Raw genomic sequence first — 132,586 nt, 5'->3', positions numbered from 1 at the left:
AGTTAATTAGTTTACACTGCATATAGAGCTACCAGTCAGCTCATTAATTGTAAAGTGAAAGGTTTAAACCTGCCTTTAGCACTGTGTTCACACTCTGAAGAGCTTAGTAAACACTCGGCCTGGACGGCTTCCAGGTCTGAGGTTGTGTAACTGTATAACAAAGCATTGATGAAAAAGAACAAGCATACTCAGCCAACCTGCCCCAGGGTTAATAACAGTAAAAAAAAAATTAAGAAATTGATAACGTTTATTATCAAAAGTGTCGCAAACAGACTATGCCTCAGACGAGTCGGACAATAAGCTCATGTTGTCTAGCAGGGGGGGGGGGGGGGGGGCATTGACACTGATTGAATCTGGTGCAAGGGTCAAGTGACTGTTCCCAACAGTCCAAGCATTAACCTTTAAACCGCCGCTGAAGGGATATTTCCCCCGCGGTAAGCTGCTACCAATTACGCCTAAACCACATGTGTCGTTACTGTAAACGACCCTTATGGAGCAACGGGATTAAGTGCCGTGTGTCGGCCGCCTGAAATATGTTTCCTCGGAAGCTAAAAACCCGTTACATTTGTGAGATGGAATGTATCAAGGACCCCCCCCCCCCCAAATGCCACATGGCAATTAACCCACAGAGAGTCAAGTGATTGACAGCTCACAAGAGTAAACCCAAAATAAATCCATAGCTCACAGCACTGTTGTAGTCGAGTCACTAAATCTCGAGTCTGAGTCGAGTCCAGAGTCCCCAGTGTTCCGAGTCCAAGTCAGAGTAGAGTCAGAGGCGGGTCCCCATTACCCTAGTCCGAGTCCACTCCACTCTGGCAGTCAAAGAGCTGACATACAAATAGGTCTACATTAAACATAAATGACACAGTGGTCACCATTTCAAAGTGAGTTTATTTACTTGTGACACAATAGCCAAACAAATGCATGAGCCATCAATATCTTATGCCAAATGATTAGGGCCTATTAGATTCTTTTTTTTAAATTAAAATGTATTTATCAATTAACAAGTCTGAGTCCTCGTCTGCACCTTCCGAGTCCGAAAGTAGTCAATGCTCGAGTCCAAGTCCAAGTCTGAGTCATCAGTGCTTAAGTCCAAGTCGAGTCACGAGTGCTGAAAATCAGTCCAGGACTCGGACTCGAGTCAGAGTCCTCGAGTACTAAAACACTGGATCACAGGTATAAACTAAAAACAAACCCACATAGACAGCAGTCCATCACAACACATTATTGGCTTCACCAATAGGGGAAGGTTAAAGGAAAACTCCAACATTTTGGGAAATTAGCTTATTTGGCATCTACCCTGGAGTTAGACAAGAAGATACATACCCTTTTTCTTCTCCGTGCATGCAGTAGGAGTAGGAAGACGCGCACCATTAGCCTAGCTTAGCGTCAGTCACTGGAAGTAGGTTCCTCCATTAACCTAGTTCCAAACGTCTTCCTACTCCTACTGCATGCACAGAGAAGAAAAAGGTATGTATCTTCTTGTCTAACTCCAGGGTGGCATAAGCTAATTTCCCAAAATGTTGGAGTTTTCCTTTAAGTCCTCCAAAGACTGACCGTACACCTACATCTGTGATCACAAGTCAGGGATGTACGTATGTTTTCCTGAAGCTGTGTAAGGGGGAATGAGATTGTAAAATAGCCTTATTTTGTGTGTTTGTGGCTTCCAAAACCCTGCTTTGTAGTTCATGGACGTGGACGTTGTAGGTATGACAACGTCCAGCGTTGCCGGTTGGCTAAAAGACGCCTTCAAGAGCAGTGCCCCCACTCTGGAAGACCTCCTGTATTGTCCCAGTGTCCGAGAAGGGACGCCTAAGCTACAGGCCAGTCACTCTGATGTCACATGTGTGTGGGGGCGACAGTGGCTCGGGAGGTAGAGCAGTCGTCTGGTCAATCCGGAGGTTCCCGGTTCGATTCCCGCTCCTCCCAGGCAGCGTGTCGAAGTGTCCTTGAGCAAGACACTTAACCCTAATTGCTCCTGATGAGCAGGTTGGCCCCTTGCATGGTTGCCTCGCTCATCGGGAGCAATTAGGGGTTAAGTGTCTTGCTCAGGGACACATCGACACGCCGCCCGGGAGGAGCGGGAATCGAACCGGGAACCCCCGGATTGCCAGACGACCGCTCTACCTCCCGAGCCACATGCCTCACCTGTTCGGCTGACCAGACCGATTCTTTTTTGTATTCATGTTTTATCTTTATATTTTATCTTATCTTTTAGTCTTATATTTCTAGTCTCATATGTATATTGTCATTTGTGTTACTCTGCCTGTGCCTCCCCTCCCCTGTGCTGCTATGACTCCTGCATTTCTCCAAGGGGATTAATAAAAGGAACATCTGAAGGAATAGTGACAGACAATACAGACAGATGTACATAGCTTAGCCTAATGTTTGGAACCCAGATAGGAAACTTTGTCCTGACAAGTTGGGATGATTCACCAGTGCATACAGCGCAATGCGGGGCAATATACAAGTGTATCCCACATTCATCATCCTCATTACCATAGAAACATCTAAAATGGTTGGGTCAGAGGATGTTGGGCCTGTAAAGTTTTGAATGGTTTAGCAAAGGTTATGTTATCATCAATACTCTGTATATCTAATGAACTGTTGGCTTTGTGCGTCTGCTAACCGTATGTGTCAGACAGCCCCCCTGGCTACAGATGTGTATTGATAACCACTAATCTCTCTTCTGTTAAGACTTTGACAGGTCAAGGGGGGTTATTCAAGGTCAGACCTGACCCCCCCTCCCTTCTTTAGACCTTATTGTTCCCAAGGGGAAATTCCTTCTCACCGCACTGTACTCATCAGACAATACATACAATACAACAGTACATACAACATCGTATGAAAACAGTACAGCACCAGCACACAGCAACGACATACAATAACAGACGGCTGCACACACTCAGTCCTGTTCAGCGAGGCCTTATGTTCAAGGCGGCTATGCCTGCGGGGATCATGATTTTACCAAAGCGGGCCCTTCTGTACCCCAGTGTTCTGTACCCCAGTGTTCTGTACCTCAGTGTTCTGTACCCCAGTGTTCTGTACCCCAGTGTTCTGTACCTCAGTGTTCTGTACCCCAGTGTTCTGTACCCCAGTGTTCTGTACCCCAGTGTTCTGTACCTCAGTGTTCTGTACCCCAGTGTTCTGTACCTCAGTGTTCTGTACCCCAGTGTTCTGTACCCCAGTGTTCTGTACCTCAGTGTTCTGTACCCCAGTGTTCTGTACCCCAGTGTTCTGTACCCCAGTGTTCTGTACCTCAGTGTTCTGTACCCCAGTGTTCTGTACCCCAGTGTTCTGTACCTCAGTGTTCTGTACCCCAGTGTTCTGTACCTCAGTGTTCTGTACCCCAGTGTTCTGTACCCCAGTGTTCTGTACCTCAGTGTTCTGTACCCCAGTGTTCTGTACCCCAGTGTTCTGTACCTCAGTGTTCTGTACCCCAGTGTTCTGTACCCCAGTGTTCTGTACCTCAGTGTTCTGTACCCCAGTGTTCTGTACCCCAGTGTTCTGTACCTCAGTGTTCTGTACCCCAGTGTTCTGTACCCCAGTGTTCTGTACCTCAGTGTTCTGTACCCCAGTGTTCTGTACCTGCGCCCAGAGGGCAGCAGGGTAAGGTAGTGAGTGGGTGTGTGATGTCCTGTTCTATTGATGTCACAATGTGTGCAATGACCACATTGTTTAGGTCTGTGAGGTTAGGTGTGGAGGTTGGTGGGAGGTTGGTGATGGTTTAGGGTGGGAGGTTGGGGATGGTTTAGGGTGGGAGGTTGGGGATGGTTTAGGGTGGTAGGTTGGGGATGGTTTAGGGTGGTAGGTTGGGGATGGTTTAGGGTGGTAGGTTGGGGATGGTTTAGGGTGGTAGGTTGGGGATGGTTTAGGGTGGTAGGTTGGGGATGGTTTAGGGTGGTAGGTTGGGGATGGTTTAGGATGGGAGGTTGGGGATGGTTTAGGGTGGTAGGTTGGGGATGGTTTAGGGTGGTAGGTTGGGGATGGTTTAGGGTGGTAGGTTGGGGATGGTTTAGGGTGGGAGGTTGGGGATGGTTTAGGGTGGGAGGTTGGGGATGGTTTAGGGTGGTAGTTTGGGGATGGTTTAGGGTGGGAGGTTGGGGATGGTTTAGGATGGTAGCTTGGGGATGGTTTAGGGTGGTAGAGGGTGGTAGGTTGGGGATGGTAGTTTGGGGATGGTTTAGGGTGGTAGTTTGGGGATGTTAGATCGATTATCCTGGCGGCAGTGTTGGATATGCATGTAAGTATGGCCCTGTTTGTAACTGTTCCTGTGAATCTTCAGGTTTACATGTGCAAAATGACCTTACTTATTTGCATTTTCATTGGAAAATTCTTGTTACTTTGCATAGCCCTATAAATGTGTTAGAGCATTCTGTCATGTTGTCACCTCACCTGCTCCTTGTAACTTGGCTGGAAAAATTCTGCATTCGATTATAACTCAAAGGTTGGAAATTCCGACTTCCTACTAGGAAAATGACGCATCATCTCAAGAGTTCCTAGTCGTAGTCGGGTATGATTTCTCAACCCCCACTCGGCATCATTTGATGTCATTTCAACATGGCCACCCACATTGTATAAACGTTAATGTTGTTATGAGCTGTTTTAACAGTACATTTGTAAATATATTAGCTATATGTTGTTGTGAGTTGTAGTTCATGCGAGACAAACTATACAATAAAAATTGCAAAGGTTTAGCGTTTTTCGCACTTAGATTGGAGATGATGAAATTAATTCAAAATGGGGGACCCTGATGTAAACACGAAAGTCTTTATCTGGTCTGCATCCCCTTAACAATTGTGTGTATTGAGACGTACTGTATTGTACCCATTCTGCAATCTGTTAATACAGTTTTCAATCAATCAATCAATCAATCAATCAATGCATTTCCCGCTTCCAATCTACCACCTCCGACGATAAACGAATGCAGCATAAACCTCACCCACTTATTCTCTCAAAACTCAGGGTTGTCTCTTTGTGTCGTCTTTGCCAGAGAGAAATGCTTTGTCACAACCTTTACACCTTCCATAAGTGTAACTGTAAGTACAGCTCTAGGAAGGGTATTATGAAGAGTAGGAAGGGTACTATAAAGAGTACATCCATAGGAAGGTTTCTATTTAGGGATGTCCGATATTATCGGCCGATATTGACATTAAATGTAATATCGGAAATGATCGGTATCGGTTTAATATTTTTTTTTTTTTTTTACATTTATTTAACCTTTATTTACCCAGGCAAGCAAGTAAGAACAAATTCTTATTTTATTTATTGTGAAAAGTATGCATAATGTTGTGTTTTGGGGGGGGGGGAAACCCCGCATATATCGGTCGATATCGGTATCGGAAATTAAGAGTTGGACAATATCGGTATATCGGATATTGGTAAAAAAGCCAATATCGAACATCCCTAGTTCTATTGTGTCTATTGGTCGTCTCTTTGCCAGAGATAAACGCTTTGTCACAACCTTTACACCTTCCAGACATGTAACTGTAATAATGGGCTAACACAATTAAAGGAACACACCAACATCTTGGGAAAGAAGATACCAGTTTCCTCTCTGTGTGTTCAGTAGAAAGCTATCTGGCTGCATGTTAGCCTAGCTTAGCACAATGAATGGAAGCGGACATGTACGGGTAGCCTTCAGGAGAGGTGTTAGTTGGACAATGCGTACGCTACCCGTACATGTCCGCTTCCATTCATTGTGCTAAGCTAGGCTAACGACGCTAACGTGCAGCCAGATAGCTTTCTACTGAACGCACAGAGAGGAAACTAGTGGTGCGCCCATGTAACGCGATGCGGCCGACCCGGGTTCGATTCCCAGACCCAGCGTCCTTTGCCGAATGTCTTCACCCCGCTCTGTCTCCCGTTCTTCTTCTCTCTCTCTCTCTCTCGACCAGACTGCCCGGTAGTAAAAACAATAAAAATCGACCAAAAACATAAAAAAAAAAAAAGAGAGGAAACTAGTATCTATCTTCTTGTCTCTCTCTGGAGAAGACGGTAAGCTAATTTCCCAAAATGTTGGCGTGTTCCTTTAAACTTGAACTGGACTACTACTTCACCTGTGATGCAGTCAAATGAAATGCACAGTGAGGCAGGTTGGCGCACAGATTGTGTTAAACTCGTTTCTGTGGTCCTTTGTGAGGCGGGTTTAAGCTGTGAGAGTAACTTGTTGTTTTCACTTATGTGACAGTTACCTTGTGAGACTTTGTCAAGTCAACTGTAGCCGATTGGACTCAAAACAATAGAGGCTTTGTCAGTCACTTGGCAATCCTCTGTAAACAGGTCTCCATGATGGCCCCAAATAGGCCCCAATAAGCCAAAGCTTTAATGGTCGTTATTTCCAACCAAAAACTAAATCTGATTCTTCACAAGAATTTTCAGCTCTGCTTATTTAAAATAAACTAATTGTGGTGTGATATAAATACTTTGAGCTTTTGTTTTTTTTGCTCAGTCATATTGATTATGATGTGTTTTCCTTTCTTCAATTTTCAAGTACAGTATTGCTACACCTTGGCTTCGATCCTTCAGAATATTTTTTACTCATAGAACCAAAGATGGAGGACGTACCAACAACCCCCCGAGAATGTGAGTTTCTATCGTGAGCTAGTATCATGTATTGCATCCTCCCTCTCTCCAGTGTGTGTGTGTGTTTGTGTCTGTCTCAGAACAGGAGATGTACTCAGCCGTTTTTCAGTCTAGTATTAGTATTGGTGTTGCAGCACGCTGCCACTCAACTTATGCACTCTATACGATGCCATTGTTGTTGTGATGTTGCTGAGTTTGCACATGCGGGGTAAGGCCAAGGGAGAGGTGGGCTATCGCGTCATCGGTTCAGGAAAAGACTTGTATCGCTTGTAAAGACGGTGACGCAAGGGGGGCGTTTTCAGAATTGTGCAGTTTCAGTTTTCAGTTCTGTGTGGATGAAAGGTGCATACGATCAAGTACGTTGCCTGATACGACCGAAATCGGTTTCGTCTGGACATGGCCTAAAGGTGTAGATGCTATCATGTGACACCTGGGCTGCTTGACTGCATCCCAACGTACACGACATCAGGGATTAACCTTCACTTTTGTACAATGCTTTGATATCCTGGCTACATTTCTGGTGCAGTATCAAACATCTGCATTGTGAATGTGTGGTAAAGACGGTAAACTGGTTGTGATACACATTCACTTGCCTCCTGCAAAGTTGTATTCTCTAAGCAATAAAATAGAGACAAAAAAAATAAAACATACTTTGAGCTGGCCTCATAGCTAATATCCCCTCTCGGTACTATAACAAAACAAAAAGTGTCTAATCGTCCTTGAACATTATCTTTACTTACAGTCCGAAATCAATTCAAGAACTGCAGGTCAGACCGATCAATTTTCAATCTCTGCTGTTGTTGATGCCCTTTTTTTGTTTACAAAGAATGGTAAACGGAATGGTGACGGTAAACAGCCAATGACAGGCTTGGACGCGGTCCTGCGCGGAGTGTGAGCGTGTGTGCGGTGGATCAAAACGTTCAGCTCAGCTAAATGGAGCTCTCGTGACTGCAGTGGACTTTAGAATGTTTTGACAGTTGGACTTTGGGACGCTGGGTTGGTCACTTGAATTGGATAAATAAGTGTGTGTGTGTGTGTGCATCAGGAACAATGTGTACTCATTCATTATATATATTTTTTTCAATGGACATCTCCACTGAACATTTTAAAGGGGAACTATTTTACTATTTCTTTCACTATTTGGGCACTTTTACACAATTCCTGTGAGTCTATGGAACACCTCTGTAATTTTTTTTTTCTTTTTTTTTTTTCATTGTTTTGTATTTCTAATCAAGTACTCAAAAACAGCATTTTTCTACCTCAAGATCTTAAGCCGTTTTGAGGCTGGGCTCCAGCCACTGTGTGCAGCTCATCATGTACCTGATGCCACACAGCCACATTATCATGCAGCGGTGTCTCTCTGACATCACAAATCAGCACATTTTCAGATGACTCAGTTCAGTGAGGGTGAATATTGTGAGAGGAGAATTGGAAGAATGCACCAATATGAGAATTAGAGACATAGATCATATTAATATAAGTTCACATAGCTAGGAAACAATGCTAAACACTGAAAAAGGCCATTTATAAGATAGTTACCCTTTAATATAGTTCATGGGACCAGGCTTAACTCTCAATGTGACTGTACACATGCATAGACAGGCAAGAGGGCTGATCTGAGAACAGGTTGAATCTAAAGTCATGGCAAAATTCATGTTTATGTGGCCTGATGAGTGATCCTAGATCACAACAGCTAACTTTGTTTCTACTCGCAAAACCAAATTCAATGGAGTTGTACTGAAGGGTATTATAAAGAGGCAATTCAGCCCTGGGAAGGGTACTATAAAGAGTACAGTCCTAAGAAGGGTACTATAAAGAGCCAATACAGCTCTAGGAAGGGTATTATAAAGAGTAGGAAGGGTTATATAAAGAGCCAATACAGCTCTAGGAAGGGTATTATAAAGAGTAGGAAGGGTATTATAAAGAGTAGGAATGGTTCTATAAAGAGCCAATACAGCTCTAGGAAGGGTATTATAAAGAGTAGGAAGGGTTCTACAAAGAATACAGCCATAGGAAGGGTTCTATAAAGAGTAGACATAGGAAGGGTTAAATAAAGTGCCAATACAGCTCTATGAAGGATATTATAACAAGTATAAAGAGTAACCATATCAAGGGTTATATAAAGAGTACATCCATACGAAGGGTTCTATAAAGGGTAAATACCTAGGAAGGGTACTATAAAAAGTAGGAATGGTTATATAAAGAGCCAATACAGCTCTAGGAAGCATATTATAAAGAGTAGGCAGGGTTCTATAGAGTACAGCCCTAGGAAGGGTACTATAAAGAATACAGACTAGGAAGGGTACTATAAAGAATACAGACTAGGAAGGGTACTATAAAGAATACAGACTAGGAAGGGTACTATAAAGAATACAGCCCCAGGTAGGGTACTATAAAGTGTTCTATAAAGAGCCAGTACAGCTCTTGGAAATATATTATAAAGAGTAGGAAGGGTTCTATAAAGAGTACAGCCCTAGGAAGGGTACTATAAAGAGTAGAACTAGGAAGGGTTCTATAAAGAGCCAGTACAGCCCTAGGAAGGGTATTATAAAGAGTAAGTTCAAGTTTAGTTTAGTTGTCATACAGAAGTACAGAATACTTTTATATAAAATGCTTCTTTCTGTTTTGCTCCAGAGATTGTGCTAGATAAAAATAGATAAGTATAAAAAGTATAGTAAGTAATGTATACAAGGAAGGGTTCTATAAAGAGTACAGCCATAGGTATGGTTATATAAAAACTAGGAAGGGTGCTATAAAGAGTACAGCCCTATGAAGGGTACTATAAAGAGTAGCAAGGGTTCTATAAAGGGTACAACCCTAGGACGGTTACTATAAAGAGTAGTAGTAGGAAGGGTTCTATAAGGAGCCAGTACAGCTCTAGGAAGGGAATTACAAAGAGTAGGAAGGGTTATATAAAGAGTACAGCCCTAGGAAGGGTAGTATATAGAGTAGACATAGGAAGGGTTCTATAAAGAGCCAATACAGCTCTAGGAAGGGTATTATAAAGAGTTGTCAATGGAAGGGTAACGGTTATATAAAAACTAAGAAGGATGCTATAGAGTACAGTCCTAGGAAGGAAGGGTACTACATTTACATTTGGTCATTTAGCTGATGCTTTTATCCAAAGCGAATTACAAGTTCTGTACGACAAGTCAGCAGGAAGGGTACAACTCTTTCAGCTGAGTAACAATGATCAAAGAGTGCTGAAACTTATTGGGTGCATAGACATAAGATATAAGACACATTAGTATAGTAGGAGGAGTGCATGGTAGTATAGGACAGTAAGAAGGTTAGTGTTTTTTGTTTTTCATTTCAGATATTGATTGAAGAAGTGTGTTTTTAGTCGACAGCAAAATATTGGTCGGATTTCGGCTGTCCTAACTGTGGTGGGAAGTTCATTCCACCATTGTGGAGCGAGGACCGAGAATAGGCGGCTTATCTTTGATGACCCTTCGGAGCTCGGATAGGTGTGTGTCTGAGGCGGCCAGAGGATGTAGAGCGGAGGGGTCTTGAGGGTGTGTAGTTAGAGACCCTTGACCCTCTTGAGGTAGGCAGGAGCCGTTCCCTTCACCGCGCGATATGCCAGGTCGAGGACCTTGAAGCGGATTCGTGCGGCGATGGGGAGCCAGTGCAGATCCCTACTATAAAGAGTAGGAAGGGGTGGGGCAGCTAGGTGGTGTAGTGGGCAAGGCGCTCGCCACCAATGCAGGAGATGCTGGGTTCGAGCCCAGCTCTCCGCATTGGTATCAGCTTGGCTGGTCGTTCATACTAATACAATTGGCAGTATTAGGGGGTGGGAAGCTGATGGGTGGGGATCGGATGTTGTGGACAGCGACTCCTACAGGTCGGTTGGTGCGCCTGCGCAGCAGAATCAGGAAGCGACGGGGGCGGCGTGTCCCTCCCACGCAGACCCCCGACGCTGAGAGATCGCGCTGTGCAGGTGAAAAGATGCGACGGCTGCTTCCTCGAGTACCGGAGGGGACACGTGATGTAAGTAGGGATGTCCGATATTATCGGCCTACCGATATCGGCATAAAAATGTGATATCGGAAAATATCGGTATCGGTTTTCAATTTTTACATTTATTTAACCTTTATTTACCCAGGCAAGCAAGTAAGAACAAATTATTATTTTATTTATTGTCAAAGTATGCATAATATTGTGTTAATTACACGACAAGAGATATGTAATGTTAATTACCTGAAATTATTCAGTTTTTTGGGGGGGGAAACCCTGCATATATCGGTATCGGTTGATATCGGTATCGGAAATTAAGAGTTGGACAATATCGGTATATCGGTATCGGTAAAAAAGCCAATATCGAGCATCCTGTAAGGCTTTGTCCACATTGCAGGCGGCTTGTGGGAGGCATGGCCTAACAGCATTCGAGACAGGGGAGGGTAGAATTGGACGATACGAAATTGGGATGGGAGACAAAAAAATTATAGAAAATGGGAGAAAAAAGTAGTAGGAAGGGGTGTTATAAAGAGCCATTACAGACCATGGAATAAAAGTTAATGTTCAAATGCAAAAATCATGTTGGATAACTCAACTGTTTGTCTCAGGTCTTGCTTTGGCAAAAGAAAACACTGTTATTTCTTGGTCAAAGGCAACTAGATGTATCTGCAGCCAAACCTGACATTAAGACTTAACCATTAACCTTAATTAAAAAAAGAAATAAGTTAATCTCCATGACATTTCCAAAACCTTTTAGACAAGCCTGGCAAACACCATTTTTAAACTCCACAAATGTCCCAGGATTGTGATGACCGTAGGAACAATGAATTATATAAAAAACTGTTCCCAGTGGCAAGTACTGGTTTGCCGGGTAACATTTCCACATGAAATACCCCCATATGGGGGGCAATAGCTCAGTGGGTCGAGTAAGGCAATTCCCACTGGAGTTGCTCCTACTAAGTATGCACTCCCGGTAGTAAACGTTACTTTGAATAAAAACGTTGAGGCCATAAATGCTGAGTCGTGTGTGTCATAACAAGAAAAGCGTATGTGTTACAGCAGGGATGCCCAACCGTTTTTGAACCAAGATCTACTTTTTAATTTACCACCTAGCCGAGAGCTACCAGCCAAAATTGTATATTGTAAGCAGTCATTTGAGGCTTTATAAAAGCAGCATAATGAACACAAATCTGTCAGTGCCGAGTCCGACCTCATCTTAAATAACAAACAGCATTGCTTGTTGTAGTTAACAAGGAGAGGGAGAGTTGATTTTGCAAATTATAATTTTCTTTTTTATAATCTAATTTTATCAGCCCGCGATCTACCTGTCGATCGCGATCGACTGGTTGGGCACCACTGTGTTACAGTTTACGGGCTCTTCTTGGTATGGGGGACAGTTTGTTGACTTTCTGAGAACAGGAATTTCAAAGAGTCAGTATGTCAAAGTACAACGGCCGGAGAGTCAGTCACGGCAGTATAGTGTGTAAACACACACACAAATAAAGGACAGCTGAGGCCATGGCATTACATGAACACATTTTTATTGCAATAGCTCTATCGAAAGCAAAAAAGTCTTGATAAATATAAACACTATGCCGATGCTCGAAACACCTCTTTGAGAACCCCTCCCATCCCCCTTTCCCTCCACGAGAAAAAAAGAAAAAGGAAAAAAAGATTAAAAGAAGAAAAAAAGAGGCATCCGCGGAGGTGCCGGCCAGAACATGAAAAAAGCGACAACTGTATTTCTTATTTACATTATAGGAGGATTCCATTTCCACAGTACCTTTTTTTGTTCGTTTTTCAATCATCTTTTTTTTAACTCTTTGTTTTTTCTTTTTTTCCGTATATTAGGACGTACGTTGCGGAAAATAATGCACATACGAAGGATACACACCTCCAATAATTTTTTCCAGTCCCCCCCCCGCCCCCTTCTCTTTCTGGTAAAGCTAATAGACAACAGCATTCAAATTCTGGAAAAATAAGAACACAGGTAGCAGGGCAGAGGGGACTCGATATTAAAACTACTCTGGAATCCTTTCCCGTACTCTTCCCCCTCTCGGTGGCACAATCGCGACAGACCTAAAAGAACGTCCAGAGAAAATAGGTGAAGAACTCGTTTTTAATCCCTACCTCCCAAAAATCAGGGACATTCCAGGACGGGGGCTCAAGCAAAAACAAATTTAAAATCGCTTGAGAGTATTTTAAAGGATTTCGGAATAGACATTTGTGACTCGAGTCCGATATAGCAGGGCAATGAACGTCATCTTCATCATTATCATCGTCGTCATCATTATGGTTGCCATTGACAGCATTCCAAATGTTAATTGTACTACACAGCAGCAAATAAAATTTATTATAGTTACAATAAAAATAAAATAAAAACATTCGGCAGAGGTTGTCCTTTTTCTTTATACAAAACTGCAAAATGTCTACGTACTGTGAAAAAACAAAATAACTCTCCCCTCCCCCTTGTGTATCACTGTTTTCCTCTGCGGAAATATCACCCCCATCCTTCACAAGGTCAACTCAATTCAACCCCCCTCCCCTTCCCAAAAAATAAACACGATGATGATTCCCTCTGTAAACTAGATAGAAAAAATAAATCAAAGATCCAAAAAAAAAAAAAAAAATAATAACTAAAAGAAAACGAAAAGTTTGCATAATGATGCAGTACCGTTAAGTCCTCTCTGTGAACATAATATATTAAACGTCGTTATAGTTTTTTTTTTATCGGTTTTCTAGTTTTTTCCATCCCACATTAATACAAAATAAATCCATTCGGAAACAACGATAATTCAACATCAGGATTCAGAGCACTGGGACTTATATCGAGGTTGAAATAACCAATGAAATCAACTAATAGTACAGAGACTTTTTTTTTTATTACAGCTAAATAGAGGATTATGAACCTTTTTGATTTCAACGATTATGGGGTAGCCTTTTCAGCCGATGTAATGAAACCTTGATTCGGTTTTTTTCACGGTCTTCCAACTCCAAGCAACGAGCCGCAGAGGCAGGACTATATTAAATACATCACTTTTCCAAAAATAGAAAACAAAAGCCCCCCCCCCCCCAATCCAACAAGCCACACAACCATAATATTCTTCTATTTCAATTCTTTGTTCATCGGGTAGGGCCAAATAAAATATAAAATATTCAACTTGTTCATCATGTACATATAAAAGACATCACAGGCGTAATATTCTTATTTTTTTTATATTCCTCCTTTAAAATGTAACTCGTATTAGACTCTACAACCCCTCGACTGCACCATTTAAAACATGGATCATATCAAATGGGGGGAGGGGGGGGGGACTGGTTGTATGCAACCCTTTTCTCAAGGGCAGAAGTAGTGTGTGTGTGTGTGTGGGGGGGTAAAATAGTGGCAATCTCTTTTTTCCATATGGACAAAACAGTATCATATGATTTGAATCATCTTCATCCATTGCATACACAGAGCTACACCTACGAGACGTACCGAGAAAAATACCTTTTCTTGTTTGTTTTTTATTCCTCATTCAACAGGGCGTCAAGTTTCATTTTTTTTTTGGTTCAGTCATTGTTCAGAGATCGAGGAGGCGGGAGAGGAGGAAGAGGAGAACAACCAAAGTACCACAGATGCTAATTCTCTACCTCCTTCTCTTTCCTCCACCATCATCTCTTTCTCCATCCCTCTAACCATCTCTCTCTCCATCACAGTTCACTATCCCTCCGGTAAGGGGGGGGGGCGTTCTACAAGGCCGATGGGGACCATTGCAAACAGCGAGATAGACGACCACTGGAAGAATCACTGGCCTCCTTTTAGTCTAGAAAAGAATGAAGAAATAAATAAAGAGGGCATTGAATGGAAGATACAACCGGACAACGTAAGACGGCGCCTTGAGATCCTCGAGTTTGAACAAAAGCAACGATTCCAAGGGCTGTATATTCATATATAGTATCACATTAAGTCATCGCCGCTGACATCTCGGTAGGCAAACGACGGGTGATTGTAACCAAATAACAGGCGACTTGTCATCAAATGACAGACAAACCGTGGGCCAGTGAGCGATGTTTGTGGCACTACCGGTGCTAAACTGGGTGCCATACTGGTGGCAGGAAGTGCATGACGTCGTCATGACAACACTGTGGATCCGATGCCAAAACTGCTGTAAACGCTGTTGTGAAGCTGAAATGTTAAATATGGGAATACTGCAAGTCGCTTTGGATAAAAGCATCAGCTAAATTACTAATGTACTGGTCAGTGTGTGTGCGTGTGTGTGTGAGAGAGAAGAGAGACGGGGGAGAGAGAGAGAGGAGAGAGATGGGGGATATAGAGAGATGGGGAGAGGGAGAGAGGGAGAGAGAGAGAAAGAGAGAGAGAGAGAGAGAGAGAGAGAGAGAGAGAGAGAGAGAGAGAGAGAGAGAGAGAGAGAGAGAGAGAGAGAGAGACAGACAGACAGACAGAGAGGGGGAAAAAAAATAGTACTGGCTGTGGCTGATGTGAGTTGTCACTGTGTATGTGTGTGTGTGTGTGTATGTGTGCATGTACATGCGTGGTTGTCAAGCCAATGGAAACAGGGGGCACAGGAGAGTTAGCCCAGGCAGGACTGCATGCCTATGTTGTGTGTGTGACCAGACACACAAGCCACATGCGAGATGTTTTTCAGTGACGTGTGTGTGTGTGTGTGTGTCTGTGTGTAAGTGCGTGCTAGGGTTAAATACCAGGAAGCGTGGGTTCCAGGGAACTCTCAACCGAAACTATTTCCCGTTTTCCCAAGAAATATAATTATGGAGAAACAGGAATGTATTTACATTTTGGGGGGAAATATTTAGAACATATTTGTATATATTTAGAAAATACTGTTGTGTGCAGGTTTACTTTCGTTGGAAAGTATGAGACACTAGCCGTGTGTCTGTGTATCCGCTGAACAGGACACACTGAAACTGTAAACGTTTAGAACGTGCTTTCTCGTGTTGATTAATAACGTGAATTTAATTCTTTAACCTTATTAAAAGGGGCAACTATACAACATGTTTCAGCCACTAGATGTGACGCTTCCTCACAGCCCACCCCTCCCTGGGTTCCTCACACCTCAAATATGAATTAAGATACAGCGATTGGGTATCATATTTCTCAGAAACATATTTTAAATGGACCGAATAGTTGTAAAAATGTGTGAGCCACCATGTTGTGTTCGCAGTCCGGAAGCGGCAGCGTGCATGCCCCACCAGATCAAACTGCCAAACTATAGATAAGATACAGCGATTGCATATACTATTTCTCGTCTAAACTGTAGTCGAAAACGTATTTTAGTGAACTGAAGGCTTCGAACTGCACTCTGCCGTCTGGCTTGTACAGTGCATTGTGGGAAGTCTCTCTCCATCTATAAACGCGGGGAGGGGCACCAGTTACAGAGGCGTGGCTTAAGACTTTTAACAGTTGTTTGGTGCTATATATTAATGTTAAACATCTCAAATAGTGCCCCTTTAATGATTATTAATAGAACACAAAATAAAGCAGTCAGATTGGGAACCTATAGCTTTATGCCTATTTTTTCCTCGTTTCATTTAGTGCTGCTTACTGAAATATGACCAACGGATTTTGGTAGCAAAAATAAAAAGTACCTTTTCCCCGGGATAGTGTGCTTCTATTCCCGGGATGGAAAAATATTAATCCCTAGTGCGTGCGTACCGTTCTCTCTCACTGTACCGGAACTGTGTTTATGGACCATATGAGGTTAAAACTGAAGAAAATAAATAAATATAAATACCTGTTTCGTTACTAAAAATAGTTCTTTCATCAGGTAAACTGGACAACATGAACCAAATGTCACCTCAGTCAATATATAATACTATATAGAATACTAGGAAATGTACCAGGGTGCTGTACCAATGTGAGCCAGAAGGTGAGGCATGTTTTAAACTGCAGAGTGAAATGGATCCAGCCATGAGTTTGTACAATTAAAGGGGCACTTCACTCAAAAAAGTATAATATTTTCTACCACATTTTTACCCACAAAATTAGAATTATAAAAAGGTACCATATTGTAGGATGGACAAAGAAGGGGTTGAAAAAAATTAATGAAAAAAAATAAAGGGAAAATAAAAGATTTTGACTTATATGCATTTTTAAGTTATTTTCCATTTTTGTACCGTAATGCCGTTATGCTCAAAGTTCCAACCTCCCTTTTGTTTATATACCACGAGGAGAAGAAAAAAAAGACAATAGCAAGGCTTCATTACAGAAATAAAACCCCTAAGTGGTTGTCCTCTCCTAACCTAGAGAATAGGATCATTTATTTGCCATTACGAGAAGCCGATTCCTAAGTCCTCCTCAGGTTTTCCCATCACACTATGCTACAGTATCTGACAAATTAGGAACAGTTTTTTGGCAACGGCAAAAATATATTCCTAAACGGCTCCTCAGGTGTGCATTAGAATAGGATTTTACACTTAGGGATGTTTCCTGCAAAGCCTGCCCTGATCCAAGAAATAAATTAAAAGGGGAGGAGTCTATTGGCGGCTCTGGCAACGAGCGCTCACTCACGTCCAACGCTGACCGTCTTTTTGAGTCTATTGAATAGGAATTGGCCTATCTCAAATCCTGCCCCTCTTGTCTTGATCCTCCTATCACAACTGTGGCTAAAGAGGGCAGGGTTTGGTTGGGCCATTGAGGGGGATTAAGCAGCAGCACACACCAGCAGCTTTGAGTGCGAGAGGGAGAGGGGGGCGGGATATAATCAAAAAGACAAAAAGAAAAATAAGAAAAACGAAAACATGAAATAAACAAAAAAACAAACAACTGCAAGCGTCATCGTCTGTCATGTTGTTGTTGTTGTTGTTGTTGTTGTTGTTGTTGTTGTTTTCTTCACTCAGAGGGTGAGCGGCGGCTTCTCCGGTTTGAAAGTGAAGGTCAAAGTTAATTTGCGGCGAGGGCAAAGGTTGCAGGCAGAGTCAAGTGCCCCCGAGCAAGAGACAAGGAGGAGGAGGCGGGGGGAGGGAGAGACCTCTGTCGTTCATCATCAGTCTGAGAGGAGAGCGGGAGAGAAAGAGAGAGATCATTAGTGTGCAATCCATCTTAAAACAGTCTTCTCTACATACATGTACAAGTACAAACACACACACACACTGGGTTTATTGCTTTATTTTGGACTGAGCATATTTGTTTGGGGCTTTTGGCAGCACCAACGAATTTCGAACGGAGGCATCTCTTGTTGGGGGCTGCTAGGAAGTGGTGGTTTTAGATGATGGTGCAAAAATCGGTTGTATTGGGGCCTAGCTGTTGGATGATCTTTTTTGTATGAAGGTGATAGGGCATCAGGGCAGGGCCTAGCTGTTTACGAAGAAGCTAGGATATATTTTGGGGCATCAGGGCAGGGCCTCGCTTTCTGATCAGCTATGTTGTATAAAGGTGCTAGGATTCGGGCAGGGCCTAGCTGTTGTGTTAGCCGTTTTGAACGAAGAAGCTAAGATCCATTTTGGGGCATTGGGGCAGGGCTTAGCTGTTAATGAAGAACATTGGGCCTCATTCATGAAGCGATATAAGAACAGATTTCCTTCTTAACTAGCATTTCCTCTTAATTTGTTCTTACCTGGGATTCAGCAATGTTTTCTTATTGTTGCTTTTCTCTCAGGCAAGACCAAATTCTAAGGCCCCGTTTAGACGGAAACGCTAGCAGGTGAATCCGCAAAAATATTTTTTCGGATGTGCCTTTCGTTTATACGGAAACGGCGTTTTTACGGGGTGAAACCGCAAAAAAGTGAGACTACCTTCCAGGGTGGAATTCCTAGAAACGCAAAAGCTTTGCGCTCTCGTCTAAACTGTGAAACCGTATAAATCTGTTAAAACGATGACGAAAGGGTTGTCACGGCTCTGGTCGCGCGTACTGCTTACGTCACAGGTAGCAGGTATGCGCCAGTAGCCGAGACGTAAACAAAGCAAGTATGTCTGACTATCAACGGAGATCACCTGAAGGCTACATTGGCAGTACTTTTAACCCTTTCACTGCCACACGACAGAAGGTTAACCCTTTACTATCACACAACCGGCTGTCGTGTGGCAGTGAAAGGGTTAAATACACACGAATCTGTCCCGCGGCGTGAGTGGACCCACTGTCTGTGAGTGACTCTGCTTTGGTACAATCACATTCCCCATCCACAGTCTGCGAATCAGAGGCAGAGTAGGGCGGGTCTTCACAGCACGTCATGTGACATATGCGCCAATCGTGTGACAGCGGGGCTCCGTCATTACAGCGTCGTCTGCATGGAGAATTCCACCCCAAAACGTAAAATTAAAAGTGAAACCGCAAGACTACTTTTGCGGTTTCTGTTCACAAAACGCTCGTCTAAACGTAGCCTAGAGTGGTCGAGAGCACTCTTACCCAGATGAGAAACATTTAAAAAAGCCTACCATTCATAATAATAATAATACATACGATTTATATAGCGCTTTTCCTAATTCTCAAAGACACGTTACAAAACAAACAATATAATACAAGACAGTTTTAGTAGATAAAATAAAAAAAATATATATAAAATGGTGAGAGAGGAAGGAGTTCATGGGTTGAAAGCAAACCATTGGTCAATTGCCCCCAAATACGACTTTATAAACCCAGAACTTTTCAATAGTTATTATTATTATTATTATTATTATTATTATTATTATTATTATTATTATTATTATTATTATTGCGTGCGTTCTGCTTGTTTTTTTTTAACAAATGTTTTTTATTTTCCCTTTTTAACATAAAACTAGACAAACAATACAGTAACAGTAAAAATCAATGATAAATCACAGGACAATGACAATAATAATAATAACAATAATGACAGTCCAGTAATTAAATCAAAATAAATGTATATTAAAAGACATACAAATAATAAATACAATACAATACATGTGCTCTTGCTCGCTCTACCTCGCTCTTTCCTTCCCATTCCCTCCCCCTCCACCCCCCCCCCCCCCCCTCAGGACCCCCACTTGGACTATACATCCACTATTCCATTTAACATCAGCTAAATGACTAAATGTAAACATCAGAAATTACAAGTTCATATGCTTCCCTTTATCTTCTCCACCACAGCTAACCAGATTGCTATGCTGGCTTCATTAACACCTAAAATTCGTGCAGTAGATATCTCTAGATAAATCACATCGAGATAGGTAAGAACCCATACCTTCCGGCACATTTTATCCGGTTGAATCCAGCATGACGCTATCAACTTTTTGGCAGCCGTAAGACCGGACAAAATTAGTCTCTTTACATGTACAGAGGTTGATAACTGAGAAACATCATTCAACAACAATACAGACGGCAGTGTAGGTATGGTCAGAGATACAAATTCTGATAATTGAGTGGTTACTTTTCCCCAGAATATCTTAACAGGAGGGCATTCCCAATACATATGCATAAATGTACCAAGAGCACCGTTTAAACACAAGGAGCATCGAGGGTCTTGTCTGAGCCCCATTAGGTGCAAACGTCTAGGAGTCCTATGAACAAAATTAAGATTAATCTGTTGGTGATCAGAGACGAAGCCTCTCGATGTCTCCTTTTCATAAAATAATTTGTGAAATCCGTGTTGCTCAAGTGGAATATTTAATGGGACTCCGTGAGCCTTCAAAGCTGCTCTTAATTGTAGATAGAAAAAATAAGTGGAGGCTTCCGTAGGGAGAGGCACACGAGATGGCTGCTTGAAGTTGTAGGATTGAGATAACCTCTCCAAATTCAAAAGAAAAGCTCAAACAATAATGAAATACTCGGAAATAAGTGAGAGGACATAAACTATGAGTCGAAGGAATTGTAAAAAACAGGAGAAAGCCGACGAAAACGGCGAGATGGACAAAGTAAGATCAACTAACATGGGTGAAGATGGCGGCGGTGAAAACACGACTGAAACAATTCAAGAGGGACTTGCCAACATTAGCAGAGAGATACGCGACCTTAAGACAGACCTGAAGAACGACTTGAAAACGACACAAGAAGAATTAAAGACAGAACTGATGACAGAACTCAAAGATTTTAAAAAGGAAATTAATCAAGAACTGAGAGCTAACGCACTACAGGCCAAAGCACAAAGCACCAGAATACACGAGGCAGAGGCGCGCATCGGAGAAACAGAAACATGGAATATGACAGTCAAGGAAACACTCCTCATGTCTTTGGAACAGCAGAGAGCCATGCAAGAAGCGCTAACGGACATGGAAGGGAGGTCCAGAAGAACAAATATGCGCATCTATAACGTACCGGAGGGAACGGAGAAAGACTGCCCTCTCCCGGAGTTTATTGATAAGCTGCTAAGAGCTGAGCTCTCACTACCGACAGATACCGACCTGCAGATCCAGTGGGCCCACAGAGCATTGGCTCAAAAGCCAGGACCCGATGCACCACCTAGGTCGATTATAATAAACTTCCTCCAATTCACTACCAAAGAGATGGTCATCAGTAAAGCCTGGCAGAAGAAGATCGAGATCGAGGGCAAACGCTTGTCGTTTGACGATGACTACGCGACGGCGGTGATGCAGAGGAGAAGAGAATATGGTGGCATCAAAAGGGCACTGAAAATAAACGGGATTCGGTTCCAGACACCCCTCGCTAAGATCCGAATCCACTGGGACTCCGGCACACGTACATATGACAGCGCCGAGGAAGCCGCACAGGATCGGAAGAAGAGAGGAGTCGCTGTGGAGGAACCAGCCCCCCGCGCTGCTAGAACAGACCAGGACGAGCGACTACAGCGAGGACAACCGTGGCAGCGCGCTGGAAGGAAGGAGAGACACCCGGGAGACGCGAGCAAGAGGGAGAGAGGAATAGCCCAACGAGCAAAGAACAGACTGCAGGACTTTCAATGTACCACCAGCAAATAAATCTCAGGGTGAGAAATACATAGCATAATAAGACTGGTGAGTTAAGTCAACGTGACGTGAGTGAACTGCCCGAATATGTCGCGGACTATGGGCTGTATTGTGTTGTTTTGACTCGCTTAACGCTAGACGTTCCGAGTTTTTGTTGGATCTAATGTGGACTAGCTGTAAGCTATTCACGTGAACGCTGAATAGCCCCTTGACCCAAATGACTGGATGACTATTAGTCTCCCTTTTTTATAGTTTAACAGACTCCACTTGATTATTGAAAGACCGACGAGAGTCACTCAGGCACGCTGTAGGTAGACTAGACACTTTCTCTTTTTTTATAGCTCCTTTTTTTCCCGCGGGGGCCTGCACTTGAGTGGAGTCTATCCCCCCACCCCCAACGGGACCTAAGCCATGGGATGGCTAGCGAACGTCTGTTTTTGGAAGCCAAGTATTGTTTTTGTTAATGTTACACCTGTTCTCTATGTGTATATGTCTAACTGTTCATGTTTAGTAATGTGTGAATTCCGGGTTGACAGTGTCAGGTTTAAGTTGTTAAAGCACAGATGAGTAGAAACTTTAAGGTGGTATCTATAAATGTAAATGGTCTGGTTAACCCAGTTAAACGGAGCAAAGTCATAACCAAATTGAAACGTGAAAAAGCTCAAATTATCTTTTTGCAAGAAACTCATCTCTCTCAGATGGAGCACGAGAAACTCAAGAAATATGGATATAGGAATACGTTCTATAGCTCGTTTAGATCGGGTCATAAACGAGGTGTTTCTATACTAATTCCTAACTCATTAAATTTTGAACTTATGACAGAAACTAATGATAAGGAAGGACGCTATGTCATGATAAAATGCAAATTAGAGGGCAACTTGGTTACGCTGCTGAATGTATATGCCCCACCGGGGAGCAACAAAGGTTTCTATAAATTCATATTTGGTCTGATAGCAGCGGAGTCTGAGGGGATACTAATCTGTGGGGGAGATTTTAATACTATTCTTAGTCGTGAGCTGGACACTACAAGCCATAGGGTGAACAGGACTCCACAGACAAAAATAATGAATGCTTCACTCACAGACTTAGGAATGTTTGATGTATGGCGAGATCTCCACCCATCTGAGAGAGACTACACCCACTATTCTGTTCCTCACTCTGTTTATTCAAGAATTGACTATTTTTTTTATGTTTAGAGGTGATAGACATAGGATAATGGATTGTACTTTGGGAACTACTGACATATCAGACCACTCTGCAGTCTATATGACTTTACACTTGGATAGTAGGCCAAGGAACACACTATGGAGGCTTAACACAGGAATATTGAACAACAAAACAATTGTTGAAAGTATTAGGACCGAATTAAAAACATATATAGAGATTAATGACAATGGTGAGGTTAATCCAGTGATTGTTTGGGATGCCGCAAAAGCTGTGCTAAGGGGGAAAATGATTGCCATCACAGCAACACTGAAGAAGACGAAAGAACGCAAATATCAGGATCTAACCCAAAAATTTACATCTATAGAGCAACAGCATAAAAATACTCCAACTAGTCAGCTGCTACAGCAAATTAGGGAAACAAGAAAATTGATTGACGAAGTCTATAAAGATGACAGAGAAAAAATCTAGATTTTTACGTCAAACATATTATGAATCAGGCCCAAAGGCTACTAGATTATTGGCCAGAAGGTTGCGAAAGCAACAGACACAAAATACAATTAATAAGATTAAAGATCCCTTAACTGGAGTAGTGTCCAGTAATTTGGGAGATATAGAGAAGGCCTTTGAATCATACTACAAAAACCTATATACACAACCAGCACAAATAGATAGTGAAGCCACTATTGCATTCCTGAGATCTCTTGACCTGCCCTCAATTGGCAAAATGCAGAACAAAATTATGACTGCAGAAATCACTATAGAGGAGTTAGACAGGACAATATCTAATCTTAAAACTAACAAATCGCCAGGTAGTGACAGCCTTCCAGCAGAATGGTACAAAGCTTTTCGCCAGGAGATCATGCCATTGCTGGTGGCCTCATTTAACTACACTCTTAGAGAGGGCATCCCCCCTCCCTCCTGGAGGGAGGCGACTATAACAGTACTTCCCAAGGAGGGTAAAGATAAGGAATTATGTAGTTCGTTTAGACCAATATCGATCCTTAATTTGGATTATAAGCTGTACGCCTCCATTATCACAAAAAGATTAGAACAGTTTTTGCCAGACCTAATAAGCACGGACCAAACTGGATTTATATCTGGTCGCCAAACCCAGGATAACTTAAGACGAACACTACATATTATGAATCAGATTAAACAAACCAACGTTTATTCGGCCTTATTAAGTCTGGACGCGGAAAAAGCGTTTGATTGTGTGAGCTGGGACTATTTATTCTTGGTACTAGAAAGGTTAGGATTCAAGGAAGATGCAATTAGGTGTTTTAAAACACTATATACAAGACCCACAGCGAGAATAAAAGTAAACGGTCGGTTAACAAATCCGATCGCCCTAGAACGCGGTACACGCCAAGGTTGTCCATGTAGCCCCGCCCTGTTCGCGATTTTCATTGAACCGCTAGCCCAAGCAATTAGGGAAGACCCCAATATAACAGGTATTAATATAAAAGAAACGGAGCATAAGATAGCATTATACGCGGATGATGTCTTAATTTACTTAAAAAAACCCAGTCTGAGCCTCCCTAGACTAATGGACCTTATTGAAACCTATGGTCAACATTCGGGATACAAACTAAATATAGGAAAAACACAGATACTTACATATAACTATACCCCCCCAAGAGAAATAAAAGAAAACTACAATTTAAATTGGAACATGAAGTCCATAAAATATCTGGGAGTAAGGCTGACTAAGGACTTAACAAAATTGTATGAAGCAAATTACCAGCCCCTAAACACACAAATTAAAAAAGATATAGAAAGATGGTCATTAGCCCCCCTGGATTTCACCTCCAGAATAGACTCAGTAAAAATGAACGTAGTCCCTAGACTACTATATCTTTTCCAGTCCTTGCCAGTGGAAATCCCTGCTAAACAGTTTAACGAGTGGGACAGGATGATTTCTAGATTCATATGGAGCGGGAAAAAACCGAGAATTAGGTTCCGGACACTCCAACTCCCTAAAGAGAAGGGAGGCATGTCCCTCCCAAATCTGAAGGAGTATTACTATGCAGCGCAAATAAGACCTTTGGTCTGTTGGTGTGAAAGAGACTACGAAGCGAAGTGGAAGGACATTGAAGTGAAATCACTTGATATACCACTCCAGACAGTAATTGGTGATAGACAGCAGGCCAAGACCCTATATAGAAACTTAAACCCATTTATTGTACACACCCTACAGACATGGTTCAAAATTGTGAAACAATTCAAGTTAGAAAAAAGGATTAAGATCTTGAGGTGGTTTGCCTTCGATTTAGGATTTAAACCAAGAATGTATGATCAAACATTTAAGGAATGGGCTCTCCGAGGTATTACCTCATTCAGCACAATGGTAGAGAATGGAGAACTTGTGAGCTTTCAAACCTTGAAAGATACATACGGTTTGGATAAACACGACTTCTTCAGATACCTACAACTACGCCAGTACTTTCTAAAAGAGGTAAAGGTGTCTGAGCCCAATGCCCCAATAGACAGTGTTATTCAGATATTCATTCAGGCATACAGGGTAAGGATGGGTACCGAATTCGGTACTTTTGAGGTACCGAACCGAAACACGTCGGTACTACCGAGTATCGAATCAAGTGAGAAACCGGAGAGAAAAAAAAAAAAAAAAAAAAAAAAAAAAGTATTAATTTTTTTTTTTACTTTTTTTACTTTTTTCTCTTCATGTCAACGTTCACACGCACAATATATGCTTACCTAGGATTTGACTTGATTCAACAACAAAGCAGTCGGAGCAATGGGCCAAATGAATTTATATGCCGCGAAGTGTAATTTTTGGGGGGGGGGGGGGGGGGTAACGGCAACAGCGTTCTGCTTCTGAAATGGATTATATATTGCTGTTAGAACAGTTAGATGCTGGCTGCCCATATATATAGGTTCGGAAATACCGGATCTGTCACCTGTCATCTCTCTCTGAAAGGAGAGAGCATAGGATCAGCGGCATATATATATATATATCAGTATACTGCACGATTGGTTCTTGACAAGCGCGCAGCCAGTCGTTCAGTATTGACAAAGCTTACTTTGCTGGAACGATTTATTTCGCACTATACAGTACGTATACGTATAAGTACAAGTATAAGTCTTTATTTGTCATCAGATTAACACACACACACATGCGATGAGCGACCCACAGGAACACACACACACATGCACTGAGTCGCAAGTCGTGAGACGTGTGTGTGTGTGTCATTTTAAGATCAGTCGCAAATCGCTTCCTGTTGAATATATCAGACAGGGATCAGATGCCGAACCACGGCTGTTTTACACACGCCTCATTCGCCTTATAAGGAGATGGTGGGCGTGTCTGTATGCAAATTGATTTAGCACAAACGCGCTTTTGAGTTTAAGAATGGGTGGGATTCATCATGCAAATCTCCTGGGTAAGCACAGATTTCGACGTTAAGACCGGCTTGATGAATGTGGCGGTGGCTTTTCTTATTGTTCTCTTAACAGACCGGTAAGCAAGAATATAAGAAAAATAATGAGAGTATTGTTGAATGAGGCCCATTGGATCCAATTTGGGGCTATTAGGACAGGGACTAGCGGTTGTATTAGCCGTTTTGGATGAATATGCTAGGATCCATTTTGGGGCAGGGCCTAGCCGTCTGATAGGCTGTTTTGGATGAAGGTGCTAGGATCCATTTTGGGGCAGGGCCTAGCCGTCTGATAAGCTGTTTTGGATGAAGGTGCTAGGATCCATTTTGGGGATATCAAGGGCAGGGCCAAGCAGTTAGGTTAGCTGTTTTGGTGTGAGTCTATGGCCCTGGCTGACCCTAGCTGTGGCCGTCAGCCAGCCAGGCAGCCCCATTGAGTAGAGGGCTTTGTCTGACAAAACAATGAACAGCATGCCACAATACAGATGCTTTGAGAGAGGGCACCGGTGGAATGCTGCTCCGCTGTTTGTTAGCTAGGGGGACGGAGGGATGGAGGCAGAGAGGGAGGTAAATAGAGGGGATAAAGAAGGGGGCAGAGAGAGAGAGAGAGAGAGAGAGAGAGAGAGAGAGAGAGAGAGAGAGAGAGAGAGAGAGACTGCAAAAAAAAGAGACAGAGGTCTTTGGGTTCTTTTACAGGCCATGCATCGACTCTGATCAAAACAACTTCCTTGGGACACAAGCTAGGGATGGGTAATACAAACCAAATAATAATTTGTGAGGATCGAAGTCGACTTTTGTAATGTGGTAAGGTTATTGCTTCCAATAAAAAGGTACCAAATGGTGTTGACTGAAAAACAATGTTCAATTCCAGCCACTAGGGACTCGAGTGTTGTGTCAAAGAACACCTCCACTTTAGCTTGGGAGCGTGGTTCCCGCCTGACCTCTGGCCTGCATGCGCTGTCGTTATAATTATCCTTCCTTGGCTCAGTAGCTGGCTGCGACGTAGCGTTAGCCCCGTGGTAAACCTTCAAGAAAATGTAATGACTAGTGTCGTCTAGCGTGGAATATGTGGACCTGAGTTGTTCTACCGTGGGCACCGTGTCCACAAGGCTGACTCGTCAAAAAAAAACTGTTTATTCAACAAGTGAGGATGACAGACCTAGCTAGTCAAGTTAGCCTAGCGCAATGAGCGTAGGTTCCATGGAAGAGAATTATTTTCTTTTTTGCCCGTCATCTGTTCTAGCATTTGTGAATGTGGTCGGCGTGCACAGACTATTCGTTCAGACCACCCACCGACTAATCCGCAGTGAAAAAGTTAAGCTGTGCACAAGAGCGACCTCAACCGGACTAACTGGCACACCGGTTTGGTATGTTCACCACCAAGCACTTGCATCAGCTACGCTAACGGCTCGTTTGGATCAAACCAACAGGAAGGTGTTTCAGAACTCACTCTGGTCACTGAGGCTACGTTTAGACGGAGAGAGTCTGAACAGAAACCGCAAAAGTCGTCTTACGGTCTCACTTTTAATTTTGCGTTTAGACTATCGTTTTGGGATGGAATTCTGCATGCAGACGAGGCTGTAACGACTCCAGACGACTGAGCCCCGCTGTCACACGATTGGCACATATGTCACATGACGTGCTGTGAAGACCCGCCCTACTCTGCCTCTGATTCGCAGACTGTGGGTGGGGAATGTGATTGGACCAAAGCAGTCACTCACAGACAGTGTGTCCAGTCACGCCGCGGGACAGATTCTTGTGTATTTAAAAGTACTGCCAATGTAGCCTTCAGGTGATCGCCATGGATAGAATCAGACATGCTTTGTTTACGCTTCTAGGCTACTGACGCATGCCTGTGATGTAAGCAGTACACGCGACGAGAGCCTTGACAACCCTTTCGTCATCGTTTTATGCGGTTTGACAGTTTAGATGAGAGCGCAAAGGTTTATCGTTTCTAGGAATTCCACCCTGGAAGGTAGTCTCACTTTTTTGCGGTTTCACCCCGTAAAAACGCCGTTTTCGTATAAACGAAAGGCACATCCGAAAAAATATTTTTGCGGATTCACCTGCTAGCGTTTCCGTCTAAACGGGGCCTGAACCTCAGTCCAGGGTTCCCACACATTGCTAAATGAAATTCAAGGACTTTTCCAAGCACTATTTTCCATTTTAAAAGGGCATTTAAAATGATACAATTGACTTTTAAATGCAGTTTTCTTATATATATATATATAAAAAAACGAATCCAATATGTATGGCTTAAAACCAATTTCCGACAATTGGTTACACTTTAAATAAAAATTCTGAACATTTTTATCATGGATGAACAAAACTTTCAATGCGAATGGTTGATTTGCATTTCAAGGACTTTTTAAGCACATTGTTAAAAAATTGGCTGTTTTCAAGGAATTCCAGGCCTCGACTTTATTTATTAATTTTTTAGCACTTTAAGCACTTCAAGGACCTTGTGCGAACCCTGTCAGTCACACAGCTGAAACAACAAATGGAATCATGAGAGTGTAACAAGCATAATGTGTCCCACTACACAAGCATGCATGATGATCAGGACTGTGTATTGACGGGCGGGTATCGTTTGATTTTTGTCTTTCTTTTGATCCCCGATGCCAAAAAATAAAAAGCGATTCCGGTTCCTAAACGGTTCCAAAATCTATACTTTCTCTCTCTCACTCTCTCTCTCTGGTCGCTGACCCCCTAAGTCACACAGCTGAAACAACAAATAGAAACACGGGAGAGAACCAGCGTAAATGTGTCCCACTGCACCGGTCTGCGTGACGATCAGGGCTGCGTATTGACTGAATCTGTCCATGTGATAAAAAGATTAGATTCTAATTCATTGTCATCGTACAGCACAAGTACAGTATAATGAAAGTAAGTTGACATCTAATACATTGACATCTATATTCTTACTGTATATATACATATCCACATCCGTCTGTACATACCTGCACATAATCCTTTTACATGTCCGATACTATCTAATCTATACATATCCCTTACCTACTCTTAGTAGTTACACTGCTGGCCAGTATGACGTACTACCATAGTGTCTTTATACCTGTATCACTGTACATATTCATATTACAAATCTGTATGTATACATCTGATTACCACTACACCCAGTAGTACTAATTAGTAGGGATGCACCGATATGAAAATTTGCCACCGATACCGATTGTTCAACTAACACAATCGGCCGATACCGATATTTGTGGCAAAATATTTTTTTTAAATATTTTTTAAATATTAATATTATTTGTAATATTTTTTTTTTTGTATTTTTTTTTATGAAACTACTGTATATTTGTCTTACAAATTGTGCTCACCGATATGAACATAGGCCTCTTTACTTGCTTAAAAAAGGAAACATCAAGAAATAGCACTATCTCTCTCCCAGTATGTACTGCAGGGCTGCAGCTAGATACTAGTTCTCCCAGCATGGTCTACCCTGCTGGGCTGCAGCGAGATACTATTGTCTCAACCAATGACATTTTGATTGACAGTCGATTCTGCCAATTACGTCACACACCGCTTGCACCCGCCTCTGCTGTTACCACCAATCGGCAAGCGTGTTGCATTTTTTACCTCTGCTTTTGTCCGCCATTGATTTTGACGACAGAGGTTTTCTAGAACAACAACACGGCACGGCGCGCGGCCGACGTTTAGCTTTTAGCTCCGCAGGATGACTTAAATGAGGCATAATGATTTTACTGCAACTAATGTTATAATAAAACAAAGCCTTTCTATACATGTGTCTGATTGAAAACGTTATTAACAGATTGCAGAATGGGTAAAACTCAGGGCTCTGTGAGCAACGGAAAGAACTGAGCTAGTATGAACGCTTGCTACGTTCGGGTAAATAATATGCTGATGTTATGAACGTGTAACACTAACTATATAATGTTAATGCCACAAAACGAATGCCTTGTTAATCATAAGTAGTAACTTTGATGCAGTAGCTTGTGTGTGGGGGGGACTGCCCGGACTGGGGACGGCGTTGTGGAGGTCGCGAGTGAACTTTTTTTTGTCTTTTGACGCTACACAAATTGATGGATATTTATCGGCTACTGCCATCGGCACATTCGAGCTTATCGGCCGATAGGCCGATTGCAGTCAACAAGGCACTTATCGGCCGATACCGATACATCGGTGCACCCCTACTAATTAGTGATGCACAATATATCGGCCGCCGATATAATATCGGCCGATATGGCATTTTTTTTTCTTTTTAACATGTTTTGGCCTTAAATAGTTTCAAAATATCAGTCATTTCTGAAAATAAGTTACAACATTTAAAAAATAAAAAAGCGTTTTGGAAAATAGCTCTTTATTTGATTATCATAAAAAAGTGTTTTCTATACAGAGATATCGACATCGGTAAATATCGGTATCGGCCAGAACAGCAATATTGTTATCGGAATCTGCCACAATTTTCACATCGGTGCATCACTAGTACTAATCTATATATTTTATACCCAGTTTAAATCACCTGTACATTGTACATTACTATTGTACTTTGTAGGGCTGACCTTCGAATTTTTTTTGGCAATCGAAGCTTCGGGGCCGAGCTTCGATTTTAATTCGAAGCTTCGAATTAAAAAAAGATTTATTCATTTTTCTTTTTATATATAATTTCTTTTATTTATTTTTTTTATCTTATGTTGTGGGACTTGTACAGCACTTTGGTAAACTTTGTTGTTTTTAAATGTGCTCTATAAATAAAGTGGATTGGATTAATGAACTAAGTAGCCCCTTTCGTGACTGTGACGCAGCCAACACGGCTGTGTGATTTAATTCAAGGTGGATCGCTGTTGTCGTTTGAACAACTTCAGATTTCATGGGAACTACCAATCCCCCAAATCAAGAATGTTTAAGATGAATGAAGTAAGATTTTGATTATTTGAAATATGGCCTGTGTAGACTAAACTATGCACAGAATTATGTCAGTCTACAAGGTCCGGCAATGTAGACCTTGTAGACTCCACTACAGACCAATTATCAGTGAATGTTCATGCATTTTTAAGAAGGGCTACTTCCACAAAAAAACAAAGAACTCACCAAAACATCTCAGTAGCACCTTATCTAAATGTTCTATTTCATATATGGAGATTCATATTTATTTATGTATTGCATGCATTTCTACATTTTATTTCCCATTTTGTTTATTCATCCCAGTATCTTTCTTTCTTATGTGTGGAATTCTACAAGGCATTTACATTCACATTTACATTTAGCTGACGCTTTTATCCAAAGCTTCTGTACGACAGGTCATCAGGAAGGATACAACTCTATCAGCTGAGTAACAATATTCATCAAAGTGTTGCGTGTTACAGTGTAGGTTAGTTTATTAGGACAAGTGCATGACAGTAAGGTTAGTTAGGGTTAGATTTTTTTTATTTTTATTTTTTTAGATAATGGTTGAAGAAGTGAGTCTTTAGTCGACGGCGAAAGATTGGACGTGATTCGGCTGTCCTAACTGGGGTGGGTAGTTCATTCCACCATTGTGGGGCAAGGACTGAGAATAGGCGTGTAGGTGGTGTATATGTGTTTGAGGATGATATCCTTCAAACAGGCAATAGTGATGATATAATTTGGGCAGTGCTGAGCTGGGTTACTTTCCTCCAGTGTATTTGTCCCCCGGCCCCACCCAATGGCCCCATGCACACACACACTGAAGTAAAAATTAAAAATTAAAAAAAAAAAAAAAAAAAAAAAATGTACTTTGATTTTTTTTTAATGTTCGAAGCTTGTGCCATCGAACGAAGCTTCGAAGCTTCGAAGTATTTAAAGGGGAACTCCAACATTTTGGGAAATTAGCTTATTTAACATCTTCCCTGGAGTTAGACAAGAAGATACATACCTTTTTTGTCTCTGTGCGTGCATTTTAGCTTTGGGAATAGACGCTCCTTTAGCATAGCTTAGCTTCATCACTGGAAGTGAGGCAGGACAGTAGCCTTACAGTGCCTTACAGTGTATTGCAAGGTCTGACATTGACCAAATTTGATATGCATGACCTTGGTGGGCTCTAGGTCAACTCCTGAAAAGGGGGTCAATGTCAGACCTTGCAATCAAAAGTTAGGGGGCGCACTGAAATTATGGCAAGGGTTATTAGCCCCCTAATTTTTGATTTAGATTAATTTAGATTATAATCTATTCTAACATATTCAAATCGATGCATCGAAGCGAACACATTAGAATCGATGCATTTCGATTAATCGATGCATCGTTACACCCCTAATATATATACACTTGAGATATACTGTTGATCCCCTCTCAACTCTCCAACGGTTTAAGAGCGCCATCTGGTGGCCGATCGGCGGATCGCCCAAACAGGAAGTGATGCGCCGGAAGTGGTGCTCTCCCATATTTCGTCCGGGCACTCGCTATCGTTAGCGGGACTCCATCTTGATACACTGGACATCGATCGGTTGCAAATAACTCGATAAACAACATGATTTGGACGTATATACTATTATACAACCTGGAAATGGATCGCATATTTCTACATCCCATAATAGGAACATTTCTGTTCCACGCTCATCGCCCAACGCTATGAGGAAGCTACGGTAAGATTCAACGTTATTTTTTACCGTGTTCGATACTAACTGCTCTAATGATCATATCACCCACACTAGATGAATCATATAACGTTGGACACGGAATTATAAACGACCCCCCCCCCCCATCCGGTCAACATCAAATGATCAGTAGTAACTTCTAGAAGCACGTCCATTTGACATTTTTTATCTCGCGCAGATTCCTATCAAACTGTATTTCATCATCAATATAATGCATTTGGGGCTATAAATCACGTTCTGGAGAAAGCTGCAGAAAACGATAAAAACATACTTATACTTTAGTTTAGACCGTATTTTAGTTTCAAGTTTCAAGTTTCTTTAATAGTTGTCATACAGAAGTACAGAATACTTTCATACAAAATGCTTCTTACTGTTACGCTCCAGAGACTGTGCTAGACAAGATAGTATCAAATAACATAGTATAGCATGTAATTTAGAAGTAGAAAATGAGGTCACAGTGTTCAGTATAGACATATGTACAATGTTCGATGCAGAATAGACGTAACTGAGTTACCATATAATATACAATACTATGCAGTGTACTAATGTACAGTACTATATAGTGCAAAGCAGAAATGGTATGAGGTACAATTTAGGTACAATTTACAGTAAGGTGTACGAGTTGTAGTGCAATCCTTCATCAATAAATATAAAGTGTGGGGAGTGGGTGCTACAGTGTGTTTGTTTAAAGTGGGTGTGTGCTATAAAGTGTGTGGAGTGGGTGCTACAGTGTGTTTGTTTAAAGTGAGTGTGTGCATGTGGATGTGTGTGCTATGTGCGTTTGATGGTTGTTGTTGTGTAGTGTTCATTGTTCGTTTAGCAGCCTGATGGCCTGGGGATAGAAGCTTCTTCTGAGTCTTTCTGTGCTCGCCTTGAGACTCCGGTATCGCTTGCCTGACCGCAGCAGTTCAAAGAGGCAGTTGTTCGGGTGACTGGAGTCTTTAATGATTCTCTTAGCCTTGCCCCTGCAACGCTTGTTGTAAATGTTCTGGAGGGTGGGGAGCCCCCCTCCAATTGTGCGTTCGGCTGAACGTGTCACTCTTTGTAGTCTGCTTCGGTCTTGTGCAGTGCTATTCCCAAACCAGGAGGTGATGTTGCCAGTCAAGATGCTCTCTATTGTACATGAGTAGAAGTTCTTAAGGATCTTCTGACTGACTTGGAACTTCCTTAGTCGCCTGAGGAAGTAGAGGCGTTGTCGTGCCTTCTTCACAACACTGTCAATGTGTGTGGTCCATGTCAAGTCCTCGGATATGTAGGCTCCGAGGTACTTAAAGCTGTTGACTCTCTCAACCGGTGCCCCGTCGATGCTGAGGGGGCTGTAGTCCTTGACCCCCGACCTCCTGAAGTCCACAATCATCTCCTTTGTTTTGCTGACGTTCAGGGAGAGGCTGTTTTCCTGGCACCATCCCGCCAGGACCTTGACCTCTTCCAGGTAGGCCCTCTCGTCGTTGGCAGAGATCAGGCCCACCACCACTGTGTCGTCAGCAAATTTGATGATTGTATTGCTACTCCGCTGAGCCACACAGTCGTGTGTGTACAGGGAGTAGAGGAGGGGACTCAGAACACAGCCCTGGGGGGCCCCTATGTTGAGGGTGATGGATGAGGAGGTGCAGTTGCCTGCTCTCACCACCTGGGGTCTGCCCGTCAGGAAGTCCAAGACCCACTGGCAGAGGTCATAGTTCAAGCCCAGGTCCCTGAGCTTGGCTATGAGTATGGAGGGGACTATGGTATTGAATGCCGAGCTGTAGTCGATGAATAGCATTCTCACATAGTTCCCCTGCCTCTTGTCCAGGTGTGATGCTGCTGTGTGCAGCACATGGGCTATGGCGTCCTCCGTGGACCTGTTGGAGCGGTATGCAAATTGCAGGGGGTCCATGTTGATGGGGAGGGAGGAGCAGATGTAGCCCTTTACTAGCTTCTCAAAGCACTTCATGGCTAAAGAGGTGAGAGCTACAGGGCGGTAGTCGTTGAGGCAAGCAGGCTTGGATTTTTTGGGTACAGGGATAATAGTGGACTTCTTCAGGCAGGTGGGGATGACAGCCTGTTCTAAGGACAGGTTAAATATGTCAGTGAATACCGGGGCCAGTTGGTCGGCACAGACTTTTAGGACGCGGCCGGGGATGCCGTCCGGACCTGCTGCCTACCTGATATTCACTTTTTTAAAGGTCCGCCTCACCTCATGCTCTGTTACCCTGAACACTGAGTCTCCATCAGCAGCAGACCCCCCCCCCATTGCCGTGGCTTGTGGGCTGGTGTTGTTATTACCAGCATCAAACCTCGCATAGAAGGTATTGAGGTCATTTGCTAAGGAGATGTCACTGTTCAGTTTGAGGGAGGCGCCTTTGTAGTCTGTCATCGTTTTGAGCCCCTGCCACATAGCTCTAGAGTCAGCCTGTTCAAACTGGAGTTAAATTTTATCCTTGTAGCGCCGTTTGGCCTCTGTCACTGTCCTCCTTACGTTGTATCGCGCCACCTTGTGGTCATTCATGTTGCCTGCCACTAGGCCGTCGTTGTATGCTTTGGTGCGCGCTCTCAAGAGCTTCACGGACGGATTTGTCTACCCAGGGTTTTTGATTTGGGTAAACTCTCATTGTGGTAGTGGGGATTGTTTCTTCCACCAAAGTACGAACATAGTCCAGCACTGTCTCCGTGTAGACATGAATGTTATCTGTATGAATATGTGAATGAAAAAGTATAACGTTGCTACACCCTGAACAATAGATATAGGACGTTGAATGGGCCACAGTAATGTCAATAATTTAGCAATACAATTTAAAAAGTTATAGCCCTGCAAAGAAGGGGAACTTCTCCATATTAAATAGGGCTGGCGAATGATGGTAAATTATGAATTTAAGCCTGGCGATCAAAGTGTTAATAACATTTTCAATCAATCAATCAATCATTCCAATAACACACGCTCACTTCACTGTTAGACGGCATGCTTTGAAGCCTTGTTGTTTCGAACTGGTTATGCTTTGGCCCTCTTTCGAAGTCGGTTATGCTTAGAGTTTATCTTTAGAGCAGGGCGATAGACCACCAGCCCTGATTCCAAACTCTAAGCATAACCGACTTCGAAAGAGGGCCAAAGCATAACCAGTTTGAAATAAAAATGTCAATCAATCAATCAATCATTCCAATAACACACGCTCACTTCATTCTTAGATGGCATGCTTTGAAACAGCGCACCTCCGAGCTGCTTCTATAGAAAGTATATAGGGAGGCAAATTCTCTTCTTTTTTTGAACCTACTTTTTCTGCGGATGGTTGTGAATAAATCTCCATTATGATTTAATTAACACTTTAACTGCCGGAAGACGCTTTTAGGCGTCCTTCCCCGCCATGCTCAAGTTGCTGAAGACGCCGTAACTCGTCTTTGATATCAATATTTCAAAAATCTGTGATCGGAATCATATTTCCTTTCCGGGGCCCTGAGACACAAGTGTGATCTCCTCTCAATCCTCTAGCGGTTCAAGACTGCCATCTGGTGGCCGATCCGCAGATCGAAAAAACGGATGTTACCTTTAACCCGGTAGGACTCACTCCATATGGGGTCCGGGCACTCGCTAGTGTTAGAGAGACTCAGTCTTCACACAGTGAACATCGATCGCTGCAAATAACTCGTAAAAACAACATGATTTGGACGTATATATTATTATACAACCTGGAAATGGACCGGATATTTCTATATCCCATAATAGGAAAATGTCTGTTCCACGCTCATCGCCCAACGGCGCGAGGAAGATACGGTAAGATTCAGCGTTATTTTTCAATGTGTACGATACTAACTGCTATGATGAACATTTGACCCACATTAGATGAATGGTATAACGCTGCCCACGGAATTATAAACGCCCCCTCGGCCATCCGGTCAACATCAGATTACGTGTAGTAACTTCCAGAAGTCCGTCCAGTTGGATTTTTTTATATCGCGCCGATTGCTATCAAACTGTATTTGATCATCAATATAATGCATTTGGGGCTATAAATCACGTTCTGGAGAAAGCTGCAGAAAGAGATGAAAACATACTTATACTTTAGATCATATTTTAGTATGAATATGTGAATGAAAAAGTTTAACGTTCATACACCCTGAACAATACATATAGGACATTGAATGGGGCCTAATAATGGCAATTTAGCAATAGAATTTAAAAAGTTATAGCCCTGCAAAGAAGGGGAACTTCTACATAGACAAATAGAGCTGGCAACCTATGGTATATCATGAATTTAGCCTTAGGCAATCAAAGTGTTAATGTGTGTTTATTGTATAGCAATAAGGTTGGATGAATTCGGCAATTGTATAAAGATGTAAGCACTGTCTATCTGTAATAAAATTTTCAATCAATCAATCCAATAACACATGCTCACTTCATTCTTAGATGGCATGCCTTGAAACAGCGCACCTCCAAGCTGCTTCTACACACGGAGGCAACTTCTCTTTTTTTTTAACTACTTTTTCTGCAGATGGTTGTCAATTAAATTAATGTGTGTTTATTGTATAGCAATAAGGTTGGATGAATGCGCCAATTGTATAAAAGCCATTACACCACTTGTAGTCGTGTGTTATGAGAATTAGAGCATGCCTAGGGGGGTCTAACGACCCTCGGCAACACACTCCTGCACGTGATGTAATGCTTAAATATATTTCTGTTAGTAGGGCTGGGAGGTATACCGAATAATATTAATATACGGTCAACCACAATATATATACATATACTGTAGTAAAAATATGCATACTGTATGTATATTTCGATATATTATAGTTAATCAAAAAACGATTTCCTTGCAGCAGTATTAAAAGACGTAAAAGAAAAAACAATTTTGGAAGAAATATCACCATGACAATTGTATTACAAGATAATAATCATATTGTAATTTTTACTGGAAAAAATACCATAAAATATGATACCGTCAAAACTACAAGAAATATTGTGATATGATATTTTGGCCCAGCTATATCCTTCCCAACTCCCTGCAATGGGAGGTAGGGTGAACAAAAACTTGTAGTCTCAATTTGTAGTCCATACACAGTGTACACATTTTGTTAAGATTTGCATAAACAATAAACACGCCATAAAGTCAGTTATGAGTAGCAATTAAAAATGACTTTGAATATTTGAGACCAGACTGGGGAAATAGAAAGAAACTGATAACCATAATTAAAAGTGAAAAACAAAAGCAGGTTATGATTATAGCTACACACACGACGATGATCCCAAAGCCCCAACTAAACAGCTTGACCTAAGTATGTAGCTAGTGTGTATAGGGCTGTCACTAACAATTGATTACGTAGCTATTTAATATTTTAAACATTTTAATGAGTATCCTCATCCTTTTTAGATTTAGATTTAAAAAACTACCAGCCAGAGAGATTTTTACTGGCCATAAATAGCTTTTTAGTATATTCCCATGAATTATTATATGTGTATTGGGTGTTATCTCTCCACTCCATGCTATGGTAGTGATTGTGCCAGCACAGGAGATATGATTAAAATGTATTTATTATTAGTGCTGTCAGGCGATAAAAAAAAAAATCAAATTAATTACAGGATTTGTAATTAATTAATCGAATTAATCGCATTTTAATCGCATAACCATTTTATGCCTGATATTCTATAATCATATTTCAAATTGCATGTGTCCGGATGGCAGAATTCAGTACTGTATCTACTAGGGCTGTCCCAACTAAGGATTTGGATGGTGGACTATGATTGGCCAAAATTTGCTGTTAGTAGACTATTGGTCGACCAAAAAAAAAATACAAATAAAAATAAAAGTATAATATTTTAAAATGTAAAAAAAAAAAGGGAAAAAAAAATATATATCATTCCATTTGGGCTGTGGGGGGTGCTTAATGTCTGAAGGAGTCGACTGAAGGCTTCTTGTCCTCTGCAAAAGCATGCGATTGGTCCACTGATGGATACATCTTGATATTTGTCTAGTCTAGTGTGTTCATTAGATGGGTGAAATCCTCTTTCAGTGCCTCTGTGCCTGTTTTCGTAGGCAGTTAGCCTCTGGTATGCGTGCCATTAGCATTAGCCACGCTTCTAGGCCTCTTTTCTTTTGGAAAGTGTTACAAAGGGTCAGATTAAACCGAATATATATATTTATTACTTGAGATATATTGTATAGTATTTGTATATCGTCTGATATCCCTTGTATATTCTTTGTACATATACACGGAATATCCCTTTACCTAGTACAGGCCAGACCATAATATTCGTTCTCCTATTGGACAGCGACCCCCTAGGCGCCACAGCCATACCCCCCAATGTCTAGTTCAAAGTCACCGCTAAGACATGTCCGTACATGCCCGGTTTTGCGCAGTAATATGAGACAGAAATAAGGCTGGTACTAGATTATTCACCTTACATATAAATACGTTGCAGGTGGATACAGCAGTTAGTTAACCAATAAGTTGAAGCCTCACACCACGATACAACGTGCTGTGAAGGGGGCCCGTTTTGCCCCGAAATAGAGCCTTGAGACCGCGTGCGAATTGATAGCTGAAGTGTCAGAGTTTAACGCTGTATCGTCGAGTTCGACCTATTCTATTATTAAGTAATAGTCTATTATGTATAGTGTATCGTGCGGCTACCGTTCTACAGTGACCAGCATTACCAACGTTTCATCGTACCGAGCTAGTGTGCTTATCCAGGCTGGGCGGCCTAACCTTGTGCCGTCATCCGAGGAGCCCTAGACGAGAACCGTGTGGATATGTACACTGGATAACCTACACCGACGACTACAGAGCCCTTTTCGGCTGGATTATATTGCTTTGGTCCTGTGGCTGTTGGAGCAGAGAATCGTCTACCCCCACTACCGTGTGGGATTTACCCTGTGAGGAGCACCGTCGAGCCCGCCTCTAGGACTCTGAGGCTGGCTGGCTTTCATCCATGCGGCACTGCACACCGGAGAATAGCTGTTGCTTTGTCTACGGATCAAGGGATTATTGCACTGTCTCCTGTACCTGGAGTCTCCTTATTCCTCGTTGATCCAGACTTTTGCTACCGACAAATCCTCTCCCCTGCTGGCTTACAACCGGAGGGAACCCCCCTAGTATCTCCAGCTGACCTACTAGTGTACCATATATAATTCTTATGCTACAGGTGGTATTAATTATCCCCTTCGTAATATGCTCATGGACTTACGCTCTTGACCTATTCATGCACATTCTTCGCCTTACAAGCGCAACTCTCAATCTTAATAAATGTAAGATAATCTTGGTGCTCTTCTAATAAATATTATAAACAGTACTTTCTTGTTAAGCCGTGTTATTGTGTGGGTGTTCATCTCATATACATGTGTACTGTATGGCCAGTAGTAATGTACATAACTCAGTAGTGGTTTAATGATACCATACTTATTCAATACAGTCAGGGAATTGTACCCCTCAGTTACAATTGGTCCTTCGAGCCGGATGGTAATTAGCGTAATATTAATATAATATTAATATTGACATGGCCAGCGATGAACACTCCACAAACGGTTCTCCTAAGCTAGATCGCCCGCAGCGCAGACGGCAGCCACCTCCTTACCTAGAGGACTACGCTGCCAGTCTACTACCTAGCTTTATACAGACGTTAAACGCGGAAAAAGCAGATAGTAAAAGTATGTCAAACCCTACCGACCAGGCGACCCTGCCAGTAGAGACCCTAGTGGGTTCTAACGTAACTGACCAAGCTCACGGGGGGGACCAGGAGGGACATGACATGACTTTACCCCCCCCGACAACGTCAACGGGATAGTCCCCGGAGAGCTCCAGGATAAAGAAAGCGCTCCAGGGACGGAACCTGACCCACCACCAGAAGAGACGCGCACCCAGGAGATGGACCTCCTCGGAGCGCGACAGGAGAACGGATCTCCAACGAGCACTGCCAGAAGCCGATCACCTCCATCAGTGTCTTCCCCCAGCGAGGCGGACAAGATGCTGGCGCAGGCATTTATCGCCACCCTGGCAGCCTCCACTGAACGCGATCGACTCCAAGCACAGACGCTTAGCGAGCGTGAACATTCTTCCATGGAACAAGAGCGCCTCCGCGCGCAACACCAAAGTGAGCGCGAACACTCTACCATGGAAAGAGACCGCCTGCAGGCTCAACAACTGAGTGAGCGCGAACAATCTGCAGACCAAAGAGAACGCTTCCACGCGCAACTCCAAGCGCAAGCCCTCAGTGAACGCGAACACTCCACGACCCAGCGAGAGCGCTTCCAGGCGCAGCAAAGGAGTGAAGACGACCGCATACGCCTGGAGACCAGACGCCTCCAGACGGAAGAGAATATTGAAAGAGACCGCGCCGAAGCCCAGTGCGCCGCCGCCGATGCACAGCGCGAAGCCGCCAATGCACAGCGCGACGCAGCCCAAGCCCAGCGCGAAGCAGAGCGCGACCTCGCTCACATCAAGCGCGAAGCAGAGCGCGACCGATTACAAGCGCAGATAATGGAGCAACTGATTGCCAGGGCAACCCCCCCTCCCTCCGCACAATTGGTCCTTCGAGCCGGATGGTAATTAGCGTAATATTAATATAATATTAATATTGACATGGCCAGCGATGAACACTCCACAAACGGTTCTCCTAAGCTAGATCGCCCGCAGCGCAGACGGCAGCCACCTCCTTACCTAGAGGACTACGCTGCCAGTCTACTACCTAGCTTTATACAGACGTTAAACGCGGAAAAAGCAGATAGTAAAAGTATGTCAAACCCTACCGACCAGGCGACCCTGCCAGTAGAGACCCTAGTGGGTTCTAACGTAACTGACCAAGCTCACGGGGGGGACCAGGAGGGACATGACATGACTTTACCCCCCGACAACGTCAACGGGATAGTCCCCGGAGAGCTCCAGGATAAAGAAAGCGCTCCAGGGACGGAACCTGACCCACCACCAGAAGAGACGCGCACCCAGGAGATGGACCTCCTCGGAGCGCGACAGGAGAACGGATCTCCAACGAGCACTGCCAGAAGCCGATCACCTCCATCAGTGTCTTCCCCCAGCGAGGCGGACAAGATGCTGGCGCAGGCATTTATCGCCACCCTGGCAGCCTCCACTGAACGCGATCGACTCCAAGCACAGACGCTTAGCGAGCGCAAACATTCTTCCATGGAACAAGAGCGCCTCCGCGCGCAACACCAAAGTGAGCGCGAACACTCTACCATGGAAAGAGACCGCCTGCAGGCTCAACAACTGAGTGAGCGCGAACAATCTGCAGACCAAAGAGAACGCTTCCACGCGCAACTCCAAGCGCAAGCCCTCAGTGAACGCGAACACTCTGCGACCCAGCGAGAGCGCTTCCAGGCGCAGCAAAGGAGTGAAGACGACCGCATACGCCTGGAGACCAGACGCCTCCAGACGGAAGAGAATATTGAAAGAGACCGCGCCGAAGCCCAGTGCGCCGCCGCCGATGCACAGCGCGAAGCCGCCAATGCACAGCGCGACGCAGCCCAAGCCCAGCGCGAAGCAGAGCGCGACCTCGCTCACATCAAGCGCGAAGCCGAGCGCGACCGATTACAAGCGCAGATAATGGAGCAACTGATTGCCAGGGCAACCCCCCCTCCCTCCGCACGGAGCTCCAGGGCCTCGTCAAGACAAGGGTCTAGGGCACCCTCCCCTACCCGATCAAGCGACCCGGAGCCCGGCCAACAGAAGGAGCCTATACACGTCTCCGAACCCCCTCCCCGACCGGTCCATGCGAGACCCAGCAACAGGGAAGAACCGGCCTACGCCGCTGAGAGACTAAATAGACTATTACAGGATCTAGAAGACCTGGCAGAGGAAGAAGAAGAGGAAGAGGAGGAAAGTCAAGCCCAACAGCAGCATCGTACTCCACAGGACCAGGAGGTCCAGTACAGCCCAGACTTTACCCCCGAGGCCCTGCGTTACAGACCCCTGACTCAACTCAAGGGTGAGCTTGACGCACGACCAGCCCCGAGGAACAGCACCTGGGTACCCGGGCCTTGGTACCCACCAGGTACCAGCCCACAACGACACGGAAGGGGAGACTCGCCTAGGAGGCCTCTCCCCCAACGCTCACCGATGTGCCAGCCATCCATGGCATCGTACCTTAGCACACCGACGTTCCCGGACTTCACACACGAGGACAGAGCACAGTACACAGAGTTACGAATGTGCTTAGAGACAATGATGTCCGATGTCCCCGATGAGACGTACAAGTATGCTATCCTACTCAAGCACCTGAAGGTACTCAGAGCGCATAATATAGCGCTGGCATATTCCAACTCAAGTACCCCATACACCGCGGCTCTAGTAGCCCTCGACCAACGTTATGGACGCATATGGGACTACGTAATACAAGAGATAAGGAATATTGACCGTCTACCCCCAGCCACAGACAATCGCTCATTGGATGACCTCTCTATCAAGGTACAATCCCTGGTAGGGATGCTGGGGGCACAAAAGGAAAAGGGTAGGCACGAACTGTACGCAAACTCTAATGTTGAAAGAATATTAGAGAAGCTTCCGCCCGCCCGACAAGAGCGCTTCAGGCGGCAAAGAGACCACCGTGATCCCAACGGTCCCGAGCCATCCCTCCTAGACCTGGCCGACTTCCTGGCGAGAGAAGTCAGCAGCCTACGACTGGATACGTTCGTGCGGAGCGTACCAAGCTCCAGAGAGGGACCTAGGAGATCAAACGATAACCGCAGGCTGGTGACCGTCATGCACCAAGCCGAATCAGTACCGCGTAACAAGAACCACAGCACCCTCTCGACGAAAGAGAAGTGGAAGATTGTATGCCAGTACTGCGAAAAGGAACACTGGCTGTCACACTGTAACACGTTCAAGAAGATGACCGCCGACGAGGTGAGTCAATGGATAAAGTCCAACCGCCGCTGTTACCGCTGTGCGCGCAGTCACATGGCAGCCGAGTGCCGCTTAAAGAAGAGGTGTAGTCGGTGTGACGGAGCCCACTTGGACGTTTTGCATGACAGTAACAGAAGAAAGCCCGCACCCTCAAGCAGCACAAAGGCAAGTGTTATGTACATTGACCCCGCCAGCAGCGGGGGCGCCCGGGTGCTCTTGAAGGTGGTCCGCGTAACATTGAGCTACGAGGACAAGGTCATGGACACCTACGCCGTCCTTGACGACGGGTCAGAAAAGACCCTTCTCCTCGCGTCCGCTGTGACCCAGCTGGGGCTGCGGGGGAGCGAAGAAACGATGACGATTCGGACTATAAGAAGAGACCTGAAGACGATCAAGGGTGAGAACGTCTCCTTCACTATCGCAGCAAGCGGGCAGCCAGAGAGACGGTATAGGATCACTAACGCTTTCACCAGCCAAGACATAGGCCTGTCGCGGTACACCTACCCCATCGCCAAGCTGATGGACAAATACGTGCACCTGCGTCAACTACCTATACCGCTCATAGACGGCGCCACCCCGACCCTGCTGATAGGATCCAACCACGCACACCTCATCGTCCCGATGGACCGGGTCCACACTGGGCCCAGAGGCTGTCCAGCAGCAGTCGAGACCCGCCTAGGATGGACACTACAAGGCCCCCTCTCCAGGTCTCCCAAACGAACAGCAGCCACTCGCTGCCTCCACTCCAGAGTGACAGAAGAAGACACCGCCCTCTTACAGCACGTCGAGAGGCTATGGACACTAGAGACAATGCCCTTTAAGAACGAAAAGAAACACATTCGTTCCAAGGAAGACATTTATGCCATAGCCCTCCTCGAGCAGGGGACAAAGAGAGTCAAAGTCAACGGAGTGATGAGATACGCAACTCCACTCCTGAGGTGAGAGGGTATGCCTACCTTCCACGCCCCAAAAGAAGCGACGGAGCGGTATCTATCGAACACAGAGCGGCGCCTAGCCAGAGACCCCGCTCAAGCTACTGTGTACCGCGCTGAGATTGACAAGCTAATCACAGCGGGACACATAAAGAGAATTGACATTAAAGAGGCCGATCAGACGACCGAATCATGGTACGTGCCGCACCACAAAGTCCACCACAACGGCAAGGATCGTATTGTGTTTAACTGCAGCTACCAGATCGGATCACAAAAACTGAATAAAGAGCTCTTGCCCGGCCCAACACTCGGCCCCTCTCTACTAGGCGTGTTGCTATGTTTCCGCCAGAACAAGGTGGCCATCAGCGGCGACATCAAAGGGATGTTCCTGCAGGTGCGACTAGTGGAAGAGGACAAGCCCCTGCTGCGGTTCTTATGGAGAGAGAGGATCGGGGATGAGCAACCATCCATCTATCAATGGGAAGTCCTCCCTTTCGGAACCACATGCAGCCCATGCTGTGCTACGTTCGCACTGCAAAAACACGTCGCAGAGGACCCAGCAGCTGATGAAGAGGTCCGACAAAGTGTAGGAAATAGTTTCTACGTGGACAACTGTCTGCAAAGCGTCTCGACGCCAGAAGAAGCCGAGGCCCTCCTACTCAAGCTCCGCGCCTCTCTGATCAAAGGCGGCTTTGATCTCCGGCAGTGGGCCAGCAGCGACCCTCAAGTATTGCGCAGCCTCTCCCCAGAGGACAAGGCAGCAAGCAGCGAGACCTGGATGGCGACCATCCCAGGAGAAGCCCAAGAAATGACATTAGGACTAGTCTGGCGCTTCAAAACAGACTCGCTCCATTATAAACACACACCCCTGACCAAGGAGCAGGGAAGGTCGATTTCACTACCGACCACAAGACGGAGTGTATACAGAACACTCGCCAGACAATATGACCCGTTGGGATGTATTCTACCTTACACCACCAGGGCAAAGATGATTGTACGAGCGCTATGGGACAAGGACCAGGGCTGGGACGACCCCATACCCGACCACCTTGCTTCCACATGGAGAGAGTGGGAGACAGAACTCAGCTCGCTCCCAGGTGTCAACATACGCCGCAGCTACTTCCCACCCACAGTGAGGCCGGAGACGTGTCAGATGGACCTGCACGTCTTCAGCGACGCCTCCGAAGTAGCCTACGGTTCAGTGGCCTACTTGCGGGCCCGAGAGGAGGGAGGAGAAATACATACTGCCTTCATCCTGGCTCGCTCAAGAATAGCCCCCCGCAAGCAACAATCTATCCCGCGTCTAGAGCTCTACGCAGCCCTAGTAGGAGCGCAACTCGCCACGTTAATCCAACGTGAACTCACCATCCCGGTGCAAAGAACAATCCTGTGGTCAGACTCCATGACCGTACTCACATGGATCCAGTCCGATTCGTGTAGATACAAGGTCTTCGTGGGAGTCAGAATCACAGAGATCCAAGATTTAACAGAAGCAGCATGCTGGAGGTATGTGGACACAAAGCAGAACCCAGCCGACGTCATCACACGGGGAATGTCCCTGGATGACCTCACACGTCACAATCTCTATAGTGACGGTCCCGAGTTCCTCAAGCTCCCGGAAGAAGAGTGGCCTACACCCACCCCACGGGAGGCGAGTGAAGAGGAGGCAGAGAAGAAGAAATCTATGTTCTGTGGGTTGACACACACACTAGTCCCCACAGATCCCAACATAGACGACTGCCCCACCCTTGAGAGTGCGCAGTTAAAGACATTCCTGTGGCACCACCCTGAGGTTCCATCCACTACTGACATTAATGCAGCTAACTACGAAGAAGCAGAACTCCTTCTGCTACAGCGAGCCCAAAGAGACTTGTTCCCCGACGAGCTAGACTGTCTGCAGGGATCAAAGCCAGTCCCGTCAGACAGCAGACTGCTCCACTTGGCCCCTGAGAGCGACGCCCATAATCTCATCAGAGTGGGTGGTCGTCTGAGGAGGGCCCCAGACTTAACGGATGACGTCAAGTTCCCGATAGTCTTAAACAGCCGACACAAGGTCACAGAGCTCATCATAAAGAAATACGACGAGGACGTGCACCACGCCGGGGCAGAGAGAGTCTTCGCTGAGATCAGACGTCGCTATTGGATACTGCAAGGAAGAGAAGCAGTACGACGCTTCCAGCGAACCTGTCTAGACTGTCGCAAGTGGCGAGCACAGCCCAGTATACCCCGGATGGCTGACCTACCCCCCTGTCGCCTCCGACTCGGCGACAAGCCCTTTCACTCCACCGGTATGGACTGTTTCGGCCCGCTGTATGTGAAGAAAGGAAGAGGGACGGAGAAGCGGTGGGGTATTGTATTCAAATGCATGACCACCCGAGCGATACACATAGAACTCCTTCCAACCATGAGTACGGACTCATTCCTTATGGCCTTCCGGAGATTCACATCGCGGAAAGGAAAACCGTCTATATTATTGTCTGATCACGGGACAAACTTCAAAGGCGGAGAAAGAGAGCTGAGAGAGAGCTTCCAAGCTATGGGCCCAGAACTTAAGACCCACCTCGCTCCCTCTCAGATTGATTTCCAGTTTAACCCCCCGAATGCACCTCACTTTGGGGGAACTTGGGAACGAGAAGTACGTTCAATAAAGACAGCCCTGTACGCCATGCTTGGGGCCCAGACCGTGGCGGAAGAAGTCCTCACGACAGTCCTCACGGAGATCGAGGGAGTATTGAACTCAAAGCCCCTCGGTTACGTCTCAAGTGATGTAGCAGATGTCGACCCAGTCACCCCCAACACTCTCTTGATGGGGCGGCTGGACCCCGCGCTCCCACAGACAGTGTACAGACCTGAAGAAGCGAACGGCCGAAGAATGTGGAGGTACAGTCAAGTATTGGCTGACAAGTTTTGGAACAGTTTCCTCCTCCACTATCTACCGTCTCTACAGACCCGCCAGAAATGGGTAAAAGAAAGAGAAAATTTGACGGAAGGCACAGTCGTCATGATTATCGACCAGTCACTACCCCGAGCTATGTGGCCGGCCGGTCGCTTAAGCAAAGTGATCACTGGTGCCGACGGAAAGGTCAGAGCGGCAGAAGTGCTCGTCCAGGGGCAGACATACACCCGACCCGTGGCGAGGCTGATAGAGTTGCCAAGGCTCCCCGACTCTCTTAATGACGACCATGACCCCCTGACTTTGTGAATTGCCCTACTCCTCACAACGGACATTGAGTAGTGGACAGTGCGGTTAATCTGTCTCTGCTTATCTAATTAGGTGCGGACTAATTAGGAGGCGGCTGTTACAAAGGGTCAGATTAAACCGAATATATATATTTATTACTTGAGATATATTGTATAGTATTTGTATATCGTCTGATATCCCTTGTATATTCTTTGTACATATACACGGAATATCCCTTTACCTAGTACAGGCCAGACCATAATATTCGTTCTCCTATTGGACAGCGACCCCCTAGGCGCCACGGCCATACCCCCCAATGTCTAGTTCAAAGTCACCGCTAAGACATGTCCGTACATGCCCGGTTTTGCGCAGTAATATGAGACAGAAATAAGGCTGGTACTAGATTATTCACCTTACGTATAAATACGTTGCAGGTGGATACAGCAGTTAGTTAACCAATAAGTTGAAGCCTCACACCACGATACAACGTGCTGTGAAGGGGGCCCGTTTTCCCCCGAAATAGAGCCTTGAGAGACCGCGTGCGAATTGATAGCTGAAGTGTCAAGAGTTTAACGCTGTATCGTCGAGTTCGACCTATTCTATTATTAAGTAATAGTCTATTATGTATAGTGTATCGTGCGGCTACCGTTCTACAGTGACCAGCATTACCAACGTTTCATCGTACCGAGCTAGTGTGCTTATCCAGGCTGGGCGGCCTAACCTTGTGCCGTCATCCGAGGAGCCCTAGACGAGAACCGTGTGGATATGTACACTGGATAACCTACACCGACGACTACAGAGCCCTTTTCGGCTGGATTATATTGCTTTGGTCCTGTGGCTGTTGGAGCAGAGAATCGTCTACCCCCACTACCGTGTGGGATTTACCCTGTGAGGAGCACCGTCGAGCCCGCCTCTAGGACTCTGAGGCTGGCTAGCTTTCATCCATGCGGCACTGCACACCGGAGAATAGCTGTTGCTTTGTCTACGGATCAAGGGATTATTGCACTGTCTCCTGTACCTGGAGTCTCCTTATTCCTCGTTGATCCAGACTTTTGCTACCGACAAATCCTCTCCCCTGCTGGCTTACAACCGGAGGGAACCCCCCTAGTATCTCCAGCTGACCTACTAGTGTACCATATATAATTCTTATGCTACAGGTGGTATTAATTATCCCCTTCGTAATATGCTCATGGACTTACGCTCTTGACCTATTCATGCACATTCTTCGCCTTACAAGCGCAACTCTCAATATTAATAAATGTAAGATAATCTTGGTGCTCTTCTAATAAATATTATAAACAGTACTTTCTTGTTAAGCCGTGTTATTGTGTGGGTGTTCATCTCATATACATGTGTACTGTATGGCCAGTAGTAATGTACATAACTCAGTAGTGGTTTAATGATACCATACTTATTCAAAACAGTCAGGGAATTGTACCCCTCAGTTACAGAAAGAATGATAAAAGAATTTAATTAAAAAAAATATTATAATTTTTTCTTTTTCTTTTTTTAAATATATTCGACTAAGAGGTTGGCCAGTCGACTACGGCTCCTTTCGACCGATTAGTCGACTAATCGACTTATAGGGGTCAGCCCTAGTATCTACAAAACCTTCTGTTTAATCATCTTCCATCTATTAATTTGCTTAGATTTTTCAGGTCTGGTCAATTTGAGCATAGTGTTATTCAGTCAAAGATAAAAAAATTGTTTATTGATATTCTCATTTGGTTCATTACAATTTACTCAAGCCTAGTAAGTAAGTAAGTAAGTAAGTAAGTAAGTAAGTAAGTAAGTAAGTAAGTAAGTAAGTAAGTAAGTAAGTAAGTAAGTAAGTAAGTAAGTAAGTAAGTAAGTAAGTAAACATTTATTTATAAAGCACCTTTCATACATGTCATGCAGCTCAAAGTGCTGTACACAAACATATGCATATGTAAAGCATCACATTAATAAGACAACAGTAATAAAAGTACGGCAATAGGCAAAGCACAGTAAAATAACATTTCGGTAAAAGATCAATACATAAAATTAAAAACATAATAAAAACATTTCAATAAGATATTCGCTTTCCTAAGGCATGGTACACTATTTGTAAGCTAGACTGTATAGGTACGTTTTACATTTTCCTTTAAAAAAAATTATGGAGCTGGCGTTCCTGATGTGTGTTGGTAGAGTGTTCCATAGTTTTGGGGCATAGTTGGCAAATGCCATACTTCCGATCCTCTTTTGGTTTCTGGGTGTGTCTAATAAACCTGTAGTGGATGACCGTAGCGTTCTTGAGGGCAGATAACTAACTAGGGAATTTGCTATGTATTTTGGGCCTTGCTCATTAAGAGCTTTATATGTCAGGAAAAGAACCTTAAAATCAATTCTATGAGTTATTGGCAGCCAGTGCAGAGTGGCTAGGACTGGAGTGATATGTTCTCTTCTCTTTGTACAAGTTAGTAATCGAGCTGCAGAGTTTTGGATAAGCTGAAGCTTCCCAATGGTTGCTTTGGGAAGACCAGTGAACAGTGCATTACAATAGTCAAGCCGGCTTGAGATAAAAGCATGAATAGTAACAGACACAGTATTTCTGACACTGGGAATACATTCCCTGAGATCCTATGTCCCTAGAATCAGATACCAAGAACATGCAAATGGACCATATAAAAAAAATATGTAAATGTGTATTCTACGTTATGGAATTAATGAGATTAAAAAAAAAGTTATTAAAAAACAATGTAATACATTTTGAGTTAATTTTCATAACGCGATAATTTGCTGTGTAATTAATTAATCTAATTAAACGCGATAAACTGACAGTCCTATTTATTATATATAGGCTATATACATATTTAAATCAATATCTTCCTTTTGAAGATACTGGATAACGTCAACATTCAGGGTGAATGTAATGTGAGAAATTGGGATAAAAAAATAAATAAAATGTATTTGGGTCTGAGAGTTTGGCTGGTCTGCCGTTCTGCAGCTGGATACTATTGGTTTGTTTTGGCAAAATTCTTCTGCTCTGTGTGACAATAAATAAATGAATGATGATATGCAATTTAAAACCAAAACTAAGGCCTCAGTATGAGTTTAAGACGTGAACATGGTCATGTTTGTTGAAAAAAAAAATCCCGATCTTCGGAAAATCACGTGATCGGCCCCGATCACGTGATTTTCCGAAGATCGGGATTTTTTTTTCTGGACATCCCTTTTTCGGGACATCCCTAGACTCAATATTTTTGCTAATGAAGTGAAATATTTATTATCATCGACTATCCAGTTCCTTTTTATAGTGTAACGCTACTTCAAATCATTGGACGTACAGAGAGAGAGGGGGCGAGACGGGCTCATCCCCCCTCACCCCCCTTTCCTCACTATTGGTTGGCAAACGTTGGCAAGCTCAGCCCCTCCCTTCCAGTTGGAGTTTACTTGAATCACAGAAGTTATCAAATGCAAGCGAAACGCGCACTGTCGAGTCCTGGCTCTAAGAGGAATCCCGAATAGTGGTTTAAGAGAAGTTATTTATATTTTGAACCTGATTCATTGGGCACTAGATAGCTTACCGGTATACGTTGTAGTGTTGTCACGATACTGGAATTTCGACTTCGATACGATACCTTGAAAAGTATCGATACTTCGATACCATTTCGATACAAAAAAAAAAAAAATAATAATATATATATATTTTTTTTTAAACAAATTTAGCTTTTGTTGCTGGTTGATTCTCCTCAGCTTCTCTCTGGTACTATAAGAGAAGATAAATATAACACTTTTAAAACCCTTTGTTTATCTTTAGATCACACATTTAAAAATAACTGTTCATCTCACTTCAATAATTTTTATTGCAGAACATGGTATTTTCTCAAGCAGACAGATGTAAACACTGTAATCTGTGTTGCATGTACCTGACAAACTGAACTGTATTACAGTTAGTAACAGTTACGATTTTTATTTAAAGATAACGAGAGAGAGAGAGAGAGAGAGAGAGAGAGAGAGAGAGAGAGAGAGAGAGAGAGAGAGAGAGAGAGAGAGAGAGGAGAGAGAGAGAGAGAGAGAGAGAGAGTGAATGACATGCAGCCTCCTGAACACATACACCAACCCTACGCCATTCATGTAGCTAGATGAGAAAGGCTATGCTCGGAGCATTTTAGTAACGTTACATTTTCAACAAGATTGCTGCTATTTAAACATTTCATGGAAATGGGGTAACGTTAACCTTATGTCGACTGTAGTATTGTATGACCTCGACATAACGTTTAAGCGTTAACGTTACTCCGTTTCCATGCAGTAATTATAAAAGTGGCCAGCTAAGCTAACGGAGCTAACGGCTAGCAGTAGCTAACGTTAGCTGAAAGCTGTAACGTTACTAACAACGAATCAGCTGTTGATATTATGCGCCATCAGTAGACAACGTATCATGTATTAAACTATGGTTAATGGTTTAATGCTTCAGTCACAGTGACGTTGAAAGAGCAGCTGTCACGAACCTCTTTAATTTCTTTATGGAGATCCTCGTTGGCACTGCTCTGTAACACCGCTTGCAAATAGCATTGGTGCATCTTTAGCTTGTCCTTCGTTGTTTACTTCAAACCCGAAGTACCTCCAAACAGCACTTCTGCTGTTTTCTTTATCCACAAGCACAAGTTGCGGAGGCTCTGCATTTGCCATCTTCAGCTAAATGTTTGTTTACAAACTGAAGACGGCTCTGTGAGGGGGAGGGCTGGACTCGGAGGAGGCGGAGGGGCAAGCGTGCTCTGAACAGCGTGTCAACAACTTGCGCTAGAACACTCGCCAGCTGGTACCGATACTGCAGAAAGTATCGGTATTTCGGGAAATGAGTATCGAAACCATTTTAAATATTCAGTATCGATATGTATCGATACTTCGATATTTTTGACAACACTAATACGTTGAACATGTTATGACTTTGAACGTTTGCCATTTCCACCGCAAAAGGCATACAAGTAACAACAATATGACGCGTCGATCATGAATATGCAAATCGACCAAATGTATTCGTCGATTACGTCGACGTGGTCGACAAAGCGTGACATCCCTAAGTGTGTATACTAATGTGAACGGACAGATGATATCAAACCAGTGACAGCGTATCGAAGACAACAACAAACACGGCAGCCCCGCCATAAGACACAGCTTAAAATGAGGCTCCTTCAAAATAAAGGTTTGCCTGTAAACTTGTGTTTAAATCAAATGTGAGGAAATACATCTTTGAATGATCCCTCTGACTTGTGCCATTGACCATGTTCACACGGCGGCCATTTTTCTCTTATGTCACGCTCAGGTCGGGATTCCTTTCTACTCGTTCCCACCCATTTGCTCTTATGTCACGCTCAGGTCGGGATTCCTTGCCACCCGTTCCCACCCATTTGCTCTTATGTCAGGCTCAGGTCGGGATTCCTTGCCACCCGTTTCCACCCATTTGCTCTTATGTCACGCTCAGGTCGGGATTCCTTTCTACTCGTTTTGCTCTTATGTCACGCTCAGGTCGGGATTCCTTTCTACTCGTTTTGCTCTTATGTCACGCTCAGGTCGGGATTCCTTTCTACTCGTTTTGCTCTTATGTCATGCTCAGGTCGGGATTCCTTACCAACCCGTTCTCCTTTCCACCCCATTCCCACCATGGGTGGAAAGAAATCCACACCTGAGCATGCCATAAGAGCAAAATAGCCGCTGTGTGAATATGGCCAATGCCCATTTACAGTGTTATGATAGGAGGATCCAATGGGCTCCAAGAGCGGCTCTGACCGCAGGGCCGTGGGCTACGGAGGGGCGGGAGAGAGCGGAAGAGCAAGGGATGAAGGAAAGACGGATGAACAAAGGTGCATGGAAAACATCTGCACCATAAGGAGTCACTTTCAAAACACATACACACCCCTACGCACGCACACACACCCCTACGCACACGCACACACACACACACACACAACCTAACAGTACCTTATAAAGTTATCTAACATGGCATTCCAGTAAGTCAAGGGGTTCTCTAGTAAAACCCTGCTTTATCATTACCGTGTGTGTCTGTGTGTAAGCGAGAAAGAGATAGTGAGAGAGAGGGATAGAGAGAGGAGAGAGAGAGAGAGAGAGAGAGAGAGAGAGAGAGAGAGAGAGAGAGAGAGAGAGAGAGAGCGAGAAAGAGAGAGAAGAGGGGAGGGGGCTGATACACATACAGTAATGCTTAAGACCACCTATGACTACAGCAAATCCAAAGAGAGACTCAGGAGGCCTAGACTTTAAGCTTACGAGGAAGTGAACTGGGTGTACGAGGACTTTGAGTCCTTCCAAAAAGGACTTGTACCGGGGTTTTGGTTTTTGAGATATTTAGGGGCCACAAATCTTAAAGCTGTGCTATGTATTAAAAATATATATTGCTTCTTTAGCAATCTAAATGATGGAGTCAGGCTGAATAAAAGAAAATGGAAACATCTGCGATACCGAGGAATTGCTGATGCGAGGCCTTCTGGTCGGGCATGACCAGCGGTGCAGACAGGAAGCATGCGACTCATAAGAACTGGGTTAAAGGCTACAGTCTCATTTCCAGAACATTATCCTCCTTGTTTGTCTAAAACACTGAGCCTCTCACGGCCACAGGGTGCCTCACGCTGTGTGAACGTTACACAGTGCAGCTTTAAAAGGAACACGCCAACATTTTGGCCAATTAGCTTACAGTCTTCTCCAGAGAGAGACAAGAAGATAGATACAAGTTTCCTCTCTGTTTGTTCAGTAGAAAGCTATCTGGCTGCACGTTACCCTAGCTTAGCACAATTAATGGAAGCGGACATGACCGGTTAGCCTTAGTGCGGCACTGTCCGCTTAGCAAGATAAGCGAGAGCTACGGTAGAAAGAGATGCTGAGGTGAGAGATGTTTTCTCTATGGTGTGTGCGTGTGGTTATTTTGTAGACAAATATTTTATTGAATTTACAGAAAACGTACGATAGTGCTATAAATATGAAATGTCCCATATCGGGATAGAATATTTTGTCCATCTCACAGCCCTGAGACAGGCTTCCTTAAATGATCCAAACTATCCCTTTACCTGTAGGACCACACAGCTTAAAATGTTAGGCACATATTATTACCTTCTGAGACATAACGCCTCCTTGTGAGTCAACACTACACTAGTCCTACAAGATCCTTCTCAACTAATTAAGCGGCGACGTCAGTGTGACCGGTGACTCCTCAACATCAGGGTGCTCCGAGATATTTTTGTGGCAGATGTACAAGCTGCTAAAAACAAAATAGATTTTTTTGTGCGTTTGTGTGTGTGTGTGTGTGTGTGTGTGTACATGCTTGTGTGTCAGTTAATAATTCTAACATCTGTGGACATGTTTCAGAGAGTTCATGATCTACCTCCATGTGCAACACACACACACACACACACACACACACACACACACACACACACACACACAAGGAGGGAGCGGAAGAGGGGTCCAATTACAGGGTGATTGGTAGGCTACAGTGGGTGCATGCCTGGGACCTGCTCATAAATTTGTGTCAGTCTCAAAATAAAACTGTAAATATAGCAGGCCTGGGCATAAGAGAGAGAGAGAGGGGGGGGGAGAGGGAGAGAGGGAGCGAGAGAAAGAGAGAGGAAAGGGCAGCGTCTCCCACCACCTTCCCTAACGTCGTTACCCTCTCCTCTCTCCAACCATTTAATATCCAAGGTCCGATTCATGGTTCCCGGAGAAATACCCTAGTTATTTTTTGGCAGGAAAAGAACGTCCGTTGCCGCTTCTCTTTAGGTACTTTGATATATATATATATATATATATATATATATATATATATATATATATATATATATATATATATATTCATTTCTGCGGCACAGAAGCTTTTTTTTGTGTTAACTTGAATTTTGCGTCCTCCTGCCAAACGAAACACAGCACCTATTGTTTTTGTTTTTTTCCGGCTCGTTCTATTCCTGAACAGAGTTCATTAAAGTGAAGTCGGACAAACGTGCGTCAGCTTCATTGATGCGTCAATTATTGACACATCCCGTCGACTTGCCTTGTGCCTTTCACCCACATGAAAGACCCACTGTCTATGGACAGCTGAAAGAGAACGGACCGTTCTTCTAACCAACTTTTTGGACAACGATTCAGGCTAGGGATGCACCAATATGAAAATTGGCCACCGATACCGATTGTTCAACTAACACTATCGGCCGATACCGATATTTGTATATAACTATTTGCCGATAGCAGTCAACAAGGCACTTATCGGCCGATACCGATACCCGACCGATATATCGGTGCACCCCTAATTCAGGCCTATATTCATCTCTCCCTCTGTAGACTAAAAGTGTTCAATATATACATACCGGTATATACAATGTACAATGCAGAGTAGAAAAGTAACTGAGTTACAATACAATATACTATATACTATACAGTACAATGCAGAAATGGGATGAGGTACAATTTAGGTACAATTTACAGTAAGGTGTAATGAGGTATGGGTTTTAGTGCAAATTCTTTGCCAATAAATATCTGCTGCTAAGAGATCGACTCACTACCTGGACATATGAGCCTGAAGGCCCCAGAGCAGGAGAGGCAGAACAATTCTTTCTATTATAACCGTAAACTAATGATCCATGGCGTTCAGCAAAAGTCACAGTATCTGGTAACTGGGACTGTATGAAGTATGAAAAATTGCCCATCTATCCCACAATGCACAGCGTCAGGCATTCCCTTTGGCTGTTAGAAAGCATTAGCGCCAGACAACATTGGCTACCAAACATTAGAGCTGCTGTCAGCTACCAAACATTAGAGCTGCTATGTCAGCTACCAAACATTAGAGCTGCTATGTCAGCTACCAAACATTAGAGCTGCTATGTCAGCTACCAAACATTAGAGCTGCTATGTCAGCTACCAAACATTAGAGCTGCTGTCAGCTACCAAACATTAGAGCTGCTATGTCAGCTACCAAACATTAGAGCTGCTATGTCAGCTACCAAACATTAGAGCTGCTATGTCAGCTACCAAACATTAGAGCTGCTATGTCAGCTACCAAACATTAGAGCTGCTATGTCAGCTACCAAACATTAGAGCTGCTATGTCAACTACCAAACATTAGAGCTGCTATGTCAGCTACCAAACATTAGAGCTGCTATGTCAACTACCAAACATTAGAGCTGCTATGTCAGCTACCAAACATTAGAGCTGCTATGTCAGCTACCAAACATTAGAGCTGCTGTCAGCTACCAAACATTAGAGCTGCTATGTCAACTACCAAACATTAGAGCTGCTATGTCAGCTACCAAACATTAGAGCTGCTATGTCAACTACCAAACATTAGAGCTGCTGTCAGCTACCAAATGTTCATGCTAACGCTAGTCGCTAATGTTAGCGCTAATGCTAGCCAACGGCAAAAGAGGATGTGTTAAATGCTTTGCATTGTGGGGTAGATTAGGGAGGACTGGGAGAGAGAGAGAGAGAGAGAGAGAGAGAGAGAGAGAGAGAGAGAGAGAGAGAGAGAGAGAGAGAGAGAGAGAGAGAGAGAGAGAGAGAGAGAGAGAGAGAGAGAGATTACAAATGGTCATGAGCGAGATTTGAACCCATGACATCATGAATGCAGGTATGTGGTATGCGCCTTAGCCTGGTAACCCTGAACCTTCATCCAAGCCTACTCCTCTCACATAACCCGGTCCTAACCAACATCTCGGAAGCTAGATTTAAAACATTTAATTCCAACTGTGATCTATCCAACAATCCAGAGTGGGAACAGGAGTGAGGAGGCTGGGTTGGTTTGGTTCTGATTGGAATGATGCATGTTAATAGGTTATCTGTGTCAGGTGGTCCTGTGGTCTTGAAAGGCAGCTGCAATACATCTATGTGTAACGGTTGTGACAACGTCACCTCAAACTTCGATGCCCCGAGGGAGTTTCGAACCCGGGTCTCCCACGCCGCGGGCAACAGCACAGACCGCTATTGAACTCACTTCTTTGTAACGTGTCTATGTGTCTTTTTGAGGATGAGAGTGAGTTTAACCCATAGCACCGCTACTCACCCCAGCCCTTCGTGACTGCGCTTCACGATACCATCCGTTACACTCACCCTCCTTAAAGGAAAACACCAACATTTTGGGAAATTAGCTTATTTAACATCTTCCCTGGAGTTAGACAAGAAGATACATACCTTTTTTGTCTCTCTGCATGCATTAGGCTTAGGGAACGCCCGCACCGTTAGCGTAGCTTAGCTTCATCACTGGAAGTGGGTCAGACTTTTACCCTGAAGTTCCCTACAGTCCCCTACAGTCACGAAATACACTCCAAATACAACTCCAAAACGTTCCTGTAAACATGTTGTGACCTGTGTATTTACCACGTGGAGAAATAAAAAATAATTGAATTCGACATTTACGTTTTCTAAGCAAATATACTCTGAACTATTTTTTGCCTAACCACTCCTCTCTGGGCTCAGTGATTTCACGCAACGCAGTGCTACTTTCTAACGCTAACGCCAGTGTTTGTTTACATTTTCATTTCATTCAAAGGATTGAAGTTTATGGATACCATGACTGTGGTAAGTTTTAAGGGGCTAGCGTTACACAATAAATGAGTTATAATAATACCACGAGTGTGGATTCACCCGACCAAACCCTGTAGCCGTGCATCGCAGTCATGAAAGGGGCTAACTAGGTCGATAGTCCAGCAACGTTGTGACTGTCCTATTCATCAATCTCACAATATTCGCTAACGTTAGACAGATGGAATACAGCCTTCCATCTAAAAACATAAATGAAAACTTACCACAGTCATGGTATCCATAAACTTCAATCGGTTCGGATCCTTTGAATGAAATGAAAATGTAAACAAACACTGGCGTTAGCGTTAGAAAGTAGCACTGGGTTTGTGTGAAATCACTGAGCCCAGAGAGGAGTGTTTAAGCAAAAAATAGTTCAGAGTATATTTGCTTAGAAAACGTAAATGTCGAATTCAATTATTTTTTATTTCTCCAAATGGTAAATACACAGGTCACAACATGTTTACAGGAACGTTTTGGAGTTGTATTTGGAGTGTATTTCGTGACTGTAGGGAACTTCAGGGTAAAAGTCTGACCCACCTCCAGTGATGAAGCTAAGCTACGCTAACGGTGCAGGCGTTCCCTTAGGTCGCTTTCACACAGGGGCTGTTTGGTCCGGACTATCGGACCAGAATTCGATAGTCCGGTTTTTCGGGTTTGTGTGAATGCGCGTCGAACTCGGTCCGCGGACCAAACACACAAACTCTGGTCCGACCAAAAACATAGGTCTCGGTTCGCTTCATCGGACCAAACGCGGACCAAATATAGGAAGTGCTTATTATTACCACTGCGCGCGGCATTCACTGCAAAACAAGCACACTGCATCTATCTATCTATCTATCTATCTATCTATCTATCTATCTATCTATCTATCTATCTATCCATCTATCTATATATCTAACTGTGCATCTTGGGTAGAAGGAAGAAAAAACGCGGCTTATTATATTATTACCGAGGCGCGCAGCATTCACTGCAAAACAAGCACACTGTACACATATGGGCAGAAGACCAAATAAAACAGCTACTTGTGGGCACTCATAAAAACAACGCGGTGTACAAGTTGTTTAGCAAGAGGATGGTGGTAATGGGCTTCAATAGAACAATGGATCAATGTCACGTCAAAATAAAAAACTCTGCCTCCGCTGATCTGGAGGGCTCGCAGTCCACACACACAGACACACACACACGCGCGCACACACGGGCTCGCAGCCACACACACACACATTTCCACTCTCTATTGTCCAATAGACGAGCGCCATTTTCGACCGCGTGACATTGTTCAGAAAGTTTTGGTGCGCCTGACAAATTGCTGTGTGAATGCAGACGAACCAAATGATGAATGCAACAATGTTGCAACTTCACCACCAGAACCGCACCGAGTCCACCAAAACTATGTGAAAGCACCCTAAGCCTAATGCAGCATGCAGAGAGACAAAAAAGGTATGTATCTTCTTGTCTAGAAGATGTTAAATAAGCTAATTTCCCAAAATGTTGGAGTTTTCCTTTAAACTCACTCCACTCCACCGAAGGCATCCGGGTCAATCGGCACCATTGTAACGGTTGTGACAACGTCACTTCAAACTTCGATGCCCCGAGTGGGAGTCGAACCCCGGTCTCCCACACCGCAGGCAGCAACACGGACCGCTATACCAAGAGGTAAATCCACTTCTAAGTAATGGGTTTATGCGTCTTTTTGAGGATGTGAGAGTGAGTTTAACCCATAGCACCGCTACTCACCCCAGCCCTTCTTGACTGCGCTTCACGATACCATCCGTTACATATGTATAGGAAATACTGTGACAAAGCATTTCCTCCTCACTAGATCTCTCTGACTGAATACATTGTACTGTCGTGTCGACTTAATAATCATGGGATCTGTTATCAAGCCTGTTATCTGACCTATATCAAGCCCCACCCTCTTTTCTTGATCCTCCAATCACAACTGTTGTTTGTCCAAGGGAAGCAACAGTTGTGATTGGATCATTGGAGGATCATGAGGGTGGCGTTTCAGATCGATCAATTAGGCTATTCAATTTAAAATCAACATTCCTTATCCTTCTGTAAAATGAATGCAGTCATGCAAATCTATTGCTTATTATGGACCAAAGCATACTGACGACTATCGTGATGCATGCTCATCATTTTCAAAGAAATCACTAATCCAATTGGATTTTTGTAGACGTCAACTGCAGAAACACAAACCTAGTAGATCACAAACACACAGTGTCATAGATGTGAAGCATTCGCATATTGAACTGGTCTCTTACAAAGTGTCATGCCCGTTTGAAGGGAAACACTAACGTTTTAACAATTTAACCCAGGTCAGCAGCAGTGTATAGAGGGATAAGAGGGAGCAGTCCTGGGGGAAACACTAACGTTTTAACCCAGGTCAGCAGCAGTGTATAGAGGGGATAAGAGGGAGCAGTCCTGGGGGAAACACTGTTAACACATAATTTCCTCCAGTAGTAGACCAAAGTCTAGGAGAGGTTTCCTCGCTTGTCTATCCCTTAAATCGCCCCTCTCTCTCTCTCTCTGGGTTGGGGTCCAGGTGTGCAGCCTGGTAGCTCAACACAGCTGACAGGAAGTGCATTCCTAAGTGATGATGATGCGTTTCCTGTAGGGACCTGCTGTGTGCCTCGACACGCTGCCGTGGCAATTAGAACGTAACATCAAAGACCAACTGCCATGACTCAGCACTGTGCCGCCCCCCCCCCCCCCCCCCCCACCTCCCCACCTACCAACACACAGCAAATACTTTGAAAACATTTCGTAGACAAGAGTACCTCCTCATGCGTATAGCAGCCAATTAAAACACATGCATACACTAACCTTATACACACACACATTTATTGAAGGTAGTATGTTAGTGAAATGTCAATGAATGACCATGCGTGTGAGGGGGGAGCTACCTTACCTTGAACCAACTGGCCTAGTTAAAGCCAACACACACACACACACACACACACACACACACACACACACACACACACACACACACACACACACACACACACACACACACACACACACACACACACACACACACACACACACACACACACACACACACACACACACACACACACACACACACACACACACACACACACACACACACACACACACACACACACACACACACACACACACACACACACACACACACACACACACACACACACACACACACACACACACACACACACACACACACACACACACACACACACACACGTCTAAGAACCTGCTAGCTTCTGCCAAAAACAAAGATACACATACACAACAAACACACACACAATAGGATCAGTTCTGATGTGTGCGCACGACACGTCAGTCGATCTCTGTGTATCTGAGCTACCGAGCGGGCGCTGCTGAACACCGCTGAGCGATTCAACACACACTACTGCATATTACGCATGCTCATGCGGCAGGGCTGTACAGTGCGATGATATCGTCGCGAATTGCCCCTTTAATTGGCCGTTGCGATTGGTAAATATTATCTGGGGGCGGGCTTGCGAGTAGTGCTTTCAAGCCTTGGATTCGCATTTCACTCCTAAATTATCCAAGGCGTGTGATGACGCGATGACGTCACTCACGCGAGCTGAGCAGTGAGCACTCAGCAGGTATGATCAGCGAGCTGCGGCGTCTGCTCCTCCTCAGCGCTCTCGCACCCGTGGCTGTTGTAAACACTGGGACCTCGGTGAGCCTGCCAGCCGGCTAGCTACTGATAGCTATCAACAAATGCTCCAGTAAGTCTAGTAGTGCATGATAGCTTGCGTTAGCTTACTGTTCAAAACGAAACGTCCCATTAAACTAAATAGTTCAGATAGCTCCGTCCTGATATCAATGTCTTATAACACTGAGTCGATGCGTATTCGAGCTGAGGGCACGCTGAATATAGTCAATAGGGACCAGCTGCAGCGCCGGAGAATCCTGGCGGTAGCTGGAGGCTACTCAGTACACACAGACAGTGGAGCTGGTTGCATATAGCGAGCATTTAGACTTGTTGCGTGGTGGCGATGTCTCGCAGATAATACAACTACAAGTATGATTATATAATATATATATTTTATTAAAAAAAAATATTATATAAAATACATTTTTTTCTTTTCTTTTTTTAAATAAAAAACAATCGATATAAATAATGGTAAATTGTTATTAAAAAATGTGCCCCTAAAAAATATTTTTTGCCCCTAAATCTCATTCAGGGGCAAGTGTGCCCCTAGTGAAAAAGCTTAGCGTACAGCCCTGACTCATGCGCACGCAACACACACTCCATTCTGTTCAGCTAAACGATAAACAAATGAGTCAGTCAGAACTGGCTGAGAGCCCTGACTCATGTTAACACACAGAGACGGGGAGAGCGACAGATTCAGGAAGGAGGGGGAGAAATGATATAGCCTCACAGAATGATGGATTAGCAAGGACAAGAGAAGAGAGACCGTGAGAAAGAACGAGCAGAGAAGGAACGACTTTTTCTTTGTCTGTCTCAGTACTAAAAAGAATGCAGACAGAAGAATGGACAGACAGACAGACAGACAGACAGACAGACAGACAGACAGACGGACGGACAAACGGAAAAGCACAGACGAACAAACAGACGGACAAACGGAAAAGCAGACAGACAGATGGACAGACAGACACAGACGAACAGACAGACAAGCAGACAGACAAACGGGAAAGCAGACAGACACACAGACAAACAAACAGACGGCCAGACATACGAGCAGACAGACGGACAAACGGAAAAGCAGACAGACAAGTAAGACAGACAGGCAGAAGGCCACTTCCTACTAGTTCTGTCCCGTCTCGACAGTGTGAAGTTGGACCTGTATGTAGGCTACCTTCTATGGAATCAGGTGAAAGGCTTATTCTGGGATGTTGACAAGGCTGGAGGACAGCCATCTTTCACTCAGGTTTTTACTGTAAAAGTTGCACAGTAGAGCCGAACAAATTGGAAAACAATATCTAATTGGGATTATTATATATGATTCCCAAAATAAGAGGGAATGATCATTGTTGCCTTGTTATTCTCAGTTTCACTACTGAAAAACATGTTCAAAATGATCATGGTGTGACTATTGCGGGGATCAGCACCAGAACAAAGCAGTCTTTGTATGTATGCCAGGACATCTCCGCAGCATGACAATATTTCATTTAGAGTGGTATTTGACACACATTTCAGCATTAACCCCTTAAGCCCTAGCCATATTTTCAGAAAATTCACCTATAAGTACATATCCAGGGATGAGCATGTCACTAATGCAAACTTGTATGGGGGGGTGCTAAAGGTGAGCGATAAAGTGGCAGTCAGGAGAATGAGGCTGGCAGGTCACTGCCAGAGACACCATGAGATGCCAACCAGCAAACTTGTACTGTGGGAACCAACACATGGGCATCGATCACGAGGACGTCCCACGTTAACCTACGTGGACGTACTCAGGAGAGATGTGGGAACAGAAAGCACCGGCGAGCTAGCCAGATGCATGGAGGATCGGGATGACTGGAAGCACCGATGGAGTAAATGGAAGATTGCTCCACTTCTACAAGGTCCAATTGCATGTTCTTGGTATCTAGGGACATCTATGGACCTCAGGGAATGCATCTCCAGTATCAGAAATGTTGTATCTGTTACTATGCTTGAGTAAATTGTAAGAGGTTAAGATATATTGCACCTGCAATTTCAACATTTCAATTAAAGGTCCCCTGTCTTATAAATAGCCTTTTCCAGTGTTTATCATTGTTTTCTAGCAATGGGGGTTTCTATCAATGGGGTCTGTTTCTCTAATTCTCATTTTGGCTCATCAGTCTAGTCTCGAGTTCACGAGATCCTCCCTCACTCAACTAAGCCATTCTGATTTGACTGTTTTGCTGACGTGAATAAGCCACTGGTTGTAGTCACCGCCCACAATCAACAATTCGCTCAACAACAGAGCGAGTGGAATTCAGGGCTCTACGCTAACCTTTTTCCCAAGGAGCACATGTGCTCCTAAATGAACAAATTTAGGAGCACACAAAGAAATTTAGGAGCACCCAAAAATATTTAGGAGCACAGTGAAAATATTTCAAGTAACAGAGTTTTTTTTTTTTTTCAAAAATAAATGTATATTTGTACTGTGCGTGCATGTGCAAACAGGAACGGGACACACATCTGTGCAATAGCACATACCACCAAAGTCACTGGCCCACTGTGTGCGTGTGTGTGTGTATCTGCGTGTGCAAACGGGAATGGGACACAGACATTTGAACTATTAATTAAGTGATTAATGCCTACTGTGGCAAAGTTGTAGCCAACAACTAGGCCTAATAATAAAGGCAGTGACATTGAACAAAAAGGAGACACTGGCATTACCACCAGGGCCATCAGTAGAGGGGGGAGCTAGTGTTGCTCTTCTAGAAAAATAATCCTTTCAGGGTTGCCTATTGAAATACTGTACACCTCCAGTACAGAAACATTGTTTATGAGTTTGCGTGTCAGGTAGACCATTGATTGACAGTTGATTCTGACAATTACGTCACACCACTTGCACTCTGGCCGTCCGGCGCTGCAGCTGGACCCTATTGCCCACCTCTGCATGTTGATAATGCTAGCCAAGTTAGCTGTACACACATACACAGTGGGCCAGTTACTTTGATGTAGGGGTGTAACGATGCATCGCAATGCATCGATCCTAAGGGGAAAATTCAACTGCATCGATTTGAAAATGTTAGAATCGATTATCGCAATTTTAATGTGTACACAGTGTTATGTTAGTCATGTCCGTTACAGCCAACACAACGGCATATGCTACTGCATCAACGTTATGATTAACAAAGCAAGGCATTAGTTTTGTTGCATTAACGTTATATTACTATTGCTATCGATACATCTAGGTGTTCTCAAATCTATTGCTATTGGTAAGACTAGAATATTACTAGGGATGGGTACCTTTCACATTTGAACCGATACCGGTACCTGTGAATCGATACCGGTACCCAACGGTACCTTTTTTCGGTACTTTAGTCTCAAGAAATTTTATTTCAGTCGTAAAAAAGAAATCCAAACTTCAAATAACTACAATTTCGACAGTTTTCGGCTTGTCATTGCTCCGACTGCTTTGTTGTTGAATCAAGTAAAATCCTAGGTAAGCATATATTGTGCGTGTGAACGTTGACATGAAAAGAAAAAAGTATAAAAAAAAAAAAAAAAAAAAAAAAAAACGGTTTCTCACTTGATTCGATACTCGGTAGTACCGACGTGTTTCGGTTCGGTACCTCAAAAGTACCGAATTCGGTACCCATCCCTAAATATTACATTAACTTAATGTTACTTGTGTCTCAGAAAACGCTCGCATATCACAATGGCGGACTTTTCTCAGTAAAGGAGAAAATGAGAGCTTCCGATTGGTAATTTCCCTTTTTTTTTTTTTTAAACCAGTCACGTCACTCTACTGTGATTGGACCGTTGGCTTGAGTGCAATGTGGGACTTGTAGTTTTTGAACTATTATAGCGGAGAAAAAAGCACGATTGAGGCTGTAATCTTGAGTCGCACACTGTGCGAGTAATTGATTTTTCCGAGCAATATGGTCGCACTGTAGAGCCCTGGAATTACTTCCTCAAACGGGTTGACGTGCACGGGTGCGACAGAGACAGCAGAGAACGAGCGAGAGAGAGAGAGAGAGAGAGAGAGAGAGAGAGGGAGCATTTACACACAACCTCGCGACCGGCGCGCGGGGATGGCGCTTCTCCACTCGCATATCACTGTCAAAATATAATTGCGCACCACGCGCGCGCCCATATTCCGATCCGTGCAATAATATTCACAGGGGTATATATTGTCATTTGAAACAAGTTACCAATGCATTGTCCCGTGGGATTATGCCCCCCCGCGGCGAAATTTATTAGTATCCCCTTCAATCTCTCTATATCTCTGTCCGGCAGTGCAGACCAGTGTTTCCCCTACCATTGCCTTGGCGTGGCGGCACGCCCCGCTCCTCCAGAAAAAAAGAAAAAAAGCTATAAAGAAATGTATACAATTTCTTTTTTTTTACTATTTCTTTTTTTTATTAAAGTTTGCTTTAATCACAGTAACGTTGGCGAGCTAGCTAAATTATACATGAATCGGTTCTCATATAAATCAATCTTCACTAAGACATTAAAACGGTGGTGCAGCACGGTCTACGGAGACGCAGAAAAAAGCGACCAAATCCATTCCGAGACAACTCCGAGACTGACTAGCATCGTGCGTAACAAGTCTCAGGGCTAGACCCACAAAGAATGGATTGCACGGTGCTAATTGCACCCTTACTTACAATTCATTATGAATTGAAAATGGGGGACCCTGATGTAAACAAGACGAAAGTGGTCTGCATCCCCTTAACACATTAACTGCCACAGAGTTTGCCCGTCTCATACCACTCTCTGCCACCACTCTATAGGGATGGGTACCTTTCACATTTGAACCGATACCGGTACCGGTACCTGTGAATCGATACCGGTACCCAACGGTACCTTTTTTCGGTACTTTAGTCTCAAGAAATTTAATTTACCTACCTCAGTCGTAAAAAAAAAATCCAAACTTCAAATAACTACAATTTCGACAGTTTTCAGCTTGTCATTGCTCCGACTGCTTTGTTGTTGAATCAAGTCAAATCCTAGGTAAGCATATATTGTGCGTGTAAACGTTGACATAAAAAAATAAAAGTAAAAAAATAAAATAAAAAAAAAATTAATAAAAAATATTTTTTTTTAGGTTTCTCACTTGATTCGATACTCGGTAGTACCGACGTGTTTCGGTTCGGTACGTCAAAAGTACCGAATTCGGTACCCATCCCTACCACTCTAAGCCTATGGAGATGTTTACCTTCTTTGCAGGGCTATAACTTTTAAAATTGTATTGCTAAATTGACATTACTATGGCCCATTCAACATCGACTATCGTTCAGGATGTAGGAACGTTATACTTTTTCATTCATAGATTCATACGAAAATACCGTCTAGAATATAAATATGTTTTTATCGTTTTCTGCAGTAATTCCTAGAACGTGAGTTATAGGCATAAACGCATATAGATTATCAACTGCCGTTTGTTGCCAATACACGCTATATAAAAAATGTCAACTGTACATGATGCTAAACGTTATGACTGATCATGCGCGGATGAACGGGGAGGGGGGTCGTTTATAATTCCGTGATAGTCAGTAAATGCTTTATGTAGTATGGGTGATATATTGATCAGAGCAGTTTGCATTAATAATAATAAACAATCACGCTGAAAATGAAGTCACCGTCCTCTTACCGTTCGCCGATGAGACTGGAGGAAAAAGATTGCACTTATTTGTCGTGGATCGACTAGATCCATTTCCGGTTTGTATAATAATAATAAACGCCCAAATCATATCAATTATTGAGTTATGGCAGCGATCCATAGGTACGATGTGTGTCTAGAGTCCCGCAACAATATGAGAGTGCCGGACACATTTCCCCGGTACACGGAGATCACCAGAGATCCATTTCCGGTTGTAACTCGCCCGATCACCACCAGGCGGCAGTATTAAAGCGTTGCAGAGTTGTGCAGGCTCCCACTGTATCAGCCGAGGCTGGATGAGGGCATTCTGAATACCATGGCGAAAAAATGAAATATGATCTCAATAACGTCGTACGCCGGGGATTTGGCAGAATTAGCATGACCTTGAAACACGTTGTACAACGTTTTTGGCGCAGGATGTGTTAACAATTGTGTGTATTGAGCCATACTGTATTGTACCCATTCTGCAATCTGTTAATCAAATTTTCATTCAATCAATCACCTTGTTAATATTTATTTACCTAATTTATGTGCAATCGTTTCATTTCAGCTCAGTGTAGAGAAATGCACCGATACTAACAACCGCCTTACTGCGCGCAGACGACACTGTTGACACCACGTATCCGTGACATGCGCGCCCCGCGAAAACACTAGTAGTTTTGGGGGGCCTACCACCCCCCCTGAAAAAAATCCTAGGGGAAACACTGCAGACTGTGGGTGACTGTCACTGAAAGCGCTTATGGGCGGAGCCCAGCCCAAAACAGCTTGAAATCTTGAAGTGGAAAAATGCTGCTTTAGAGTACTTGATTAGAAATACAAAGCAAATAATTTTTTTTTAAAAGAACTTTACAGATGTGTTCCATAGACTCACAGGAATTGTGTAAAGTTGCCCAAATAGTGAAAGGAATAGCAAGACATGTCCCCTTTAATTGTTCAGCTCCATTATACCCCAATGAAAAAAAAAATAGATTTTACAGTATAAGTTTTCGTTCATGGGGTGCTCAGCTCACCAAGTGAAGCTTGACTGCTTGGTGATACTGGAGACAGTGAAAATAGAGGCTAGTCTTTAGGCTAATGTAAAATAGTCTTCATAATAGCCCAGGCTTAGGCTATTTGAAAATGGTGTAAAGTGCTGTTGTATGTGAACTAGTACAGACACAGATGGATTGGCTTAACTTGCTTACAACAGCCTAAAAAACAAACATTTGCCCGATAAGTTCACTCTTTTTTAGGAGTGTAAGGGCACGAAATTAACTTTTTGACTCACCGGCCAGTGGCGGGGAGATGGGAAAATTCTACCCGCCAAGCATATTTCTTACCGGCCAAAAGAAACGCATTTTTGTGTCACATATATAGGGGCTGACCTTCGAATTTCTTTTGGAATTCGAAGCTTCGGGGCCGAGATTCGATTTTAATTCGAAGCTTCGAGATAAAAAAAATAAAGAATTATCATATATATATATATATTTTTTTTTAATGTTGTGGGACTTGTACAGAACTTTGTTCAACTTTGTCAGTGCTGTAAAGTTTAAACCTTTTTAAATCTTAGACAAACAAAACACTTTGCTTTCATGAAATATTGTAAGCAGTCATTTGAGGCTTTATAAAAGCAGCACAATGAACACAAATCTGTCAGTGCCGAGTCCGACCTCATCTTAAATAACAAACAGCATTGCTTGTTGTAGTTAACAAAGAGAGGCAGAGTTGATTTTGCACACAAAAAAATCATATATATTATTTTAATAATCACATTTTATTTTCATATTCGAATCCCATGCCATGCCCATCGAACGAAGCTTCGAAGTATTTAAGACAGCCCTACACATATATATACATTTTCTTCAGTACATTTCAAGTAGATAAGCTATTACGTTGAAGAATACACACTTAAAGAGGCCAGAGTTAAATTTGTACTCTCTCTCTGAAGTCTAAACTTCACAACACACAATCTAAAACCCCTCCCTACCTCCCTCTCCCAAACCGTTCCTACAACAATTTTTCTATGTTGCATGATCATGTACATTTATTTTGTATACTTTTTTTTTTACATTTAAATATCAACATTATCTGGCAATCCTCAGTAAATACTATCAAACTCATGTCATCTGGTATTTTCCGCACACGCGTTTAGTTTAGCTACTGTAGTTTAGCTTAGCTAGCGGCTAACGTTATTTTCCCCCGACGGAAATGAATGACTAGGATGCCAAGATTGTTAGTAGCATTGGAATTTACACTGCACATAGAAACAGCATGGGAAAAAAAGCTGGGACTGATTTAGTTCGCAAAATGCGACCAAAGCATTCTGGAGCTATGCTTTAAATGTCTTCACACAGACGTTTGTCACGTTTCACAAGCTGTTGTTGTTGGGCGTATACGTAGCTACCTTGGGCTACTTCTGATTGGTGAGCAATGAGAGCACAGCACTTCTGATTGGTAAGCATGACTGGCACGCAAGAAAAAAACTCGCTGTATAATAGGCTTGGGCGGTATGACGGTATTAAGGTATACCGGGGTATTTAGAGATACCGACGGTATTGAAAATCAATACTGTCCGTCACCGTCAAAATCACAGATGCGCTTCAGTTTCTATAACAGTGAAACAGAGTTTTGAGTGTAGTGCACACACAGAGTGTAGTGCACACTAGGGGTGGACGGTATAAACGGTATACGGTATAAACGGTATTAATTTGCTCTACGGTATGGATTTTGACTATACCGTTTAACCGGTAGAGCAGCTCTAAAATAGCAATGACGTCATGTAACCACAGCGCGACTATTTCAATCGCATTTGCCCCTAAAAATAGATAGAATTAGTCATAGATAATAGATATGTGCAAACTGGAAAAAGTTATTTAGGAGGCTTCGCGCAGTGGGCGTGTCAACACGCAATTGTCATTTCATAATAAACACATATCACCGCGGCGCACAGCAAGTTTCAATTTCAGTTCCTGGCATTTTTAACCAGTGGAGAAAGGTAAGATATTTCCCTATCGTTTTTCTTATATGAATTATTCTACGTTAATAAAACATACCTGGTGATCAACTACAGTTTGCTGTAAACATTACGATATGTGTGTAGTGTTATGATAACGACGGCAGCAGCGGGAGCCGGGAGGAAGGCGTGCAGCAGTGGATTTGCGAATAGCATGCAGCTGCAGAGCCGCAGAGCCAGTGGCTCTTTCAGGTCTGGTCACAGGCCCGTCAAACAGCGCCCCCCCACCCTTGCGCCGTTCTGACCCCCATCGTCTCTAAGCATTTTGTGTGTCAATTTGTTGACACATGTGTCAATTTGTTGACACAATTGTCAATTCTTAAAGCTGAGGATGAGTGGCACCTTTGTCTCAATTCTTATTCAATTCAATTCGCTCTGCGGCTCTGGAGCTACATATGCTTCTAGCAAAATCCAGCCCCGCTGTTTGCAATGGGAGCAGGAGTCTCGACTCGGGACTTATTTTATTTGGAATATAATGACTTTATACGCAAAAGTAGCCTAGTTTTAAGTTAAAATATTATAAATCTACATGCCTTGAGGATGTCATTCTTTATATAGCCTGCCTATCACAGTATCAGGCAAAAAAATTATTCTAACAGAAACACTGATACCGTGATATATACCGTTACCGTCTATGCTTCAAATTATACCGTGATATAAATTTTAGACCATACCGTCCACCCCTAGTGCACACACGCGCCAGCAGAGGGCGAGACCGCTCTAGTGGAGCGAGTGGGTCACAACGGTGTTCACGTTTTACGGTAATGTTGCGACAGTGCTGTGAAAATACCGTAAAGCGTTGTGACGAGAGTTGGTGTGTGTTGTTGTCGAGTGGTGCACTGGTGGAGCAAGCAAATAATCCGTCTATTATTATATGTGAACTAAAGAGTACAAGGTTTACACAACAGCCCCCACCCGCCTTTTTATTGTATTTGTACCGTCCTGTACTATCCGCTGTCAGCTGTTTATCTCTCTCTGTGTATGTCATAAATGTCTATATGAATTGAAAATGGGGGACCCTGATGAAAACAAGACAAACGTCTTTCTCAGGTCAGCATCCCCTTAACAATTGTATGTATTGAGCCGTACTGTATTGTACCCATTCTGCAATCTGTTAAATAAAGTTTTCATTCATTCATTCACTGAGCTTGAATAACTAGAGTTAGCTCACGTTAACTAGCGTTAGCTCTAGGGCTGGGCGATATGACGATATTATATAAATATCGGGTACAGTTCATTAACAATACACTTTTTCAACGTATCGTGGATATCGTGATGTTTTGCCCAATAGGATTGTGTCGCGTCAATCTGGTCCACACGTTACTCGTTCATATCTCAGCCTGTGTTGAGATATGCCCATTCCGCGGTCTGTTAATAAAGTTTTCAATCAGACAGATGTATGGAAAGGCTTTTATTATAACATTCGTTGAGGTAAAATCATTATGGCTCATTTAGTCATCCTGTAGTGCACTGGTCTCCTACTAGTCGGTTGCGGGGAGCTAATGTAAGTAGCTTTGTTGATGTCAGCACACCGGACATTCAGGAAGTAAAAAACTAATGGCGCTTGCCGATTGGTGCTAAGAACAGCAGGGCGGGTGCAAGCGGTGTGACGTAATTGGCAGACTCGACTGTCAATCAAAATTATTCTGTTGTCCGTCAGAATGAATGAATGAAAACTTTATTAACATATTGCAGAATGGGTACAATACAGTACAGGAGGATGAAGACCAGAAAAAGACTTTCGGCTTTTTTACATAAGGGTCCTCCATTTTCAATTCATCAAAACATTTAGAGACATACAAATATACAGTAGTTTCATAAAAATGCTAAAATGCTATTTATTTATTGATTGATTGATTGATTGATTTAAAACTTTATTAACATATTGCAGAATGGGTACAGTACAGCTCAATACATACAATTGTTAAGGGGATGCAGACCAGAGAAAGACTTTTGTCTTGTTTACATCAGGGTCCCCCATTTTCAATTCATCATATTTCATATCTAAATCATATAATATCTCATTGCTAAATATATGCAATATATTATAATCTAATAATCCAATAATCTAAATCTAATATATAATATAAAAATGCTAAATGCATGGGTATTTTATTTTGTCTTTAATGTTAGCTTGCAAACTCAAATACCGTCTTGGTAAGCCTCATAATGAATCGTTTGGGGTAAAAAAGAAAAACATCGTGATGTGTATCGTGTATCGCCGAAAGGTCAGAAAATATCGTGATATCATATTTAGGCCATATCGCCCAGCCCTAGTTAGCTCTGCGGCTAATCTTAGATTACCCTGAACTAAATCAATGACTAGGTTATAAAGCATTCGAGTGGTTTTCACTGCACATAGAAGTAGCCAAACAACGGGAGCATTTCGGGAGCATAACAAAACCCAGGCAATTTCTAGCCCTTAAGGAATCAAATAGTCTGCCATGGCTAGATGCTAACGCTAAAACGGTGCAGGCTTCTACCGGTGCGGGACTACCATTCTGAGAGCTGACGATGATTTGTTTACTTGGTAACACGGGTTGGGGTTGGGTTGGGGTTGGGTTGGGGTTGGTTCGGGTTCGGGTTCAGGCTTTGCGATTTGCTAAAACAAAACACACCGCAGTTTTAATTATTTTACATGACTATTTTCATGTTGTTACTCGCCATGTGGCGGACAGACCTCTCAGTGTCACTCGCCAGTAGTAGTAGTAGTAGCAGCAGCAGCAGTAGTAGTAGCAGCAGTAGTAGCAACAGCAGTAGTAGTAGCAGCAGCAGTAGCAGTAGTAGTAGTAATAGTAGTAGCAGCACTTAGCAGTAGTAATAGTAGTAGCAGCACTTAGCAGTAGTAGTAGCAGTAGTAGTAGCAGCAGCAGCAGTAGTAGTAGTAAGTAGTAGTAGCAGCAGCAGCAGTAGCAGTAGTAGTAGCAGTAGTAATAGTAGCAGCAGCAGCAGTAGTAGTAGTAGCAGTAGCAGTAGTAGCAGTAGTAGCAGCAGCAGTAGTGGTAGTAGCAGTAGCAGCAGCAGTAGTAGCAGCAGCAGCAGTAGTAAGTAGGGATGCAAGATAATTATCATCCCGATAAACCCGATAACGTTATTAATAGCTCCGATAATATAATATATTTTTTGGTAAAAAAAATGCGGTGTGGGTGAATTTGGATGAAGTGCGTTTGTTTTGACTGTCGGCTCCTCCCATTTTGCCAGTACTGTGGTACGACTGATAGCGTGTGGTTTAGGAACAGGGCGTTTTACACAAATCCAGCGCTCCCTTTCTTGGCTGTGACGTAGCCACGTACGTTTCTTGAAAGCAGCGCGGATGTCAACAAAGATGGCGACGCTATTGGGGATTGTTTCAGAGGGGAAAAGTTTGCTTGCTATTTGTAATAAATGCAATGCAGAAGTTCCACGAGGAGGGAAAAGTGCAGCGGCTTGTGATACATCCAACCTAGCAGGTCACCTGCGGCATCACCACCGCTGCGATGGTGTGTTATTGTGTTAACTTAAAAGCCTGCGACGACGCAGGGAGCTAAGCAAAGCTAGCCCCTTTCATGGCTGTGATGCAACCCTTGGTTGAATACGCAGTCACTTATTGCTCCGTAGTAGCCAGGTTAATTTGCACCACCAAGGACTGCTTAAAAGCTAGCGGCTTGAGCCCTTGGGTCATTTCTGTCAAACTTCTTTAATTTAGCAAACGACTCGTCAATAGGTACAAGCGTGCTCGCGCCGTCGTCGTAGGCTTCTAACACCATCGCAGCAGTGGTGATGCCGCAGGCGACCTGATAGGCTATGTGTCCACTCAAAGCCTTTCTTTCAAGGCGGACAGCTTTGAAAAAAGAAGAAAGCTTTGAGCGTCTTAGGTTGGATGTATTATAAGTTGTTGACGGATTGTGAATTTTCATTTGGAAAAATAAATATGGTCACTTTATCAGTCAAAACTGTTGTCTTGGCTTTTGTTTCTGTTGTCTGGTTAGGCCTAACAAAAATAATGGTTGGTTTCAGGTTGCCGACCGACCCTGCCGATTTAGGTGCGACCCAATATATTTTATGAGTTTAAAAAAAAAATTATATATTAAAAAAAAAAAAAAAAAAAAAAAAAAAAAAAAAAAAAAATTGAATAAAGTTTCATAGAAATCTTAGTCAAACATTTAGTATTATGGATATTAAACATGCTGGCAGAGTACATGCATCCATGTTGTTGTGAACATTTTAATTAAATAAAGAAATTCCCTATCCATAGTCGCCGTGGGAAAGAATAAAATAAAAAAATAAAATAAAATAAATTCCCTACCTACCCATGGCCAAACTGACAACCAACCTGAAACCAACTATTATTTTTGTTAGGCCTTAGGTCAAAACTACAGGAATATACATTTAAGTTGGTGTTAAGTTATTGTCCTGGGAAGTCTTTTTATGTATTATTATTATTGTATTGTGATATGTTTTGTTTCACGTTGGAATATTTTTTTTTAATACAATAAATATCGGTTATTGGTATCGGTTATCAGCTTGAGGAGCATAAAGTTATCGGTATCGGTGTCAAAATCTATATCGTGCATCCCTAGTAGTAAGTAGTAGTAGCAGTAGCAGTAGCAGCAGTAGTAGCAGCAGCAGAAGCAGCAGCAGAAGCAGTAGTAGAAGCAGTAGTAGAAGCAACAGCAGTAGCAGTAGTAGTAGTAGTGGTGGTAGTAGTAGTAGCAACAACAGCAGTAGTAGTAGTAGTAGTAGCAGCAAAAGCAGCAGTAGTAGTAGTAATAGTAGCAGTAGTAGTAGCAGGAGTAGTAGTAGTAGCAGCAGCAGAAGCAGTAGTAGAAGCAACAGCAGTAGCAGTAGTAGTAATAGCAGGAAAAGCAGTAGTAGTAGTAGTAGTAATAGCAGCAGTAGTAGTAGTAGTAGTAGTAGCAGTAGTAGTAGTAGCAGCAGCAGAAGCAGTAGTAGAAGCAAGTAGCAACAGCAGTAGCAGTAGTAGAAGCAACAGCAAAAACAGTAGTAGTAGTAGTAGCAGCAGCAGAAGCAGTAGTAGAAGCAACAGCAGTAGCAGTAGTAGTAGTAGCAGCAAAAGCAGCAGTAGTAGTAGTAATAGTAGCAGTAGTAGTAGCAGCAAAAGCAGCAGTAGTAGTAGTAATAGTAGCAGTAGTAGTACTAGTTAACTAGCAGTAGCAGTAGTAGCAGTAGTAGTAGTAGTAATAGTAGTAGTAGTAGTAGTAGTAGTAGTAGTAGCAGCAAAAGCAGCAGTAGTAGTAGTAATAATAGTAGCAGTAGTAGTAGTAGTAGTAGCAGCAAAAGCAGCAGTAGTAGTAGTAATAGTAGCAGTAGTAGTAGCAGCAAAAGCAGCAGTAGTAGTAGTAATAATAGTAGCAGTAGTAGTAGTAGTAGTAGCAGCAGAAGCAGCAGCAGTAGCAGTAATAGTAGCAGTAGTAGTAGCAACAGCAGTAGTAGTAGTAGTAGTAGTAGTAGCAACAGCAGTAGTAGTAGCCGCAGCAGTAGTAGTACAGGGCTGTATCCTGGCTGTGTGACGTCAACTTGTCAGAATGAAAATAACAGCACCAGGATAGCTTAGCACAATAGCTTAACAGACAGTCTCTTTTGGGATTTGGCACAAACCCATTTATTATTTACAAAAATATACAATAAGGACTATGGCCATACGATGCCTGGTCATACGGCATTATTCAATATACACAACTACAGTATATTAAAACAACTACTAGCCCAGGGCTCTACCGTGCAACCATATTGCTCGCATATGCCCCTAAAAATATGTGTGTGCGAACTAGGGATGCCCCGATCACGTTTTTTCGTTGTGAGCCATATCGGCCGATTATATTTTATAAAATATATATATTATATAATTAGACTTGTACTTGTATTATCTGCGAGACATCGCCACCACGCAACAAGCTCCACTGTCTGTGTGTACTCTAGTAGCCTCCAGCTACGGCCAGGATTCTCCTGAGCTGCACCTGGACCCTATACTCGAGTAGCCTCGAGCTACGGCAAGGATTCTCCTGCGCTGCAGATGGACCCTATTGGTATAACGTTACTGTGGTCATATCACATTCAGCAAGCCCTCAGCTCGAATACGCATCGAATCAGTGTTATAAGACATTGATATCAGGAGCTATCTGTAGCTACTGCTAGCCGGATATATAACGTTAATACAACGCCTCAGTGAATTATTTAGTTATTTAGTTATTTAGTATTATTTAGCTGGCCGGCTAGATACCGTTCGGTTAGACAATGCCTCATCATGTATTAAACTAAAAGTGAATAGTTGACTGGGTCATTTTGTAACGGTAGCTAAGCTAACGTTAGCTCAGGGAGACGCCGTCCTCCCGTGTCCCGTCCCACTAGACTACTAGACCCGTGTTTACATGCGTGCAGGAGGGGCTGGAGGGATGAGCAGACGCCGCACAGCTCCCGGTGTCTGAGACAGAACTCAGCGACAGCGAGTGAGATCGGCTTTGACGATCGGCGAAAATAAAGCATTATCACCGATCACCGATCGCATATTTATACTGATTATCGGCCGATAACGATCGTGGCCGATCGATCGGGGCATCCCTAGTGCGAACCTGAAAAATCAATTACTCGCACGGCGTGCGACTGCAGATTACAGCCTCATTCGTTCTTTTTTTTCTCAGCTGCGAGAATCGTTAAAAAACTACAAGTCCCACAGTTCACAGCCGCATAAACGTTCCAATCACAGTAGAGTTTTCTGTGGTCACGCGACTGGAAACTGATCAGCGTCACTGTCTGAGTCAGACAATACAGCCATGTCGAAGCCCATTCACTTTTATTTTGCGCGAAAGATACCGGAGAATGAGAAGCAGGCGAGGCAGCTCATGTTACAGAGGTGAGGTAGCTGACGTTTGCGCTGCGGGCGTTCTAGCTTAGGGGAGCCGCTTGGGGAGTGTTCACCGCTGGCCATGTTAATATTAATATTATATTAAATATTACACTGATACCCTCCGGCTCGAAGGACCAATTGTAACTGAGGGGTTACAAAACCCTGACTGTATTAAAGATTGTGATAGATTAAACCACTGCTAGTTATGTACTTTAATTACTGGCCAGACAGTACATCAAATATAGATGGTGAACACCCACAAGAATACGGCATTGACACAGAAATAGTATTTGAGGGTAATTTATTATTATTAGGCAACGTTAGGTTACAGAATGAGAATTAGGGTTGCGCTTGTATGGCGAAGAATATACGTAAAGTCAGTCAAGAGCATGAGTCACTAAGAATAGCAGGAATCCTACGATGGGTCTAAGTTGACACCACCTGTCGTATAGTAGCAACTATATAGGGCAACACTGGTACCGACTGGAGACAATGGGTTCCCTCCGGGGGTGTAAGGCCTGGAGGGTAGAGGAATGTTCGGGTACTCCGTCTGATTCAATGAGGAATAAAGAGACTCCAGGTACAGGAGTCGGTCCTTGTAAACTCCCTTGATCAGCAGCAAAGTAATAATTGTAATCCAGATGCTCGACAGCATTGATGACAGCTAGCCAGCCCCGTCCACGAGGCCGGCCCGAGTTGTAATCCTCATGAGGTTGAATCCCAAACGATAGTGGAAATCAACGATGCTCTTCTCCGGGTACCACGTTCCAAATCAATATAATCCAACCAGGAATGGTTCTGCAATCGCCGACGCCGATTCTCCTGTGTACATGTCCAACGGTTCTCCGCCTAGGACTCCTCGGGTGTGGGCGACGTATTTAGGCCACACAGCCTGGTTAAGTACACTAGCTAAAGACACGACGAACCGCTGGGTAATGTTACACACGAAAGAACTGTGGCCGCACGATATACAATAAATGAACGACTATTTACTTCACATTAGATTAAGTCGAACTCAACGTTACTTCATTAAACTCTGACACTTTTACCATTCTATTCGCACGCGGTTCTCAATGCTCTGTTAGACGCAAGGTTGCTCACTTCACTGCACGTTGACTCGTGGTGAAGGTGGGTAAGGTACTGAACGTAACTGAATTGAACTAAGCACGGTGTGCGCACCTTGCGCTGTATTTATACTTAAGTGAATATCTAGTCCCAACCTCAGTCCTTGTCTGGTATCACTACGCTGACTCCGGGCATGTTCCGACATGCCTGCAGTTGTCTTTGAACTTTCCGTTGGGGGCTTGCGCGCTGGCGCCTGGGGGCGCTGTCCAATAGGAGAGCGAATATTACTCTGGTCTGAACGCAGGTAAAGGGATATTCCGTGTATATATATAAATAATATACAAAGTATATCAAACAATAGAGGTAGATTCTCAGTTTAATCTGGCCCTTCACAACAGTCATGTTTTGTAAATATTGCAAAGTAGGATGGATGCATTGCGAAGCATTGTTACACCCCTACAACTGGCCCACTGTGTATGTGTGTACAGCTAACTTGGCTAGCGTTATCAACCGCAGAGGTGGGCAATAGGGTCCAGCTGCAGCGCCGGACGGCCAGAGTGCAAGCGGTGTGGCAATAGGGCCTAGCTGCAGCGCCGGACGGCCAGAGTGCAAGCGGTGTGACGTCGTAATTGGCAGAATCGACTGTCAATCAATGGTCTACCTGACACGCAAACTCATAAACAATGTTTCTGTACTGGAGGTGTACAGTATTTCAATAGGCAACCCTGAAAGGATTATTTTTCTAGAAGAGCAACACTAGCTCCCCCCTCTACTGATGGCCCTGGTTGTAAAGCCAGTGTCTCATTTTTGTTCAATGTCACTGCCTTTCTTATTAGGCCTAGTTGTTGGCTACAACTTTGCCACAGTAGGCATTAATCACTTAATTAATAGTTCAAATGTCTGTGTCCCATTCCCGTTTGCACACGCAGATGATACACACACACAGTGGGCCAGTGACTTTGGTGATATGTGCTATTGCACAGATGTGTGTCCCGTTCCCATTTGCACATGCACGCACAGTACAAATATACATTTATTTTTGAAAAAAAAAAAAAAAACTCTGTTACTTGAAATATTTTCACTGTGCTCCTAAATATTTTTGGGTGCTCCTAAATTTCTTTGTGTGCTCCTAAATTTTTTCATTTAGGAGCACCTGTGCCCTAGTGAAAAAGGTTAGCGTAGAGCCCTGTAGCCACATCGTTACTAGAGAAACTAACAAGTTGACACTTAACACTGTGTCCAGTGGAACAGGAAGGGAAGAAGTCACTGGCTCAGGTTAAATCAAATTAAACCTGTAGCTACATCAGGTACAAACAATGGAGCGCCACTTAGTGACCAAACATGGCACTGCAACTAAATAACAGAAATACAATAGGCACATTTGTGACCATTACAAATATAACATGTGACGTTTTATACTCGTGCTACAAGATTTTGGCCTGTGCTACAATCAACCTCTGTAGCACTAGAGCTGTGAATCTCCACTGGCCTCACGATTCGATTACGATTCAGCGGTCCACGATTCGATTCTACGATGCATCTCGATGCAGCTCAATAATATATTACATCCTCAATTTTATAATCTATATTACTGCACAATCATGGCTACTTTTTCATCAATTAATACTTAGCAGTCAGATAGATTAAACTTTTATTTAGAAAGTTTTTTTTATTTTTTTTTAAACTTAAATTTTTATTAACATTTATAGACAATGTTTAGAAAGTTCTTAAATCAGAATTAAGTCAAAATAAAATGTCTTTACTAGTGTTGCATGATACAGATACTAGAAAGGTATCTCGATACCCAGCTGTTAAACACGGTTCAATACTCTTTTTATTAGTATCAGTATTAGTATCAATTAGGGCTGCAACTAATGACTAATTTGGTAGTCGACTAATCTGCCGATTATTTTTTCCATTCGTCGACTAATCGAAAACCAATGTAAAAAAAAAAAAAAAAAAAAAAAGGATTTTTTTTTTTTTTTTAATTACCTATCTTTGTGAAAGTGGCTTCTCAGCTCTGGTCCAGCTGAAGACAGAGCAGAGGAACAGATTGGACATTGAGCATGACCTCAGAGTTGCTTGTCTACCATCACCCCAGACTTTGAGACTCGTCAGGACCAAACAATAGAGCCATATGAAATCCGCGTTCACGGAATCGCGGACGGAATCGCGGAATTAACCAATAAAAATGGAATCAACTGCAAAACGTGGAATATTGCAGAATTTGGCCTAATCTGGACTGAAATTTCGTTTTTGGGTGGAACGTTTGGTGTACACGCGACCGGGGAGGCGGGGACGCTACAGCGTGTTACACACAACACAGCCGCGGTGCTCAAGCGTCTGGCTGCTTGTGTTAACATCGTCAAGAAGCTAAACTATTCCACAATAAGCCCTCAATTCAGAGCAGAACAGTATCCTAATGACTTTTATGCCTCCGGTGATAAGGTGTTTTGCGCAAACGACTGCCCTTTATAAACTAAATACACTTAAATAGCTATGTAACGTTATAGGACGTTATATGGAAATGATAGCTTCTAGAAGTTCTAGCTAAATCTGGTGCACCCATCAATTTGTTTAATGCAAACGATTGTCATTATACACTGCCCTTTATAATCTAAATAAACTTAAATAGCTATGAAACGTTACATTACATAGGACTATAGATGGAAATGATAGCTTCTTGCTAAATCTAGTGCACCCATCCATTTGTTTAATGCAAACTATTGTCATTATACACTGCCCTTTATAATCTAAATAAACTTAAATAGCTATGAAACGTTACAGTACATAGGACTATAGATGGAAATGATAGCTTCTTGCTAAATCTGGTGCACTCATCCATTTGTTTAATGCAAACGTTTGCCATTATACACTGTCCTTTATAAACGAAATAAACTAAACTAAAGGTGCCTAAATTATGCATTACTATATTTCATCACAATATAATAGATATAGCTAGGTTACTGACATTGTCATTGTGATAATGTCAGTAGTAGCTAGCTGTATCTATTGTTTACACTTGAAATATGTATTTTTATTTTGTCACAATATTAATTGAAAAATATTGTGTAAAATTGAACTGTATTTCTGAGTTGAAGCACTTAAAAACATTAAATGGACTGTTATATCTTATTCAATTGTGGACATTTATTCATTCCCACTTATTAGACACTATTTCTGATGGTAAAATGAGCATAAAAGGCAAAATACAGAATTCTGAAATATTAAAACGGAAAAAATGGAATTTGGGAAAAAATAAAATGGAATTTGGAAAATAATAAAACGGATTTCATATGGCTCTACCAAACAACAACATCATAACATGATGATCCAATAGAAAATTAAAATAATGACTCATGAAACATTTGAATTTGGATCTTTAAGCCACTTTAAATGAAAATGTATTTGAAGAACAATACAGCAATCACTCATAACAAGATAAATAAATTAAATAATACAAATTAAAGTGGAAGTGTACTTTAAATAACTTTTGTTTGCTGTGTGTGAGAGGAGTCCGTGTGTGTGTGTATGTGTGTGTGTCTTACTCTGATCGCTGTGTGAGTGAGAGGAGTGTGTGTACTGTGTAATTTGTGTGTGTGTCTTACTCTGATCGCTGTGTGAGTGAGAGGTGTGTACTGTGTAATTTGTGTATGTGTGTGTGTCTTACTCTGATCGCTGTGTGTGAGTGAGAGGAGTGTAATGTGTGTGTGTCTTACTCTGATCGCTGTGTGTGAGAGAGAGGAGTGTGAATGTGTGTGTGTCTTACTCTGATCGCTGTGTGTGAGTGAGAGGAGTGTGTATGTGTGTGTGTCTTACTCTGATCGCTGTGTGTGAGTGAGAGGAGTGTGTATGTGTGTGTCTTACTCTGATCGCTGTGTGTGAGTGAGAGGAGTGCGTGTGTAATGTATTGTGTGTCTAGTCTGATCATCATCTCCTGCAGGGGAACAATGTTTTCAATGTCCAAAATTTGCTATGGGATCATCATGTTATGATGTTGTCTGGAACCCTGAGAAGCCACTCTCACAAAGATAGGTAGTGCACAAAAAAAAAAAAAAAAAAAAATGTATGACTAATCGACGCAACAATTTCTCGTCAACGATTTTTTATAATCGACGTCGTCGATTATGTCGACTAATCGTTGCAGCCCTAGTATCAATACTTTTAGGATAGCCTGATGCTGTATTTTCTATGAGTTGAGTGGATGCATGACCAGAGCACTAGCTTTAATAATACAATAATAATAATATATTTGATTTGTAGGGTGCTTTATAGTTGTGGAGCAAATCCCAAAGCGCTACATTGTAAAAGAACATAAAAGCTAGCAAGAGAGTAAAAAAAAAAAAATACATTTATTTTAATAATCTATTATGTTCTGTCACTGCATCGATGCAGAATCGTCCACGGCCGCATCGCGATGCATCTTAGAATCGAGAAATGTCCACACCCCTAATGTAGCAGCACCAGTGCTATGTGCAAAAAAATTACGTACAGCCCTGTAATAGTAGTAGTAGTAGCAGCATCAGCAGCAGCAACAACATCAGTAGTAGTAGTAGCAGCAGCATCAGTAGTAGTAGCAGTAGCAGCATCATTAGTAGTAGTAGCATCAGTAGTAGTAGTAGTAGTAGCATCAGTAGTAGTAGTAGTAGCATCAGTAGTAGTAGTAGCAGCAGCAGCATCAGTAGTATTAGTAGCAGCAGCATCAGTAGTAGTAGCAGTAGCAGCATCATTAGTAGTAGTAGCATCAGTAGTAGTAGTAGTAGTAGTAGTAGTAGTAGTAGCATCAGTAGTAGTAGTAGCAGCAGCAGCATCAGTAGTATTAGTAGCAGCAGCATCAGTAGTAGTAGCAGCAGCATCAGTAGTAGCAGCAGCAGCATCAGTAGTAGTAGAAGTAGTAGCAGCAGCATCAGTAGTAGTAGTAGCAGCAGCATCAGTAGTAGCAGCAGCAGCAGTAGTAGCAGCAGCATCAGTAGTAGTAGCAGCAGCATCAGTAGTAGTAGAAGTAGTAGCAGCAGCATCAGTAGTAGTAGTAGTAGCAGCAGCATCAGTAGTAGTAGTAGGCCTGCCGCAATAAGCAATAAATCGATTAATCGGCGCAATAATTAAAATGAATGCAATGATTTTGACGGGCGCGATTAATTGCTATTTGCGCGTTTGTTTTAATGAGGCGGAACCAGTACCCCTTGTCAGTCACTCTCCGTGTGGGGGGCCGCTGGCCTTACTACAGAGTACAGCACGGGAGCTCCGTGGGGCACTAGCAACGCCACATAGCTTAACTACATTTCTCAATAGTGTTGCTCCTTTTAACCAAGTAGTGTTCTTTGTAGTGTAGCTATTTTTAGACCCAAGTAGTTACTCGCTACTGCCCGGAGAAACTGGACTGCTAAATAAAGATTAAAGATCTAGCGTTGATGCTATCAACATTAGCTAAATAGCTAACAAACGAAATACAACGTATAGCATAGCTAGCTACAACACAGAATAACGTTAATACAATTACATGCATCATTGTTTACAATGAACGGGTGGGGCTAGTCAAAGGACTGGACACGGGGACAAGTTAAACATGAATTAATTTATTATAACAGGTAGTTTCGAGTCGTGCCTACGCACCACAGGGCTACTATTCTATTATATACGGCTTTGGCGCTTCCTCCTCATCGTTGATTGCCTGTAGTAGCTGCATCTAACGTTAGTAGCTAACGTTAAAACTAACCTAAAGTTAGTTGTTCACCAACAATCTCAACATTTGTTTTATCATTAGCTCAAAAACACAGAACCAGACGAGACAAGTTGTCCGCTCAATACGTTCTGCTAGGATAATAACAACAATACTTCCGCTCCGGACCGGTGGGTGGGTTTCAAAATAAAAGTCTAAAACACCGGAAAAGATGTTTATTTTGTACAGCGTTTTCCTCCAAGAGTACTCGAGTACATCATGTGATCAATCGATCTGGATTATTTTTGCCCATCCCTAGTTTATCCTGTGCTGAAGTCTCCATTCCAATAGAGATAGTATATATTTTGGTGTTTATTTGATTATTGTTTCACTGCCTTTTTATTTATTACGTTTCCACAGTTTTTTCCTCATACTTTATTAACATTTTGTACATGGTACCGCAAGGTACGTTAATAATAAATGTACATGTTAAAAGGATGATACAAAAAGCCAGACAGAGGGCTTGTTTCCAGTTTCAGTTTGTTTTATAATAAACAATCAAACTGAGCATTTTTTTATTTAGGATATTTAAAATATCTTCCAATGTTAAATAAAGGTTTATTGCACTTTGAAACGGCTTCCTTGCATTATTATGCTATTATTATATTAGTAAAAATAAATAAAAAGGTTAATTGAAAACTTTTGGGAAATACATTTCTCAAAAAAAAAATCTCTCAAAACCGCAATAATATCGCTTATCGCAATATTTTCTGGGACAATTAATCGCCCAGCAAAATGTGTTATCGTGACAGGCCTAAGTAGTAGTAGTAGTAATAGTAGAGTAGCATCAGCAGCAGCAGCAACAACATCAGTAATAGTAGTAGTTGTAGCAGCAGCATCAGTAGTAGTTGTAGCAACAACATCAGTAGTAGTAGTAGTAGTAGTAGTAGTAGTAGTAGTAGTAGAGTAGCAGCAGCAGCAGCAGTAGCAGCAGCAACAACATCAGTAATAGTAGTAGTAGTTGTAGCAGCAGCATCAGTAGTAGTTGTAGCAACAACATCAGTAGTAGTAGTAGCAGCAGCAACAACATCAGTAGTAGTAGTAATAGTAGTAGTAGTAGTGGTAGAAGTACTGTAGTAGCAGCAGCATCATCAGTAGTAGTAGTAGTAGTAGTAGAGTAGCAGCAGCAGTAGCAGCAGCAACAACATCAGTAGTAGTAGTAGCAGCAGCAGTAGCAGCAGCAGCAACATCAGTAGCAGTAGTAGTAGCAGCAAGAGCAGCAGCAACAACATCAGTAGTAGTAGTAATAGTAGTAGTAATAGTAATAGTAATAGTAGTAGTAGTAGTAGTAGTAGTAGTAGTAGTAGTAGTAGTAGTAGTAGTAGTAGTAGTAGTAGTAGTAGTGGTAAAAGTAGTAGCAGCAGTAATAGTAATGTAATAGTAGTGTACTTAGCCAACATTAGACTGGCAGACTAATAGCGAGGACTGGCAAAGAGAGGTTTAGACAATCATCTTCATCTTCTACTCAAAGTTTGAGCTTTCCAATTTATTGATACATTGGGAACACCTATTTGAAGGCAAACAGTGGCAGTTTGAGCAACGTCCACTTACTAGAGGGAGTGACATAACTGGATTCACAAATGTTGTCGACAAACGTTGTAGAATACGAACAAAAAAACCATGATGCGTCTCAGCAGCAGACTCTTTGGTTAAATGTCAGGGCTAGTACCAGGATAATAGCCTAAGACTTGGAGAGGGAGTGACCCACCCTAGTCATGTGTGGTAGGGCTGCACGATTAATCGTTTTTTAATCAAAATCGCGATTTGGAATGATGCAATTATCAAATCGCCAAGCCTGCAATTAATTTTTTTTTTTTTTTATTTAACCAGGAAGTCCCATTGAGATACAAGATCTCCTTTGCAAGGTAGACCTGGCCAAGATGACAGCAATAACATTTGCAATACATCACACAGCAATAAAATGTGCGATACATCACACAAGAACATAATAAATGTGCATGTATACAATACATCACATGTAAACACAAAGCAGAATAGTCTACATGATAGTAAAAGTGTATAATACAGGGTAATACAGTAATTTTGCAGTTGGGACCCGACTACAGAAAGCAGCAACATTCTTCTTGTAAATTTTTTTTTAAAATATGTTATAATCGCATCGCAAATCGCAATCGCAATATCTGTCAGAATAATCGCAATTAGATTATTTCCCAAAATCGTGCAGCCCTAATGTGTGGGCAGGCAAGCTAACAGCACTGTGTGTGTTGTGACCCTACAACTAGGCCTGCCGCGATAAGCAATAAATCGATTAATTGCTGCGATAATTAAAATGAATGCAATGATTTTGACGGGCGCGATTAATTGCTATTTGCGCGTTTGTTTTAATGAGGCGGAACCAGTGCCGCTTGTCAGTCACTGTCCGTGTTGGGAGGCGGGTCGCTGACGTTACTAGAGTACAGCACGGGAGCCCCGTGGGGCAACGCCACAGCTTAACTACATTTCTCAATAGTGTGGCTCCTTTTAACCAAGTAGCATTATTTGTAGTGTAACGTTAGCTATTTTTAGACCCAAGTAGTTACTCGCTACTGCCCGGAGAAACTGGACTGCTAAATAAAGATGAAAGATAGAGCTTTGATTCTCATTCCATGCTAACAACATTAGCTAACAAACGAAATACAACGTATAGCATAGCTACAAGTACAACACAGAATAACGTTAATACAATTACATGCATCATTGTTTACAATGAACGGGTGGGGCTGGTCAAAGGACTGGACACGGGGACAAGTTAAACATGAATTAATTTATTATAACACTCCGGTATTTTCGAGTCGTGCTGCAGTGCCTACGCACCACAGCTATTCTATTATATACTGCTTTGACGCTTCCTCCTCATCGTTGATTGCCTGTAGTAGCTGCATCTAACGTTAGTAGCTAACGTTAAAACTAACCTAAAGTTAGTTGTTCACCAACAATCTCAACATTTGTTATTAGCTCAAAAACAACCGGACGAGACATGTTGTCGGCTCATATGTTCTGCTTAGGATAATCGCAACAATACTTCCGGTCCGGTCGGTGGGCTTCAAAATAAAAGTCTAAAACCGGAAAAGACGGAGCGGTGGGCTTCAAAATAAAAGTTTTGGGAAATAAATTTCTCAAAAAAAATTCTCTAACCGATCGCAATAATATCGCTTATCGCGATATTTTCGGGGGCAATTAATCGCCCAGCAAAATGTGTTATCGTGGCAGGCCTACCTACAACTATAAAGCACCCTAGGGCTGGACGGTATGGTCTAAAATTTACATCACAGTATAATTTGAAGCATAGACGGTAACGGTATATATCACGGTATATTCATTTATCTTAAAATGTCTATATAAATGCTTCTGAAGGGGTAAAACACTGGCAGCTATTATTGTACTCTTGTATTACTAGGACATATTTCACATAGTACAGAGGTATTTTAAGAAAATGTATTGTGCAAAACTGCAATAGAAAAATGCAAAACCTTTTCTCAAGTTACTTTTCATGAAATACAATAAAATCAAGCGGCACAAAGTGAAAATAAAAACTACTGGAGGACAGGAGGTTCCTTTCCCTCAAACAACTCAAACACAATAAAACTCCAACATAACTTAACTTTAGTGTACATGTTTGACAACGAGAGAGCGTGATGTAATACGTTTGAGTTTAAGGTTTGAGCGTGCTAAGTTGCCGTAGTTGATGATGTCACACCAGGATGTCAACACACCGAGTTGGAAACAAGAGCATAAAGCGATGGATAAAGCGATATAAAGAAACAAATAGCAAATAAATGTGAAGTTATCTTTGAACCTCTGTTCATGTCAAGCCTCGTCAATATAACCCCCCCCTTTCCTCACTAATGGAACTGGTGCCGCGGAGTCACGTTAGAACGTTAGCTTAGCGGCTAACGTTAGCCCGTTGCTGCGCAAAAACAAGTCTCCTCTCAGCCTCCTTAGCCAAATTGAAATGCCCAAACTGTATGGCAAGATCCGTGAGCAAGTGGAGAAAAACTCAGTACAATTAAACACTATGCAACGACCACTGCAAATGTTGAGTGAATCGTCAAGTAACGTTAACGTCATGCCTGTACGTTAATGCCAAGCATACAGTGCAAAAATGCTTCCGCATTCGTCACCGCACGCTAGTGCGGTAAAGCGCCCTTCTTTTCAGACAAATGCTACCGTGCGTGCACCGGCGGCGGCGTGCTCGCTCAGGTGCGTGCGTGCGCCGGCGTGCTCGCGCGAGGTGCCCGCGCATGCGCATGAGATCCCGCCTTGGTTGACACGAGCGGAGCTCAATATATATAAGTCACCGCCCATAAATTCAGTATCTAGCAATAGCTCAATTGGCAAGGACACATGGCTGTGGATCCTATGGCTTGTTTGCTGGCGAGTTCGAATCCCATCGAAAATATTTTTTAACGTGATTTTTTTTTAACGTGTATTCTTTCGCCGGTTAAGGTTAGGCATTGTTTCGGAGTTGGTTAAGGTTAGAACGGTTAAGTTTAGGCGCTGTTAAGGAGCTGGTTAAGGTTAGAGTTTGTCAAAGAGAATGGCAATATAAGGTTAAGGTTAAGGTTAGGCATTGTTTCGGAGTTGGTTAAGGTTAGAACGGTTAAGTTTAGGCGTTGTTAAGGAGCTGGTTAAGGTTAGAGTTTGTCAAAGAGAATGGCAATAGACAGCCTATTTCCGCGCGACCTGGGCGCTGGGCGGCGGAAAATGAAAGGCGCATTACTGCACGCTACTACGGTAAATTTTTGCACTGCTTGCTTGGCATAAAGCTACACGCTAACGTCATTGCTACTGCTGTGAGTAGCTGCTCTAGTCTACCGGTCACAAGGTATGAAGGTATAGTCAAAATCCATACCGTAGCGCAAATTCATACCATTTATACCGTATACCCCGTTTATCGTCCACCCCTATGTAGTACATCATGGTAGATATTTAGATCACACAAATAGTCTGTTTGTAAGTAGAGATGTTCCGATACAATTTTTTCCTTCCCGATCCGATTCCGATACCTAAGCTTTTGGTATCGGCCGATACCGATACATAATTATTTTTTTTATATTATATAAATAATATAATTTTCTTTACAGCTACAGATATTGTTTTATATTATATACTGTTTTTTGTAATAACTAGAAAGTAATGGTATTTATTCAACAACAGGTGATTGTATAGATTAGTATTAGTATCATTAATTGACAACTATGCTCAATGAGTTCACCCACGGAACGGTTGTTGGGACATTGGTTCCGCACGGACGTTATACGTTGTTGCACTATCCAGGTGCTCCGGTTCAGTTAGCTAGTAGCAGAGGCTCTGACTAGTAGTAACGTTTATGTTGTGATTTTTAATGCACAATAAATATTCAACATTCTCTTTTGAGACTCCGCCTCAGACTCTTATCCTTTGGCACTAAAAGCTAAACATTGTCACCAGTATGGCTGTCATGTCATTAATGTCATTAATTGTGTGCAAGAGGTCAATCAGTGACGACGTTAGCGTGAGCTAGGTTAGCCAGTTAGCGTGAGCTAAATGGAAAGACAATGTAACGTTAGTGGTGAAAGTGATTTACCTTGGAATACTCCTTTGCCAACTTGCTGTACTTTGCTTGCAGGTCTGCAGCCATTATTGCTGGATTATGAATAGCCCCAACTTTAGCCAAGGTAACGTTAAAGCTAAAACTAGCTTTTCGGTTAGCTCTTCAGCTAATGCTAATAACACCAGCAACGAACACATCAGAGCTCCCCGTCAACACCACTCTGTCGGGACGATGGCAGTTAAGAAAGTATCTGCTGTTAAAATGACAAACAGCATTGACACTTTAATTCACGGTCGATTAAAAACACGTTTGTTTTATAATGCTCACTCTCAGCAGGAGGATACCGCACGTGTTGTTGATAAATTACGTCATATGGGATCGGAGGCTAGACTTTCGGCGTACTCGCCGATACCAGCATTTTAGGCTGTATCGGAGGCAATTTCAAGGAACAAAATTAACTTTTTGACTTACCAGCCATTTGGCTGGTAGATTTTAAAAACTACCAGCCAGGCAGATTTTTTACCAGCCAAAAATTTAAAATAGCTTTTTAGTATATCGCCATGTGTTATTATTACTATATAATACTCTCATATGCTATTTTCAATTAATATCATAAACAACATAAGGAATATTAGCATAATTTTGAGTGGACTGAAGGAATGAGTCAGCGTTAATAGTTTTAAATGCAAATAATTTATTGAAACGTAGAAGTGGGGTCGGGGACACACACACGGTTTCAACTCACCACCCCCGCATCATATTGTAGTCTAGTCTGTCTTCAAACTTCCACTCCTCTCGAAACCTTTTTATATTTGAATATCAACATTATCTGTGCATCCTCAGTAATCCTCAGTTTACTACAATATACTCCTCTCCTGAGTCCTGACTAGTGACTTCATGGTCTTTCCAAACGCACGCACACACACAGAGAAAGGGAGAGTGCCCCCCCCCCCCCATTTCCCTTTCCCCAGTCCACACTGTCTGCTGTTCTCTATGGCTCTGCCGCTGATCAGGATTAGCTTGTTAGCTTACGCTAACATAACGTTCATTTCGGGCGATGTGGGCATAAAGGAATGGCGACGATGCAATGCATGTTAGATGCATTTGACCCGTTGTGAGAAGAAGAAAAAAACCACAGACTTATTTCGGCTCGCAAAATAGGCGCACTGCTGTGTAGCTCTGCTCTCAGGGAACAAACGTAACTTTTTGACTTACCAGCCATTTGGCTGGTAGATTTTTAAAACTACCAGCCAGGCAGATTTTTTTACCAGCCATTGGCGGTTGGCTGGTACTTATTTTGTTCTCTAATATAATTATTATTATTCGATTATTAATTTCAATATAGAATATTCGTTGACAGCCCTACAAGTACAATCAGTTACTGCACACTACATCACCCCTGAGTGGAACATGGAAAGCCAAACTTTCCCCCACTGTACCGAAAACCCGTACCGAACCTCGACTTCAAAACCGAGGTACGTACCGTACCGTGGTTTTTGTGTACCGTTACACCCCTAATGGAAATAGTCTTTGACTATTTACCTTTTTGTTTTTTTAAACTTGTTTTATGTTTCTATGTTCGAGACAAATAAAAAACAAATCAAATAAAAAAAACCTAGTCATGTGTTGTTGTAACCCGACATGTGTAGGCACTGGGCAGGCAAGCTAACAGCACTGCATGTGTTGTAAGTTGTAACCTAGCCAGTGATTCCCAATCATATTTGTGTCTGCCGTCTGCCCACCACAAAGTTCGATTTCCCAAACGGACACAATATCATATGAACAGCTCTGCTCACGTTGCATGTAAACAGTATTTACTGCTGCTGACGGCGTGGCATCGTACCCTGCGCTATATAACCAGAGAACCCATGGGAAAACACTTCAATTAGGGTTCAACCGATATAGCCTTGGCCTGTGGCGATATTTCATGGGACTGAAGCTAGATTTTTGCTGCAGAAATTCAATACCTTTAAATTTGAACATCCTTTTTAACAAGGATACACAACTTACTGTGACATTTTTTTTACTGGAAATATTATTTGATGACTAGAATCGTACAGAAACCAGTTAAAATTATTATTTTCTTTAAGGCACTGAAATCTGCTGTCTACTTCAGGTGAGAATAAGACAATGAGACCATGTCTGTGGCGTAGTAAACATTGACAGGCTAATATCTGAGAGCTTGATATCCCGATTGATTACTATATTGAGTCTATATAGCCTGTCAATGTATGACTTCCAGTTCCCAATGACATGTGATATTGTCTTCTTATAAACAATCTGAACTGAACTCTCACTAAATTACTGGCTCATTTAACGATATATATATACACACACACAGCATGGCATCTTGACGATCCTACACATAGGGTTAGAAACTTGACAGTGTCAGTCTCTCTCTCGCTCGCTCTCTCTCGCTCACACACACACAGAAGGACGAGACCAGGATTGTGAAGCACTCGTGTTTTGCCATAGTCCCCTCCAAGGCAGAGCCACGCCGTCTCGAACATCATTACCACCTTTTACACTGCAGTAAACGCATGCTTCACTACATGCCGCTACCGCCAGACCACACAGACAAACTGCCGCTGACAGACAAGCCATGGCCTACTACAGCCTGCACTGTGGCACGGACGACGAGTCCATGACAACACAAAAACTGCCATAAACGACAGGAGGTCAAGCTAAAGAATCTCTCCATTAGAAATGTAACAAGTTTCGTGTCCAAAAGCCTGAAATCATGAAAATCGGATGATCATATGCCTGCACAGTGCTGCACACACACACACATGAACATAGACTCACATGCATACAAGTGTACGTACGCATACACACACATGCCTATTTGGGTGATTGAAGATTTAGTGTAGAGCCATATGAAATCCGTTTAATTTTTTTCCAAATTCCATTTTATTTTTTTCCAAATTCCGTTTTTTCCGTTTTAATATTTCAGAATTCTGTATTTTGCTTTGTACGCTCATTTTACCATCAGAAATAGTGTCTAATAAGTGGGAATGAATAAATGTCCACAATTTAATAAGATATAACAGTCCATTTAATAGGGCTGTCTTAAATACTTCGAAGCTTCGTTCGATGGGCATGGGATTCGAATATGAAAATAAATTTTGATTATTTAAAAAAAAAAAAAAAAATTATATATATTTTTGCAAAATCAACTCTGCCTCTCTTTGTTAACTACAACAAGCAATGCTGTTTGTTATTTAAGATGAGGTCGGACTCGGCACTGACAGATGTGTTCATTATGCTGCTTTTATAAAGCCTCAAATGACGGCTTACGATATTTCATGAAAGCAAAGTGTTTTTTTTGTCTAAGATTTTAAAAGGTTTAAACTTTACAGCACTGAAAAAGTTGAACAAAGTGATGTACAAGTCCCACAACATAAAAAAAAAAGTAATTTTTTTTTTTTTTATATAGTTGATTCCATTTTTATTGCTCAATTCCGCGATTCCGTCCGCGATTCCGTGATCGCGGATTCCATATGGCTCTAATTTAGTGTCTGCACTTTACCTTATTAGTGCCATTTATACTTAGATATTTGTGGTATTTATACCTGGATATTTTGGGTATTTATTCTTCGATATTTATTCTTAAATATTTTGTTATTTTTTTATACTTAGATATTTTGAGTATTCATTCTTAGATATTTTGAGTATTTATTCTTAAATATTTGGGGGTATTTTATACATGGATATTTGAGGTATAGCCTGCGCTCTAAGCCGGCATGACTTTCCTCTGGTGACTAGCTGAGCTAATGGTTAATAACGAGTGGATAGGCTCACACAGCCAGATCTCAACATGAACGACAAAACGGGTGCCACTCAGAGTGTAAGAGCTGCCATAGACTTCAATTCACCAGAGAGATGCTTTCAAAGACTAGAGCCCAGCGCTCAAAGCGCAACAGTCTCGTCAGGATCATAGAAGCACAAACCAAAATAGCCTCCACCAGCAGACTCAAGTTGATATCACGTTGCTATTTATAGCACTGGTGCTAGATGTTATTTCAGTGTTAAATGAGAAAAGGAGCAATTCGTTAACATGTAGGATTCTCCCTCACTCAAGGTGACTTGTTCTCACATCCATACATGTATATTCTCTCTCTCCGTGTCTTTGTCACACTCACACTGGCTACAGATGCACACTTGTGAAACATACCCTTGGTTGTGGCGGTGACTCCGTCAGATTTGGTGAAGTCTATACTGGCGTATGCTCCGTTCTCTGGTGGAGGCACGGCCCCGGTCGACGACGCGCCCCCGGTAGCAGCTCCCGTCGCCCCCCCGTTACTCCCGTCCTCCATCAGCTCCAAGGCGATGTAGTTCAGGCCGTTCTGGTACCCTAACGACGTGTTACGACACATCCTTCCACCCCCGGCTCCGGCGGAGGAGGCAGAGGTCCCGGGGCCCGTGCCCGATTCCGAGGCTCTCGTTGTCTGGGTGTGGTGAGCCGAAGAGTCCCCCGTCCCCTCCACGGACATCCACACGCTGTCAAAGGAGCCAGAGCCCGCCCACCTGGGAGCCTGACCCTCCGTTAGGTGAGATCCGTTAGGGGCCGGGGAGTTACTCGAGGCGGGGTGCGTGGTTGAGGATGAGGGGGCGCCTCCAACCCCTCCTCCGGGGGGAGTGGAGATAGAGGAGGAGGTAGAGGAGAACGTCTCCGAGCTGTGTCTCCTCCTGCCCTGGGGGTCCGCTCGGACCACCTTGGGCTCGGGCTGGTGCGCTGCCCTCCCGGGGCTCGACGGGGGCAGAGGATGAGACGTGGAGGAGGACGTAGGAGGCGCCACAGGGCCAAAGAGGCCCTCCGTCACACACAGGTGCTGCAGCATGGTGGTGGGGCTCCTCCGCAACCGCTCCCCCCTGCTGAGGTTAAAGGTCATGTCCGTGTAATCATCCCCCATTGACCTCCAGTGGCCTCCGGTGGCGGCTCCAGGGGAAGCCAGCGCCGCAGGATTAGTGGCCAGGGGTCGAATATAGCTAGGCGGGTTCCAGGGGGCGACGAGACTGGGTCTGGGGGACTGGTTCTTGGCCAGACATCCATCTCGTTGGTCCCCCCCTATCTCTACGCTCATATAGTCCTGGTGGGTTTGGAGCTGCAGCTGGGGAGGGGAGCGACGAGGGTCTCCGGATCCCACAGAAGGTGCATTGTCCTGGGCAGAGAGAGGATAGGCAGGGGGCTGTTGTTGGTGGGGGTAATGATCTCCAAACTCAATATTGATATACTCCCCGGGACTAGAGGGCCCATCAGCAGAGCTGGCAGGGACAGAGGCGGGGGTGCCTGGGGCCACAGCCGAGGGCTCGCTGGCCCGTAGCGAGCCGTGGAAGCTCCTTCTGCCCAAGGGGAGCCTGTTTGGTCTGACGGCCCGCCCATCAGCCATCGCGGCGGTCGTGTGCTGAGCCCCATACGGTGGGGGCGGGTGAGAAGGTGTGGTGTTGCTGCTACCGCTCCCCCCACCCCCCGTCGTCCTCCTCTCCGGCGTGGAGGCGGAAGCTGCAGCCGTGGCCTGCGAAGAGAAGACCGGCTTGGCAGGAGAACTCATTGGAACATACTCCCCGTACTCCCGCTCGTCTCTCGCCTCTCTGGCGGGAGCCTTGTAGGAGCGAGGGAGGGAGAAGTAAGGGCTGTAGGATTTTGGGGTAGCCTCAGGTGTGCTAAGTGCGTAGTAATCTCCGCTCGCCTCGTTAGAGAGCTTTCGCCCCCCGCCGCCGCTATACGACATGTCCATGTATTCCCCGTTCTCGGGTCGTTCTGTCACGCCGTCTGCCCCGGCCGTGCTAGAACCGCTGTGTGGGCTGGGGGAGGCCTGGACGGGGGAAGGGGAGCCACCACTGCCCCCCGGGAGCATCATCATGTAGCCGTGAGAGTCCGCGGAGGACTGAGGCTGGAGCTGGGGGTGGTGGGCCGAACGAGGGCCCAAGGCCGGGCTGTGAAACTGCGGGGAGTGGGAGACGTGGTGAGAGTGGGGGTAGGAGCCGGGTTGCATAGGCATGTAGTCGGGGGGCGTGTCACGTGGCGAGGCGGCCACACCACACATCATTGGCATGTACCCGCTGTCCTCCTTGACGGAGGAGGAGGAGGCAGAGAGGGGGTGTCGGTCTCCACCGGCGTCCGTCCGGGAGAGGGTGGAGGGCCGACTCTGTTGGCTGTGCTCCGAACAGGAGCTGTAGTCGGAGCGCAGGGAGGAAGAGGAGGAGGACGGAGGCCCCCCGCGGAGCAGCCCGCCGCTAAACGGCAGCCCCACCTCTCCCATTGACCCCTCATCCAACGAGAAGGTGGTCTGGGTCATTTTCTGATAGACGGCCACACCACCCCCGCCTGTAGCGCCACCCATGGTTCTGGAGAACGAATGCGTCCGCCTCCTCAGGGACGACGACAAGGAAGAGCGATCGTCTTCCGTCGCCGACGTGCTCTCCTCCCGCGGCGTCTCTCCTCCTCCGCCGTGACTCGCCGAGCCTCCGCCGGTGCCGAACACCTCGCCACGCTGCCAGCCCATGGCCATGTAGTCACTCAGACAGTTCTCCTCTCTGATCGGCGGGGTGTTGCCCAGGGAGTCCGGGGTGTTGCTCCGCACACGGAAGTACCGGAAGTCTCCCGGGCTGGAGCCGTACTCGTCGGAGGAGTTGAAGCCTCCGTCGGAGGGCGAGCCGCAGATGGAGGCGCTGGAGGGGCGGGTGAGCGTGTCGGAGACAGAGCCGTGGCCGCTGCTGGAGGAGACGCTGACGGGGCTGGTGGTGGAGGGGAAGTGGGAGACGGGGAGCGAGGCCGAGCGGGCGTGGTAGGCGGCGGAGGCCGGGATGGCCCTGACGTAGCGGCCGCCACCCACGCCGCCGGCACAGACGTTTCCCGGAGCCGCCACGCCGCTGCTGCCGGTGACCCCGCCCTCCTGCCGGCCCAGGTGGATGCGGGCCGTGTTGAGGTGGACGAGGCTTCCCGTCGCGGAGCGGAACGGCCGGTTCATTGTGCCCTCGCCCTCGCTGGACGTGCGGAAGCGGTACCCGCTGGCACCAGAGCTCTTACTCGACGGCGGCGTGCCGACCACAGACTCCGTCCTCGACCGCCGCTGGAGCCCCGTTTGGCTGGGCGGCAGGTTGCCCAGGTGACGCCGCGTTGTGATGAACGGCATGGGATTGGAGCCCGATGATTGGCTCTTGCTCCTGGGCCGGAACTCGGCAAAGGCTTTCAGAGCCTTCATGGTCTCCAGGATGGTTTCATGCATGTTTTGGGCGACAACAGAATCATCCACCTGCATCCATATCTCCCCGGGACCAATGGAGGAGGACCGGCCCACCTCGATGAAGAAGAAGCTCTCGGAATGGCCACAGCGCCTGATATTCATCAGCTGGAGATTGACACAGGGGGTTTCAGAGTTCAACTTAACAAGATGGATCGTTTTCGTCGAGAGGCATAAACGGTACACACCAGTGAGGTTTTTCGTTTGGCCCAGTCCTTTCGGCTTCACATTCACCTGCCACACCTCTTTGAACACAGTGCCGGGGGTGACAGTGCCGTATCCATCATCCAAGTCATCCGAATCCATGTGCCCCTTCTTGCCCTCACTCATCAACTCACTCACCGCCACATACCAGTCTTCTTGCTCCTGCTCGTTCTCAGCCACAATGGCAAAGTACTCGTCCTTAGTATAGAGGGCAATGAGGTGCTTGTTTTTAGAATCCGCCCTCTTGTTCACCGTGAAGCACTGGTAGAGGTAGATCACCCGCTTCGGGGGAGAAGGGGCGACCGCTCCGCCGCTGGCGGCAGCCGCAGCGGCCGACCGCAGGCTACTCCGGAACTTCTTCTCGCCGTCATAGTACTCCAGGCGGCCGGGGCCTAGGTGGCTGGCCGCCCGCAGCACGAAGAACCTCTTGTGCCCGTGTTTCTGTTTCCTCAGGTAGCCACACTTGCGGATATCGTCCGCGCCGCCTTCCGAGGAGGTGGTGCTGGCGGCAGCGTTTACAGAAGACGACGCGACGGCAGCGTATACATGGCTGCTGCTGGAGGAGGAGGGGGGGGGGTCATCAACATGGACCTGAGAGGAGGCTCTCCGCGCCGGGGACTCCGAGGTGCTGTCGCCGCCGCCGGAGAGATGCTGCTGCTGCTGCTGCTGCTGTGGCGGCTGGTAGTGGTGATGCTGCTGATCCTTTGGCTGGCTGATTGGCGGGTGATGGTGGCTAAGAAGGTGGTGGTGTTGTTGTTGGCTGGAGGGCGGCAAGTGTTGATGGAAACGAGAGCCTCCTCCTCCTCCGCCACCACCACTGAGGTTAATGACCGGCGGGGAAGAAGGGGGTTCCCCGCCGACCGAGGAGCCGCCGCCGTCTCCGTTCGACGTCCCCACGTCCCGCTGCGTCTCCAGCATCATCAACATCGCGGCTTTGCTGTCCTGGTGGTAATTGGTGAAATTTGCCATCAGAGAATACTACAATCGAAAGGTCACTTTACTTCTTTAGCAAGCTAGTCCGAGTGGACCTAGTAGACGACCCCATTCTTGTTTTGAGGGGAGACGAGCTCCCGAGTCCCCGGCTGCCGCTCAGTGGCTACACTAGGCCAGCTAACTTGCAACGGCTCGACTGGTAAAAAAAAATCCACACACAGCGGGGTTTGTGGCCTTTTCGAGAGGTATTCCAACTCGTGCGTTCACGAAATGAAGCCCACCACCGTGTGCTGCAACAACATGACCACGTTCGGCCGCCGTGTTTCTATATAATCGGTTAGAATCCCCGCAGCTAGCTCGGTTAGCGAGCCGTCCCCGTCTCCCTGCTCCTCTCTGGACACATCTCTCTCTGCGGGCCCGTGAGCCAAACAACACGTGACCCGTGCGTCACCGCCGGAAAACAAGGCGGGTACAAAGAAGAACCAGACGCTCGCTTCGATTGGGCGGGCCGTCTTTGATCGACGGGGAACGACAAGAGCCCCAAACCAATCGTTGTGGAATATTACGTGTTTACGTCAATGCCCGTTGACCAATTACACACCGCGCCGGAGGCGGTGACGTTTTTTTCGAGTGAAAATTGGTCTCTCGAGTAGACGCTGATCTTGAACCAGATATTTGGTTCCCTCGGTGAATGATTAGAGCGAGGTCTGGTTCGGCGAAACTGACCAGGAACCTGCTGCAGGTAAAACCAGACAGTCACCCCCACGTCTCCGTGGCCCTGTGCAAACGCGAGTTCTCGAGTCCTGGGGCAAGTCGTTTGCTTTTTGGTAGATATATATTTCTTTTTAGATATTTGCTTTGTTGAAATGCACCAAACACTCTTCTATCAGTGATTGCAAATGAGGGGTCCGGGGTCCCCCACCGGTCCTTGAGGAGGTTCCATTGGGTCACCAGAAAAAAACAGGGAATAGTTTGATTCACATTTACATTTAGTCATTTAGCTGACGCGTTTATCCAAAGCAACTTACAGTACAAGATCTGTACAACAAGTCAGCAGTAATAATATAATATAATAATGTATTTTATTTGAAGGCGCCTTTCAAAGCACTATTATAAAGTTACACATAGCGGAGCAGTTATACGAGTGAGACACCCCAGGTGAATAGGCAAACACATATTTTGAATAGATATCACTATGAAACTTTCCCAGTTTGTTATGTACATAACAACTTAGAAAAAATGTATTGCAAGTTTTCTGAGATCTTATGTTTATATATGCAAAATAGGCATTACCTCATTAAATATGCACTAATTTGCATATGACGTTTGGGTATAAATACCAACATTGGATGATGCCAGATTTTTTTAAATTGTTTCATTATGTTGACACATAACACAGTGAACTTTTTACAGAAGGGATTGTGGATATGTCTTTTTATCATCCCATGAATCAGGAAATGCTGACTACAGTCATAAAATGTACTATGTGTAAATGTACTATAAATCAGGCTATGAATGATATATCAACAAACCCCTCTGTAAAAACATGCAGGGTAAATATAGGAAGAAATGTGGAAAGTATGGTGTGTGTAGGTGCTATGGAATGGTACATGTCTACCCTTGCGTGCAAGAAAAACGCATAAAAACTCATTTTTGGGAAAACGCCTTCAAAGTGCTGTATTGTAAAATGCCATAAAAAAATTTAAACAGCTATTTACAAACACAATACCTAATCAAACCATTAGTAATTTACAACCTAAACACATGCCTGATAACTGAATAATAATAATAATAATAATAATAATAATAATAATAATAATAATAATAATAATAATAATAATAATAATAATAATAATAATAATGATGTTATTGAACTGAACAGAACTACACACAGGCCACAAACAGTGTAGTAACAGTGTAGTACTGTACAGTGTAGTACCCCCTAATAGGCAAACAAATATTTGAATTGATATCACTATGAAACTTTCCCAGTTTGTTATGTACATATAAACTAAGGAAAAATATATTGCAAGTTTTCAGAATTTTATGTTTATATATGCAAATGAGGCACTTCCCAATTAAATATGTGCACATTTATGGATGCAATAAGGCAAAATGAAGTAAAATAAACAACTAAATGTGTGTTATTGACGTTTTATTGTCACTAGTTTCATAGAAGACATGTTTAGGAAGCAAAATATAACAAAATCTCAAAATCAACTAAAAAAAGTATAATTTATTTGCCTATTCACCTGGGGTGTCTCGCCTTAAAATTAAAGTGAGTATGCCAGAAAGAACAATGTTGACGTGGAAGGGTACAACTCAGTAACATTGTTCGTCAAACAGTGTCGAACTTGAGTGCATAGTGGTATAGACATATTAGCATAGTAGGTATAGTAATATAGGCAAAGTCGATTACTTAGTGGCAAAGTCCATGGTAGTAAAAGACAGTACGATTTCACTATTTGAACAACAAGAGAATAAACAGAGCTTTCACTCTCTCCCATGTCATCTCCCCACCCACAGTACCTACAGACAGTTATGGAATTCTGGACTAAGACATATCTAACAACAAATATATTCTCAGATGGGGGTTCCTGAGACAACCTCTAATCAAATGGGGGTCCACAGCCTAATGTTGGGGGGGACTTGCACTGTATGGATTTCAGTTGGTGTTGAGAGATGTTTCTTCAAAATGAAGGGACTCAGGACCAAAATGGGCCTGTTTGTTGGGGCATGACAAGAAGACTACAGCATGTTCTAATGAGCGCCAGGGTCCGAGGGCAAGCCTTACTTAATAAGGGCCTGCCCCTGGGCTGAAAAAAGTTTTAAACCTCCTGGTGAGGGGGTCGAGCCATTAGGTCACACCCGGGCCAAATTGAACTTGTAAGTCAGGTGGAAAATTGAGAAGAGCTCCGTTTTGTTTACAACATGCCACATGCTTCTGCCATACTATTAAGAAAGAGAGACTCTATCCATCTGCTATAGTACTGAAACCCTCATCCGAGAATGATGTTATGGATTTCATGTGTAAGGCACGTAACGGCAGTCACGACTCATTAAGAGAGCAGGTGTGACAGCCAAGGTTCATACCCTGTGGTCTCCCCACCTGTCGGCAAATCATATGACCGTTTGTCGACGAGGAATTCCTCGAGTCAGGACAGCCCCTTAACTCAAAGTGTTTACAGTCCCTTTTATGACAGTGGATGGCCGAGACACCAACCTGAAACCCACTGTACAACACTGACTTTTCAGAGATGCAAGGGTTTTCATTCAACACCGTTCACACAGCCCTCTGACCTTCGACACCCTCCCCCCGCGCACGCTCTCTTTAGCCGTACGGCTTCAGAGATGCCAGCGGTCGGATCTCCATTCTGACACCATTGTAACTGGTCGGAATTCGAAACGCCGGGTTCTCTCGCGCCAACAGCAAAAGGGCAATGCGGCCCTGGGGAGATATCAGGTGATTTTCTACAGCAGGCCCCTGTAAATGTCCTAACCCAACCCCCTCCAATGTACAGTAAATGTCCTAACCCAACCCCCTCCAATGTACAGTTGCCCCCCACCCGCCTACCCAATATATATATAATATATCATAAATGTCTAGATGTAGCAGTACTGTCTATCTGTATGTCATGCATGTCATATATGTTAAGATGAATTGAAAATGGGGACCCTGATGTAAACAAGACGAAAGTCTTTCTCTGGTCTGCATCCCCTTAACAATTGTGTGTATTGAGCTGTACTGTATTGTACCCATTCTGCAATCTGTTAATGTTAAATGTTAAAATGTTCAATCAATCAATCATATTGTTATGCACTTTACTGTTACCTTGCACTCTGGTTAGATGTCAACTTCTTTTCTTTGTACTGTACATGTGTTTGTGTGTGTGTGTGTGTGTGTGTGTTGTGTACTATGCAGTGCATATGTTTTGTGTGTGTGTACTATGCAGTGCGTGTGTTTTCGTCCCTTGCAGCCATTGTGTCAGTCAAACTAGTAGCCAAAGCTAGTGTGTAATGACACATGTCATGACTGTGCAGGGGCGGAAGGCTACTTAGTTCGTTAATGTGCCAAAGTGCTCTGACAATTATTGACTCCAGCTGTCTGGGTCACCACACACACACGCATGTGCGCACACACACACACACGCACACACACACACACACACACACGCACACACACACACACACACACACACACACACACACACACACACACACACACACACACACACACACACACACACACACACACACACACACACACACACACACACACACACACACACACACGCACACACACACACACCAGGTGGGACTAAAGGCAAAGTAGCATTGGATTGATCATTCATTCAAGCAGCTATATGCCTACATACATTTGGTACACTGTTGTCCTCCTCAGTCAATTAATTAGTTGAGAAGTCGTTTTTTAAGCCCCCCTCCCTTACTGAATGAGTTATTTTCTTAAAAATACATATCTTCAGTAAACACAAGATTTAAATAGGTTCCTCAGCATGACCTTATGTAGGGAAACACAAATTGACATATTTGTCGATTAAATCAACAAATTGTCTTAGGATTTATAAGTCTGATTTATAAGTTGATTCGCTGGTGAGAATCAGAGTTGTAATTGTATGTCGCTTTGGACAAAAGCATCAGCTAAATGACTGAATGTGGGCACCTGAGTGGCGCACCGCATACAGCACTACGGTGCAACACGGCCGACCCGGGTTCGACTCCCGGACCCGGCGATCTTTACCGAATGTCTTCCCTGGTCATTCCTCCTCCTCTCTCTCTCTTGCTCTACCGGACTGCCCGGTAGCAAAAAAACAATAAAAACCTACAAAAATACAACTTGTCCGAAAGGAGCCCTACTCTACACACTATGGGCCTGGTCTTAGAATTATACAAGATCAGCCACCATGTGTGAATTTCAGCAGAACAGTAGGCTATATTTAGGCTATAGGATGGTATGAGGTGGGGATGACAGCAGAGGCAGGTAATACAACAGCTGACACTTATTTAACCCTTTCACTGCCACACTACAGAAGGTTAACCCTTTCACTACCACACTACAGACAGTAACAGTCTGTAGTGTGGTAGTGAAAGGGTTAACCTTCTGGAGTGTGGTAGTGAAAGGGCTAAGTGAATGTAACGTTTGTACATTTACTGTATAATGTTGGTAAGCAACTCTATCAACTGTCAGTTATGTCACTCTTTTTTGACGAGTGAGTGGAAATTGGGCTCAAACAATGGAACCATAAACAAATGCTCTGAATTGCAAGATGGATGAGTGCCACACTGTCTACCTGAGAATCAATGTTAATTTAATAAGGAAATATGAAACAAACAAACAAACATACCTTATCAGACCAGGGTCTATTGAAGGCCCTATTGACTGAATCATCCTATTTTTAATATGTCCTAATTCAATATACATGGATTATTTATTATGGGAACAGTCTGACGCCCATCCATCTTGTCTACCTGTCTGTCACCGACATCACATTGTGTTGTCCATACAGTTGCTGTTTATAGTCACAGCAAAGAGTTAATTTGTAAACACTGCCCTCTGTTGGGTATGATAACACATTACAGCAACTCTCCCCTGCTATTGCGCTGATCTGCAACAAAGGACCACACACAGCAATGCTGTTGCTCAACTGAACAGGAACAGGACTTGTACACAAACCACTGATGGGATATGTTTTATAAAAAATAAAAATAAAACTACTCTATGAAATACTCCTCAAATCCTGAGTGCACTTGAACAATGCACATTTCCAAGCTGTGTGCTTCAAGAATCCATTTCTGTCCCTGCTGGTTTCCATAATCATAATCATCCGTTATAAACCCCTTCCATCACACACTATACCATTATAGACCAGTACTGATATCCTATATTTGACACTAATACTGTCTAATCTACCTATAGCCTATATATCTATCATTGCAAGATACTGTATCTCCATATTCATTCCTATTCTAGCCTATACATCATAATCTATTTTACACCCCAACACACACACACACACACACACACACACACACACACACACACACACACACACACACACACACACACACACACACACACACACACACACACACACAGGGGCGTAGCTGGAGATGCTGGGCCCCATGAAAGAATGTATTTGAGGGCCCCCAATCCATGCGAGCGTGCGTCAGTGCGCAAGCTTAATAAATGTGGGGCATTTATTTATTGATGAAAACGCATAATATGGTTTTTACCTATACATTCGGATCAGCAGTTCAGCACCTGAACTGTTGGGGGTGAGCCTAGTAAAGGATGTTGCATTGCGTTCTTTATCTTCAATGAATGGACTGAATGAATTAACTTACTTACTTAAGGATAATAATAAAATCATATTAATAAAAAGATAATAATAGTGTTCTCTGGGCCCCCCCCCCCCCCCCTGTGCTGGGCCCTTGGAATCATCCTAACCCCCCCCCCCCCTCCCCCCCCAGCTACTCCCCTACACACACACACACACACACACACACACACACACACACACACACACACACACACACACACACACACACACACACACACACACACACACACACACACACACACACACACACACACACACACACACACACACACACAACCAGCACCATTAACCTCTGGATTACATGATAAATCCCTTGATGGTGCTATAATCCCATCACTCTCTCATTTGCACATTGGCAGTATTAGGGGGAGGGAAACTGATGGGTGGGGATCTGGCGTTGTGGACAGCGACTCCTACAGGTCGGTTGGTGCGCCTGCGCAGTAGAATCAGGAAGCGACGGGGCGGGGCCCCTCCAAAGCCCAGACCCCTGACGTTGAAAGATCGAGCCGCGCAGGTGGAATGATGCGACTGCTGTTACCTCGAGTATCAGAGGGGACTTGTGCTATGTATGACTTAATCCACATTGCAGCCGGCTTGTGGAAGGCAAGAAACAGCGTTCAAAGACAGGGGAGGGTTGAATTGGATGATACGAAAATTGGGATGGGAGAAAAAATAGAAAATTGGAGAAAAAGTGGATAAAAAAAAAAAGTTAAAGTATTTGCTATTGAATGTGCCTAAGTATCTAAAGTAAAAGTATGCATTCTACATTGCCCTCTAAAGGTTGTGTTAAAGGGGTATGTGGTCCACTTACGCTGCTCTGATCCCTGATGAGCCTCTCTGGGTTCGCCAGTCAAGTCAAGTCAAGTCAAGTCAAGAGTTTTATTTGTCACGGCATACGGATATACAATGAAATGCGGGTGGTCTTGCCCGCAACGATGTGCAATTGGTACAACATATAATAGAATCCAATACAAAAAATGTGTGCAATAAAATTGTGCAATAACAGGTAGCAGGTAACAATAAATTTGTGCAATAACGGGTAACAGTTAACAGTTAACAGTAGTAGTAATAGTAGTGCAATACACTGTTACTGTTGCTAATACTAATTTAAAGTGGCCTTTCCTTTTGGCAATAAGTGAGGGTGCGTGCGGCCTGAGTGTGTACCCGCTCATGCTAAAGTGTTACAGTGGTACTCAATGTTCATTGTTCAGGACTCTGATGGCCTGGGGGAAGAAGCTGAGCCTAAGCCTCTCTGTCCTAGTGGCTGGGGTTCGCAGGCGTCTGCCTGACCTCAGCAGCTGAAACAGGCTGTTATTGGGGTGGTGGGGGTCTTTCATTATTCTGCAGGCTCTGGATTTGCACCTCTTGTTGTATAGAACCTGCAGGGGAGGTAGTGCAATACCCGTGGTACGCTCGGCTGAGCGCACCACTCTCTGTAGGGCCTTCTTGTCCTGTGCCGTGCTGTTTCCATACCAGGCAGTGATGTTTCCGGTCAGGATGCTCTCTACAGCTCCTGAGTAGAAGGACTGGAGTATCTTCCCCGATACTCTGAACTTCCTTAACTGTCTCAGGTGGTAGAGGCGCTGTTTCGCCTTCTTTACTACTGTGTCTATGTGTGTTGACCATGTCAGGTCCTCTGAGATGTGGACCCCCAGGTACTTAAAGCTGCTCACCCTGTCCACGGTAGCCCCGTTAATCATCAGTGGTGTGTGCGTCTCCTGCTGTCCTCTCCTATAATCCACGATCAGCTCCTTGGTTTTACCAATGTTCAGGAGCAGGCTGTTGTCCTGGCACCAGCGCTCCAGTACCTCAACCTCCTCCCGGTAGGCCTTCTCGTCGTTGTCCGAGATCAGCCCCACCACCACCGTGTCGTCTGCGAACTTCACTATGGAGTTGGAGCTGAACTTGGCCACACAATCGTGTGTGTAGAGTGAGTACAGCAGGGGGCTCAGAACACAGCCCTGGGGGGACCCGATGCTCAGGGTGATGGTGTTGGAGGTCTGACCCCCCACCCTGACCGCCTGGGGTCTTTCGCTCAGAAAGTCCAGTACCCAGGCGCTCAGGGCGGAGCTCAGACCTAGCTCGATCAGCTTGTCCACCAGTCTGGTGGGGACTATGGTGTTGAACGCTGAGCTGTAGTCAATGAACAACAGTCTCACATAGCCCCCCTTCTGACGGTCAAGGTGCGAGAGGGTGCTGTGCAGTACCTGGGAGACCGCGTCGTCGGTGGACCTGTTTGTCCTGTATGCAAATTGCATAGGGTCCATATCACTGGGGAGGGAGGCACAAATGTGGTCCTTGACCAGCCTCTCGAAACATTTCATGACCACAGAGGTGAGTGCCACCGGTCTGTAGTCATTTGGACATGTTGGGGAGGGTTTCTTCGGTACAGGGATGATGGTAGACATCTTGAAGCAGGCAGGGACCACTGACTCCGCCAGGGATTGATTAAATATGGCGGTGAACACTGGGGCCAGCTGGTTGGCACAGGACTTGAGTATGCGTCCTGTTATGCCATCTGGGCCAGCAGCCTTCCTGGTGTTCACCTGCATAAATGCTCTTCTCACACTGTGTTCCGACAACGAGAGAGCGTCCCCGCCCCCCCCGCGGTTGCCCCCCCCCCCCTCCACAACAGCCGGCGCGCCAGTGACGTCACTAGCCGGAGAGCCAGCAGCGCCACTGTCTACACCAAACCGAGCGTAAAAGGTGTTGAGCTTGTCCGCGAGGGAGGCGTCGTCGCTCCCCATTGAGGGGGCGCTGACTTTATAGTCAGTTATTGTCTTCAGTCCCTGCCATAATCCTCTTGTGTCGTTTTGTGCCATTTGTGTCTCCAGTTTGTCAGCATATGTCCTCTTAGCAAGTTTAACAGCCTTGCGTAGAGTATAGACTGAAGCCTTATACTCCTCCATGTTTCCTGACTCTCTACCCAGGTTGTAGGCGGTGGTGCGAGAGTTCAGAGCTGCTCTAATAGTGCTGTCCACCCACGGTTTCTGGTTTGGGAAAACCTGCACCATTTTCCTGGGGACAATACCATCAGCTATTGTTGTTATGTAGCTCACCACTGTGTCTGCGAGCTCGCTGACGTCACTGGCACTTCCTTTGAACATATCCCAATCCGTGTCTGTAAACACGTCCTGGAGCGTGGCCTCTGATTCGTCGGTCCACTTCTTTGTCTCACGTGACACGACGGCGTCACGTGATCTTTGTTGATATGCCGGAAATAGCAAGATGGAGTCGTGGTCGCTCGAGCTTGAGGACCCCGTTAATGGCGGAGCGGCTACTGCCTTGTAGCCGGCTCTGAACGGGGAATAACAGTGGTCGAGTGTGTTCTTCCCTCTGGTGGAGCAAGCTATGTGCTGAAAAAAGGACGGCATCACTTTCTTCAGGTTTGCCTGGTTGAAATCGCCGGCCACTACCATCGCTGCGTCTGGATGTTTGATCTGGTGTCTCCTAGACTCAGAGGAACGTGTGTGGTGTAGGTCAGGTCACTGTTAACCAGATTATTGTCTCTCTATCTGTCTGTCTCACTGTCTGTCTGTTTAAAAGCTTATCCATAGAACACCAGCCATATTTATCACATAAAGGGCACCGCATTATATACAGCATAAGGGTGTATGTGTTTAAGTGTAAGATAATCATGCATGATTACATGCACGCGCACACACACATTTGAAATTAGTTTGTTATCGGTGGGATCAAAATACATTGATTCTCCTTTTTCCAATTGATGAAGAACCAAATATGAATTGAATATGAATTACAGCATTTTTTTATTCATTTACATTTCTTTTTGATCAACTATTTTTTTATTAAAGAAAAATTCAAAACAAACCACACAACACATCAATACAACAAAATACAAGATATCACAGGACAACATTTCAATAACATTAACTGCAATAACGACAACAAAAACAATAATAAATACTAAATACAGAGCAAAAGCAAAAAACAACACAAACACCACAAAAGACATTAGACATTTCCTCCCCCACCGCCGGACCCCCCAGGATCAACACCCCAACCCGCACCACCGCTATATGGTGGTCTTGACCTCCTCGGCCGCTGTCGACCCACAGCTCAATGCTCGCCTGTCCCACTCCAATTATACGAGCAGTAGAGATTTCCATAGGATCCAGTGTCAGAGACCAATTAATCATTGAGAGTTTCTCAGGTTCTTTCCACCTCATGGCTATCAGCGGGCAGTAACGCCCGCCAGAATGATTATTTTCTGTTGTATGGATGCTGGTAGTAATGATATATCGTTCAGAAGTAGTGTTGCTGCCGTAAGTGGGATTGTTAGGTTACATATGTTTGAAAGTTTAGTCGTTATGTATTTCCAAAAACTAGCTACTGGTGGGAAATCCCAAAACATGTGCATATAAGCGCCAGTGGCCCCCAGAGAGCACAAAGTGCACCGAGAGTCGGTCACCAGTCCCATAGCAAACAGCTTCCTAGGTGTGAGATACGTCCTATGAATATAATTCAAATGTATTTGCTGGTGATTAGGGTTGCGGGAGGCTAACGTAACATTCGTCCAAACATCATCCCAGTCAAACTCAGAGTCTAATTCTGGGATGTCCCCTCGCCAAATTGTATCTAATGATACGTTTTTTTATATATGTGGATTTGATTAAGAGTGTATACAAATCGGAGACAAACCCCCTTGAGGCTGCCCTGTCTCCAATAAGCCCGACAAAAGGGTGTGGGTTCATTTATTAATTTTCATAATTTTTACCAAGATTTTCTTCCCCATCCATTGGTCACAGCGGCCGCCATTTCACCAGATTAGGAGAGAGAACGGTTGGCCACCTGCTGAAGCTGTCTGAGTAGACAAAGTTACCAGGCACCACCATCATTTAAGTTGGGGGTTGTTGGCTGGTGGGTGGTGTTACTTTCCCACAGATTGGAGGGCCCCTAAACAGTTAGTGGAAAGTACTTTTACTCAAGTACTGTACTTAAGTACAATTCCGAGCTACTTGTACTTTACGTGAGTATTTTTTATTTATTTATTAAATTTTTAGGGACCTTATACTGGTACTCCACTACATTTCAAAGGAAATGTTGTACTTTTTACGCCACTACATTTATCTGAACCCATCAGTTACTAGTTACATAGAAAACATTTATATTCGTTATGACATAGATGACATAATCAGAGCAGCGTAACTGGACCACATAGTGTACCACTTTAACATAACCTTTAAACAGAGCAGCATGACTGGACCACATACCACTTTAACATAACATTTAATCAGAGCAGCGTAACTGGACCACATACCACTTTAACTTGACTATGTGATAAGGATGGCTGGTGTTCTATGGATAAGCTTTTAAACAGACAGACAGTGAGACAGACAGATAGAGAGACAATAATCTGGTTAACAGTGACCTGACCTACACCACACACGTTCCTCTGAGTCTAGGAGACTGGCGAACCCAGAGAGGCTCATCAGGGATTATCCCCCAGGCTTTCAAATCACCATCTGTAGCTAAAGTATGTCTGGGTGTGTTCTGGAGTTCCACACTAGGGGGCGCTGTGGTTTAGTAACAAATCTTGAGGAAGCTCAAGGCCATCCAAGTGGACATTTTGGGTTAGCAATGTTACCAATTTATATTTAACTGTATTTTTTAATATTATATTATTATACATTTTTGTATTATTATATATAATTATTGTTATTATTTCTATTTCTATGATTCTCTTTTTTCCTGCCTGTACCTCCCCTCCTCCCCATGCCTGAATTTTCCCCAAGGGGATTAATGAAGGAACCCTGGTATGGAAGCAAATGAATGCCAGAAGTATTTGAATTTAATCAGACACCGCATTTATAGCATTGAAAATAATAACTTTGAAAACATGTATCTGAATTTGAAAACATGTATCTGAATTTTTTCAGACACCGCATTTATAGTTTCAGACACCGAATTTATAGCATTGCAAATAAATACTTTGAAAATCATGTATCTGAATTTCTTTGCTCCGAATTTACCTATGCGAAATAAAAATGCAGTGTTAATAAAACAATTCGAATGCATAATAAAATTCAATTCGACGCCAAAAAAAAAATTCAATGCATAATTGCGGTGTATATAATTCGATGTCAAAAATTCGATGCATAATTGCGGTGTATGGAATTCGATGTAAAAAACCAACATCTGGGTATCCAGCTGCAGAACCACAGAACCACCACAGCAGCAGCAGGCTGAGGCCCCTCGCTTCCATTGGCTGATTTGGGTCACGTGATTTGGGTCACGTGACCGTCCCACCCAATGGCTGAATTGGAGTATTGCACTGCGGGCATTGGCTGATGCACTGCGGGATTGATTGATTAATTGATTGAAAACTTTATTAACAGATTGCAGAATGGGCACACGTGACCGCCACAGGCCCTGATTGATTGATTGAAAACTTTATTAACAGATTGTAGAATGGGTACAGTGACCGATTGATTGATTGATTGATTGATTGAAAACTTTATTAACAGATTGCAGAATGGGTACAGTGACATCACAGGCCCGGATTGATTGATTGATTGATCTGATTGATTGATTGAAAACTTTATTAACAGATTGTAGTGCATGACAGTAAGGTTAGTTAGGGTTAGGTGTTTTTTTTTATTTTTATTATTATTATTTTTTCAGGTAATGGTTGAAGAAGTGCGTCTTTAGTCGACGGCGAAAGATTGGACGGGTTTCGGCTGTCCTAACTGGGGTGGGTAGTTATATTATCGTACTTGGCCATCGCGTCCCGCTCTTAAGCCTATCGAGATATACCCTATCTCATGTACCTATTGTACTCCATCAACGAAAAAACAAGTACACCCACACCTGCTGGGTCCCGCCCCTATGGAGGCGTAGCCTATAAGACAGTAGGCATGGTCACCAAACACTCTTCCTCTATTTTCGTTTCCATCATAACGGTCGCAGTGCACCTTATGTAACTAGTAGTTATGAAAAGATCAGAGAAATTGCGTAATATTGAATGCTTACCGGAGGTTTGCTTACCCCTGGAATCTTTGGGGCATGTTTCAGCGACACGTCGGGCCTATGTTGATGTTTCCTCGTCTGACGGCAGCAGGCCAAGGAGCAGCGTACAAGGTTTGGGTATCGAGCCGGCTTGTACAAAGGTAGGCCCTGTGTCATCAGGCATTAATCGGTATTGGTAATGCTGTGGAGTATGTTGCGGCGCCAGGGCCGGGGTGGCTTGGTGAACGTTCCACTGCTGTGGATGTTTTCCTGGCGATCCTGGAGCACGCTGCTAACGCTAATGCTGCTAATGCTACTGCTAATGCTAATGTTGATGCTGAAATGGGTCGTTGTTCTAATATTCCCCGCCGCGGGATACCGCTTTTCCCTCCTCTTGCCCGCTTCATTGATGAAGGTCAGTCGGTTGCTAATGTGGGGGGTTTCGCTGAGTCTTATTTACCTTTTTTACGGGTAAAAGGGCTAACAACAGGGTGCAGGCCGGGTGTACCGTGGCTATGTAGCCAGGTAGCTTTGTTCCTGTGCCCCGGCGGGGATGAACGATGTCCCACCCGGCCGATGCTTGAGAGCGAATCGGCTCGGAGGGTGGCAGTATGGACGGATGAGTGGTATACTGCTGCAGGATGGTTTGTAGCGGCAGCCAGTGTTATGGCTCAGCTGGCTAGTTTCCTATCCACATTGGCATCGGGTAGTGGGGCTATGGGTCCAGCCGACATTGTAAACATGTTGCATGTTTGTGGTGTTATAGAGATCTTGACTCAGTCGCAAGCTATAACTGCGGGGAGGATTAGGATGCTATCAATGTTTGTTGTTAGGCATGTTTGGTTGGAGCACTCTCCTCTTGGGGAAGAGGATAGGTTTTCTCTCCTCACGACTCCTTTTTCCACGGAAAGTCTTTTTGGTCATTCTGTGGAGGCGCAGGCGGTTGTTGATCTGGGTCCCACATCGCCTCACGCTGTGCAGCCAGAGGTGGGAGCACGGCCTCGTCAACGACTGTGGCGAGGCCCTCGACAGGCGGCCATGTTTCCCCCGCCAGTAGTGCCCTGGGCGGAGAGTCAACAGGGATCCACAAGGCCGACAGCCTTGGCGGCCGAGGGATCGGCCATTTTGGGTGTATGCGGCTTGGATAAAACAAGCCGTTGTCATTCTGCCGCGAGCAGCCCGCTCCCCGTTCAATCCTCTCTCTGTTACCCACGGAAGCGGGGCTCTGATCGTTTTCCTTTGGCTGCGGGCCGCAAACCTTCTTTGAAGCGCATGCGGCCCCATTCTTCACTTCTCATGGGGACAAGGGCTGACACCCAGTTGATGGCTGAGCCTGGGTCTGTCCGTGAGAATGTTGTACTGTCGCGTGGCTCCTGCACCACACGTTGTGTGATGGATGAGCCTGGTGTTACAGCTGCCACTAGCTACAGTGGTCAGCAGGGGGACTCGAGGCCTCTTCTGTTGAATGCACAGCAAGGGTTACCCCGGCCTCGCCTTCGCCAGGCGGGGTATCACGCTGATGCCTCCCACTCCCGTGAGAGCGGCGGTGGTCTGCAAAGAAGAGGCGAGCGTGATTTGGGTGATAGCAATATGACTGCAGGGCTTCGGCGTGTAGGAGCCCATGGGGTCCTCATGCCTTGCGTGTCTAGCTGCGGAACAACTCTTCAGCATGCGCTAGAGGGGTGTTCAGGGGGGGGGGGGTGTGTCAACCAGTTTGATGACAGCTTCTCCCGTATCAAACCGGCCCTTTCTGTCGGGGTCCCCCCTTGGGTGCGTCGCACAGCGGGAGGGACCGGGCCAGCTATCTACTGTTCCTTGCGGCCCAGCGTCAGTTGACGGCGGGTGCGCTGTGGGATAATTTTCACATATGGCGACAAGAATGCCATTTGGGGGGGTGGATAGAGAGAACATTGAGGGAGGGGCTTGTGTTACAGTTCGCACAACCCCATCCTCCGTTCTCAGGTTTGGTGCCGACCCTATTGTCAGGGTCAGAAGCAGTGACTGCCCTGGCAGACGAGATCCAATCTCTGTTGGCGAAGCAGGCCGTCATCGTGGTCCCGAGAGAGGACGCGATGTCAGGCGTCGGTGGAGGACATCTGTGCTGCAGCTTCATGGTCCTCCCCGGGCCCCTTTGTAAGGTTTTACCTCATGGACATGACCAGGGGTTCTGTCTCCCAGGCGGTTCTGGGGTCTGTGGCCTTTCCTGCTTCCCGTACTTTGGTGGGGTAGCAGGAGTGTGTGGGTATGGGCCACAGTGTGTTAGGTCACACGTGGTTCCGCCTGTGCTGTGTGTTCAAGGGGTTCTAGTTCCCTCTTGCTCGCACTCAGGTGGAGTTGACTGTGCCCCCCCTTCATTAGGAAGGATGGGGTGACGAGGCTCCCCAACCCCTTGATGTGGGCTTACGGGTCCTCAGGGGGTACATTTGTCGGGCCTCGCATTCGCTCTACCCCATATTTCGATAGGCTTAAGAGCGGGACGCGATGGCCAAGTACGATAATATAACGAACGGTTATGTATATAACCTAGTTATATGAGTACTGGCTAAGCGTCCCGCTCTTAAGCGGCCCTGAGTTCCCTTTTGAGGGATCTTTTACTGGAAATGAGATTTTGGCGAGGAAGAGTGTTTGGTGACCATGCCTACTGTCTTATAGGCTACGCCTCCATAGGGGCGGGACCCGGCAGGTGTGGGTGTACTTGTTTTTTCGTTGATGGAGTACAATAGGTACATGAGATAGGGTATATCTCGATAGGCTTAAGAGCGGGACGCTTAGCCAGTACTCATATAACTAGGTTATATACATAACCTTTCGTTCATTCCACCATTGTGGGGCAAGGACTGAGAATAGGCGACTTCTCTTTGATGACCCTCCCGGAGCTTGGATAGGAGTAGGTCTGAGTCGGCCAGAGGATGCAGAGCGTAGCGGTCTTGAGGGTATGTAGTTAGAGACCATTGACCGGAGGTAGGCGGGAGCGGTTCCCTTTGCCGCACGGTATGCTAGGGCCTTGAAGCGGATTCGTGCAGCAATGGGGAGCCAGTGCAGGTCCCTAAGAAGTGGGGTGACATGGGCTGACTTCGGTAGGTTTGAGATCAGGCGGGCCGCTGCGTTCTGAATGAGTTGAAGAGGCTTGGTGGCAGTGGCCGGGAGGCCAGCGAGCAGTGCGTTGCAGTAGTCGAGGCGGGAGATGACTGTTGATTGGACGAGGAGTTGGGTGGCTTCTTTTGTCAGGAAGCGGCGGATCCTTCTGACGTTGCTCAGGAGGAATCTGCAGGTTCTGGTTGTCGCTGCGATGTGAGCAGAGAAGTTCAACTGGTCGTCGAGGACAACACCACAGTCACAGCTGCATTCTCGACTGTGATGGAAAGGTCGGACAGGGGGGAGGATTTGGCCGGCAGGTGGAGCAATTCTGTTTTGCTTAGGTTCAGTTTGAGGTGGTTGGTCGTCATCCAGGCGGAGATGTCGGACAGACAGGCAGAGATCCGCTCAGAGACGTGGATATCTGAGGGAGGGAAGGAGAGGAAGAGTTGAGTATCATCGGCATAACTAACAATGATACGAGAAGCCATGAGACGTGATAATGTTACCCAGTGATTTAGTGTAGAGGGAGAAGAGAAGGGGTCCTAGGACCGAGCCCTGGGGGACACCCGTCCGCAGGGGGCGGGTGGCCGACAGGGTCCCTCTCCATGACACTTGGTAGGAGCGGTCATTGAGGTATGATGTCAGCCATGTCAGCGCAGAGCCAACCACTCCTATTCCTGCGAGGGCCACGAGGAGGATCTAATGGTTGACTGTGTCGAAGGCTGCAGATAGATCTAGGAGAATCAGTACAGAGGAGAGGCCCTGTTAAGTGAAGTGCCTCTGTGACCGCAATGAGGGCCGTTTCTGTGGAGTGGCCAGTCCGGAAGCCAGACTGATTAGGGTCTAGGTGGAGGTCATTCTGTAAGAGATAAGCAGTAAGTTGGTTGGATACAGCACGTTCAAGTGTTTTAGAAAGGAAGGAGAGAAGAGAGACAGGACGATAGTTGCCTATGACGGTGGGGTTCAGGGTTTCTTTTATTTAATTTTTTTCTATGTTTGCGAATACAATAACTGACTGCATTCCAGTGAAACCATCTATACCAGTAGGCCTGTCACTGTGACACGTGACATATTTGAGATAGAAGAGGCCAATGATTCGAATGCACTTTCGTTTTATTAGTTCCCTAAACCTTGTTGCTAGATATCATACTTGTTATTATACTACTACCATACTGCATTGAAACAACATACTCCTGTTCGACCCACATCGTGTTTTCTCCGTATACAGCATGCATGGTCGGCCCAGGGAAGTGTAATACTGTACATTACTGATCTGATGACTATTAGGCTATTCCACAACAAAAACATAGTTCTCTTAACTAAGAATTGACAATAAATCCAGAATATAATTTCAGCTCTACAGTCCTCCTGTGGCCAGGGTATAATAAACAACATACGTCTGGTGAAGAAAATAAACTGTATCCACCTGAACCAGTGAGAATATAGTTGATGGAAATGATGGAAAACCGTGGGAGGAATGTCCTCCCTATTGTGTACAGCAATAGGGTGTAATGATTGAGGAAGATCATCCAGGATATCAAGAGGTTAAAGAGAGAGAATGAAAGTAAGACTGTCCAGGTGTTTTCCATACAGGACATGGAAAACGCTGAAAGAAAACGTCTCTGTACTCGGGGGTGTCCAATGTCCATCAGTGACAGCGCTGTCGTGGACTTTGGACACCATAGCCCTGTGAAAGGATATCTGGCTCCTATTTACATTAGATCCTGTATAAGAAATCACTGATCATTTGAGCACTATTATTAGCCCTACTTCCACCACGGCTTACAGCAATGAATAAACAGGAACCCAATATGATTCAAATCATGCAAGATATTGGACTTTAACAGAGTAGCCGTGCCAGAAAACACATGGGGTGTAGAGACTGGATTCTCGTTGGTGGAGAATCTCTGAAACATCTCGGGCTCAACATCATACACACTGACAACCGTGTGACATGTATTCTATCTTTGTCTCATCGTGACCCTACATTTCACACGTAGCTCTGAATGTTTCCCGATGTGGGGCGACTCTGCAGGAATCACAAAGTCAGACGGATCATCTGTTCAACTCTGAATAAACACGCTGACTACAAGTCATGTTGAGTCAATAACGGGTTAACGAGGAGGATGAAGAAAGAAGAGAAGATAAGAGGAAAGGAAAGAGAAAAAGGAGGAGAGAGAGAGAAGGAAGGAGGGATGGTGAAATTAAAGAGGGATTATCTGTGCTCCTCTCTGCTGACAGACAGATCCCTGGTTTGCTGACTCACTCTTTCCCAGCCTCTATACATAGTTCCACATAAGACTTCCTGTACGCAACTAGAGCTGGTTTAATACACACACACACACACACACACACACACACACACACACACACACACACACACACACACACACACACACACACACACACACACACACACACACACACACACACACACACACGCACACACACACACACACACACACACACACACACACACACACACACACACACACACACACACACACACACACACACACACACACACACACAGCAGCTGTCAATCTAGTAATACTTCCACTCTGCCATAATCCATATGTCAGATTTGCTCAGTGTGCTTTGTATGACCAATGCGTGATATGTTCCTGATTCTAGAGTGTTCCTGGTTTCATGGGTCACATTTTTACAGTGCATTACTAGTCAGTCAGGGTGGGTTCACTCTATTGGCCCTGAGCTGAAGAAAATATCATATAATGTTCCTGATAAATATAACTTGTGTTCACAGCGATATACTAAAATCTTAGTGGCGTAGTACACAAATAAAACACTGGTTGCACATGTACACATTATTTGTGTGCACTGCAGTCTGGAGAAGGTCGAAGGTCAAAATGACAGTAAATACATTTATTGGGAGCGTTCATAATACAGTGTGCAGGCTGTCATCTGGTCTTTGGTCTCGTTAACGGTGCCCAACACCTGGCCAGTTAGCCTCACACGTCCCGTGGAACGTATGCAAGCTAACTCTGGAGTCTCTTGTCTGAAGAGCTAGCTTGCGTACCTTCCACGTGTCTGAAAAAATATATATTTTGAACTTTAACAGCTTATCTTGACCATTCAAAATATCACCTTTTCTAAATTGAAAGCAGTCTGTGCTCCTCTGGTTGACACCAGTGGGGGATAAATAAACCCACATGAAACGAAAATAAGGGAAGAGACCTCAGTCTGTCCGTCTCCCATAATACATGCCAAAGTCAGACCTGTCTGCTAATGAAGTTTGTTAACCCTTTCACTGCCGCACTACAGAAGGTTAACCCTTTACTATCACACTACAGAGGGTTAACCTTCTGTAGTGTGGCAGTGAAAGGGTTAATGTAGTTTAATGAGGAACCTGGGTCCACTAAAATCTCTGCACGGTCTACTCGTTACTGTTCAACGAATGACCTCGTTACAACCCCGTGGTCCTAGAGAGCGAAGGATCTCACGTTGCTTATCGTCCGTTTCGGTGATCAGCTTCCACTAATGTCTCACTACTGCCTATACATCTAGGGTTCACCCAAGGTCTTTAGGGGGAAAAAGGTCAAGATATGGACAGTGTTTCCTTGACAACAAAAGCAGAAATGCAGCGACTGCTGGGACCTGGATTGTATTGAGCAAGCGACCCCACCATGTTGTTTACTTTCACATGGGTGACTGAACCTTCATCATTTAGAAACCTGGGTTTCATCCATTTCTTTGAGCTGGGTCCCAAAATGGTAAATTGAGTCTCTTTGTCCTGAGCTATAAGCTTAATTTATATTGGCTCATGTCATGGGGCTCCATCATAAGTATTGTAAAGTCTACAACCCTTTGGATCCTGAACAACGTGGAACAAAGATTAAAGGTCACACGCGACCCGATGCCTCTGTGGTGGTTCATTGCCTCCGAATGGATGGGTTTGTACCAGTGGCCTTAGCTTGCTTTTCCTTTTTTTAACACGAGCAGACCTGGAAAAGAGCAGTCAAAATCTGCTCAAAAGATCGAATGGACTCTTGTTTACATCCAGGCGGAGCTCGAACCCAAGAAAATTATGCCCAGACTTCGTCACTCCCTGAAAGACGGGGGATTTGAAGGTCACAGCACTCCCTGAAGGTCACAGCACTTCCTGCGCTGTGACAGGTCAGTCAACGGTGTGCCAGCATGAAGTTGTCGTTGTCGGCCATGATGACCTGAGTCACAACGCGGACGTGAGTGATCTTTTTCAGGACATGCTTGAAGTCCTTTGTCATCTCCGGCCTGGTAGATAGAGAGAGAGAGAGAGAGAGAGAGAGAGAGAGAGAGAGAGAGAGAGAGAGAGAGAGAGAGAGAGAGAGAGAGAGAGAGAGAGAGAAGAAGGAGGGAAAAAGAGAGGAAATTAATGCAACATGGGAATCAATGGAGAATGGTTAAAGCCTTTAAAACGAAGCAGTTGGTACGTTGGAAACAACTACTCCACTACTGAGACACATTGACTAGAGACTAAACTCACTAAACACACAACAGCAGGCTTGGCACATAGCTGAAGAAGCTATATGGCTACCATGCCATGTACTAATATCTTGTACAGTTCCACAGTGATAATAAGGAATCGGGGGGGGGGGGGGGGGGGGGGTAGTTCGTTAGAAAATAGTTCCTACATGAAACTGCTCACAACAAGGTCTGTGGATTATCTTGAGTAATCGGGTCACGACTTCTGGAAAGAGACATTGCTTTTGAGTTTTCCAACGTTTTTTTTCTTTGAGCGTCACAAGCCAAGTGCCATTCAGCTCCATTGGAGTGACGACAAATCAAAAACTAAGCGAATCACACCAAAACAATCTGGATGGATAGATAGCACTCTTGTTGTTGCTAGCACCTGAGAGTCTAAATGTGATACAATTGATTATTTGACCCTGCAAATGTTTCATCTTTTAATGAGCAAATCCACGTCTGACCTGGTGAAAATAGTTGTTTCCAGAGACTCGATCAATAACAACAAGGCCTGCGACAAAGTGGAACTCTTTCCTTACGCTCAGGTCAGAACCAGCAACACGGCCAACATGAACCCACCTCGACCTCTGAGGTCGAGGAGTTGACTCGAACTTGACTCCAGTGGTAGGAGTAGCAGAAATCCCGGAGTCATTTGGCGTTTGGACATCGCTGCCATTGAATGTAAAGCATGTGTGTCATTAAAGCCCCAAAAACTTCTGATCTTCCATTGACACATAGGATTTAAAAAAATTATTATTATATATCCAATGGGTCTTGAACGTGCGTCACGTGTCACAGAAATGTAGTTATCAGATTTTCACCCATGTGACATTTTGGTAAGGCTTTACTATAGGGGGGCACAATGATAACGACAGAGGAACTAATGAGGAACTACATGTTAACAAACCATTTATTAACCGCTAGTTACTCAAGTCTCAGGTTCTTCCTCTTTGTTTCCTGCTTCTTGGTTCCTATGCTTTGCAGATAGTTCCTCGTTAGTTCCATATGGTAATTATTACTCATTATTTGTGCCACCTAGAGTAAAATGTTACGAACCTTGTTATCAAAACTTGAAAAGTAGAAGAACTGAGTTTAGTGAACGACTAATGAAAATGGAGTTTCAACCCTCCAGAAACCCTTGGTATATATTTTAATATGAACGACTCCCACGTCCCCAAACTAACAATATACTGTACGGTTGCTAAAAAAATAAATGAGCACCTGTTGTAGCATTAATGTAACTAACCTACACTGTAGCACTCAACACTTTGATGGACATTGTTACTCAGCTGATAGAGTTGTGCCCTTCCTGATGACTTGTCGTACAGAACTTGTAAGTCGCTTTGGATAAAAGCGTCAGCTAAATGCTAAATGTAAATGTATTTGGTAATGCAGCATAACATTACCTCAGTTTTTCTTCTTTGCTAGTCGCTGCTGCTCGGCTTTCCGCTTCTTGGACTCGTTGATCTCGGCTGTCTGCAGCGCCTGGGCCATCTGCCTGTGGGGGGGATCGAAGAGGATCAACACCACACACACACACTCTGGAGTCCTGCAACCAGTGTTGTAGTACTCGAGTCCGAGTCCTGGACTGATCTTCAGCACTCGTGACTCGACTTGGACTTGAGCACTGATGACTTGGACTTGGACTTGGACTTGAGCATTGACTGCATTCGGACTCGGAAGGTGCAGACGAGGAATCGGACCTGTTAATTGATATAATGATTTGGCATAAGATATTGATGGCAAGTGCATTTGTTTGGCTATTGTGTCACAAAGTAAATAAACTCCCTTAGAAATGGTGACCGCTGTGTCATTTATGTTTAATGTAGACCCCTTTTTATTTGTGTGGAGTGGAGTGGACTCAATCTTGATGACTTGGACTTGGACTCGGACTAGGGTAATGGGGACTCTACTCGGGCTCTTCTTTGGCGACTCAGACTTGGACTCTGACTCAAACACTGGGGACTCGAGGTTTAGTGACTCGAATACAACACTGCCTGCAACAGGTGGGGGTCTCATGGCTAAACTGAAGATAATTCGCAGATGGCAGTCGTAAAAGCCACAGTCGGGTCCATCCTAATCCTTGTGTTGTTATTGTGGTGTTCTGGATAGACTAAACTAGATGTGTTGTTGTTGTTGTTTTTACTCTGAGTTGGGCAGGTAGGTAGTTGGGCTGCTGCTTGTCATGGGTCTCATGAGTCTGCATTCAAACGCAAGAGACAAAATCTGTGTCCCAGCCTGAAAAAGTTACAGAACTTCATAGCTTATAGCCATAAAAGATTGTGTTCAAAGCGATAGCATAATGCAGTGGTGCCCAACCAGTCGATCGCGATCGACAGGTAGATCGCGGGCTGATTTCAAGTAGATCTCGATTAATAAAATTCGATTATAAAAAAGAAAAAAAGAAAAAATAATTGGCTAAATCAACTCTGCCTCTCTTTGTTAACTACAACAAGCAATGCTGTTTGTTATTTAAGATGAGGTCGGACTCGGCACTGACAGATTTGTGTTCATTATGCTGCTTTTATAAAGCCTCAAATGACGGCTTACAATATTTCATGAAAGCAAAGTGTTTTGTTTGTCTAAGATTTAAAAAGGTTTAAACTTTACAGCACTGACAAAGTTGAAAATATCATATTATATTATATACCCATTCAATATGCACATGACAGAACATATTATATGCCATATAATATGTTCTGTCATGTGCATATTGAATGGGTATTACTAATACTATTAATACTAATACTAGCCGAGAGTAGGTCACATTTTGGCTGGTAGCTCTCGGCTAGGTGGTAAATTAAAAAGTAGATCTTGGTTCAAAAAAGGTTGGGCACCCATGCTCCAATATCCACACTCTCTTTAAAGGGGCAGTTCACCCAATATATATATATATATACACACACATATAATGAAACTGCTCATAACAAGGTCTTTGGATTAGTAATGGGTCTGGAAAGAGACACTGCTTTTTTCAAATGGATCTTTGCCGCTGTGAGCGGCAGTTTTTACATCAAATGTATATACTCCCTTTTCTGGACTCTTTTTGTATCACAAACAGTACTGTATTTGCAAATCTGGTATGTCATAAATGTATAGATGTAGCAGTACTGTCTATCTGCATGTCATGTATGTCATGTATGTCATATATGTCCTGATGAATTGAAAATGGGAGACCCTGATGTAAACAAGACGAAAGTCTTTCTCTGGTCTGCATCCCCTTATCAATTGTGTGTATTGAGCTGTACTGTATTGTACCCATTCTGCAATCTGTTAATACAGTTTTCAATCAATCAATCAATCAATCAATCAATCAATCAATCAATCAATCAAGCGCCAAAAACCGAGCACCATTCAGCTCCACTGTATTGGAGTGATGGCCGACCTCACTACGGCAGATGTCTCCAAAACTGAGCAAATCTCACCCAAACTATTTGGATGGATAGATAGCACTCTCGGTAAGGGGCTAAATATGTGTTGTTGTTTCTTTGTTTTGTTTAAATTTATTTTGTGAAATTACCCCTTTAATACTATCCACTCCACCACAACAAGAAAGCACAGATAAGAGTCTCTCACTATGTTCTGCATTCAGGCTTAATACAAGGCATTGTCTTTGTCAACACACAGATTAACCCACCCAGGGGCCCCGGAGGAAACACAACCTACGGGGGCCCCAACCCCCTTTTTTAATTGATATTGTGCCTGTATTGTACATTATTCTAATTAATATTGCTGAGATTTAAATCACAAATGTATGTACACACAGACCTTTAGGGGGCCTCATGGTCTGGGACCTCAGGTATTTTAGGGGCCCTTGTGGTCGGGACCTCAGGTCCTTTAACCTCGTAAGTATCGGGCAAAATGGGGCTATTTTTCTTTTTAGATTTTGACAATTGCTAACCCAAAGTAATTAGCGATTTATTATACTTTATACGTATAGCACATGCATGAGTCTGGTCTCTTTTGAAAGGTAAGACAAGTTAGACCGCGCTCTCAATAATTTACACTGGGTGCTGCAATCCCGAAGATTTAAGTAGAAAAAAGCAGGAAGCCGGACCAGCACTCTCAGGTTTCGACAATTTTTTATCGCAGCCGAATACAACAGACATGTTTCGGAACAGGTGTTCCTTCTTCAGTGTTAATGGCTAAAACACAGACAGGAATGGCCCAGGATAGCCATGGCCCAGGATAGCCATTAACACTGAAGAAGGAACACCTGTTCCGAAACATGTCTGTTGTATTCGGCTGCGAAAAAAAATTGTCGAAACCTGAGAGTGCTGGTCCGGCTTCCTGCTTTTTTCTACTCTTTTGAAAGGTAACATTCTGAAGTTTCTTCTGAAAAATCACTTTGAGTGCTAATGAAATAGAGTAACAGAGGTTTTGAACACACTGAAGTAAAAATGTTGTGTACTCTCATTTCTGTTTAGTGGTTGCCAGATGCCTTTTTTTTTTTTTTTTTTTTTTTTTTACTTTGACCAGTCAGCTGGTTCTTTTTAGCGTTTATCGCTTTTTCTGGTCAAGCATGACCGACAGAAACAGGTTGAATAGGATATAGATCGGGGGAAAGACACTCTGAGAAAATACGGCGAGTCCGGGAGTCGAACTCGTGTACCCCAGATCCGTGACGCGCACGGTTGTCCCAGACGCCGAAATGGCGCAGAGATACGCGGTGAGCTACTGGAGCTCCCCCCAGATGCCTGTTTTTAAGTTCAAGCTGAGAGGTAGGAGCTGGAAAACATAACGGTTCTATAGCCTGAAGTCTTATGTAGTACAGGTCCAAAGTTGATAAAAACCCCACGGAAAATGAGGGTTTCACAAAGGTTTTTGTAATGTATGTACCGGTAAAAATTCTGCGTGATTATCCAAAATGGCCATCCACTTCCATTAATTTTCGCCATCAGCGGTGACTGGTCAGTTCAGGACCGTTTACAACCGGACATGTTCGCCGGATATTTAGTCTTGTAACTTGAGACCCAAAGCACTCAATAGGTTGAGTGTGGTGACAATCGAAAGGCGGCAAATTCAACTTTCAAACAATGTATTGGTTGATCAGCGAAAAATGCAGCCCGGAGCCAGCAGACGAGCGCAAAGTGCTGCGATGGGCGCACGAGTGTGTGACGGCCCGCTGTCGGGCCGTCCGATGCTTAAGAGCCCTTGTGGTCTGGGATCTCAGGTATTTTAGGGGCCCTTGTAATCTTTTTTTTTTAATCCACTTTTTCTCCTCTTTTTCAATTTTTATTTTAGCATTTTTACAGCTTTATTCTGTCCGTCAGAGAGCAGAGGAGAGGAAGAACGGGAGAAGATATGGGAGGACATGCGGCAAATCCGTCCAGGATCGGGAGACGAACCCGGGTCGACCGTGTAGGTCTGCAGTGCAGTAACGTGGCGCGCCTGGGCCCTCGTAATCTTAACCTGATGCGCCAGATGGTTTATTACACAGTACAGAACCATCTGAGAAGTCGTCGTTTGGAAAAGGGCAGGCACTTAAAAAAATACAGCTGATCACCATCTATCACAGGCAAATTTAAACCAATCAGATTAATGCACGATGTAGTAGGAGAGCGCTGAAGAGGAAGCAAGCATGTCAGTATACACATCTTTGTAAAGAAAATGTGTGCGAATACTGAAAAAAACATTTGATTCAAAGAAGGCAGCGAACGTCACACATTAACCACGGCCATAGAGTAGTTCCTCAGAGGACGCTGATTGATCCAAACCACTGTGGTTCAACCACAAGTGCATTACGTGAAGCCTGACAAGATGGATTCTAACGTGATCTTGCAAATCCAGCTGCCTCACAAGGAAATTGTGATCTGTGACCTCAGGGAATGTGCCCTGCATGCTCGGTTAGAAAGTTTGCTGTGCTTTCATTGTAAGCAAGCCGTAAGTGGACATTAAAGGCAACTGTGTAGGACTTCCTTTCAAAATACTGGATATCGCTGTCATTATTAATTGACACACTGACCATTGGCTGTAGATCCTATGAGGTACTTTCTGTTGCCATATTTACGTACATCTATTTACTTTTCATTTATAACTGACGAGTCTACATGAATAAATCACTTTGGGAACTCAAAAATGAATCCAAATGGAAGCACACACTTGATTGGAGCTACTGTTTGTAACACAATAAGTATCATCATCCATTCAAAATCGCAACTACAAATCCTTCACATGGTATTTTTAAACCACTATGTGAGTTTGGATATTGGGACAAATGAACAACAAGGACGATCCAGGACATGAAAAGATGGGCGGAAAAGAGGGGGAGAGGACAGGGACAGTCGTTCGTACTTTGACTTGACTTCTGGCGGTATAGGGAGCGGTTTGGTGAATCCCTCTTTCCCTATGAGCCAATAAGTCTCCTCCTGTGTTCCTTTACCCTGGACAGAGAGAGAGAGAGAGAGAGAGAGAGAGAGAGAGAGAGAGAGAGAGAGAGAGAGAGAGAGAGAGAGAGAGAGAGAGAGAGAGAGAAAGAGAAAGAGAAAGAGAGACGAGAGAGAACATTCATGACTGGAGAGCGGGTTTACAGGTGGATGCTGTGCCGTGGGTGTAGTGTAATTGACCTTATTCACACGGCGGGCATTTTGCTCTTGCTCACAGGGTGGAAAGGAATCCCAACCTGAGCATGGCATGAGAGCAAAATGGCCACGTGTGAATATGTGTTAGGATTAGGGGTGCTGAGAGGGTAAGAACGCAATCGCAGAGGGAAGAGATGTCGAGACAGGAGACAGAGACGAAGTAGTAGTAAATAATAACATTTATTTGCAGAGCACGGTAAACAAGGCACGTTACAAAAGAACAAAACAGACTCAACCGAGCTGGCACTGATGAACAACGAACTGTGAACACGAACATAAAAGGCAACAAAACAGAATACTATCAAACACCTACTTAGACAAGAACAACACTATAGGGTGAGGACGACGTCGACAGGAACAGAGGGAATGGAGGAGTAATGTCACCACAGAGAGAAGCAGACCGAACACACATATATACACTGACTAATTACAATTGGCCACACCTGGCCAACCCAGTCTAAAACACAGAATCACAAACAACACCTAGACACAAAAGCATTGACACCATAAACACACTAGACACAAAGGCAATGACACACACAACAACCAGACAGGGGGACGACATCAAACACAGACAGGAATGGCCCAGGATAACCAATAATTAGAAATCCACTCAATTATTTGAAACCAACATAAAATGGCTGACCGCACCATCGGGCTTAGGTCACCAGAGGGAGGTAGGGAGCCAATGTCAGGAGGAGAGAACTGTCCATTCTCATTCTCATCCCAGCCAGGGCCGGGCCTGGGAACGTAACAGTACCTCCCCCTAAACGGGGGGCTTCCAGACCCCCGAGAATAACGTTCGGACACAGGCGAGGGAGGAAGCCGGGACCCCGGAAGGGACCCAGGGAGAGGACCCGGAGACCTGGGGCTGGGAGGCTGAGCGAAAAACCCAGGAGGGGCATAGCAGCCTGGCGGGCTGAAAACAGGTGCCCAAGCCCGGAGAGGGGGGTGGGGATGGGAACCGAGGCCCGGAGAGGGGAGGCAGGGAAGGGAACAGGGAGCCGGAGAGGGGAGCCGGAGCCGGGAGCAGAGGCTTGATGAGAGGGGGCGGGGATGGGCACTGAGATCCGGAGAGGGGGGCTGGACCTGGGAACAGAGGCCCGACGAGGGGGGGTGGGAATGGGTGTCGAAACCCGGAGAGGGGAGCTGGAACGGAGGTGCGGCGGCGACGACCGTCGGAGCAGGATCCAGCGCAGACCATGGCGAAGACCACGGCAAAGACCACAGCGAAGACCACGGCAAGGACCAGGGCGCCGATCACGGCGTAGGGCTGGACCAGACGGGGAGCCAGGACCAGTCGAGGAGCCGAGATCCGGTGTAGCAGCCGGACCAGGTGTAGAGGCTGGGCAGGACGTGGAGACCGGACCGGTCTCGGCGGCGAGACGTGGCGTAGGATCCGGCGATGAGGGACCTGGAACAGTGACAGCCGGAGCTGCGCTGACCGGAACCAGGCTGGCAGCGATGCCCGGAGCTGCGCTGACCGGAACCAGACTGGCAGCGATGGCCGGATCAGCTGTGGAGGCCTTGCTAGCGATACTAGCCCCGCTTGCCCTCCGAGCCTTGCTAGGCCTTGGAGGTTGGTGAACTGCGGGGAATAGGCTAACCGTGGGGCCTGAAAGAGCTGTAGGGATTAGGCTAGCAGTGGGGACTGTGCTAGCTGGGGAAGCCTGGCTAGCTACTGGAGTGAAGGTAACGGGCGGGGCTGTGCTAGCTGGGGATGCCTGGTTAGCTATAGGAGTGATGCTAATGAGCGGAGCTGCGCTAGCTGGAGACGCCTGATTAGCTATAGTAGCGATGCTAACGGGCGGGGCTGTGCTAGCTGGGGACGCCTGGTCAGCTATAGGAGCGATGCTAACGGGCGGAACTGTGCTAGCTGGGGAAGCCTGGCTAGCTACTGGAGTGCAGCTAACGGGCGGGGCTGTGCTAGCTGGGGACGCCTGGTAAGCTATAGGAGCAACGCTAACGGGCGGAGCTGTGCTAGCTGGGGACGCCTGGTTAGCTATAGGAACGATGCTAACGGGCAGAGCTGTGCTAGCTGGGGACTCCTGGTTAGCTATAGGAGCAATGCTAACGAGCGGAGCTGTGCTAGCTGGGGACTCCTGGTTAGCTATCGGAGCAATGCTAACGGACGGAGCTGTGCTAGCTGGAGACGTCTGGTTAGCTATAGGAGCTAAGCTAACGGACCGGGCTGTGCCAGCTAAAGACCTCTGGTCAGCGATGGACACTTGAGCAGCCTCAATGGCGGTAAGGGGCTCTAGGATACAAGATACAAGATACTTTAATGCCACACAACGATGGTTGGTGGTAATTGATTTCGGTACAGATGTTGAGCACTGGTTATATCAAACATGAAACAGACATCAAACATCAAAAACGTCAAAACATATATACATATAGGACAGTCACGGTAACAGTGTCGGTCGGTGACAGATGCTTGCCCATTTGTGCAAAGGGGGCGGCCAGAGTGTTCAGTGTTCGGACTGCTGTGGGGAAAAACTGTTTGTGAAACGTGTGTGTCTGGTTAGGATGGACCTGTAGCGACCTGAGGGCATGTGCTGGAATAAGGGTGTGCTGGGTGAGAGGGGTCGTTGACTATTTAACAGAGCGGGTGACTGTGCGTGAGGTGTAGATGGAGTCCAGAGAGGGGAGGGGACAGCCATTATTTGGAGGCTGTCTTGATGATGCGTTGGAGTTTGTGTTTAGTGAGTTTGTCCGTGGAACCGTACCAGACTGTGATGGATGAGGTGAGGATACTTTGAATTATGGCAGTGTAAAATTGGACCAGCAGGTGTTGTTGGACTCTGGGTGCTGCTGGGCCTTTTTGATGATGGCAGTGGTGTTAATGTCCCATTTGAGTTTGTTGCTGATGTGGGTGCCGAGGAACTTGATGAATCAGTTAGGGTTATGGGTTGGTCTGCGATGGTTATGGGAGTATGGGTGTTTTTTTTGAAGTCCTGAAGTCTATGGCAATTTCCATGGTTTTGGAGGGGTTGAGCAGGAGGTTTGTTGGATGCACACCACTTCACTGCTCTGTCCACCTCCTGCCGGTAAATGGACTCGTCGTTGTTGGAGATGAGGCCCAGGATGGTGGTGTCGTCGGCATACTTGAAGGCCTTGACTGAGCTGTCCAGGGGGGTGAACTGGTGGTGTAGAGGGAGAAGAGCCAAGGGGAAAGGACGCAGCCCTGGGGGGCCCCAGTGCTGAGGGTCAGAGGGCGGGATGATTTGTTGTTTACTTTGACTGTTTGGGTTCTATTGGTGAGGAAATTGAGGATCCAGTGGTTGATGGTGGGGTTGATGTCCTGTAGCTTATGGAACAGATTATTGGGGGAGATGTTGTTAAAAGCTGAGCTGAAGTCAATAAACAGAGTACGGGTGTTGGGGTTTCCAGGTGCTGTAGAGTGTGGTGGAGAGCCAGGTTGGTGGCGTCCTCTACTGACCTGTTGGTCCGGTATGCAAACTGGTGTGGTCATGTGGGGTTCTGTGGCAGTTTCAGGTAGTCCCGGACCAGATGTTCAAATGATTTTTATTGCTACTGATGTAAGGGCTATAGGTCTGTAGTCATTGAGACAGGTTATTTTGGTGGTTTTGGGACTGGGATGATGGTGGATTGCTTAAAGGGGAACTATTTTACTATTCCTAGCACTATTTGGGCAACTTTAAACAATTCCTGTCAGTCTATTGAAGACATCTGTACGTTTAAAAAAAAAAATGCATTGGTTTATATTCTAATCAAGTACTCAACCCATCATTTTTCAGCCACAAGAAATCAGGCTGTTATGGCCTGCTCCGCCCATAAGCACTTTGAGTGACAGTCAGTCGAGAGAGAGAGAGGAGAGAGAGGGGTGTAGACAGACAGACAGACAGACACCCTATGTCTATACGTTGTGTTAGTTTGCTGCTGCTATGAGAGAGAGAGAGAGAGAGAGAGAGAGAGAGAGAGAGAGAGAGAGAGAGACAGACAGACAGACAGACAGACAGACAGACAGACAGACAGACAGACAGACAGACAGACAGACAGACACCTATGTCTATACGTTGTGTTAGTTGCTGCTGCTAGAGAGAGAGAGAGAGAGGAGAGAGAGAGAGAGAGAGAGAGAGAGAGAGAGAGAGAGAGAGAGAGAGAGAGAGAGAGAGAGAGAGAGAGAGAGAGAGAGAGAGAGAGAGAGAGAGAGAGAGAGAGAGAGAGAGAGAGAAAAAAAAAGTGTAAACACTCTGCGTGTCCTCCCGGGAGAGGGAGCCGGGAGGACACGCAGAGTGTTTACTTCTCTCTCTCTCGGTTCGGGAGCATGAGCTGTCTGTGGCGCAGCGCGGTGGTGGACTTGAGCCGGGAGGACACGCAGAGTGTTTACAGTTCTCTCTCTCTCGGTTCGGGAGCATGAGCTGTAGCGCAGCACGGTGGTGGACTTCACTTCCTCGAGGGAGAGGGAGACGCAGAGCGTTTACAGTTCTCTGCTTCTCTCGCTCGGCGGGCAGCTAGAGGGGGCGGGTGTTATTATGCAAATGCACCATATGAGTCCCATATAGGCACATTTTCAGATGACTCACTTGAGGGAGGGACATTATTGTGAGGGAGAATTGGAAGAATGCGCCAAATCGAGAATTAGAGACATAGATTCTATTACTATAAGTCCACATAGCTAGAAAATAACGCTAAACACAGGAAAAGGTCATTTATAAGATAGTTCCCCTTTAAAGCACTGAGGGACTGAACAGAGTTGTAGGGATGTGTTGTATATGTCAGGGAAGCAGGGGCCAGTTGGTCTGCACAGCTCTCACTTGTCCTCGTGAATGATGAAGGGGGGGGGGGGGGGGGGGGGGGAACGGGGGGGAGTGGGGGAACGGGGGTGATGAGGCCTGTTTGTCGAACCGGGCATAGAAGTGGTTGCGCTTGTCAGGGGGGTCATCATCTGTAGGTGGGGGGGGGGGGGGGGGGGGGGGTTTGTAGTTTGTTATTTCCTGTAGGGTTTTCCAGACTGCTCTGGGATTGTTGGCAGCGAATTGATCTTCCAGTTTTTTTGCACCGTGAACCTGACACTCTTCGGCGGGCTAGCTGTATTAGCCCTCGACCTACACTCCTCCATGAGAGCAGAGACCTGGTCGGCTATGTTCCGCATCGCTGGCTCGTCTTTCAGGCTCTCCATGGCGACCCGATCGATCATCCGGAACCAGAACACCCACTTGGCCGGTGAGTAATTATGTATGTCACCGTCCATCAGGCTCCGGATGATCCTCATGGTACCTGCCACACCTTCTGCTGCGTTCTTTGGTGGTGGTGACATTCTGTTAGGATTAGGGGTGCTGAGAGGGTGAGAACGCAATCGCAGAGGGAAGAGATGTCGAGACAGGAGACAGAGACGAAGTAGTAGTAAATAATAAAATGTATTTGCATAGCACGGTAAACAAGGCACGTTACAAAAGAACAAAACAGACTCAGCCGAGCTGGCACTGATGAACAACGAACTGTGAACACGAACATAAAAGGCAACAAAACAGAATACTATCAAACACCTACTTAGACAAAAACAACACTATAGGGTGAGGACGACGTCGACAGTTACAGAGGGAACGGAGGAGTAATGTCACCACACAGAGAAGCAGACCGAACACACATATATACACTGACTAATTACAATTGGCCACACCTGGCCAACCCAGTCTAAAACACAGAATCACAAACAACACCTAGACACAAAAGCATTGACACCATAAACACAACTAGACACAAAGGCAATGACACACACAACAACCAGACAGGGGGACGACATCAAACACAGACAGGAATGGCCCAGGATAACAAATAATTAGAAATCCACTCAATTATTTGAAACCAACATAAAATGGCTGACCGCACCATCGGGTTTAGGTCACCAGAGGGAGGTAGGGAGCCAATGTCAGGAGGAGAGAACTGTCCACTGTCATTCTCATGCCTGGCCCAGCTAGGGCCGGGCCTGGGAACGTAACAAATATGGTTAATGGAGTCTGAGAATTCTGTTAAACTCACTCCTCTGGTACAAACCCTGCCCTGCCTTCCACATGATCAAGAGCGTGTTTTAGATTAGTCTCAATCAGCAGTGCTGCTGTGCGTTTCAAGACATTATTTAAGACATTCAGAGTGAATTATTCCTTATGTATGAAGAAATATGGTCTGTTGACATAGGTATAAACCAAAATTAATAACCTATAATCTCATTAGAAATAACTATATTTCAGAACCATATGTTTTATTAGCAGTGCACTTTATGCTTTCATATATTTTAATGAAATCTATTCAAATCTTTCCGGGAGGTTTTAATATGAATTCTCTGTTCATTTTATGTATGCCTGTCTATAATTATGTCAATTCTATGCTAATGTCTATTTTGTGTCTACGTCACTGCTGTGAAGCACTTTGGGCTGCAATTCTTGTGTGAAAGGTGCTATACAAATAAAGTTTATTATTATTATTATATTTATAATTATTATATGTAGTGCAAAATCTATTTTTATGTTGTACTATGTGTACTACTGTATGTAGTGTCTTGTTAAGTACATGCGGGCAGGGTCATGACAATATAATAATAAATCTAAATCAAATCAAAGGGCTCAAGGTTCAAGACAAGGTAGAGGCTTCGCCCCGAGAGTCTTTGTTAGCATAAATGACACCTGCCACATTTGCATCTCTCAGAGTGCCTTTCCGGTTTCTGGTAGTACGCCCTACCTTGAGGTCGGTCTTCCCTCTCAGCTGGACCTTGTACCCCATTTTCAGAGCCAGTAGGATCTTCACTGTGCTGTTGTGGACATGGATCCGGTAGGCTGCAAGAAGAGCCAAATCAAAGCAGAAGCAGTTTGACTTTCAGCCTTTTTCACTCATAAGGAAGTTAGACGTCAGTCCTGTATGTCCCTGTACTCTGTAACAGCGTCAATGAGTTTAGTGTCATATTCTAAGGCAAATTTATTGTATATCCTGTTAACCTGCGATGAGTCTCCTGGCCATTTTCGTTTTCGTTTTTGAGGACAACATACTTTATACTTATAGCACATGCATGAGCCTGGTCTCTCTTGAAAGATGACATTCTGAAGTTTCTGATTCCAGAATAAAAATTCACTTTTAGTGTTAATGTAATAGAGTAACATAGGTCTGAACTTGAGTTGTAAAAAAACGTGTTAGTAGTTAGTAGTTAGTAGTCCATAGGTAGTATTTCCCCAGAAGTTGGAATGGCTTACAAATCCAGATGGAGCCATATGTAGTACATATCTAAATTTCATAAAGATCCATTCAGAAATGAGTGATTAGGAGTGATTTTGGTAAACTGTGTACAAAGAAAAACTCAG

General features: G+C 44.4%; 2 protein-coding genes across 2 annotated transcripts in view; both read right to left on the bottom strand.

Annotated features, from left to right (window-relative positions):
- Positions 1-13,138: 13,138 nt before the first annotated feature.
- irs4b (insulin receptor substrate 4b) lies at positions 13,139-97,813 on the bottom strand (the record flags this gene model as incomplete). The annotated part of the gene is made up of 2 exons (XM_084327700.1): positions 13,139-17,551; positions 93,613-97,813. The coding sequence occupies 2 exons, from the start codon at positions 97,811-97,813 to the stop codon at positions 17,547-17,549; spliced, it is 4,206 nt and encodes a 1,401-aa protein (XP_084183826.1). The 3' UTR covers positions 13,139-17,546.
- Positions 97,814-120,096: 22,283 nt separating this feature from the next.
- gc2 (guanylyl cyclase 2) overlaps positions 120,097-132,586 on the bottom strand; it is a gene marked incomplete at both ends in the record, with an annotated part of 94,625 nt that continues 82,135 nt past the window's right edge. Inside the window, 3 exon segments of the mRNA XM_084327698.1 lie at positions 120,097-120,187; positions 124,984-125,072; positions 131,973-132,067. Of these exon segments, the coding sequence (XP_084183824.1) occupies positions 120,097-120,187; positions 124,984-125,072; positions 131,973-132,067 (275 nt within the window).

Source organism: Notolepis coatsorum (assembly GCF_963971535.1).
Source record: "Notolepis coatsorum genome assembly, chromosome: 13".
Taxonomy (NCBI): domain Eukaryota; kingdom Metazoa; phylum Chordata; class Actinopteri; order Aulopiformes; family Paralepididae; genus Notolepis; species Notolepis coatsorum.
The sequence above is the reverse complement of the archived record's forward strand: the minus strand, read 5'-3'. Positions and strand labels throughout refer to the sequence as shown.